Consider the following 144,179-nt stretch of genomic DNA (forward strand, 5'->3'; position numbering starts at 1 on the left):
AGGAGATTTCTAATAATTTGAAAAAGTATAGCAAGAAGTATGAGGCTGAAGACTAGGATGTTTCATTGTTGTTGAGTGAGAAAGAAAGGGAGAAACATAAGAGATTGCAAGAGGAGTGGAGAGTATGGATTAATTAATGGAAACATCTTCATGAGGAAGAGAAGCTATATAGGCATGAACTACGTGATGGAGAGCCTAGTGATGAAGAAGAGGAATATGAAATAGAAGAAGTTGAAGTTGAAGAGTTAGTAGATGTTGCTGAAGAGATTGCTTCATTTGGTTTTAAGCAGTTGGACTGAGTGATTGTATAGCATGAATCTATTTGTGCCTCCATACAGGCATATATGATTGTGCCTTCATGTAGGGAGATAGCTTGGGCAGAAATGCAGTGGTTTTCAACTGTTTTCATTGTCACATTCATAATATCAGAGATACTCATTTGTTGAAAGTTTTGTAGTATGGGCTTTGAAATGCCCAATTTCTCAAAAGAAAAATTGGAGTTTGATAGTTTCATTTGTTATTTATCAAATGATATAATGTTTTGAGGGTAATTTTTTATCGAGTCAGATTTTTATGTAGTATAAGATAAATTGAACTAGTATTTGTTATAGAAATTATGGGATTTAATTTATGAAATTGGATGGTAATAATCAGATCACATGCATTAGATAGACAAAAGGATCCTACATCTTCTCAATCTCCAACATGATATTGGGATTTAGGAGTGTGATTATAATTTCTATGCAATAGTGGTTGGAATTATATTTGACAGTGGTCATGGCATGGAAATAAAGGAAGATATAGAGCATTTTCCAAGAATATAAGATTGATATCATGTGGAAAATAAGTACAGGAGAAATATCCTCCCCAGCTATCATGTCCAAGGGTCAAAACCCAAAAGAGGAGCATAATCATAATCATCCTTCAATGATGAATAATTTTATCATCAATTGTCTAGTTTGAAATTGATGTTAAATGCATAGTTAGTAATGAATATTTGAATATTTGTTAAGAAAATAGTTAACTAGGATTGTTTTATACAACAGTTTAATTATCTTTGTGAGACTAAGAATATGATATTAATAAAAATTCATAAGTTAGTGTTGGTTCTTGGTTATTTGTATATCTCTGTAATTTAGTTAATCAAATTGAAGTCATAGAAGCAGGGACACAAATAAGAATGTATATTTGGTCAATTAGACTCAATTTATATGAACATGAAAGAAAGACCAACTATTATGACTCCAGTGAATATAAAGAAACATAATGTGGACCAAGAATCGAGATTCCCATGGAAGAAATGATCATATCCAAATTGGATATTAGAATTTTCAGGATTAAATTTATAAATTAATATTCAAGGAAAGTCGGGTTAGTGGAAGCTCAAATATGAACATCCCGATTTAGAAACATTGACTATCATTTAATAGTTCAAGAAAATAAAACTAAAATAGTAAGGACAATAAGGGGGCACCAACAATGTTTTTCTTTGACTTTGTCAAGCCATACTATTGGGTAGTGAAAGCATTATTTTGGATTTTTCGGATTGACTATTACTAGGTCACATCTTGTCATGGTTGGTGTCAGGTAGAGAATAATGCCAACCAAGAGATTAGTAAAATGAGTTTGACTATTATTAGGTCATAGTAAAGGATGTGACCTAATTATAATGTTTAATACATGGAAATATGACACCAATAAATTTTAGTCGATTTTAGAAAAAACCTTGAGGCTGGAGGATTCATAGTACAACTTCAAAATTAAATCTCAGATATGTTTACTAATTGTACATCTTAGACTATGTCTTAATGAGATGTTATGGTTGACATAATAAAAAATTTGGGAATACCTTCAATATGGCTTCAAATATCTAATAGTCAAATATAACTTAAAGGAGATGAAGATAAGAAATATGACTGATTACTTTTATAGATTCATTAGAGCTATTGTGGAGGGTTGCTTCCAATTAGGTTTCCTTTAGTGAACAAACTGCGAATGAATTGTTTACGTGGATGGTTTGACAAACTAGTTTTTCACATATATCTGGAGCAATGGGCTAGATGAAAATGTGAGGAGAATAGTCTCTAGCTCAAACTTACTTGGTAATCAACTTTATGAAAACCTATATGGAAAACTGAAGAGATTCCATTGTGTAGTGATCGAATCTATGATCACTGAGCAATGATACCTTTCCTTTAATGCTTATTGGTGAGCATCGATATTGCAGCAATAATGCTACAACTCCTAGGGCTTCCTACTTTACTTTTATCAACCTGGTAGTTCGTAACAAACTTGGAAGCGACGGTGCTGTATGCAGAGGTACTAGCTCTTACTGCAAGCTGTCACTTGATCAGCTGGCGCAATTTCACTAGGAGTTGAAGCCAACTTCTATGAGTTCTTAGAAGAAGCCTTGACTGTGATGAAAGAAAGCTAACTCTACAGAGGCTATTCTATTTGCAGAAAGAGAAGGAAAACAAAAATGTAATACAAACCCTCGCAAACCATAATTTACCTATTAACCCTACTTTTGCAAGAAAAGAGATGAAAACTGAAGAAATGAATGCCACTAACTACAAAAAAGGTAAATTGCATTTATTCAAGCTACTCCTAAAAGTAAATGAGAAGAAAGCATCTTTTTGTGCTTTTGAGTGTTTTTATGTGAAATTATTATGCTTGTGATTTATCTGGTTGTGATTGTGTAGAGGTTTGGTGAAAAAGGAAGGTGGATTCAGCTCTTGCAGAGGTGGAGGAAGGTGTGGATAGGTCCTAAGAAGCCCCTAGTACCCTTCTAGAGACTTCCATAGCAATCAGACTTTGAAAAATCACTCACAGGAAATTCTACAGGAGGCTGCAGGGGATCTACAGGAGGATCTATAGGAGGAGGGTGAGAGCTATTTTTGGAGGTTTGAAGGTGGAAAAATGATGGGAAAGGGGAACTGAAGGCTAGATGAGGTGTTGAGGTGTCTAGAACTTGTCAAGGAAGATTAAGAATCATCGTGATGGTTGGATTTGTTCAATTGGCAAGAAAGCAGCTTTATGGAAAAAAACATAGAAATTAGGGCAGATTGGGGAAATGTTGCGAATGAGTTGGGAAATCTATGAGAAGTGAGCTGGTGCTAGATGTTCTATGGATGTATGGTTAGCTAAGGTTTCCTACAAGAGATATGCACATTTAATTATCAAAAATGACCAAAGAAAGAACTAACTATACCATGAAAACAGAACTTTGTCTAGCTTGACCTAATTTCTAACCTACGAATAGAAAATGCTGAAAAGTAACCGATGACAGAAAGGTATGCAGAGAGATCTATGGGAAAAGAATAGGAAATTATCTAAGTAACTAAATCTGAACCAATATCAACTTTCCAAATCAAGTTATCACACTAGCAGTTGCATGGAAGAGAAAAAATTGTGTTTTTGGTGGCAGAAAAAGCAACCTAATCTAACAAAGTAAAATGAATCTATGCAACATAAATTAACTCTTGAATTGAAGAAAAAGCATATAAGTACACAGTAAGAGGTGTTGGGCAGATTGGGTTGGGCCCTAACCCAAGAGCTTTAGCCCTCTGAAAGAGATCATTGCTGGCTCAAAAACTGTTCCATCTTCATTATCAAAAATAGCAGTTACATGACATAAATTGTTCTTAAACAGGAACTCGAAACTAAGCTGAACACAATGCTGCACAAAATTGCAAAAACCTACTAATAACTACCTAACCTGTTGAGGCTCTAAGCCTCCTTATTTATACAAATGGGGACCTCCAGTAGTCCTCCTAAAATCAAGGAACTCGGCTCCCTAGAACTGAAGATAAACAATAGTCCTACTTTACTTACTCGGCTGCCCCTTGGAATCATCAATGTGGACCTTTGTACTCCAAGTTTCTGATGGAGGATTCGAGGGAAGGGGTCATAAATGAAGGAGACACCCCCCTTACAAATCCTCTTCCCTAGTTTCCTTGAGTTTTGGCTGCCATTTGCTCATAAATTCCTTGACTTTGTCCAAAATTTTCCAAAAGAATTTGCATAAAACATTCATTAGACTACATGGCAAAGAGACTAACCCAGTTCACTCTATTAGCATAAATATATTCAAAAAACATGCAACAAATAAATGAGAATGGTGGATTAAGTCGAAATAAGAGGCCAAATGAGCCCATATAATTACCCATTTCTGGGGCTGATCATCACCCCCCTGCTGAATGGGTTGCTCATCCTCTGAGCAACTAATCTAACTCTTCATCTTTAATGGCTCTGACAAATTCCCTGAAATCCCAAGCCTCTGATGTGATGTCTTCCTCTTTATCATGGAAACTTACTTTCCTATCTACTTCTTCCCATTGTTTTTGTTATTCCTCCTCCTTTACTCCTTCTAACAGTCCTAGCAACAATGGAGGACTGAATTTAAGGCCAATCCAGTTTGCCTTTAAGCTTTGCATTGAGTGCTTATATAGGGGCACTCTCCTCATGGCTTTGCTCATCCTGCTTGGGGAGTGATACTCCCTGATCCTTAGGCTATGTGGCAATGTATTCCACCTTCTCATGCAGGCATGAATGCAGTCATTGTCAAACAATCTTTCCATATCCTCGAAATGAGAAATAGCCTGGGCTTGCTTGTCAAAATAGTCAATGACAACTTGAGGATTGGTTGCAAGGTGTTGGTGGGCATAGATGAGAGCCAAGGGTTCTGCTAGTTCTGCTTTAATCATCAGGGGCTCACTCAGCTCTTTTGTCATCATTTTCTGGATTTCCACTGCCCTCTTCTCTTCGTGGCTCATCTAGGAAGCCATAGCCATTAGTTGCAAATCTCCCAATGTAGCATTTGGATCCCATAAATTCATGTCAGTAAGTGCTATGTTGTGTAGGTAAAAATCTGCTAGCTTCGCTTTACCCTCAGCTGAATTGTGATCACACAAATGCATAAATTGGCCATAATCCTGAGAAGGTATTGTGCCCCTCTGGGCTAGTGTTTTAATCTGAAATTGGAGCCACTGATTTTTGAGGTACAGTGTATATGATTTGGCTGGTTTCCTGCACTATAATGCTTCCATTGCCCAGCTGGCCATGCAGGATAACTGGGCTTCCTTTTCCTGAAGCTACCTTTTCAAAATCAATACTTCATTTTCCGCCTAGGATTCTTTTTCCTGTTGTTGTTACATCAAAGTATCATTGTCCGTCTAGGGTTCCTCTTCTTGTTGTTGTCTATTTGTTGCCTCACTGTTTACTAGGGGTTCCTCTTTCTGTTGCTATCCTTTTAATATTGACAGCTCATTTCCTCCTTAAGGTTCCCTTTCTTGTAGATTCTTTTTCAAAATTTTATTTTCTTCCTATAATTGAGCTCTTTTGATGCTTTCTGTATGCTTGATCATGCTCAATTCTTTGCCCATGTCTGTCAACCTGTTCTCCATGTGCCCAATGTCTTCAACTCATTTTGATTTTTCGATCTGCATCCATGTATGGGTCTGGACTCTTTCCTTTTCCAGCTCGAAGAAAAGAGGCACTGCAAACTTTTGTGGGATGATCTTCCCACATTCCCGAAGGTTGTAGTAGGAGCCTAAGTTAGGCTGAGGTCCAGGCACTGATATTTCTTTTTCCTTATCTTCCTCCTGGGTCTGTTCTTCTGCCTTCTTTTAAAGTTTTCTAGTTTCTTTGAGCTTTGCTAATTTCTCCTGTAGAGACGTCTATGCCTCCTGTAGAACTGCTTTAGAGTCCATTAATTTGATACTTTCCTTCCAAGTAGAGGTCTTAGGACTTCCTCTCTCGTAAGTGATGGAGATTTTGGAGGGAGATTCCTCCTTTGTTATAGTAGGTGCATCCTCAATGACGATGGGTTCTTTTGAAGGTGGCTGAGGCTTCCCCATCTTGATTCTGGTGCTTTTTCTAGCTTTAAAGTACATAGATGGCTGTCTTTTTCGTTTCCCTTTCTACTTAGCTAGAGTACTAAGTGCAGCAAGAATAGTTGTTGCTTCCCTTGCTAGTGTCTCATGGGACACTTCTTGTTGTTTTTCTTCTTCTTCCTCTGCTGTTTTGCCTATGTCTGTTGTCTCTGATTTTGTTTCTGTTGTCTCCGATGTTGTTTTCTCCTCTACTTGCCGAGTTTCTGCCTTTCCTGTGGTAGTCTTTTTCTAATTTGTCTTGGGCTTCTTTTTTTCAGTTCTTGTCCTTTTCCCTTTCTTTGTTGTGGTCTTCCCTTTTTCTGCTTTTGATGCTGTTTTCTTCTTTGCTTAGGTCCAACTGTGGTTGTGTCAGATTTCTCCTCTCCTCTCTTTTTTTCCTCTTCTTCTTCTAATTGAATATTTTGTGATTCCTCATGGATTTTCTTCTCAAGTTCCTCTTTCTGCTCCTCCTCTTCACTGTCAGATGGACTAAGGTCATTCGTGAGAGTTTTTATGTCATCTTGTTTTGTCATGTTCCTGAAAATCTCCCGGGCTATAGGGATTGTGTATGTGTCTAGGGCATCCTCCACCAACAATTTAATGAGCCCATGGTGATCTAGTTGGTCTGGAACCCCTGCATTTAATTTGGTGCTACACTCTATCAAGGATTGGAGGAGAAAATATGGAAGACTGAGTTTCCTAGATGCAAGTAGGTCCACTCCATATCTTAGTTCATGTAATAATCGGAAATGATAACCATAGACTACATTGTATCTTCCTTCACATGAGATATATTTCATGATCTGGTAGCTAACGTCACCCCATGGATAAGGTATACTTGTCCTTATGATCCCATTCTTATCCTCCATTGAATATTCATTAGGATGGAAAAAGGTCTTTTTAGTAGCCTGTCCTAGTGGATTTTCTTCTTTGCTCTGGGGGAGCCCAAGTGGAAAAATTGTAATTCTGCTAATGAATTCTGGTGTAGGTTCTATGCTTAGACCCCTAAACTAGTTGTAGCATTGGTTTTTGAATGGGGTCTTAAATACAATAAATATTCATTTGTAATTTCCTCATCATACCCATGAAATTTCTCAAAGAAAGGCATCCAATTTTTCCTAGTAAAGAGGGCTACCACTTCTGGGTGTTCATGCAATTTGGTGGAATTCAGAGGCTCCTTTCTCATAAAACCCCCTGTCATGATGTTCATGTTGGAAATAATACTGAGAGGGGGGGTGAATCAGTATTATCATATTAATAAAACTTTTTCATTTCCATAATCAGATTCATATATGCTACTTCCACAACTTCTTATGATTAAGTTAATCGATCTTCAATGAGTGCATTAGAACATTATCAACCATATTATCAGTTAACAGATGTAGTAACATAAAGTAGATCATCACAGATAAGGCACACACATGAACACAATGATGTAAGGTGGAAACCCAATGCGGGAGAAAAACCACCTGCTGCAAGTCATCTCAATCTTCTTCTTAATAAGAAAATTCTTTTACAATATTTGTACTGGTGCAGCCTTATACCAGTACGGGAGCTACAACCCCCTTTGCTCTTGTACTAGCCGATCCATTTACTAGTACGCAGGCTACTACCTGCTACAATGCTCCAAAGATTTCCTTTAGCTCTTGTACTAGCTTAGATACTAGTACGTAGGCGCCGGCCTACAATCTTCTCTCCTTCAAGTACCACGTTTCATTAATTTTCATACTGGATACACTGAAGCACAAACAACCTTCTGAAACACCCAATCAACTGAAGTAACCAGATCAACAATAATAGGACCAAACCCAGAACACAACAATGATAAACAAAGATTTTAAGAGAAGGAAGCACCCTGCTCAACTGCCAGCCTGAGTCCGGACTCACCCTGTTCAACTGCTAGCCTGAGTCCCTGGACTCACCCTGCTCAACTGCTGGCCTGAGTCCCTGGACGCACCCTGCTCAACTGCTAGCCTGCGTCCCGGACGCACCCTGCTCAACTGCTAGCCTGCGTCCCTCGCACTGAGTCTATTGAACTGCCTGCGTCCCGGCGCACCTGAACCCTTCCTGCACCTGCGTCCGGCGCACCTGAAACGCTTCGCTCCTGCGTCCCGGACGCACCTGAACCCTTACTGCACCTGCGTCCCTCCGGGAAAAGATGATTTCAAGACTTTAGAAGTAACCCAGACAATCAGATCTACAGATCCGATCATGCGCCATAGAGATCACAGTCCATTAGAAGATTCGCCCTCATAGATCTGGACTAGATCTCACCAAAAGATATTCAACCAAAGATGATGCTCAATCCAAATGAACTCCTTTGCTTTATATAGGCAAGCTCCTCCCCAAAACATGGAACAATACCACGAGCCGACACCATAGAAACATAAAACTGTCGGCTAGATACCACACAAGAAACCCCCACGTGCTTTTATCTGCCTTGAAATGTGTGCATTGGGTGGACGCACCCCCTGAACGGCTGGCCTGCGTCCTTGGACGCGGGTTCTGCATGGTATACCTGCGGGGACGCACTTTCTGAACTGGCTTCCTGCGTCCTTCATAATTTTTCAATAAAATGAGAGCTGATCATCAACTTCTGCTGCTGACTTGAAGAATAGTGAACTACCACCTGAATGGGTTGCCATCAAGTACAACACTTTAGCCATAATGCCAACAATCTCCCCCTTTGGACTTGATGGCAAAGCTTACTAAGAACTTGCCATTTGATTCCTTTGAGTTGTCCTGCATCTATGTATTATGTTACATCTGATATCTCTTCTGAATGTATATAAGTGAGATGGTCTTTTATGAGGGGGGTTGCCATCAAGTACAACACATGCATCATAATGCCAACAATCTCCCCCTTTGGACTTGATGGCAACAACACCGGATCACTCTCCCCCTTTGACATCAAGGGCAAAGGGGTATGCTCCCCCTAAGAACATGCTCCCTTTGACTATAAACCAGATCTGCTGAAGTCTCTGAATGAGCTCCCCCTTTGAATATGACATGGTGCTCCAATCTGATAATGGTCTTTCTGAGAACAAGCTGAGATGTCTGCTCTGCTATATAGTGTTGTTCATGCTCAAGCTCCCCCTGACTGTAAGCAAGGTCTGCAAAAAGATGTTCTACAAGAAGAACATGACTCTATAAAATACATACATCCATCACCCATCACAATAAGGATCATCCGTCCAACCAAGTGGGAATACATTAGAAATATGAAAGCCAAATACATTACATCTTCATCCTATGCATAGTGGGGGGACATAGGTCGTTACATGACCTGAAGAGATGACGATAATAGATAGACTATTACAACATGAGTCTTGCTACGACCTTCCAAACATCTAAAGATCATGACAAACAACAGCACTATATAATCTGCTCCATAGTATCTGTCAACATCAACTCATAACCATCCAGATCTACATGAATCAAGAGCCATCAAAAGAAAGCATCAGCATCAATCAACATATGTATGAATAATCATCCCTGAAATCAGACAACCTCATCCATATATGTGCGAAGGATAATAAAGACTTCATGCAAGCATCATTAGAGAATCAACCATACATCTGATCATGTGACCAACTCATAATAGCAAGATGAATCATAAGCATTGTCATCAAGGACCATAATGCCAACAATGAATTTAGTACATATGCTCCCCCTGAACCAGTGCCATCTGTTAAATCTGATCATGCATATCAAGAAGAATCAGCCAATAAATGCTTTGAGACAGGTACGCACTTCATCTTCTGCTGCGCTGCGTCCTGTTGCTGCAGGGACGCACCCAAAAACACTATCGCGCCGCGTACTTTTACTCAGGGACGCACCCAAAATTACTATCGCGCCGCGTCCTTTTGCTTCAGGGACGCACCTGATCCTTAGTCGCTCTGCGTCCCCACGCAGATCTTCAGTTACTGAACTGCGTCCTGGACGCACCTGGACTTGGTCTGGCCTGCGTCCGCACGCAGGTCTCCTGTTACTGTACTGCGTCCTGTACTTTCAGCTTCCTCTGATTCTGGTATGTCTGTAACTTGTGCTGTGCCCTCCTTTTCTGACTGTACTTCCTTTTTCCTCCATATCTTCAAGCGTGATGATGACATTTTCTCCTTTTGATATGGTGCCCAAACTTTGTTCCTGCATTCCTTGGCTATATGTCCAAGCTTGTTACATGCATAACATCTTACATGTTTCATATTCCTCCTGTAACAATTAGTAGCTTTGTGACCAAACATATTGCAAGCAAAGCAATATCCATAAAAGTACCTTGATTGAGATGACCTTTCTGCATAATGGTCTTGAACTCTTCTTCTTCTACATCTAGCTGCAACATGTCCAAGATTATGACATACATAACATTCAACATTATTCATAGGAGGAGTAAAGGATTTTCTTTGAGGAATCTCTTTCCTTGGTTGATGATGAGATTGATCTTTCACTTCTTTGTTGATCACTTTAGATTTCCTTTTAGAGTTTCTTGCCTCACCTTGTGAACTAGATTCACCTTCAACAGATTCATGGAAACCAAGACCAGTCTTTATAGCAGGGGACCTTTGACTACTAAGAATATCATCCAATACTTTAGAGCTATCTTGAAATCGTAAAAGCTTATCCTTTTCTTCTAGTTTACCTTTCAAGATATTTACCTCAACCTGAAGCTGTTCTTCCTTTTCAAGAGATTTCTTTTTCAAAACTTCTTCAGCTTTCCTTCCTTCTTCCATTTGTTCCCTTAGTTTGAGAATTTCTTTTTCATGTTCTTCATACAGATCCTGCTGCATTTGACGAACTCGGAAGGCACATTCTAGTTGAGATTTTAAGCTGGTGACTTCATTTTCTTGTATTGCAATAGCTTGGAGTAGATCTGTATTCTGCTTCTTTGATTCTTCAAGATCTCCTTTTAGTGAGAGGATTGTAGCTTCAAGATTTTCATAGTAGCTGGATCTATCTTTGAGTTTCTTGATGGTTGTGCTTCTTTCGTTGACTTCTTTTCTTAATGATGTCACTTCATGCTGCAATTTTTGACATTGGTCTTCCTCGTCCTTGAGTAGCTTTCTTACCTTGTTTCCTTCTTCTAGTTGGGCCCTTAGTTTGGTAGCTTCTTCTTTGAAATCACATTCACTTTTGTTCAATAGATCTTGTTGATCTCTAATTTTGTCTGTCAGCTTTTTAAATTCTGCCTCTATTTGATATCTTTCTTGTTCACCCATAAGAGCAAATTCAATAGTTTCGCTATCACTTTCATCTCTTTCACAAGGAAATATAGCTGGAACATCAGAGGATAACACATTCATACCTGATACTGATTCTGAATCTGAAGAGCTTCTTATGCCTAATCCCCAATCGATTCTTCCACTATCATAGTTCTTCTGAGATGACTTCTTTTTCTTAAGAGCTTTCTTCTTAAGCTTCTTTCCCATTGTTCCACGGATCTCCTTCAAGCGATCAAGCTTTTCTGAAGGACCTGCTCTGATACCAATTGTTGGAAATAATACTGAGAGGGGGGGTGAATCAGTATTATCATATTAATAAAACTTTTTCATTTCCATAATCAGATTCATATATGCTACTTCCACAACTTCTTATGATTAAGTTAATCGATCTTCAATGAGTGCATTAGAACATTATCAACCATATTATCAGTTAACAGATGCAGTAACATAAAGTAGATCATCACAGATAAGGCACACACATGAACACAATGATGTAAGGTGGAAACCCAATGCGGGAGAAAAACCACCTGCTGCAAGTCATCTCAATCTTCTTCTTAATAAGAAAATTCTTTTACAATATTTGTACTGGTGCAGCCTTATACCAGTACGGGAGCTACAACCCCCTTTGCTCTTGTACTAGCCGATCCATTTACTAGTACGCAGGCTACTACCTGCTACAATGCTCCAAAGATTTCCTTTAGCTCTTGTACTAGCTTAGATACTAGTACGTAGGCGCCGGCCTACAATCTTCTCTCCTTCAAGTACCACGTTTCATTAATTTTCATACTGGATACACTGAAGCACAAACAACCTTCTGAAACACCCAATCAACTGAAGTAACCAGATCAACAATAATAGGACCAAACCCAGAACACAACAATGATAAACAAAGATTTTAAGAGAAGGAAGCACCCTGCTCAACTGCCAGCCTGAGTCCGGACTCACCCTGTTCAACTGCTAGCCTGAGTCCCTGGACTCACCCTGCTCAACTGCTGGCCTGAGTCCCTGGACGCACCCTGCTCAACTGCTAGCCTGCGTCCCGGACGCACCCTGCTCAACTGCTAGCCTGCGTCCCTCGCACTGAGTCTATTGAACTGCTTGCGTCCCGGCGCACCTGAACCCTTCCTGCACCTGCGTCCGGCGCACTTGAAACGCTTCGCTCCTACGTCCCGGACGCATCTGAACCCTTACTGCACCTGCGTCCCTCGGGGAAAAGATGATTTCAAGACTTTAGAAGTAACCCAGACAATCAGATCTACAGATCCGATCATGCGCCATAGAGATCACAGTCCATAAGAAGATTCGCCCTCATAGATCTGGACTAGATCTCACCAAAAGATATTCAACCAAAGATAATGCTCAATCCAAATGAACTCCTTTGCTTTATATAGGCAAGCTCCTCCCCAAAACATGGAACAATACCACGAGCCGACACCATAGAAACATAAAACCGTCGGCTAGATACCACACAAGAAACCCCCACGTGCTTTTATCTGCCTTGAAATGTGTGCATTGGGTGGACGCACCCCCTGAACGGCTGGCTTGCGTCCTTGGACGCGGGTTCTGCATGGTATACCTGCGGGGACGCACTTTCTGAACTGGCTTCCTGCGTCCTTCATAATTTTTCAATAAAATGAGAGCTGATCATCAACTTCTGCTGCTGACTTGAAGAATAGTGAACTACCACCTGAATGGGTTGCCATCAAGTACAACACTTTAGCCATAATGCCAACAATCTCCCCCTTTGGACTTGATGGCAAAGCTTACTAAGAACTTGCCATTTGATTCCTTTGAGTTGTCCTGCATCTATGTATTATGTTACATCTGATATCTCTTCTGAATGTATATAAGTGAGATGGTCTTTTATGAGGGGGGTTGCCATCAAGTACAACACATGCATCATAATGCCAACAGTTCAGTGACTGCTGAAAATTCTCAGGTGAGGAGGAAGGTAACAAATTTTCAAATCCGAAAACAGAGTAACATCTAAGGTTTTTTCTGGAACAAGGGAGAGTTTTTCGTGTTTCCTCTTTTTAACAGGAACAAATTGTAATTTTCCTGCCTTTCAAACTTTGTTTTCAACCTTAATTTACTTCTCAGCCTGTTTGAGCAAATCAATATTTTTTTAGGAAAACACAGAGAGCAAGATAGTGTTTTTCTTTCACACAGTAAGCAGACCACCCAATGCAAATTCAATGTTTTACAGTCTTAATCTCCTATGGTTGCATCACTTCTTCATATAGGAGAATACCATAGAGGAGAAAGAGACAAACTTTTAGTGCAGAGAGTAAAGTGGAGAGACTATATATAATTCAGAAAAACATAGGGAGACTTCTTTTCTCACTTTCGCTTTCTTTTTCAACTCAGTACTTCATTTCAAATCCACCACCTTTTGTAGATAATTAACATGCAGAGTGGGTTGTCCGAGCCTACCTTCTTTCAAGCTCGAATTTGGCACAAAATCCCAAAATTTCCCTCTGCAGAGCTACTCACTGACCTTCCTGTAGAAAGGCTCCTGTAGACTGTGTTTCTTCTACTATAGAGTGTGATAATGCTCTTATAGAGTCCAATAAGTGAAAGGGTTTCGGAACTGGCAGAGAGCGACTATTTCGAGGTTCTGAAGGTGGTAGGTGAGTTTTTATAGCTGAGAAATTGTCAACGCAAATGAAAACAAAGGTGGTGGAGGCTTCGACTGCAGTGTACTTAAGCTTGTGGCGTGTTCTGCGGTGACGAGGTGAGGTGGTAGGAATGGTACGTTATCCCCATCTGGACCGTTGGTCCCTCCTTTAGTGCCATTATGATACTTCATGCTGCATGCTTGCAATCACTTCCATCATTCCCATTATACACCGCCACCACTACCTGTTTTGAGTTTTTCTTCCCGAGTTGACTGAACACACGTGCCAATTGCATCCAGTGAACGCTGTTTGAATTGGACGAGGCTTGTTCGAACTGGACGAGAGTCGCTAGTTAGTTGGCCACCGAATTTGTTTAATCGTGACCATCTCAATGGTTCATGTAGTTTCTAAATCATATTCATGCAATAGAGGAGTGGGTTTAGCCACTTACTTATTTGTCGCTACCATGCTTTGCATGCTCAGACTTTGGCACTCTATTCATGGATTGTTGTTGTTGTTGGCGCTCATGGCTTCTGAACTGGTAAATATGCTATCTCATCCTAGTGATTTTCGTAATTAGGAATGAATCCTTACACGTTGTATACACTTGTGGCTACACTGACCCTGCCTCTAGAGCTTGTTTTTTTAAAGGGATTAGCTGTTATAGGAATCCTGCAGGATTTCCTGCAACTGCTTCTCCCTCTAAAATTTCTGGCTGAGGCTTGAGTAGGGACTGAAGAGATAGCTGAGGAAGGTTCTGAAGGAAAAGGAAAAGTAGCTGGTATGCACCAGGTAAGAAACAAGTTAAGAATGCTGTTGTTTATTCTTCAATTTTTTTTTTTAAACAGAAGAAACGAAATTTCTGTGTTTTCTGTGTAGGGAAGAAAGAAGTTATTGGAAATGTAGTGTTGCAGGGATGGAATGGAGAGTTAGGATGGTGAATGGTGGTAGGGAGGTCCACAGGTCTTTTGGACAAATTTCTAGCCCTCTGATCCTTTCTTGAACTTGATTTCAAGCCCTCTGTGGTTTCTACAGGAGCCTCCTATAGAATGCACAGAGCTTCCTGTAGGATGTAAAATTTCCAGAACAAGTGGGACCAAGGCCTGGGAAAAGACAATGGAGATGGAGAAATGAGCTATCAAGGGTGTATTCAGCCTAGCCATGTCCTTTTCTCTTTTGTGACCTTCCTTCAATCTATAATGCTTTCAAAAGAGGTTAGTTTTTCTGTTTTTTTCTCTGTTTTTTCTTTTTTCTTTTTTCTTTTCATTTTTTTCTCTCTCTTTTTTTTGAGATAGTTGGGGCACCTCTAGGAGGTCTTCACCCTCAGTGTCTACCCTGGGTGCCTCCATGAGGTTTTCAACCAGGGATCTTTTATTCTCTTTTTCTCCTTTTTTTTTTTTTTTCTGTTTAGGGTGTGGGTGGAGTGGAGGAAGAGACCTACTCCACTACCAACACTATTTTACTCAGATTTTCAATGAATTCCTACTTGGAGAGGGGATTCCTATAGATCTTCAACCTATGCCCATTGACAAGCATGGGGATGACTTCTTCATCGATGGTCCGGATCATAACTGAACCATTGTCATTGCATTTTTCTACTATGTACGGTCGCAACCATCTTGTCCTCAGTTTGCCCTTGAAATCTTTATATCTTGAATCATATAGCAACGTCTAATCTCCTTCCTGGAATTGATTTTCCTTGAGGTGTCTGTCATGCCATATTTTCATTTGAAGTTGGACTACCTCTGAGTGGAGAAGGGCCTGCAATCTCTGTTCATCCAATCCATTTAGCTGAAGTAACCTTTCCTTTTGTGCATGGCTGAGATCTAGGTCGAGCTGAACTGCCATCCTTAAGGTGTTATATTCAGATTCTATTGACAACAAAGCCTTCTAACCACAGACCAGCTCATAGGGTGTGAACCCTGTGGTGGTTTTCCAAGTGGTGTTATAGGCCCAGGTGGCCTCAACCAATCGATCCACCCAGTATGTTTTGCTGCTACTCACTACCTTGGTCAAAATTCCTTCCAAAGCTCTGTTAGTGACTTCCACCTATCCATTTTCCTGTGGATGATAAGGGGTGGAAGTTCTGTGCTTAATTTTGTGATGTGTGAGCAGGTCTTCAATCAGATTGGATGTAAACTGACTCCCTTGATTTGTGACTAATTCTCTTGGATATCCAAACTTGTAGAATATATTCTCCCTTAAAAAATCAGCTACATTTTCTTCTATTGCTACCTTGATCGCCTTTGTTTCTGCCCATTTTGTCAAACAATCAATGCATACAATGATGTAAGATTTCTGTTTTGAAGGAGGGTTGATAGGACCCACAAAGTCCATGCCCCACTTCTCAAATGGCTCGAAAGTCACTTGAGGTTGCAGGGGCATCTCATCCTTTGGAGTAGGTTTCCCCATCCTTTGACATCAGTCACATTGGCTGATATATCTCCTAACATCTTGATGAAGAGTGGGCCAATAGTAACCTGCTTGCAGAATTTTGAAGGTGGTCCTCTTTGCTGCAAAATGGCCCCCACAGGGCCCATCATTGCAGGTTAGGAGGATGTCAAAAACTTCCTCCTCCCTGACACATCACCTCAAAATCTGATCTGGGCCAAGTTTGAAGAGATTTCCCCCAATCTAGGTGAATGGAGCACTTTTCCTCATGATCTTGCTTTTCTCTTTTGAGGACAGGTGTGGCGGAAACTGTGTTGAAACCAAGTAATTTGCTATATTAGCAAACCATGGAGAGAGTACTGAGATATAAAATAGGTGTTCATTTGGCATTTGATCATCCACCATTCCTTCTTCACCTGCAGGCAGATCTAATCTAGACAGAAAATCAACAACAACATTTTCCTTACCCAGCTTATCAACAATGGTTAGATCAAATTGCTGCAATAAAAGTAACCATCTAATAATACGAGCATTTATATATGGTTTGTTCATTAAATACCTAATTGCAGCATGATCAGTGTGTACGAATGTTTGATAGTTAGTGATGTAGTGTCTGAACTTATTTAGGGAATGGACTACAGCTAGGAGCTCTTTTTCGGTTACAGTGTAGTTTAATTCTGCCTTGGACAAGTTTTTACTTACAAAATATATGGCATAAGGCAGCTTCTCATCAAATTTCCCTAAGGCTGCTCCTATCACTTTGTAAGAGGCATCTGTATGAATGTGGAATGGTAGGGCCCAGTTTGCACCTCTCAAAATTGGGGCAGTCACCAGTTTACTTTTCAAGGTATCCAGGGCCTCTTGATAGTTGTCAGTCCATATGAACTCAACATCTTTCTCCAAAATACCAAACAATGGAGAGGCTAGCTTACTGAAATCTTTAATGAATCTTCTATAATACCTTGGTAAGCCTAGGAAACTCCAAACATCTCTTACCTTTTGAGGAGGTGGGACCATTTGGATGATGGCAATTTTGTTGGGATCCACCTGTAATCCTTGTTGAGAAATTGTATGACCTAGCACGGTCCCTTCAATCATTAGGAATTCGCATTTTTCAGGACTAAGGGATAGGTTCATTTCAATGCACTTGGCTAAAACTTTTCCTAGGTTATTCAAAGCTCCCTGAAAGTTAGAACCATAAGGGGTAAAGTCATCCATATAGATTTCCACTGAATCATGAACCAGTTCAGCAAATATACTCAGTACTTCTCTTTGGAAAGTGGCGGGAGCATTTCACAACCCAAAAGGAAGGACCCGGTATGCAAAGGTACCCCAAGGACAAGTGAAAGTGGTCTTATCTTGGTCTTCCGGGTTGATTTGGATTTGGTTGTACCCGCTAAACCCATCTAGGAAGGAGAAGAACTTCTTCCCTTCCAGGCCATCTAACACTTGATCAATGAAAGGAAAAGGGAAATGATCCTTCTTGGTGGCCTTGTTTAATTCTCGATAATCGACACAAATTCTCCACTTCCCATTTTTCTTTGGCACTAGCACCAAAGGAGAGACCCATTTGCTGTTAGAGATAGGGTAGATGAATCCTGCATCCAACAACTTTTGCAGTTATTCTTTGACAATGTCCTTAAGGGCTAGATTCATCCTCCTTTGAGGCTGCCTGACTGGTTTAAAATCTTCTTTAATGTAAATGTGATGAGTATAGACTGAAGGGTGGACTCCCTTCATCTCCTTATAGCTCCAAGCAAAAGAATCTGAGTGGTTTCTCAATAAGCTACACAGTTCTTTCTCGTGAGAGGTGGATAGGGATGAGTTGATCTTCAAGGTTCTTTCTCGGCCAAATTCCACATTCTTAAATCGGAGAGAGGTCGAATCAGCCACACAGAGATCAACTAAGGGATTGGCTTGGGTTTCTTCCACCAGCTCTTCTAATGGCAACACACTGGGGGGTGGATTCTGAATCAAGTTTTCAATAAGGTCATCCTTGGTTTATGGCCCCCCCATGGTAGCTTCTAATGTACACAATGGTGTGGAATAGACTTCATCCTCATCTTCCTCCTCCAACTAGAGAGGTAAATCATGTTCTAACAAAGGCTGGGCAAGAGGATATAGGACTAGCTACTTGGACATATGCCCATTCTTGATTTTCATGTTCCCAGCTCGACAATTGATGTAGGCATCTGCAGTAGCCAACCAAGGCCTTCCCAAGATGAGAGGATATGCAGTGAGCTTTACGATTGACTGGAGAACTAGGAAATCAGTAGGGTACTCCCAAGAATCAATGGAGACCATTACATCATCCACAATCCCCTCAAGGGTCACGGTGGAGTGGTCTGCTAACTGCAGTACTGTTGTGGTCTTTCTCGGGGAGCCATGAAGGTTGAGCTTGAGCATAGTGTCCTTGGTCATCACATTAATGGCAACCCCTAGATCAATCAGGGTATGGGGGGTTATGGTGCCATTGATGTGGACATCGACTACAGGACTTCCAGGGTCTAGATATTTCAGATAGATCACCTGCCCCAGCATCAGTTGTCCTATGACATTGATGGTTGGAGCATCTCTCATGCGCTTGCCTGGGTGCCTGAAGCACTTCTCCTTGATCATTTTGTTGTATATAGGCACATCCTTTATGGCTTGGAGAAGTGGTATCTTTACACATAACTATTTTAATTCTCCCAGAAGTTCAGTTTCTTCTGGGGTCGGTTGTGTGGTTCTAGTTAATCTCTCAAGAAAGGGTGGAATGGCCTTTGGTTCACTTTCCTATTTTTCCTCATCCTCCTTAGGGGGAGGTTGGTTATCTGGGAGAACCTTCCCAAATTGTAGGTTGATCTCCTGAATCTCCACAACATAGGTCGGGCATGATGTTTCTCCACTATATACCTACTGGGCCTATCTATTATTGGGGTTCAGGTTTAGTTGAGCAAGTATTTGAGGTTGCCTTGGTGGAGCAGGAGGTAATGGTTATGGTTGAACAGGTGGTGGAGGCAAAAGAGTGGGAGGAGAGTTGTACTGGGGCCTCCACCCCTGATGTCGTGTATTCCATTGAGGCTATGGTTGAGCATAAGAGTGAAACGAATGAGCAACTGGTTGAGCATGGTATTGAGATGGATATGACCAAGGATGGGGTGTGGACAAAGAAGGATGAGTAAGGGGACACCAATAAGGCATGGAAGTGGCTTGATTGGGGTTGTAATAGGTTTGGGACGCCCCTTGCATTCCTTGCTAGTAAGGTCTAGGCCCATGTGGCCTCCTTTCATTCATGAAATAGAGTGGTTCAGTGGCTCCTTCGACCCCTTGATATGAAGCTTTAAGTTCGAGCAAGGAAGGGCACTGATTCATAGGATGGTCTTCTTCACAGAATAAACACACTTCTATAGAGTTCAATGGACATTCGTTCTGAGGGTGCCTTCTAGTGCACCTAGGACAAAAGATCACCAAAGCCCTCTCGGCTTCCTCTTGTTTTCTTTCGATATGCAAGGTATCCATTTGAATGGAAAGAGTCTACCTCATCTCTCTCTTGAAATCTTCCAGCCGATTCTCAAATTCACTTCTAAGGGATGAACTAGATGAGGATGTACTAGCTAAAGGTTGACTTCCCCTACCTCTCTTTTTGGCTGACCTAGAATGGTTTCTAAACATAGTCTTTATGTCATCATAAGGTAGTTGGTAGATGTATCCCCCAGCCAGCAAATAGAGGGTATCTAGAAGGTCTTTAGGGACTCCTCTGAGCAGGACCAACTTCAGAGATTCAGAGTCAAGTGTGCACCTAGTCCTTTTATAACTAAGTTGAAACCTCTCTTCATAGTCTTCTATGGACTCATCACTTCCCATGGTCATTTAGAAGATTTCTTCCTTGGTATCCTTTGATCTACAATAGTCCCAGTATTTGTTGTTGAAGGCTTGCTGCATCTGAGCCCAAGTTGTGATGCTATTTCCAGGTAACCCCATGAATCAGTGCAATGCTGCATCATTGAGGGTAGAAGGAAACAGTTTCAACTTCTGCTCATCTTCTGCATAGTCGTAGGTTCGACAAAGAATAGAAAATTCAAACAAGAAGGTATCAGGATCTTCAGTAGTCAATCCATGGAAGTGAGGTAAGGCTGAAGGATTTATGTTTTTCATTTTAGTGTCCCCATTGGTCTCCCAGATAGGAAAGGCACCCTCTATTCTTTCCCCATTTCCTCTAACGTTTTTGTTTTCAGCCCTGGTCTCAGGAGGAATGGTTTCTCGCTCTTCTTTTGTCATAGGATCTTCGTATATCTCTGGAGTTTCACCTATAGGTTCTTCTCGATCATTGCCACCAAAGAAGAGAGAAGGGTGACTTAGTGATGTGGTGGAGGTGTTGGGTAGGAATTTTCCTAAATTGTCTTTGTTCCTATGAGGCATGAAAGGAAATCTCTTTTTGGGTGATTTTTGTTTTTTTTTTTTTCTTCTTGTACCTGAAAAACTGAAAGGGATTGAACAACAAATTGCAACTAACTGAAATGAATCTTGCTAAAATGGAAATTGCAGAATTGAAATGAAAGTAGGAGATGACTAATCTACTTTGATGGAATGGAAATTGCAGAATTGAAATGAAAACAGGAAATGCCTAATCTACGCTTGCTGAAATGAAATTGCAGAATTGAAATGAAAGTAGGAAATTCCTAAGCTACGCTTGCTAAAATGAAACTACAGAATTGAAATGAAAGCATGAAATGACTAATCTATGCTTGCAGAATTGAAATGAAAGAACTACTCTACTTTTGCTGAAATAAACTACTTGGCAGAATGTTGTAGTAGAAAATAGAAGAAAAGTAGTAATCACAAAATACGCTGACACTTCCCCAACAACGGCACCAAAAAGTGGTGAGCACCAGTATTGTAGCAATAATGCTACAACTTCTAGGGCTTCCTACTTTACTTTTATCAACCCGGTAGTTCGTAACAAACTTGGAAGCGACAGTGCTCTATGCACAAGTACTAGCTCTTACTGCAGGCTGTCATTTGATCAGCTGGCGCAAGTTTGCTAGGAGCTTAAGCCAACTTCTATGAGTTCTCAGAAGAATATTTGACTGTGATGAAAGAAATCTAACTCTATAGAGGCTATTCTATTTGCAGAAAGAGAAGGAAAACTGAAATGTAACACAAACTCTAGCAAACCCTAATTTACTTGTTAACCCTACTTTTGCAAGAAAAGAGATGAAAATTGAAGAAATGAATGCCACTAACTACTGAAAAGGTAAATTACATTTATTCAAGCTACTTTTGAAAAGAAATGAGAAGAAAAAATCTTTTTCTGCTTTTGAGTGTTTTTATGTGAAATTATTATGCTTGTGATTTATCTGGTTATGATTGTGCAGAGGTTTAGTGGCAAAGGAAGGTGGAGTCGGTTGTTTTAGAGGTGGAGGAAGGTGTGGAGAGGTCCTAAGAAGCCCCTAGTACCCTTCTGGAGACTTCCATAGCGATCGGACTTCCAAAAATCACTTACAAGAAATTCTACAAGAGGCTGCAGGGAATCTACAGGAGGATCTACAGGGGGAGGCCGAGAGCTATTTTTGGAGGTTTGAAGGTGGAAAAATGATGGGAAAGGGAAACTGAAGGCTAGATGAAGGTTTTTAGGCATCTAGAACTTGTCAAGGAATATTAAGAATGATCGTGATGGTTGGATTTGTTCAAATGGCAAGAAAGCAGCGTTATGGAAAAAAACGTAGAAATTAGGGCAGATTTGCGAAATGTTGCGAATGAGTTGGGAAATATGTGAGAAGTGGGCTGGTGCTGGCTGTTCTATAGATGTATGGTGATTTGAGGTGTCCTGCAAGATATCTGCACATTTACTTATCAAAAATGACCAAAGAAAGAACTAACTATACCATGAAAACAAAACTTTGTCTAGCTTGACCTAATTTCTGACCTACGAACAGAAAATGTTGAATAGTAACTGATGAATAGAAAGGTATGTAGAGAGATATATGGGAAAATAATAGGAAATTATCTAAGCAACTGAATCTCAACCAATATCAACTTTTCCAAATCAAGTTATCACACTAGCAGTTGCATGGAAGAGCAAAAACTGTGTTTTTGGTGGCAGCAGCAGTGCTCTGACCTCAAATCATAGTCCCAGGAAGGGGGAAAGGAGATTAGGGCCTGCTGTTGGCTTTTTTGAATCTCGTTTTGTCACTATAGTAACTTACTTAAGTAACTTGAAACAAAAACAACTATACTAACCATCATAAGCAACCTAATCTAACAAAGTAAAATTAATCTATGCAACAAAAATTAACTCATGAATTGAAGAAAAAGCATATAAGTACACAGTAGGAGGTGTTGGGTAACTTGGGTTGGGCCCTAACCCAAGAGCTTCAGCCCTCTGAAAGAGATCAGTTCTGGCTCAAAAACTGTTCCATCTTCATTATCAAAAATAGTAGTTACATGACATAAACTGTTCATAGAAAGGAACTCGAAACTGAGCTCAACACAATGCCACACAAAAGTGCGAAAACCTACTAACAACTAGATAAAATATTGAGGCTCTAAGCCCCCTTATTTATATAATTAGGGACCTCCAACAGTCCTCCTAAAATCAATGAACTCAGCTCCGTAGAATTGAAGATAAACAACAGTCCTACTTTACTTGCTCGGCTGCCCCTTGGAATCATCAATGTGGACCTTTGTGCTCCGAGTTGCTGATGGAGGATTTGAGGGAAGGGGTCACAAATGAAGGAGACACCCCCCCTACAAATCCTCTTACCTGTTTTCCTCAATTTTTGGCTGCCATTTGCTCATAAATTCCTTGACTTTGTCGAAAATTGTCTTAAAAAACCTGCATAAAGCATTCATTAGACTACATGGCAAAGTGACTAACCCAGTTCACTCTATTAGCATAAATATATTCAAAAACATGCAACAAAATAATGATAATGGTGGGTTAATTCGAAATAAGAGGCCAAATGAGCCCATATAATTACCCATTTTTGGGGCTCATCACTTACCCAAAAGGTGATTTAGGAAGACAACTCTAGAAAGAGATCTCAAACACATTGTAATGGATTTGAAAAATGCCCATGGTCAATTATAAGTAGTTATGGTCACAAAACTAAAGACACTTTGTAGTTTAATATTATAACAAATTATGAAAGGTGTTAACCTAAAAGACTTAGGGAGTCAATCACCTAGTTTCAAGGTAGTTTAAATTTCTTCAGATGCATTGTAATAGAAAATACTAAACACCATGTAGTAAGCTAATGATTGGCTCATTGTATTTAAATATAGTTCATTAGATGAGAATAAAGTGATATTCAATGAATAGAATGTAAAGAATTATGTCAATTATTTACTTATTGCAATGTCCTTTTTGAGTTACTCTCTTATCTAGTTATCCTTTTATAAAGGGTAGAGAATGGATAAATATATGCAAATTTTTTCTATACATCTTATTGATTTCATATATGTTATCCTATTAATAATTTCCACTTTGAGGCATGGGTATTTCCTTTTCTATAACACCCAATAGATGCTTTTCCAAGTGAGGCTATGTGGTATAAATCCTCTTGTTCACTTCAGAATTCCACCATTGGTTTATTACCTTAAACAAATAGAGAGGAGAGGTGGTTCATGGAGGGGTTTGATAATTATTCGTACTTTCTTTTGTACTTTGAAAAATAATTATCCGAGCAGAGAATTCAAAACTCATATAGGGTTTTTGTAATTCTTCCTAATTTCTTTTGAACTTCTGACAAGTGATTAATTAGGTAGAGCAATACATACTAATACTAGTGAGCCTCCCTCCTTTTTCTCAAGTTAAGAGTGAAACAAAGATGTTTCCATGAGTTATTAATAATAATTTCACATAGAAATAGAGCATAATCCCCCATGTGTAAGGATGAACATAACTTATCAGGGTAATTAGTGAATCATGCATGTCCATCAACCTTATTAAATATCCATTATGTTGTTCCCTATTATGAACCTGATTAACCATTATTTATTGGATCAAACATGGTAAATACAACACAAAAGGCACTCTAGATCATTTAACACAAACATGCATAAAGAAGGAATTATATCAAGGAGACACTAAGCTAACACTACATGCCAATTAAAATATACTAAAACTACACTAATGGCATGGACAAACTATAGTTAATAAACTTGAGATTACACACGAAAGAGATGATATCAAGAAACACAATACGTATTGAACAATAAGTCAATAAAGGGAATATATAGTAGCATATAAGTATAAGAATAAAAAAGTTACCCTCTTCTAAGTTCGTTATTCACAATGATTCAGTAGAGGGCCCATACTTGGATTTGTATGTTGATTCTAGTTAGTCCAGTTGGACCTTCCTTATGTCTGATCATCGGGAAATTCCCAAAATCAAAAGTAGCATCCTTTCCAAAAGAAATTTTATATAATATATTTTAGGTAATTGGATAAATCCTAGGTTGCTTCTTAGTAGAAGAACATGCACTTATACTTCATATTTGAAGTAATCTTTAAGACTAATCAATCGTAATTCGTTGGTCTTGATAAAAGGAGGGCATACCTAAGAACTTGGATCCAATTAGAGATAAAGTCTTTTTGTTCCCCTACCCAAATAAAGGTGATAATGAAGAGTAATGACATACAATAAAAAAGGGGGTTTTCCTTCACTACTCTCCTTAAGGATATTTTCAAAACTGAAAGCTAGATGATTATAAATGAAGGATATGTTACTACTTCTAGACTCATGTGCATGAAAATAATAAACTTCTAGATGACTGCTAGCTTCCCAAATCTCCTATAAACTATGACATAAATATCCAGATGACTAAATCAAACAATTTATTACAAAATGTGGGCAAGTGGTGTTCATTACAATGGATAACCTCGTACTACATATAACATAGTTGAACTATTACAATATTGAATGCATTAAAACTCAACAATGAAGCCCTTTCTTCCACGCCACAAATTGATAAATGTTTCCTAACTTATTGCCTTAGGAAGTAACCCAAGGTTCTCTATGCTCCCAACACTCCAGAGGAGAAGCTCATTGTACTCTCCCACAACACATTATGCCTATTTTTTGCTTAAACCCAAGGTTTTATACCCTTTGGAGTAATCGATACTCGAGAGGAAACGTTTTTCCTTGGAATACAACCAACTATGAATAGGAAGGGGGATTGCGAAATAACAACACTGGAGGGATGAATCTATCGGTAGGAGTGGAAGTGGAATTTAATTCCTTGCCTGCAATTTCAAGAGAGATTTTATATTTAGTGGTGTTTTGTAGTAAACAATGAATGGTCCCCTAGAGAAAGTATATTACCTGTACTGCCCATAGGGCTTTGGATTGATAGTGAATGGGTGCACTATTAAGGCACTCCTTGCGATAGGTCACTGGTTCAAATCCCCCGTGGGTGCTTACCTACCAAAAAAAAAAAAAAGTATATTACCTGTACTAATATCATAAATTATAATCATCCCTTCCAGTTAGAGAACCAACTTCCAACATTTCTTTTAGGTCGATAACTAGGCTTCATATTTTGATATAAAGTAGTAGGGGTGGGGCTCCTCACTCCCACTTTGAATATGCTTTATATACTCCCTCTTCCACTCAATTTACTCTGCTTGTAAGTATTATTTCCTCAACCCAAATTCTGCCCTTTGGAGTAGTTGATACTCCACAAGAAAATTCACATAGTCCTGCTTATAATTTTTCCTCCGCTTTTCCAAAATATGAAATCAAAAATACCCTATAATATATGCATATATACTATAACATAACATAAAAAAATCGTTTTAGCTCATATTATATGATTGATATATTATTTTTTTTTCTCATTTTTTATGCCCCAATATGAATGCATGTGTTGTGGTATTTTTTTTTAAGTGACGCCCCATGGCAGAAATGACCCTAGCATAAAGTTAGCTTGGGTGAAGGAAAATGCACAATGGAGGAGGGCATTGGTTTCCTAGGGGTAGATTGGGATGCAGGAAGAAGTAGGCTCCAATGGGCCGATGGGGTTGGGGACATAGGCTTACTTCAACTAATTTCTAGTTTCCCCTTTAACCATATCAATGACTCAGGACCCATACCTAATGATGAGAAACTTGTGAGGGAACTTACATCTTCCCCAAATTTCATGGATACGCTCAAATTTTAATATTATTCTTATGGTCCTATCATAATAGATTTATTTACATACTTTATTAATGTATGTGGTTGCCTTAATAAAATAAGGACCATTAAATTTCCCCACGGGGTAACTCGATTGGAAATTTTCTTTGTGAACTATGTGGTTCGAGGTTCAAATCACCCTAACTTGCTGTGTGGGCCATGTTGGGATGCACATGGGTTCACCTAGAGGTATAGCAGTAACAGTTAGAATAGCCTCCATGTCACACAGGTATGAGCTCAACCTTGTTGTCAATTCCTCTAGATACAATAAATTAAAAAAAAAAGGAAATAAGGCTCGTTAAATAGCTATTTAGTGGTCACTCATTGTAAGAAAAATCCTCCTTGTTAATATGGCTCAAATTAGTAGTAGATTCTCATTATAAGTAACTCAATATGTAAACAAGACTCTCTATGTATAGATATATATTTATTAGAATCTTATATAATATTTTGGAATGAATTTTTATTGTAATTGAAGTATTTCTCTTGAAGACCATCCTTTGAAAAGGCATGTGAACATAGTTCTATAATTTGTATTACCAAAGAGATATTTCTTTTTATCTCCATGTTTTATATTATTTTCTCTAGTTCTACACTATATAATATGTAAATGCATTCAAATTATTCAGGTTTGATAAGATACAACTAGTGTTAGAAGTATTTCCTAAGCTCAAAGTGGAAGAACTGTTGGGCAGAACTTGTGACATCTTTTTTTGTTTTTGATTTTGATCTAGATAATATGTGAACAATATTTAGGTCAATTATAAAAACTTTTGTGTAGAATTTGGACAATCCAGCTCAAGATTTTTATTCCTTTAAAAAAATCCAATTATTATTATTATTTTTAAGTCCAATAAGTGAAGATATAGTTAATTGAAAATCATCATTTTTTTAGTATTTTTTTTCTAAAATGGACATGAATTTTGTAAATGAGACATCTTCTACTTGAATGCACTTATTTCAACCAAACCAATGTGGATACATTCAAAGAAGTTGTTTCATTTCATAATTGAGAAGTTGTTTCATTTCATAATTGAGGTTATAATAACAAATGTGAGAAGTGTAGTAAAAGTTGTGATGATTTTATATGATGAACCTCAAACATTACATTAAATGATTTTCTTGTGAGTAAATGATTTTTCTTATGATTTTAAGATATTTTTTTCTTGGGTTAAAATGTTCCTTAAATTTTTTAATATCTTTAGAGATATGTTGAAAAAAAATAGTTATTTAGCACATTATTGTTACACATACCTTGTGAATGCTAGTGAAAAAAATAATATATATCTAAAATGTGCATGCTTTTTGGAATGGACATATGCTCTAGAACTCAAGTATGTTCTTTTAATTTAAATATTTTTTTTATTGGAAGTGAAAATTCTAACATATATGTTTGTTAATTCGATTACATTAGATTAAAGTATACATTTAAACCTAGTGGTTTGAGTTGCTAATACATTAAAGCCATATTAATAAATCTACTTTTAATAATGTTTTTATATAAACTACGCAAATCCATTATTAATCAAACTACAAAATCATATGTTATAATAATAATAATAATAATAATAATAATAATTATTATTATTATTATTTTAATATATTTTTGTTTTGATATACATCATACATACATCTTTTACTATTAATTAATAATTATTTAATAATGTTAAGACTCCTATACCATGGATCGATCATATCAAATCATATAATGATTTTCATAATTTATTTAGAAAGAAAGGAAAATAAGTTAAAATTGGTATAAATGCAACTTAACCATGGATCTAGTATGGACTTGAAGGGATCAAATCTTTTGCGGTTCAAATACTTTTTATAGTGCAAAAAATATAAAAATTTCATCTTCTAAGATTTTATTCCTCTTGACACTTGAAAAATTGATGATTGGTGTGGATGATGGTTTCCTTTCCCATCAATAGCATTTCCACTTTTTGATAGCTTGAACCAAAGAATAAAAATCCTTGTAGTAGGTAGGATAGTTGATAATTTCCGCATGAAGACTTCAAAATTATTTCATCTAAGCCTTCCTCCTTGCATCAAGACCACTCCCATGACATACCCACTTACATTAGTTCAAATTCAAAGGGATTCTTTAAGTTTAGTAATGTAAAAATTGGTTCTTGAGTAATTTACATTTCATCTCATCATAGGCCTGTTGATTATTCTCCCCCCATTAAAAACTCTTTCTACTCATTGGTATGGCATGGAGTGATGCAACTACTATTAAAAATTAAGGTATGAACTTTTACAGGTACTATATTTCCTCAACAAAAATCCTAAATTCAAATACATTTGAAGGAAGCAACCATTGGATGATGCCCTCTATCTTTGTGGAATCTATCTGAAGCTCCCCTACACTAATCACTTTCCCTAAATACACCAAAGATTGCTAAGAAAAATCACATTTCTTAAGGTTTTCCAGTAGATGGTACTTCTTCAAAGTCTTTAGCACCTACATCAAGTGTGGGATGTGCTCCTCCTAGATAGCACTATAGACTGGTATGCCATCCAAATAAAATTAACAAATGAATCTAGATAGAGGCATAGTACATTCATCAATATAAGAAATATAGTCAATGCATTCCATAAACCAAGTGATATAACCAACTGTTGATGGTGCTCAATCCGGCAAACATACATGGGGTCTCTCCCAATATGAGGTCCCAATTAGACCTCATAACGTTTGGTGTAGGAGCCCCATCTAGAAATAGGGCCCAACCACCATGTTCTTAAATATTTTCCTTGGCTTGAGAAATTATCATAAGAGCATAGCACAAATGTGATTTTGAATAAGAAATTAAGTGTGCCTTATGAAGTGTTCAGTCGTAGAATGTACGAAGGTCCTTTTACTGGAAGGGAACAAAAGTAAGTCTTTAGGAGAAAAGTAATAGTACTAACCTAATAAAGACACTTGAGCATATATGAAATAATCATTAGTCATCAAGCGAAATAGTTCACACATACGAAACGATCATTAAAGAAAGTACAACATATATTCAATAAGGTGAGCACCAAAGCCACAAAAATAGTTCAATTTATTTAGTACATATGAATGTGAACATATATTGTAAACACCCAAAGAACAGTATTAAAACATTCATGATATACACATGAAAATGTTTTGACTCAATTGGCTTCAAATATTAAGAAACAAATCCAAGATACGTTGATACAATGAACACCACTAGCCCCAATAATGGAGCGTTAGAGCCACTAATAGCTTTGCAAAATAACTATCTCTATATCTCTAATGCCTTGTGGGAGAAACCAAGGTCAAAAGTCATTCCTTTGAGTAATGGGTCTTCTTTTATAACTAGAGGAATGATGTTTCATATTCCCATGACTTTTTAACTTCACTCATGACTCTTAGATTTCTATCATGACCTTTGGAATTATAAAGAACTTTTGAACTTCTAAATGAATTTTGGACTTCTCCACGTGATTCTTTTGTCCATATATGACTCTTCTACATCCACATATTTACATTTACAAAATTACATCATCATTTCCATGCCATCATGTGATAACAACATGACAAGTCATTGGCATTGATGACTTAGACCCATAGTGACTTGTGACTTGGACTTTCTTGAGAGGTGGCAATGTTTCCAACAATGTCTTCAATTCTTGATGCATATTTCACATTGTTATTTCCTTCACCCTCTAAAGGGTATTGGGATCATATGCAGTCTTTATGGATCACTTTGATCCTACGAATCCAATGTTATTTCAATTTTTGTAACATGTGTTCTTTTATCTCTGAATGCTTCCTTTAGTTTCTTCCTTTAACAAATATCCTCATTCATCCTTGCCATATTATTTTGAAAGAACCTGCAGTTAAGATCACTCATGGTAAGAAAACAACAACCTAAAAATCGTTTATTCTTTCATGTTTCATGCAAAATTTTTGACTGTTATTCAACAATGCACTTGGAAGGGGAAAGGGGAGCTTCTGGGTGTAGGGAACACTAATAAGAGGCAAGGGGATTTGTGTTGATCACTAAGAATGTAGTGTGTGCTTTGCTAGGAAGATAAGGCCTCATGGAGAGCATAAGGCATAGTTAGAAGGGACAATGTAGCTCATTGTTGATTCTTGATGTATTGTGCACTTAACTGGGAAGGATTGGGCCACAAGGAAGGTGTAGGGAATAATGAAAATGCTTAAGCAAGTCTTGACTAACCACTAATGGTGTGATGTGCACTCAAATAGGAGAGATGGCAATTCTGGTGCAGTTCGGGAAAATAAGGAGGGTCTGATGCCTTAGAGTGTGATGTGTGTCAGAAAAAAGGGAGAGATAAACTTGGGTATAGGGCACAGTCTCGAGAGATAAGGGGGGTCTGACTAAGCTTTTGGAGTGTGTAGTGCGCTCTCCCTAGCCTAGTGGGAAAGCTTGCAAAGATGAAAAATTGTCCAGGTGTGGAAGATGAAACATGGGAAAACACAATGAGTTAGGTGTAAAATTAAGTGTGATACATACTAACTCATGAGTGACACTTAGATAGGACCCCTTAATGAGAAATATAAATAAAAATAATACTTCATAAACACTCTGCAAGTATAATAGACAAGGTATGTGCAATTGTAACCAAAAGTTTCATTTTGTGACTAGAAAGTGTGTTAGCAATGTGAAGTGCACTATAGAAGTTATTAATGACCTGAAAGGAAAGAAACAAGATACTTTAAATATATGTGATCACATGTAATGACACTTGATGACAAAAAAAAACACTTGGTATGACAGTAATAAAGTAGGGTCCAAAATTTGAATGCAACAAAATTTTGGAGGGAATTGTTGCAATGACAACACCTTTCGTCCAATCAAACCTTGTCTCCTTTTGAAAGTGTTCTGCTAGGTTTTTTCTTCTTTGATTCAAAACTAGTGGTACCCTAATTTTAAATTCAAAGTTGTAAAGCATATTGCATGCTATAACCAATCAAACATATCATTAATACTAGGAAAAGGGTGTTAGTTTTTTAGCATAATATTATTTAATGCCTTCTAATTGATCAAATTCACAAAGTCCCATTTGTTTAATTGTGTAGCTATGGTTGGTCTTCATAATGTACAAATTGTACTTGCAAAGATAAAATATAATTTTTTTATGAAAGAAAATTATTTAGCATGTTCATCATGCTTGTGATAAAGAGAATTTATTGATTTGTTATTTTATAAGGCATGTTCTTCATGGCATTTTCAAAACCAAGAATTTGAATTTTTAAAATTAGAATTAAGACACCAAAGAGATGTCAATTTTACCTCACAGTGTTCAATTTGGCTATGCCCCAAGTGACACCTTTTTCAGACCACAACTGATGCATATAAATAAGGGACATGTTATCCCTTCAAAGGAACCATTGGAATTCACAAAAATTTATCATCTATTATGATCTAAAGCAACGAAACAAGAGGATTAGGAGGCCAACATTGAAGAGATATGCCATCAAAGAAAAACAGTAGACTTCATACTTTTTGAGGCACTAAGGCTTAGATTCGAGAGGCATAAACACATAAATTTATGAGGAACTAATGTAGAAATATGAGAGGCATGAGCTCGACAGATTCTTAGGCACTAAGGCACATATTAGAGAGAAAAATACTGGAGACTTTATGAGCCACTAAGGCATATATATGGTACTTCTTGAGCAACTTATTTGAGACTTCCTTAGGCATATATCTTAGAGTTTTTGAGGTACAGGTCCAAGTTGTTCTATGGAATCAATATGAGATTGTTCTATGGTATAGTATGGTGATATAATTTGAAAGCCTCTGTAACATAGTTCAAGTTCTTGGTAAAGAAAATCCCAATCTAGTAGGTAATCAAGATCAAATGTAAGTTGTTATGAGACCTTGAATAAGCTACTGTTGGGCATGGAATCCCCTCTGAGGCATGTTTTGGGGCTCAAAGCCCAAGTTTTGGTCAGATAATGTTGTAAAGACTTTGCGAATTGCTAGTGCCGAGCATGAAATGTATGTTAGAGTCATAGGGTTGTCCTCCCTAAGTTTGTAAGGTAGTGTCGGCCTATCCATGGTCTGCGGACCATGGGATTGTATAAATAGAGTGAGGCTCTAAGTTGTAAAGGGAAGAAATGGAATCAATGGATGTGATAATCTGATAGTGGATAGCGAGTGAGTCTAAGTGTGTAAGTGTCTTGAGTCATAGTAGTAGGAAAAGGCTCTACAGATGAGTGTGTAGAGGCCTAGTAGAGTCTACAGCTAAGTGCGTGGCCCCTGCAATTGGGTGCATAGGGCAGAGTCAAGTTTGTAATAGAAGGAAGAGAATAATAAAGAGAATTTTCATCTTAATTCTATGCATCGGTTTTGAGTTATTACTTGTTTGTTATCACTTGCAATTATACTGTTTATTTACTATGCACACTTGTATGAATTGAGAATATTGTTAAGTATAACTAAAATCATACAAATAAGTCAAGTTAATCAACTAATATTGGATGGTCGTTAAGGATTTGGGTAATAACATTATTCGGCCCTTGAGTAGGGTTGCACGAAGGTAGCATCACCGGCTGCGAGGTAGTGTGTGTAGCGACATGCGAACAGGGTCGAACCGCGGACCCGCTGACCCCATTAGACATCCCCAGGGTATGAAAACCTAGTTCTAGCACCCTCCCATACTAATTTGGGTGAGACCCCAGTTCGCGCTTCATGGACTGTTGCTGGAAGGGCTAGTAGTACTAGGATTTGTTTGGCTAAATCACCTCTAAACCTGGGTCAGGCGCCAATAAGCAAACAAATGGTTCTGTTGTTGGGACCGGGATCTGCATAAGGGATGTCTGATGTTGTGTCACTGGAATCCGACAAAGAAAGAAATTGAAGGGTGGCTGGACAGAAAAATTCACTAGTTTGCAGCACAGGAAAATAGGAATCCGTGAGTATCGAAGGAATAGTGGTTAGAGCGCTACTTATATATGAAAATCCATGAAATTTTCTTTGTGTCCTTCCCCTCTAAGTTGTATGAGTGGATCGCGAAGCTAGCAGATAGTCAGGGAAGGTGTAGGCTCAACAAACCAATTGTGTGGACTCCAGAATTGGTGTGCAAACTAGAAGCATCGGAAGATAAGATCACGCACGCTATGGACCATTGGCTCGATCGAATCATAGGAGGGTTTATCACTGAATTCCCGGTAGATACTTCAGTTAGCTACAGCAAGGCAGAACAATGTTTCCTCAAAGGACCACGAGGTAAGCACATTAAATATTTGAACACTTGGATTAAAATGCTACTGTGTGAAAAGCGGGTTATGTGAATAAATTGATGTTTGGGGCTACACGAAGTGGGAGGATCTACAGAAACAAAGTTAGTGAAGAATTAGAGACTAGTCCCTTAATTTCACCACTACGGGGGAGTGAGGAGCACCTCGCAAAAGTTTCACCAAGAAGCGCGATCAGTCTAATAAGACAGGGAATTCTGCACATACCACCTCCACCTACACCACCACCAGTTTCTCCATATTCACCCCCTTCTTTGCCCACACCACCTCTTCCACCACCACAGTTTAATATGGCGAGCACAATAAAGTTGTCGGCATTCAGAGCAGTAGGAAATGAAGATCCAGACCAATTTTGGTTCGTAGTAAAGGTTGTATGGGAAGCGTAAGGAGTCACGAATGATAATATCAAGAAAGAAATGTTGGTTAGTGCCTTGCAGGATCGCACACTAACATGGTACATCAAGCACTCCAATGACAATCCAAATGCAAGGATCGCGAATATCCAAGCTGCACTAAATAGGGAATCTAGCAGGAAAAAATCAGAAACACAGTCGATTATTGGGTTTAAGGAAATCGTGATGCTTCTAGGTGAGACCCCCTGGGAGCTAGATCAGAGATTGAAGGGGAAGACCCGTGAAGCTAATATGACCTTGATGGATGCACAAAACAGTGCGTGGTTTGTAGCATCACTAGCACTACATTTGAGGAAAGCGTTATCACAACAGAAGCTAACCACTCAGGCCAAAGCCTTGGAGATGGCAGTGAGATTGCACGAAACCTCGATACAAGATCCTAACCTGGGAGTTCAACAGATCCACGTGCAGTTGCAGAACTTTTGTCTTGAGATGTAAAGCTTGAAACAAGATAGGACAACTCAGCCAGAGGGGCACGAAGAGGTATGGTGCATAAAATGCAAGGGCCAGGGGCACGAAAAGGACCATTGTCCAGTGTTCATGAACTAGCTAGTAGGAGGAGGGCAAATGCCATTGCGACTAGAGGCACAGGCAGGGCCAAGCGCAGTGCCTACATTATGGTGCACAATTTGTCAGATAGGAGGAAATCACGCTACAGATAACTGTCACCTATTACAAAAGTATACATAGACGTCCTAATAGTTGTTCTGTAATTTCTGAAGGTCAGTAGGCCATGATGAACGCGCATGTAGAAGTCATGAATTAATGATGGAATGGACTCTTGCCTACAGAGTTTAGACCAAAATATGAGCCCTTGATCAAAATACAGGGATGGCGCGCACTGGATTTCAGGGGCGCGAACGAGGTCGGGGTGGAATGGGACAAAGAAGGGGTCACGAACAGCTATTTTGTTACAATTGCGGAGGGCCGAGGCATTATTCCCATGATTGTACAAATCTGACAAGAGAATCATGTTTATAATGTGCCCAGTTTGATCATGAGATGGAGGATTGTCCCACATTGATAGCAAGGTTGCATGATAAAGGAATACTCCAGCCTCCCTAGGCTTAAAATCTACAAATGATTAGGTTTGAACCACGTGAAAGGACCCAAATGTAAACATCGTGCTCTGAAGTGGTATTATGACAAGAGATGACAAAGGTAAGCAGCCTGAAGAAAGTGCGTGGGTTCGTAAGGCTCCTACAAAGGAACCTAAATTTAATTTGGTGCACGCGAAGGAGACATTCATGGAAGCTAAGAAGAGCTTCTTAGAGGATCTGTTAATGCTCACTACCTTTCTGGAGACATGCATAAAACTGCTGCGCAATAATAAAGCAGTGAAAGGACTGCAACAACTCATCACTAGGTGTGCGGGGCTAGGAGAACCATGCGTAGTCCAGAAGCTTGGAAAGCATGCATTATGAACACAAAGGGAAATGAGATTGAATACGAAAATAAAAGAGTATGAAATGGATCAAGTGATCTTGGATCTAGGATCGGACATGAATGTATTGCCAAAACAGACATGAGAATGCATGGGCAGGCCCGTGTTGCAGTGGTCTCCTATTCAATTGCGAATGGTGAAGCAGAAGAAGATCTTACCGATGGGAAGATTGCAGGGGATAATGGTAGACATTGAAGGTGTGGGTGCGCTTGCCGATTTCAAAGTGATAGAGATTTTCGATGACAACAATCCCTATCCTGTGCTACTGGGAATAGATTGGACCACTGATATGAATGAAGTGATAAATCTAAAGAAGCACAAAACGATGTTTGAGAAAAATTTGCTGCGTGTAGTGGTGCCTTTAGACCCCATGGAAGGATTTCATTACACAGAGCCAGTGTGTGAGGACAAAAGTGACAATGATATAGACTATATATACAAGATAACCGCTCAGGAACAGGATTGGATGAATCCTACAGTGGATGGCAGGATTTCGTGAGAGTGAAAAAGCTCCTGCACGTCGGATTCGAATGAGGAAATAGAACAATGGCAGAACTAGTTACATGAGGTAACCATGCTCAGTTGTAACATGATGGTACGATCACTATGCTGTGTGACAACAAAGGTAAGTGATCTACCTAGGTATGACAGGCTGGCATCTGCTGATGAATTGCTGACCAAATTTGAAAGAGAAGTGCCAAAACAACAACATTTTGATGCTTTGAAATGCGCACTGTGCGCTACGCCCTCAAGGTGGTGGGGTACGCATCAAAGAAGTTTTGAGGACTAGCACGAATGCAGTAGGATGACGTGCCTGTGATTTGGGAAACCATAGATGCGGCTAGTAGATAAGTATGACAGATGGGATGATCCATGTGCACAGCTCGCGAAATGGAGTAAGGTCTACGAGGATGAGCCACAACTTGAATTGGTGCATTTTTTCTGTCATACTCTGGATGTCATACTCATGAATTGGTACACTAAGACGAAGCTGCGCCGTGGCATGAACGAATGGGACATCTTGTGTGAAGGATTCCTAGTTACCTTCATGTTTGAATATTATTGGTGGGATACTATTGATGATGCATTACAAGCAGTAAAAGCAATTATCTTTAAAATACCTTAGGAGCCAATGAAAGTGCTTCAGCCATAATGGGTGACACAACTGAGCTGCGTGCTGGAGTCTTACAATGTAAATATTAAGGAGGATGAGGAGGACCCACAAAATATTAACATTCCCGAAACTGAAGGTCGTCATGAGGTTCAAGGAACATTGATTGAGGATCTCGACATCACCACGCCAATAAACATGAAGCAGGTAAACATTGGGACGAAGGTGGAACCAAAGTATGCAACACTCGGTGACTATTGGGACGATGCCACGGTGGATAAGGTCACTGAGTTACTCTGCGAATACCAAGACTTATTCCCAACCAAAATTATGGATTTAAAAGGGATCGTTGGCAACTTAGGGATGATGATGATCAACCTAAAACTTGACGCAAAGCCGGTCAACCAGAGGCCTTACCGGTTGAATCCAAAGTACAACGAAAAGGTTAGTGTAGAATTAGACAAAATGCTCACAGCCATAATTATTGAGCCAGTGGAAGAATCCAACTGGGTAAGCCCTATGGTAGTACAGGATAAAAAGCAGAAGGGTGAAATAAGAATATGCGTGGACCTCCAGAAGTTGAATGGCGCCTGTGTACATGACCCATTCTCGACACCATTCATAGATGAAGTATTGGAAAATGTTGGCGAATAAGAAGCATACTCGTTCATGGATGGGTTCTCAGAGTACCATCAGATCGAAATCGCATTGGATGATAGAGGCAAGACAACCTTCACAATGGAATGGGTCTGCTTTCAATACACCATTATGCCATTTGGATTAAAGAATGCGCTAGCCATATTTTCATGCATTGTTGTTGCCACATTCAAAGAATACATCCACAAGTTCCTGAAGGTCTATCTGGATGATTGGACTGTCTTCATATTAGTTAAACACCACGTAGCAAGCTTACACTTCATGCTGGATACTTGTCGACGACACCAAATTGCGCTAAACCTTAAGAAGTGCACATTCCTCATTCCCTTTGGAAACCTATTGGGACACATGGTCTATAAACAGGGGCTGATGGTGGACTCTGCAAAGATTTTAGTGATTCTAAATTTGGAAGCACCACAAAGTGTTAAACAGCTACATGCTACCTTGGGACACACAGGATACTATAGGAAGTTCATCAAAAGCTATGCCCAAATCACCGCACCGATGGAGAAACTATTGAAAAAAGATGTCACATTCTACTGGAATGATGATTGCATGAAGAGCTTGGATGTCCTAAAAGGGAAATTGGCTTCCACTCCAATCCTCGTCTTCCCAAAATGGGATGTGGAGTTTCATGTCCATGTTGATGCATCATGTATCGTACTGGGAGCAGTGCTCACACAAGAGGGCGGCGAGGGATTGGACCACCCTATCGCGTTTGCAAGTTGTAGAGTGTATAAAGCTGAGAGGAACTATTATAAAACCAAGTGTGAGGGGTTAGTGATGGTGTATGTGATCCAAAAATACCAACACTATTTGCTAGGAGGACATTTCAAGATGTATACATACCATTCTGCACTAAAATACTTGGTCAATAAGCCTGTGTTGGGGGGGCGCATATGCAGGTGACTGTTATTATTTCAATAATATGACTTTGAGGTCGTAGTCAAACCTAGATGCCTGAATGCAGGATCAGATCACTTATCGTGTATTCAGACGGGTGAGGAACCTACTAGTTTGGAGGAAGGATTACCAGACGCAAAATTCTTTGTGGTGTGCATCGTGAACGGGAACTTCGAAGATATAATCCATTTTCTGACAACAGGGACTGCGCTAAAGGAATCGTCCAATTGAAGAAAGAACAGGTGGTGCACACAGTAGATTTTTCTGTCATCGCAGGGCACTTATACAAAATGGGAAGTGATGAGATCTTGCAAAGATACGTACCTGAATTTGAATGAATTCAAATCCTCACAGAAGCACATGGGAGTGCTGTAGGAGGGAACTATGTTGGACGCATGACTGCACAAAATATTCTTTGCGTAGGGTTATGGTGGCCAACCCTTCATCAGGATTCAAAAGCATATTGTAAGGCCTGCGATATATGTCAAAGGACCGGAAAACCATTGTGAAGGAATGAGATACCATTGAATCTACAAATAACATTGCAACCCTTTGAGAAATGGGAAATTGACTTGTGGGACCTATCAACCCTCAGGGAAAGATGGGCGCATGCTACATCATCACCGCGACAGAGTACTTGACACAATGGGCAGAGGCGCAGCCAGTCAAAGACTACACGACTGCTATAGCTGCGAAGTTCTTTTTTGAAGATGGGTTGACCCAATTTGGCTGTCCGAAAATCTTAATGAGTGATCGCAGAACACATTTCCTGAATGAAACCATCAGTGTGCTCACAAAAGAATTCCAGGTGTATCATCAGAAAAGTACACCATACCACCCATAAGACAATCTGACTATGGAAGCCTTCAGCAAAATACTCGATACCACTCTAACAAAAGTATGCAATGTGCAGTGAAGCAATTGGGAGCTACGTGTACCTGCAGTGTTATGGGCTTACAGGAAAACATGAAAAAAACTAGTGGGACAAACACCTTTCCAGTTAGTGTACAGTGTGGAAGGTGTCATTCCGCTGGAATATATCGTACCTACTCTGCGCATAGCAGCGCTCACATGGATGACGAACTGTAAATCTCTTGAAGAGAGGCTCACGCAATTGGAAGAACTTGAGGAAGAATGGTTATTGGTTGGGTTTCATCACCATGTACAAAAGCAGCGTGAAAAATCCTAGCATGACCACCATATCAAGTTGCACACCTTCAAAGTAAATGACTTAGTGCTGTTGTATGAAAGTAAGTTTGAAAATATTCTAGCAAAATTTAGAATGCACTTGCTGGGACCATACATTGTTAAGGAAGTCACAGATGGAGGCATGGTCCAGCTAGTCAAACTAAATGGAGAACCCTTCCCAGGCAAAGCAAATGGTAGCTGCTTAAAGCCCTACATGGGTGGGTCGACTATCTGACTAGCGGGCCGAAGCTCAGTGTTCGCACTTTGAGGAGCTGGAAAAAGTTGTGGGACTATGAACATACGTAGCAGATGCTAGTACAGATGTAGCGAAACTATTCAAACATGCAACAAAGGATGTAGCAGGTTCAACAAGTAGCAACTTCGTGCACTGTAGATCTTAGTACCGTTCGAGAATAGTTTGAGGGACTTCACTCAAAGATCGTTGCACTGACAGAGTGACTTGAGGGCAAGTCACGATGTCTGTACTAGGGTCCTGTTGGGCATGGAATCCCCCTGAGGCATGTTTTAGGCCTCAAAGCCCAAGTTTTGGTCAAATAATGTTGTAAAGACTCCGTGAATTATGGGCGCAGAGCACAAAATGTATGGTAGAGTCATAGGGTTGTCCGCCGTAAGTTTCTAAGGTAGTGTCATCCTATCCATGGTCCACAGACCATGGGATTGTATAAATAGAGCGAGGCTCTAAGTTGTAAAGGGAAGAAATGGAATTAATGGATGCGGCAATCTGATAGTGGATAGTGAGCGAGTCTAAATGCGCAAGTGTCTTGAGTCATAGTAGTAGGGAAAGGCTTTGCAGCTGAGTGCGCAGAGGCCTAGTAGAGTCTACAGTTGAGTGCGCATGGCGGAGTCGAGTCTATAATTGAAGGAAGAGAATAATAAAGAGAAGTTTTATCTTAATTCTGTGCATCAGTTTTGAGTTATTGATTGTTTGTTATCACTTGCAATTATACTATTTATTTACTGCGTGCACTTGGATGAATTGAGAATATTCTTAAGTATAACTGAAAGCATACAAATAAGTCAAGTTAATCAACTAATATTGGATGGTTGGTAAGGATTTGGGTGATAACACTGTTTGTCTCTCGAGTAGGGCTACAAAAGGCAACATCATAGGCTACGAGGTACGGGTAAGTGTGCATAGCGACATGCGCACAGAGTCGAACCACGGACCACTTAACCCCATCAGACATCCCTATGGTGTGCAAACCTAGTTCTAGCACCCTCCCATACTACTTCGGCTGAGACATTAGTCCATGCTCCACGGAATATTGCTGAAAGGACCAGTAGTACCGGGATTTGTTTCGCTAAATCACCTCCGAACCTGGGTCAGGCCCCAACAAGCCAATAACTACTCAAGGTAGATCTTTTGAGGACAAGTGACAGAGGATTGGACTTGACATATTGTGGGTTACTTGTTGAAAGAATCTTGTTGGTTAGTGTGACCTTGGCCTTGATTTCAATGTATCTCCCATTGAATTGAATATTTCTTCGAGAAGAATATTTTTGGGTTTTGACCCTAAGTGGGTTTTTCAAGGTAAACATTGTGTCTATCTTGCACATTTTGATCTGTACTACTTGATTTTCTTTATGGTTGGATTTATAAATGTATAATTTCTTAATAATACCTTGAAGTGTTAAATAATCATCTACATCATTGGAAGTAATTTTCAAGTTTCAGAAATAAAGTGCCAGTATATTTTGCACTCGAAAAATCAACATGGTATCAGAGATTTGGTGAAGAAAGAAAGAAAAGGACCACACCTTGCTGAATCTCTTTGTCTTAAGGAATAAGTCTCTTATCTCTATGTCTAATATCTCTTTGAAAATGACTCCCGCTTGCAAGGAAGGCAACAAAATTGATGGATCATCTAAATTCAAAGTATAGAAAAAGACAATTGATCTTATCCTACAAGAACATGGTGTAATACAATATATCCAAGGTAATGTACCTCGACTAGATGAAGATTATGATGATGAAAATATTTTTTCTTTTAGTAACGATGAGGTCAAGCCTCAAAGAATTCTATTTGAATTTCTGAAGGTCCATTTAATTCCATTTTTTTTTAATTACCAACATCGAAGGAAGTATATGGTACTCTTCTTAATTTGTACTCAATCAACAACATTGGTCAAAATATGTCTCTTAAGAGTCAACTTCATTATATAAATATGTCAAAAGAAGAACCTATGGTGTCATACATCATGAAGATAGCTCACATTAGAGATCAACTCGAAAGTGTTGGTGAAGCAGTTTCTGAATTTGAATTTATTAACATAGCAATCAATGGTCTACCTGAATTATGGGATGCATTTGTCGCTAGAATCGATGCTAGAATAAATACTCCAATCTCTACAAGAAAATAGGCCATTAGAATTAGAAATAACACCAAATATCAATGTATTTGGGCCTGTATATTGGGTTCAATCAATGATGAAAAACCCGATGCTACAATGCATCTTCATCCGGGTGCCACAAATGGTGCTCACAATAGCAATGGTAATAGTGTCAGGTTTAGTGTTGAGAGTTGTTTCTTCCATTTTTGTGTCCATTTGTCCTTATAGTTTTCCTCCCAATTGTGATTCTTGTTTTTCTTTTGGTATGGTTTCATAAATAGATTCCCTTTTGTATTCCTAATCACACTAAGTGATGCTTCCATTATAATGTCATTTGTTTCTTCGAGTTTTTCTTCCAATATGGCATCAATTTTTGCATCGCGATTTGCTTTCATTATGACATATTATTTAATTTCTAATATGACTTCCATTATAGTGTCTTTTGCTTCTTCTAATACTTCTTTCATTATGACTTCTCTATTTGCTGCTTGAGTGGTTTCTTTATTTGTTTCCTAGGGAATGCCAAGTTTGGCTTCTAATATTTCCTCTATTTCTACTTCTTTGTTTACTATGTCAATTAATTTTTATTTTTCTTCTTATGTAATTCCCAATTTGGTTTCCTGTATGGTTTCCATTATTACTTCTTTGTTTGTTACCTAAATTGCTTCTCTTTTTTCTTCTTAGGCAATGCCAAGTTTTGCTTCCAAGATTGCTTTTGGTGTGCTTCCAGTTTGGATTCCATTATTGCTTCCTTTTTTCTTTAAGAATTTTTCCTTGATAGCATCATGTTTTGCCTCCTTTTATTTGCAAGGTTTGCTTCATGTTTAGCACCTGGATTTGATTCCTTTTTAAACCCAGGGTTTTCTTCCTTTTAGTGTTGGGATTTTATTCTTATTTAGCTTCCAATTTTTCTTCCTTTCAAGCACCCAACTTAGCTTCCTATTTAGATCCAGTAATAGCTCCATGTATGACTTCCAATTTAATGTTGAATTTTACTTCCATTTTAACAATCCATGATGTTTCCTTTATAACATCCATTTATTAATTTAATATTTTTTTATTTTAGTTAAATTAGTTAAGTATATAATGACTCTTAAATAAATTATTTGATTATAGAGGAAGTCATATTGCATTTGAAATATTTTATAACATAACATTTATAAATAATTTTTGGGAAATGGACATCCATATGAACTAATAATGTTTTTTAACTACAACCGATATTTTTATATTATTAATAAATAAAATCATTGGTCATGACCAAATACACATAATGTAGGCCTATGTTCACATCATAGAGATTTCCATAGCAGAATGTAGACCCGGATAATAATTTTGTAAATGATATAAGTCAAAATGATATACGTCAAAATGATACAACTCAATATGGTACTATAGGTGAAAATGATACAACTCAATATGGTATTGCAGGTGAAAATGATACATATGATAATAAACATGAAAAGAGGCATCATAATGATTTATCAACAATTATCTATGGAGTCTATATGGTCAATGTAAATAGATACTACTAGCTAATTAGTCATCATCATCACCATGTCTGTCATGATCATCAACATGATGGTCATTATCAATGTCATCATCATCATCATCATCTACCTAGGTGTCCTCTCAATCTACCTCATCATCATCATCTTGAATATGTAAAACCAACCCAACATAATATGCATCGATCTTAAGATCAACTCCATCTTCTAGAAGATCCATGTTCTGGAAAAAAGAAACATTCAAAATGAAACTTTATTATTTATTTCATGCAATATTTAATATTTTTGTTATATTTCTAATATTACAACATATGAAACAAAACCATAATCATATTCCATCCTATCAAAGTGCACACATATAACAAAACAAAATTTCAATTAAGTTTTTTTTTTAAGATTTCATTTCAATGATGTAAAACATGCAACAATTCTAATAAATGTTAGTAAGGCTCATAGAAAAATTGTTAGATATTTAATTTTCATTATTAGTTTATTGTGTTGAAGATGAATAGGCCTTGGAAGAATTGAGGCCCCTGTATGGAATAGCTTATTCCCCAACACTTTTTAGGAAATGAATAAGTTTACCCAATCCAGGGATGAACGTCAGGTGGTAAGTATAGTGGCTATAATTAATAAGAGGGTATGAATGATCAGAAGTTGTGCCACCTTATGGAAAGATTCCTTACCTAGGTAAGAGTTAATGGAGAAGGGTGTTACCACCTATGTATATAAATAAATATTTATGTATATAGGTTATGATTTAATAGGTAACAGAGCTCGAAAACTAGATTATTGACCCGACCTATTAGAGAGCTATAGAGAAAACCACCTCGGAGTGTTGGAAGGAAGAAGTATGAGCTAGAGGAATGTTAGTGCAAGGGTACTATCAAATATAGATAGCACTTCGTGTTGGGGCAGCCTCGTCAAAGAAAAATCATGTGAAGAATTTAAGATAGGACTTGAGAGTCATATTGTTGTAGTTTAGATGCACCAGTGACATTGTAATCTAGCGTGTGGAAACTCAAATCCGGTGGAGCTTAGAATCACGTGATAGGAATTATATAGAAGTGAACATTATCTCCATGGAAATCTCAATTGAAATGAGAGAAAATGACTGGATGGATGTTGAATCTAATTTGGATTATAGGAGAGAGCACGCAAGTAGTCAATATGAACCATGGATTATTGGGAAGATGGGAGAAAATGTGGATAATACTGAGTTAAAAATATAAAGTAAGTTGAAACTAACTAGGAAAATAGACGTGGCATGTGTAAACGATCTCATCAGGTTGAGCTGAAGGAGGGTATTTCACATGGCTTGAATAGAGATAAGGATTCATATTTATGAGCCATAATAACTTAACCAATTTCACAATCATGAAAAAGACGGGAGTGGGAAGTGTGAAGTGCTATAAAATATCTCCCAAGGGATGAATAAGGATTAGAGGAATTATTGCAAGGAAGTTTTATAGAAGTGGAGAATTATATCACATAAGAATTGTTCATGTTTGAAACAAGAGGAGTAGCATAAGGGTGGCGCAAACTGGGTGAAATATGATGAAGATCATAGAGGGGGATAATGGAGGAATGAAAAAGGCTAAGGAAATGACAAGAGCAAAGGCCCCAAGTATTGGTAATCATAAGGTGACAGAACTATGGAATAGGAGTGTCAAAAGAGCCTAGGATGACAAAATGAGAATAGGAGATTTCATCCAAAGTAGGTGGTTAATTTACATCAAGAGGCACAAATAAGGGAGGGCCTCCTCCAGCCACAAGGATGGTTTTCACATCATGCTATAGTATCACCAATTATTTTAGCTCGATAATGATTTTAGGAAGGATTTGAAAGTATATTAAGGAAACCAGTGGTAGGAAATCTCCATTATGGGGGTTGTAGTAGGTGGACAATCACCTGTCCCCTTGCATGATGTCATGGGATAGGGACATGAAATGAAAAAAACCTACTTTGGTGAGTAGGTGGAATTGCAAGCACCTTGTGGGCACATGGAATTTACACAAAAAAGATGGATAACCCTATCACAACGACCCTCGCAGTTTCCTAGATAAGGCTAGAGGATTGAAATCTAGTCATTATTTGCCAAAGGAAGGAGTATGTGTAGCAGTAATAAGGGGAAAATGGTTAGGGATAGACATAGAACTTGACCCTAGATCAATATTGGTGGAAAGGATTCTCTTTTGAACATGCTTTTATCGAGAGAGGCAGGTGGCACTCCCCTCCTAGCTTGCTTTAATAGCTCTAGAGAAACCAAGCTCCCTCATCACCCCTACAATTATTGTACTAGAGTCTAGAAGATAACCTATGTAAGGGAAGAGGTTATCGGATCCATGGGGATAGAAGGAGGACCGAGTAGCTCAAGGACAACCCACATTTTTGTGTTGGGGGATTGTTGGAGCCCAAAAAAGTTTTGTGAAATTTTTCTAAGTATGGGATCATTAAGAGGATTGAGGAGTGTAGAAATATTGGTAATTGTTGAAGTTGAAGTGGTGGAACTAAACACCAAACATCAAATTCAGTTGTCAAAAAGTCATATTACTTCTCAAAAATAAAATATTTTATTTTGTAATGTTTTAAAGGATGTTTTAGTTACAAATATTTATGATGTTATATAAAAATTTTGATAGTTACCTTTATAATTGATTTCTATGTAATATTTAAAAGACATGAGAACCACTAGGAAAGGCTTTAGAGTTTTGGTATTTTGAGCATTTTGGCTTCATGAGACCTTGAGAATAATAAATATCACTAGGTTGATTCCAGTATATGTTAGTATATTGCAGTATGTGTTGTTTCTCTTATGTGTATTCCATATTCACTTTTCTTCTATGAAGCACATGTATGATCGTAGTAGATTTATTTGAGAAATTTACGTATTTATTTTATTATCTCTAAAAATTACAGAAGATACATATAAATTGTGTTCAAAGACATATTAATAGGCTCTCCACTACTTCTCCACTTATATTCTTAATCTAGATCATTCACAGTATCATCTTAGATTTTTTATTTTTTATTCTTTTAAAGGACTAAATTATAAACCCTAGTCTCCTTTCATTTCTTCTTTCCAACAAAATAATTGACATTTTAAATTACTAATATAAGGCCAATACAAGCATAAAGATTCAGATCCAAGATTAATTTTTGTTACAAAAGGGAGTATATCATATATGACCATATTTTAACAAGTTTCTAACAATATTTTAAAAAATTTCAACCAATTTTGTAGATGTCCTAGGTATTGGTTTTCTTTGAGACAAAAATTGTCTCTAGGGTGACAATATCACCAGTGTGTTATGATTTATTAATTAGAAGTTTATTTGTATTTATACATTACCTTAGAGATGATTGAAATATGTGGGGAACATGCTTTCTGACATAGCATGAAGTACATCTTCATTAAATTTGTGTGGACAATAACTCATCCTCATTAAATTTTTTTGTTCTATGAATACTCCAGATTGGATTGATTTTATAAGGTAAAAGGAAGGTATTGTGTGCCTCAAATAAATGCACACTAGGAAGCATGATTGGAGAAGGTTGGCTATTATTTTTAAAATGATGCTCATTTTCTTTTTGTTTTCTCTATTTCTTCTTTTGTGTGTTTGAAGAGCAAGAATAAGTGATATTATAATTATCATGGTTGTAACCATAAGCACTAGAAATAAAATTACTCTAGGATTTCCTACTAAGGGAGAATTTGTATATGAAATAAAAGATATTTCATGATTGATATTAACCTTGGAAGACAATTTTGAATCTTCTTAGTTTTGAAAAGGATGGTTTTGAGTCCTCATCATTTATGCACATAGAAACTTAAGTGTTCTCTTTATTCATATCATGAAACTTAATATCCATGGAAATGATAGAAACTTAAAGGTGATCAAAGAGATATTACATACAACACAAATCACCCACTTAATTTTATTCATCTCACAAAATTTACATATATAATATATAGATCACTGACTTCGACAAATCTATATCCTAAGAAATTGGATGTATCACATGACATAACTACAACTCATACATAGGAAACAATCCAAAACAACCGCTCAGGACTCATAATAACAGCATGCAAATCACGTGACATACATGGAAAGATTACTTCCAATACCCTCCCTTAATGCTTACATGTAATGAATATTGTAAAGTTCAAATTAGAACAACAATAAATGAATCTCAATCACATTTGTTTCATATGGTCATCACTAGCACTCACATCCACTCTAAAGTCTCATGGTTTTTACTCTTTTCTTCACCACACTTTTGAGCTTCCCAATTGATCCATTTAAGACATAACCGCTTCATACCATCATTGGCATACCTTGCATAATTGATACTTCTCAACCTCCTAAACCATGATGGGTCCACCTCAATACTGAACCATCCTATGGAACTAACACCATTTGTTTAATCTATGACCCTCTGTAGTACTCATCAGTTATCTAGGATAACATTTTGAGTTAGACCTGAGAGCTTTGTGATCCATATTGTAGATATATGTATTTCAGAAATGTCAACGAAATCCTAATGATGTGATTAATCAGAGAGACATCTATCAAAATTTTGAGTACAAAATATCTTGAGTATATAATTCTGCAACTTCACCTTGTTTAAAATAACCTGTATTGACACTCCAAGAGCATGATGAGTCACACCAGCTTGACCTTATTAATACCTACGTATTACTAATGCTCGTAGAGCATGAAAAACTGCATTATTCAGTTGAATAGTTGGCCTGTTCTTTGTGGGTGAAAGCATGCAGATGGGTTACACGTTTTGGTGAAAGAGGGCATATTTGGGTGGAAAAAATAATGGCCCGATTGAGAATTTTAAGTGCTTTTTCAAGCCTTTTTTGAGTACTCAATAAAGCAATTTTATGCTCTTGATCAAGGCTTGTTTGAGCACTTGATCAAGCTCCTTTGGTACTAAAATATAAGCTCGATCAAGGGTTAAAAACTAACTCTTGATTGAGCTATAACACTTGATTGAGCCGTAATGCTCAATTGAGATTCAAGGCTTGATCGAAATTTAAGGATCGATCAAGCATTAAGGCTTGATTGAGCCATAGGGATCAATTAAGCCTTTTTGTTATATATATATATATATATATATATATATATATATATATATATAGATATATATATATATATATATATATATATATATATATATATATATATATATATATATATATATATATATATATATATATATATATATATATATATATATATATATACCACTACTCCAATCTACGGGTGGCATTTGCACATAGCACAACAACTTGACCAAGATTATTGGAGCTCGATCGAGCATTGGAGCCTTCAAACCAATCTTGTTGACCACTCTGCCAATGTCACACAGGCTCAAACGAAGTTAGGTGCTCTATTATTTATCTTTCTTAATCTTTTTTTGCAAAATGTAATAAATTAATTACAAAAAAACAACCATATAAAAAAACCATGAAACCATACAAAAACTATGCATTAAGAGAGTTTGAGGTCTAAAATGGGCCTCCTAAGGAAATTATAAAATAATAGTGGAAATAATAAAATAAGATTCGATTACATCATCAAATTTTAGAGGGAAAAAAGAAAAAACTAATTTTTCAACTTATCTCTCTATTGGTTTACTCAAATTTCGAGCGAGAACACTCGTTGGATGCATAATTTGATTCCTCATCCAAGAAGTACCCATGCTGCATATTTTCGATGGACCCTGCTAGATGAGAAATGATAAATACATGAAAAATGTGATTGCATTCACGTTCTTTCATATATTTCTCATTTTTCGTGTAGCAAGGTCCATTGAAAGTATGCAACATAGGTACTCCTTGGATGAGGAATTAAATTTTGCATCCAACGAGTACTTTTGCTCAAATTTTGAGTAAAACCTTAGGGAGATAAGTTGAAAATACAAGTTCAAATAATGAATCATCCCCCATGGTTGATATCATCATCTTGAATCTTATTGGTTCTTATAAAGTTTATTTTGGCTGTACATTTTTCTTAGGAGGCCCATTTTAGACCTCAAAAGTTCTCTAATGAAAACCACAAAAAATACCCTTCAAAAAGGCTTAGAAAATTACAAAACCAACTAAGAAAACAATATTTGAAAAAAAAAAACAAAACAAAACAAACAAACAAACAAACAAAAAAAAAACCATGGACCAAAGCTGCAATGTTTTGTGTATTAAATTAATATATCTTTATTTTTTTTTTGAATGGTAAAAAAACATTTATTTCTAATTATTTTAGGTTTTTAATTTTATCTTTATGATTTTGTGAAATATTTTTTTTTTTTTTTTTTTTTTACTTTCTGTTATTTTTAATGAATTTTAAATTTAAATAAATTTATATTTTAAATATTTTTTTAATAATAAATATAGTATGATTCTAGTTTTAAAAATAATACATTAATCTTTAACGTTATATATATATATAAGATTTTAGATAAGATATATATAACTATATAACAGAACAACACATAACATGTAACTATTATTTAACTATAACATCACATACCTATATATTATAATTCTATATATAAAATATATAACATAACGTAGTTTTACAACTATTTAACATAACATAAAATTATATATATAATATTACAACATAGATGTAATTATAGTTCATAACATAATTACTATTCTATACTCTCTCTCTCTCTCTCTCTCTCTCTCTCTATATATATATATATATATATAACATAAGGTAGTTATAGTTCATAACATAAAGTTATAATATATAACTCTATAGTTATTTAACATGGATAACATAAAGTTATTTAACATAACACAAATATAACATAGCATGTAACATAATTATAACTATTCCATAACTATGTAACTATATAGTTATTTAAATATAACTATATATATTTAACTAGATTTTAAAGTTAGAACATATTACATAGCTAGATATATTATAGTTCTATATATATTGTTTATAGCATATACAAAAATTTGTATAACTTTTTAACATAACATAACATATATATATATATATATATATATATATATATATATATATATATATAGATATAGATATATATTACATAACATGTAACTATCACTAGACAGTTCATAACATAATTATATAACCATTTATCATAACATAAAGTTATTTCACATAACATACATGTCACGCGTGTGCGCACACATAGACACAAATATATATATATATATATATATATATATATCTTAGGAAAATATCTCTAAAACTAGGGTTTATCAAGTCTCTGTCAGTGCAAGGCTCGCATTGGGTGATTTTAGTAGACCAAATAGGTCAAAGAGATTTGCACCAGAAATATATTGAGATTTTTTTACTATCTCTAAGGAGTGGTGGCCTTATGAGTGGCCCCTCGCATGGGAGGTGGCAACCCTTCTCCTTATGAGATGCAGTGAATAAGACAAACGTCGTTCAGTCAAGCCTAGAGGGTCAAGGCTTGAATGCATCAACTGCGACAGAGACCGCAGTCATGGGGGTGAAATGGCAGGCTACAGGGCACAATTGGTGTTGTTCAAAATCTAAAAAAACATGAAGTTTGTCATTCCGAGCAACCATTTGTGACAATCTTTCTAACATATGAAATATCATGTCATGATCGATAAATTCTTGGGCATATAGCCAAGGGAGGAGGACATCACTCAATGGATTGAGGAAAAGTGGGCTCCCTAAGGTCAGACTGAAGTATGATTACGAGCTAAGCATTTCCTTATGGTAATTTTTGTAGATCTGGAAGACATGAAACAAGTGTTTGAAAATGGACCATACCTTATAAATAATGCTAGATGTTTCATCTGCTACTATGAATAATGATACAACTTAGAAGAAAATAGTTCTAGGCAGCCATGGTATGTGTGTGACTGTTCTCACTCCTGAAAGACTTATGGGAACCTGATATCCTAGAAGGGTTCAAGAATGGAATAGATCATTTCATTAAAGTTTTATAAATAATGAAAAGAAGACGATATGTAACATATGCCTGCACTTGTGTCTATATGAATATATCTCATGCTCTCCCAGAGTTAATAGATCTAGTTTGTCATGATTCTATCTGGGTCCAACCATTGGATTATGAGCATGTTCCATTCAAATGCGCATATTCCATGAACATGACCAACTATTTTGGTATTTCCCTCTCGCCATTGCAGAAGACGCCGAATAAGAAGAAAACCAAAAGGATGAATATGACTTCCAACAAGTAGGCAGTAAGAGAAGCCACCCCCCAAGACTCAACCTACACATCCTAGTGCCCATCAAGGACCTTCACCTCAGGGATCTGGCCTTGTAAACTAACCACGGGATTTAACCCTAAAAAAGAGGAAGTGAAAATCCCTTTTTCATCTTGGAAAATATGAAACCAATAGCAGAAGCCACAAAACAACCAAATCAAGTAACTCAACAAGCAATGGAGGTGGACAAGAAAAACACATAAAATAAGGATAAATTAACACCCAAGAAGAAATTTCCGGAAGACCTGGAGGAAGATTGAAGGTTAAAAGAAACCTTTATTCACAGTAGTAAAGTTTTGGAAATAGAGGAAAAGAATAATATATTAGGGTGAGGTGAACACAAAATATTAGAATTATTTAGGGTTTGGATCAAAGAAAATATAAAGGATATCCCTTCCAATAAGCTCACCAACTTTAGGAATCTATTCGGCTAATGGTGTGATCACCTAGAAAAACCAAATGGCAATCCTACATCCCAAGGCATGAGAAAAGAAGGAAAAATCCTATCCCTTATGTACCCAGATCAAAATTCACTTGAAAGGGGAAAAAAGGGTAGGAAAACGTCAAAGGAGGAAATTTGGGAAGCGAGTTAACTCTTGCTCAAATTAGGACAAATGGGGCAACTCACAGATTACTTCCCTTTCTCGATACCCCTTTCCCAATGAAAGTTGTCTCATGGAACATATGAGGCTTAAACAACAAGGGTAAGCTATGTCCTGTGAAGGAAAAAATTAACAAAGCTAAACTGAATATTGTACTACTACAAGAGACAAAAATGACAACAAAAAAAATCTAGGAGGTGAGTAAACTTTGTTGGAAAAATAGTGAAGTGACGATGTTGGATGCGATCAAGGAATCATGGGGTGTAGCACTTCTCTAGAATCCTAACCAGGTAATATTTCAAGACTAGATAGGTACGCAACAAACTCTTTCAAGTAGATTTAGGTCTCTTGGCTCGGATAACTAGATTGGCTTGGTGGTTCTATATTCCCTTTCCACCCTCCAAGAAAAAGAGATATCCCTTCGCGAGACCACTAGCCTTAGAGCATGTTTTCCAAATTATTCTTGGATCATCAAGGGATACTTCAACATGATCCAAAATTTGGAGGAAGGTCACTTGAATCAAGCTCACTGGCCTTTGATGATATGATGGTGGAGTTGCATCTAGAAAATGTGGATATTAAAAATGGGTTGCACACTTAGAATAATAAAAGATGTGGGCGACATTAGGTGGCGTGCTCTCTGGATGAATTTCTCATCATGTCAAGACAACAAAGCTGCAGATGTAGAGAAGAGACTTTGAAACACGCTGTATGAAATATTCTAAGAATGTGGACTCATTTTTTACACATGTAATTGGGTTGGTTACTTAAATCAGGTCTCATGGTGAGACACTTGAAGGAAGAAGAATAGTTGAGAAAGTTTTGAGAAGTTTTCCAGCAACGTTTGATGCCATTGTTGTGGCCATAGAAGAGACAAAGGATCTCTCACAGTTCTTAGTTGACGAGCTTCATTCATCATTGATTTCTCATGACCATAGACTAAATAGAGCAACAAGCTCCTCATTGGAGCATGCCTTCCAGACACAAGTTTCATTTGGCCAAGGTTGAGGCAGAGGAAGATCATACACTAGAGGAAGAAGAATAAGCCCACATAGAGGTGGAAGAAGAAACCCTTCAGGATCAATTGGAAGGGACAGCAATCAAAATCCAAGTCAAGGCCCAAGCCAAAATGAAGGACAAGGTGAGAGGTATGATAAATCTCAAGTCCAACGTCATTACTGTAAGAAGTATGGTAATTATGAAAATGAATGTAGAAAGAAGCAATATTATATTAGCAACAAACCAAGTGTAATTTTCACAAAAGAAAATCAGAACCATGATAGCATGTTTTTATCTTGTAATGTAGCACAAGAAAAATAAAGTGATATATGGTATCTAGATTCAGGGTGTAGCAACCACATGTCAGGGAACATAGAAATGTTTTCCATTCTAGATGAAAGTGTGAAATTTGAAGCGACATTAGGGACTGATAGCAAAGTCTTTGTCATGGGAAAAAGAAGAGTTAATATCCTAACAAAGAAGGGGGAGAAGAAGTATATCTCAAATGTTTACTTTGTCCTTGGTTTAAAACATAACCTCATAAGCATTGAAAGCATGTATACCACATGAGGACAAAGAGGAATTCACAACAACACGCAATTCCTCAACGGTGACTCCCTCTACTCCTATTCAAGTGCAGCAAAGCAAGTATCAAGGAACACCATTGACAAATAATAGGACAATGTCCCATAGTCAAGCAAGTGCTTCTCCAAGCATGCCGCAAAGCGCAACACCAAGTGATATGTCAAGCCCATCTTCAGCAAGCACAAGAAGACCAAAATTTAGAAATTTAAATGAGATTTATGAGCAAGATGAAGTTGATAGTAGCGCTGGTATGAATTCCTTATTTTCATTGTTTTGTCATGTACATTACCCAATCCATTTTGAGGATGCAGTCAAAGAAGAAAAATGGTTTGTGGAAATGGAGGAAGAAATAGAAACAATAGAAAAGAATGACACATGGGAGTTAGTGAACCTTCCACAAGGAAAATAAGTCATTGGAGTGAAGTGGGTCAATAAGACCAAGAGTAATGTTGACGGTAATATTGAAAGGCACAAAGCAAAGCTAGTTGTCAAAGGATACAAGCAATGACATGGAAGATATTATGCAGAGATGTTCACGCTAGTCACGAGGATAAAATTAGTGTTCTTGAACGGAGTGCTGAAAGAGGAAGTGTATTTTGCACAACCACATGGTTATGAGGTAGAAGGCCAAGAAGACAAAGTGTATTGGTTGAGGAAATCTCTTTATGGGTTATTGAAAACACCGCATGCATGGTGTAGTAGGATAGATGCTTACTTGTTGGACAATGGTTTCGACAAATGTGACAGTGAGCCTAATCTCTACATCAAAGAGTGTGATGGTAAGATTCTTATTGTTGTCTTATATGTATATGATCTAATATTTATAGGCAATGATGATTTTCTCATTGTTGATTTCAAACAAGTCATGAAGAATGAATTTGAAATGACTGAATTGGGGTTGTTAAGATATTTTTTGGGCATAGAAGTGAAGCAAACAGAAAATGGCATTTTTATTTCTCAAGAAAAGTATGTGGCAGTAATTTTGGAGAGGTTTAATATGAAAAACAGCAAGCCCGCACTAACTCCAACTGTCATGGGGTTGAAGTTGAGCAAAGAATATTGCAACAACAATTTCAATCCGACATTATACAAAAGTATGATAGGCAACTTGATGTATTTCACCGTCACTGGGACAGATATAATGTGTGCAGTGAGTCTGGTGGTGAGGTTCATGGAGACACCCATGGAAACACATTGGAAAGAAACGAAAATAATTCTAAGATATGTCAATAGGAAAAAAAATATGGCATTTTGTACACCACAATAGATGATTTTAGGCTGGTTGGTTACACTAACCCTGATTGGGTAGGAAGTGTCGATGACAGAAAGAGCACATCAGGATATGTTTTTCATTTGGGTCCTAGAGCCATTTCATGGGCTTCCAAGAAGCAGCTGATAGTTTCACAGTCAATAGAAGAAGATGAATATGTCGCTGCAACAACAACAACGTGTCAGGCAATTTGGATGAGAAGGATGTTGAGGGATCTTCGCCACGACCAAGGGGGAACAAAAACTATTTTCTGTGGCAAAACCTCAACAATTGCATTATCAAAGAATTATGTTCTTCACAAGAGGACCGGGAATATTGATTCTCAATATCATTTTATCAGAGAATTGATTAACAATGACGAAATTGTGTTGCAACACTGCAAGTCACAGGAACAATTTGCTGATATTTTCACAAAGCCATTGGCACGTGAAAATTTTGTTTATCTCAGGGACTGTTTGGGAATTTTCAATGGTGGAAGTTGTGATTATTGGGGAGTTTTGGAAATAATAATCCCAACCACCTTCTTAAAAACATTGACAAATGTCGTGCTTGCCCAGTCAACTACTGCAGGGTTGCGATTTTGTTTGCAGGCAGAAGGACTGAAGTCGAAGCAGAAGTACAACACTGACCATTCTGCAACACATCAAAGAGTTTAAGACATTTAATGAATTTTGGTAAATAGGTATGGAAAAACATTTACTCTGCGACTGTTGCACACACTCCACAGCACATGCAAGTTTAGAAAACCATTTATTATGTAAAATCATCCATGTCGTGTCTTAATTATTTTCTCTGTCATGTACTAATGCCAAATTTGTATATTGAGTTAAATATGAATGTAAAGAGTCATTTGAATGGTTGAGCGAGAGAGAGGGTGAAAGTCTATGAGGTATTGAGGAGGAAATCGTGGAGGGAATATTGGCGGGTGCGTGAAAACCAGATTTACGGAATTTTACGGACATTTACTCCGCAACTCGAGTGATGTGTAAATGACAGTAAGTATTTTGTGTTTTCACTTGGAGCTAGAGCCTCCATTTATCACACGAATGTATTTTCCTATGTTTTGAAATATAATACAAAGTATGTTATGTTGCGATGTGGTTTTAAACCTTCATGAGTAAATTTACTGCAACCTTTTTATTTCTACTATGTTTTTCCATGAGTTATTTCCTGTGTATTATTTAAGCCTCTATGTAGTTGCAATATCCTTACCACAACATAAGAGTTACCTTGAAGCTGAATTGAAGATTTTATTGCCAAATATGATTTTTTTTAGTGACAAATAGAAGGTGGTTTAAAATCCAAGATAGATAAGGAAGGATGTCTATTATGCAATTCGGTTAGTGTTTAACATAATTAACTTTAAAAAAAGGCACTGAATCAATTAAATTAATTTCATAATATGGTTGTTAATTGCCTCAATTACTTGTTGGTTGTTTGGTTTCGCATATAGTTCTCTGATATGTCGTCCTCTTTGTCATCTTCTCGTATGTGTCTTCTGTGTAATTTTTTTTTTTTTAAACTATTAAGAATTTAATCTCCAATTGTATTGTTAACTTGCTAATGACCATGTTTTAGTTGAGACTAGTTTAATGGAATTGACTTACATGAATAATAGTTCATGTCGTTTTTATTGATAATGTAGTAAATCTATTTTAATTTTGCAACACTTTAAACCATTCGATACATCTTTTCATGAGATTGATTGGTAACTACGGGTGCCACAATATGTTTCGTGCATAAGGGTGGTAATGGCTCGTGATATAAGGACGGGAAATGACATATCAGTGCATACTAATAGCCATCTTCGCATAATGGTTTGGCAATGCGTCTATAATCCTTCAAGAACGATGTTAAAAGATGTACGTTGTACCTTTAATTGAACTCTATTGTTTTTAACCAATTACGAAATGAAATCGTTGAAGAAATTTAATTATTAGAAAACTTATTTGGTTTTGAAATATTAAATTTATCATATAATACTACATAGAATAAATCAACGCCAATAAAATCAATTCTTATCATAGTTATAACTTCCATTGTATTGCAACGTGCTCAACTATTTTGGTGTGGCTCAATTCCCAATAATTTTACCCTAATGATTGAGTCAATTATGCTATCAATCATTATGCTAACTATGTAACTTCATAGTGTAGGTTTAGTCAATTATGCTATCAATCATTATGCTAACTATGTAACTTTATAGTGTAGATTTCATATAACTCTATAGTGTAGGTTTTAATATTAGGGTTTATATTAGGTTTTAACTATGTAATAGTGTAGGTTTAGTCAATTATGCTATCAATCATTATGCTAACTATGTAACTTTATAGTGTAGATTTAATATAACTCTATAGTGTAGGTTTTGATATTAGGGTTTATATTAGGTTTTATAGAATAGGGTTTTAATATTGGGTTTGAATATTAGAATTTATATGATAGAGTTTTATATTAGATTTTAATACCAAGGTTTACATAATAGTTTCACATATTAAGATTTATATAATATGTTTTAATAATATGTTTTAATAGTAAGATTTATATTAGGTTTTATATAATAGTATTTAAGTATGGGGATTTGTATTAGGTTTTTATAAGAGGGTTTTTATAATGTTCATAGGTTTATATCAACCATAATAGTAAATGTAGTCAATCTATTTTCATTAATGGTTTCCAGTGTTAGGATGGTTAATAGTAGTCAGTTGAACATGGTCAAGCATAGTGAACATGGGCTTCCTTGTCAGTGGTGACTCACCAAAGTCATATATACCAAATATTCACAACCTTCATCAACCATGTACACCCACAATGAACCATATATTGACCATATTCAACCATGTTTCACTAGCTCAACTATGGGTAGACATTGTTAAAGAAACTTAAAGATGGTCAAACATTGTTACTCACTGTCTCAATCAACTGTTATCAATTGTTATATTGTTAAGCATTGTCAACCATTAATATAACAATTTTCGTAGCATTTATATAAAATTATCATTAATGTTAATGTAAGATTGCATGGTTGACCAAAGTTAGTCATGGTCAACATTAATGTTACATTATTGTAACTATGTAATAATGGTCAACCATGGAGAACAATGGTAAACCAAAATCAACCATAAATTTATGTCTTAATCCCGGATCGACCATTGTAATCATTATAACTAAGGTCAACACCATTCTAACATGGTTGACCTTTGTCAACCTTGATAAACCACGTGTTAATGAGGATGGCCATTGTACCTCCATCAAGTGTCAATCAACGATGGTTAACCCTCTTTCTCCATTAATGTAACCAAGAATTTTATTCATTAAAAAAAATACATTTAAAAAAAAAACACAGAATCTCACATTAACACCTATTCATATTAATAGTTAGAACATTATATTTACAAGTTTATATAATAATATTTATAATTTATTAGTGTTAACTTATATTATTTAAAAAAATCATCATTATTATTATTGAAAATGGAAATAAAAAGATAATGTAGTATAATAGGAAGTATTAATATATTAATAGTGTTTTTAATATTAATATTAAGAGTAATATTAGTATAAGTATTAAGATGAGTATGTCATGTTAGTGTTATTTCTCATGTTTTATATGTTAATCAACCATATTTACTAATGTAGATGTGTTGATTTCAATATTAATATTATTAATAATGTTAATGTAATAACAACAACAATAATATTATAATAATGTCCTAACATTATTATATTATGTTATTCAAAAATAGGCCATTGCTATTTGTGAGTTATTACATATAATAATATCATTGTATTAATGATATTAATAATGTAACATTATTAATGTTTTTAATCACCTTATTAACAACATTAGTAATATTATTATTTTTTTATTTTATTATTATTATTATTATTGTTGTTGTCGTCTCATAATAACATTATTATATTAGGATAAAATTAATTATTATAAATAATAATATTATCATATTTAATTATTAGACTAATATTATTCATGTTATTAAAATTATTAATAATGTATCTATTTTATTAATGTGTTATTATCATTCTTTTGTAATTAGAGGAATCAACAATTTAACATGGATAGAATTTGTGACTTTCACATCAAAGAATACCTTAACAATACACCTTATCACTATTTATAAATACTCTATTAACTATATTACTAATAATATTTTTATTAAAATCAATATCAATATATATTTTCAATAATTTTATTAAAAATAAAAATAAAAACAATATTAATATTATCATTTAATATTAATATTTTTTTTTAATACTTATTGAAAGATTAAGGCACTAAATAAATTTACAATCTGCACTAACTAAACCGTAAGACAACAATGGTTAATATGTGTGAAACCATAACACCGTGAAACCTAGTTTTTGAAATTTCCCCCACTATGTGAAGAGTATATAGCTACCACGGAATTATGTTTCACCATTTTCAACTAATAGCTTAGATAGCGTTCTATGCAGCACCTTTTACCATAACACTGTGAAACCTAGTTTTTGAAATTTCCCCCTCACTATCTGAAGAGTACATAGCTACCACGGAATTATGTTTCACCATTTTCAACTAATAGGTTAGATAGCGTTCTATGCAGCACCTTTTATGTGTTTGAAGAGTTTTAATTGTCATACACAATTATAAAATTGTAGTGGTGAACCATTAATTTATAAAGGCGAGAATTAGGCAAATTGACATATCTTACTGACCTTGTTGTACTTGTATCATCCCATATTTGTTTATCATTGGCGTTTTATTGAAATGTAAGGATGGGAGTTCCTGCTAATAGCATTTGACAAAAAGATGTAAACCACTGTTCTTTAGTTGATATTGATTATAGTGACTCAAAGTATAATTATCAAAGAATGATTTAAGAGGTAAATAAATATATATGATATTTTATATATGAGAACAATGAATAAGAAAATTTGAATTTGAAAATTTTTTAGGATAGATAAATTTCAGGAGATTGAAAGTATTTAATATAAATTTCCACCTTATCTCGACATTGAAACAATGGTAAATCAGGTTGGTATCATTTAAATAATATAATAAATAAATAAATGAGGATTGGTAAATGATATATAATTTGTATTTAAATAAATGCAGATTGGTTATAGTAAATCAGATTTACATTATTTATCAAGGATATATAATTTGTATATTATTGAGTGAGGATTGGCAATATGATTGTTTATACTCTTAGTTTGAACACAACCTATTTTTTGTTGAGATTTTCTGTTTTAGACAAAATAGGCGAAAATCCCAGTGTGTAACAACAATAGAAATCTGTTGCTGGATTAGCTCCAGGTTGTTGGGAGAGAATTAATGCATCCTAAATTTGATGTGAGGGGCAGTTAGATTCTCCTTGCTATAAAATAGGTATTCATACGGATAGCTGAGTGTTGTGTGAGAGTTTCTGAAGATTTGTTTAATTGTGTAATCTCTTGTTTGATTAATAAAAGATCGACGATGCCTATGTTGTGTGGACGTAGCCCAGATTGGTTGGGTGAACCACGTTAATTGCTGTGTCTTTAAGTGCATGAGTGATTTGCTGAGTATTTTTGTTTTAGATTGCTGTGCATCTGATCTCCAACAATTGGTATCAGAGCATGTTGGAGGCTGGAGGAGCATTGATGTTAGTGGCTGTCTATGGACTACGCAAATGATGTTAGCGGCTGTTTATGAACTGCGTTTCCAAACTATTATGCATATGTCTGCATAGATATTGGCTGTCTATGAACAGCGCTCCCAAATAAATACAACGGTTGGCTGATACAACACGTGAGCCACATCATGACCGAACGTTTGCTGCGTGGAGGTTTAAAGCATATATGACAGTGTTGAAAACATAAATGTTGCTGCGTGGACCTGCGCGTTGAATTACACATTGCTGCGCGGATAGGAGTTTGACACCGTTGCTGCGGTGGATTAAAACAAACCTGCGGAGCGTGAAAGATTAAAGGAGAAGGGATAAAGCCATTCAAGTTTTGAAACTTCCCTTGTAAGGAAGCATGGAAAACTGAACTCGATTGCTCGTCTACGTCGTCAAACTGAACTCGATTGCTCGTCTACGTCCTCAAGCTGAACTCGATTGCTCGTTAGACTATTTGGCCGTATTATGAAAGTTTTACTGTTGTAACTTTCATTAGAGTGGATGCATGATAATATCTAAGACCTTTGTGCGTATGACTGGAGCGGAGATCAGCGTTGAATGGTGCGTGTTAAACTATGCGTGTACCTGCATGTTGAAAACAGATGCGTAAAGGATTATACCAAATGCCAGATGCGTATTTGTGCTGAGTTTTGTTTTTTTTTGCTGAATGATGCATTTTGATTGGCGCGGAATTGCTTGAAACAGTAGTGCCAACAAACAGAAAGGCGCGGATACAGTTTTATTAAGTGCGCTAATTTTCTAATTAGCGCGGATCCGAAGGGGATAAACGTGCCATTTTTGTAACTCGAGCGATTTTGCTGCCGACGCGGATTTGCTGGAGTAACGATAGCGCCAATGCGCCAATTTTGTTGGTAAAATTTGTTACTCGGTTTTGTACTGTAATTTGCGCAGCGAAAAGTTTTTTTTAAGGCAAAGGCAGTGTAATATAAGGCATAGGCATTTTTTGAGATTAAATTCTTTTATTTAAAAAGTTGGAATTGAATATTCTTTGGGTTTAAACGAGATGGCGAAAACTCAGAGTGCCCGATTTGAAATCGAGAAATTTAACGGCAAAAACAATTTCAAGATCTGGAAGGTAAAGATGCATGATCTGCTAGTACAACAAGGCGTGGCGAAGGCGTTGTTGGGCAGATCCAAATTGCCGTACCCCGTGAAAGATGATGAGTGGAATGCATTGGATGGAAGAGCCTTGAGCGGAATTCAGTTGTGTTTGGCTGATGATGTTTTATTTAACATCGTGTCAGAGAAGACTGCAGTTGGTTTGTGGACGAAGTTGGAAAAGCTGTATATGACGAAATCCTTGACAAATCGGATTCTCCTGAAGCGGCAGCTATACAGTCTGCGAATGAAGGAAGGTACTTCCATTACTGACCATTTTAATGTTTTTAATACTTTAAAAGTGCAATTAGAAAGCATAGAAGTAAAGGTTGAAGGCGAGGATAAAGCCATAACTTTATTGTGCTCGTTGCCTGAGTCGTGGGATCATTTTGTCACGTCTATAAGTCTTAGTTCATCCGAAACCATTGAATTTGATGATGTCGTCGGAGCTTTGTTGTCCGAGGAAACCAGGAAGCGGTCGAATGCTGACACCTCTACATCAGAGGCAATGATGGCTAGAGGTCATTCTAGAGAAAGACGCTCTGGTAAGCGCAGCAATTCGCGTTCAAAGTCCAAGGGGAAGAAGAGTAAAGTCAAGTGCTGGTTCTGCGGCAAAACAGGGCACTTGAAGAAGGATTGCTGGAAGCGACAACAAACTTCTAAAGAAGCTTCATCGACAGAAAAGAAGGAAGTGAACATGACTGATACAGGTTCAGCATCTGGTTCAGGTATGAGCGACGAAGTCTTGTCAATTAATTTGCCAAATCATGATCAACATTGGTTGCTAGATTCCGGTGCTTCAAACCACATGTGTATTCATAGAGACTGGTTTAAGACATATAGATCAGTGAATGATGGAGTCGTGTACATGGGTAATGATGTCACATCTAATATTGTGGGAATAGGGAGTATACAGCTGCAAATGTTTGATGGAACAACCAAAATGTTAACTGATGTAAGACATGTACCAGATTTAAGAAAAAATCTAATTTCACTGGGGGCACTTGATACAAATGGATATAAAACTGTCATTCAAGGTGGAGTAATGAAAATTTACAAAGGTATTTTACTAGTAATGAAAGCTAAGAAAGTAGGAAATCTATTTCAGTTAGAAGGAAGAATAGGGTCAGTTCATGTGTCTACGGTGTCTGAACAGGACAGTAGTTCCATTCGCCTATGGCATCAGAGGTTGGGCCATATGAGCGAAAGAGGGTTAAAGATTTTGGCTGATCGCAAGTTACTTCCTAATCTAAGATCTGGAAAGTTAGATTTCTGTAAACATTGTCTGTTTGGCAAACAAAGTAAACAAAAGTTTAAAACAGGCAAACATACTAGTAAAGGAATACTTGATTATATCCATTCAGATGTTTGGGGTCCAGCACCTACAACCTCGTATGGTGGCTCGTCGTATTTTGTGTCGTTTATTGATGACTTTTCTAGGAAAGTATGGGTCTACATGTTGAAAAGGAAGTCTGATGTGTTTTCAGTTTTCAAGCAGTTTAGAGCATTGGTAGAAAACAACACTGGTAGAACAATAAAATGTTTAAGAACTGACAATGGTGGTGAGTTTACTTCCAAGGAGTTTGACAGCTATTGCAAGGATGCAGGGATCGAGAGACATAAGACCACGGTTTATACTCCTCAGCAGAATGGAGTTGCTGAACGCATGAACAGGACTCTTCTAGAGAGAGCAAGGAGTATGCTGAGTAACACCGGGTTGCAAAAGGAGTTGTGGACGGAAGCAGTGGCAACAGCTTGTTATGTGATAAACCGATCTCCATCAACGGCAATAGGCTGCAAGATTCCACAAGAGGTATGGAAAGGACACCCTTGTGACTATTCTAAACTCAGAGTGTTTGGTTGTGAAGCACATGCTCTAGTGCCTAAACATCAGCGAACTAAGTTAGATCCAAAGTCGAAAAGATATATCTTTGTTGGGTATGGTGTTGGAACAAAGGGATATAGATTGTGGGATCCTACTACCCGCAAAATCATCATCAACAGAGATGTAAAGTTTAATGAATCCTCTCTTGTACAGTTAGATGTAGATAGTAGATTGAAACAGGATGATGTATCTAATTTCCAACACATTCAATTTGACAGCACTTCTAATGAAAGTCATGATGACCGTAGTTCAGATTCTAGTCATGAACAGATTTCAGAATTAGATAATGAACAGGGTTCAGATGGAAGTCATGAACAGGTCTCAGATGGCGATCATGAAGAAGTTCCTACAGATGATAGACAACCAATTGTGGAAGCACCAGAAACATTCTTAAGGAGGTCTACAAGGATCAAACGCCCTCCGAGAAGGTATGATGATTATGTTACTTCAGTTGCTTTGACCGCTAATGATGATGAACCTTTGTGTTATTAGGAAAACTGTGGGATGTAAGTGGGTGTTCAAGGTGAAACGGGGTGTGAATGATACAGAAGACAGGTACAAAGCGAGACTGGTTGCAAAAGGGTTTTCTCAGAAAGCTGGCATAGACTTTCATGAGATATTTTCACCAGTGGTTAAAATTGTTTCAATTAGAATTGTGTTAGCATTAGTGGCTTTGCTTGATTTAGAATTACAACAACTAGATGTTAAGACTGCTTTTTTACATGGTGATTTAGATGAGGAAATTTATATGGAACAACCGGAAGGGTTTGTTCAGCGTCGCAATGAGAAATTTGTCTGCAGGCTCAAGAAGTCATTATATGGCCTGAAGCAGTCGCCTCGGCAGTGGTATAAGAAGTTTGATTCTTTCATGTTGAGTCAGAAATATGTAAGAAGTGAATATGATCATTGTGTTTACTTTAAGCAGTTAAGTAATGGCATGTTCATTATCTTAGTGTTGTATGTTGACGATATGTTTTTAGCAAGCAAAAACATTGAAGAAATCAACAAGTTGAAGACTCAGATGGCAAGGACGTTTGATATGAAAGATCTAGGAGCAGCAAGACAGATTTTGGGCATGGAGGTTTTCAGAGACAGGGGCAATGGTAAGCTGTGGCTATCACAACAGAAGTATGTTGAGAAAATTCTTTTGAGATTTCGTATGAACAATGTGAAGCCTGTGTCAATCCCTTTAGCTTCCCATTTCAAGCTTTCTTCCAGTTTATGTCCTAATACAGATGAAGAAAAGGATTATATGTCTCGAATTCCGTATGCCAATGTAGTAGGAAGTTTGATGTATGTGATGGTGTGTACGCGACAAGATATTTCACATGCAGATGGGGTTGTCAGCAGATATATGGCAAATCCGGGTAAAGAACACTGGTCAGCAGTGAAATGGGTGCTTCGGTATTTGAGAGGCACAAGTAGTTATTGTATTACTTTCAATAAGAGTAGTGAATCTGTTTACGGATATGTTGATTCTGATTTTGCAGGTGATTTGGATAAGAGAAGGTCAACTTCAGGGTATGTCTTTACTCTTGCAGGTGGAGCTATTAGTTGGATGTCAAAGCTACAAAACATTGTTGCTTTATCTACTACTAAAGCAGAATACATTGCTGCTTCGCATGCTTGCAAAGAAGGGGTTTGGTTGAAAGGTTTGCTTGGTGAGTTTGGTAGGTTACAGGACAACATCAAGTTACTTTGTGATAGTCAAAGTGCAATACATTTGGCTAAGAATCCGGCCTATCATAGTAAATCAAAGCATATTCCAATAAAGTACCATTTTGTAAGACAGGTTATCACTTAAAAGGGAGTCTCTCTTGAAAAGGTGCATACAAAGGAAAACTGTGCAGACATGTTCACGAAACCAGTTTTGTTAGAGAAGCTACATTGGTGTTTGGCTTCTCTTGGCTTGCAGAAAAGATAAAAATAATAAACAAACAGGGCATCAGGCTAATTGTTGTCAAGGTGGAGATTGTTGAGATTTTCTGTTTTAGACAAAATAGGCAAAAATCCCAGTGTGTGACAACAATAGAAATCTGTTGCTGGATTAGCTCCAGGTTGTTGGGAGAGAATTAATGCATCCTAAATTTGATGTGAGAGGCAGTTAGATTCTCCTTGCTATAAAATAGGTATTCATACGGATAGCTGGGTGTTGTGTGAGAGTTTCTGAGGATTTGTTTAATTGTGTAATCTCCTGTTTGATTAATAAAAGATCGCCGATGCCTATGTTGTGTGGACGTAGCCCAGATTGGTTGGGTGAACCACGTTAATTGCTGTGTCTTTAAGTGCATGAGTGATTTGCTGAGTATTTTTGTTTTAGATTGCTGTGCATTGATCTCCAACATTTTTTATTTAAACATAAAATTATTACAGGTTTACGTGTAGACCGAAATCGAAATTTGAAAAACTAAAAGACAACTAAAAACATTATATTTACGTCACGGGCATGCCTATTTCAACCTCTGGAGGTAGCCTTGAGGATTTTTTTTTTTAATGAGTAGATAGAGTTTCATCCTTGGCGAATATTTTTCATCGTATAAGTGCTTGGAGGGTTGTGATTTAATACTCCCATGTTATCCGGCTAGTTACAAACTCAATAATTACTTTAATAATAAATTTGGGTACATGTTAAGTGGTAAGTGAATCTCTTGGGTTCACCATTGTGCGTTTGAACTCTTGAGCATGTGATCTGTGCATTTCAATAACTGTCTCAAACCATATTCGAAACATCCTGTCTGCACGTTTCATTCGTGGCAATGGATAGGCACGCCAATCGATCACCCATCGATTCAATGCAATGCTTTGCATGTATTCACAGGTATTTGTACGTTTCTTTTACCGACCCCATCCTATGACGTTTGGGTTCTATAATTTGTTGCGATATTAATTCTGGGTATGTTATATAAGCCACGTGGGACAAATAGATGGACGAATTGCTCCCTACAGCATGTGCACAAGATGAATTACGATGTGTTGCTTTTACCCGGTGATCTTCCATATGTCGATTACAATCAATCTGTATGGGACTCCTTCAACAGGATTGTAGAGTAATTGGCTAACTCCAGACCATGGAGGATCACCTTTGAAAATCATGAGATCAATAAGATCCCCTTACTCGTTAGCACATCATTCAAAGCGTACAATGCACGCTGGAAAATGTCATATCAATAAACTGGTTCTGGTTCGGAACTCTTGTATTTGTTTGAGGTTGTAGGGGAACATATATTAATGATGGACTCTAATGCAAACTTTGGGACAGATTCCAATCAATAGAGATGGCTTCAGGTAGGGAGCTAATTTCTTATGATATTATAGCATGGATCGTCCATTTCGATCACAGTGATTGGCAAAGATATCGGTTGCTTGTTATGATTTTCTTTACCATGCTTGTTTGTTGCTCATGGTATTTTTTAATCATATGCTTCTTCGCTGGTATAGTTTTGATAGTTGACGCACAAAGCAGAAGAGAGATAGGACAGGTGATTACAGGTTGGTTTACGCTTTCCAAAATGTTACTTCTATTGGACTATTCTATGTCATATATATATATAATCCAAATTACAAATTTGATGTGTAAGAGCTTTGAACAACAGGTTGTGCATGGTAGATGAAGCACATGGGTTCTACAGTACTGCATATGTTACGTTTAATGTTCGAGTCCAACGACATGGGCTTTCTCATTCATTGCAGCAGTCTAATTGATTGTAGATTTTGGATATTATTTTTCTGTCCATTTGTTTGAATTCTAGTAAACATTTGTTATTGTTTTAATTATCAGTTTTATTGGGTAAGTTACATAAGCTATTCTTTTTAAAGATTTGTTATAATTAAAAGTTTTATTAGGTAAGTTAAATAAGTCATCTTTTAGATATTGAATTCATTTATGTGACCCCCCAAAAAAATTAAAATATTAGAGATTATAATGTCACTTACAGTTGTATCAACAACATTTGCATTTGGAAAATGTTGAGAACTCCGAAAACTTCGGAGAATATATTTGAAAGAGTTTTTAAAAGTTAAAATGCTAGTCCTATAGTGACATGTGTGTTGAACTTAGGTTAATGAAAGATTCAGGGATGGAAATTTTGAAAATGTTGAGAAATCTAAAAACTTGGGAGAATATATTGGAAATAGTATTTAAAAGTGAAGATACATGTAACTTAGTGACATATGTGTTGAACTTAGGTTATTGACAAATTTGGGGATGACCATTAGGAAGGAGATAAGTTTATTGACCTGGGTACTGATATTTATATTTCAAGGTATTCCTAAAATATCATTATTACAAATTCACTAAATTTTTGACAACCTTTGGTCATTCTTTCGACCCCCTATCCTCACAACTTATGAAAAAAATGGATTCCAGCAAACCTCATATGGAATACTGTTGAAATTTGGACATCTCAAATTTTCAGCATAACTATGATGCAAACTATCATCAAAACCTTGGTCATCAAAACCAAGCATTTTCATTGAAAGCCTTTTCGATAACCATCCTCAAAATTTTAACATCTTGACTTTTCATCAAAATTGTGATGCACACCATTGTCAGAACCTTGGTCATCAAAGCCATACATTTTTGTCAAATGCTATTTCCATCATCGTAGTAGATTCAACCAACATCACATTGGTCTAGTGACATGTAGGCGACAACCTTGTCGTAAAAACCTATACATAAATGTCAGATAATGGAGGGAAAGTGGGATCAGTATATTGACACATGGTGTTTTTTTACCAACAAAAACGTCACAAGACCTGTACGATATCTTTGGATTAATGACTAGAGTTTAAGTCAATGTACCAATGCCTTGCTTTTCTTTCAACAAATGTCTGTGCGTGTGTTTATGTATATATATATATATATATATATAGCCATGTCTACAAAGAGGTAGAGGGCAGGGTAGCACAACAAGAAAAACCAAAATTGGTTTATGGAAACCAAAAATAGCTAAGAGGAACCTCCCTATAATGATTTTGAAAATGTAAGGGGCGAGGGAGTTTTCACTTTTGAACTCAATCATTGATAATTCATAATGGAATTTTTTCTCAAACCATTTAACATAGAAAACCCTTGGTCCCCCCTCCCCCCCTTCGATGTTAAACTTTGACAAGCCTAGGGTCTCGCATACTATACATTCAGCTCACTACTGGGCAGTAACTAATATGAGTCGTCGAGCACTCCATTATTTAGAAGAATGATAAACCTTGGTCTCTGTCCACCTACACTCCATGTATGACCAATCTATTGCACCTAACTGCTTCTCAATATTCCTCAAATTTGACAAGTATGCTTTGCATGTTATTCACCTTGATAGCTCTCTTCATTTTTTTTCATTAAATTCCAAACTCAAGGCAACTTTTTTTGAATATGAATTCCATAGTTTGATGAATTAACTCACAATCGAGATATGTAACAACATGGTTATCCTGATGACGAGTTTGCATAGCTTCAAAATTCTAGGAAATTTTATTAAAAATTTGAAAATCAAAATTTGTCCCCAAACTAGATCTCTCAATGTCATGCCTTGGCACTCTTAGACCTACAATGTCCATATCTCATCAAATCATATTTGACCTAGAACCTAATTGAAAAGTTAAATAATATGTTACCAAAGACAATCAACTAAGTATGGTTCACTATAAATAGAAAATGTAATTAAGGACCCTCTTGACTTGAAATCCCATCCCACCATGCTACAGATGGTGACTTCATATCACCTTGCACCCTACCGCTCTCAGTAGGTTGATCTTTGTATGGACAATGAATCTTTGCTAAAAAATTAATATTCGCTCAAGCTCACAAGAGGGTCATAAGTCTAGGAAATTCATTGCAATTGAAGGTTCAATTGATTATTCCAGCGTTGGAAATTTTTCGTTCAAGATTATAGCCATGTGACGATCATCGTGCTAGAGATCTCAATTTCATATCCCCTAGAACATAGCATCGTCATCAAGGTTAGTCTAGAAGGTAGTATGCATGCTTGGTATGTGTCCTTCCTATCTAGGCCTGTCGATCTGTGCATGAATGATGGTTCTTTGCTAAAAATTTAATATTTGCTTAAGCTCACAAGAGATCCAAAAGGCTGGAAAATTCATTGCAAGTGAAGGCTAAATCAATTTCTCAAGCGTGGTAAAATTTCCCCTTTAAGATATTATATAGCCATGGAAGGACTTCACTGCTCCAATTTAAATTCTCCCCTTCAATTCTGTTGAGTGGAAAATTTAGCGTGTTCCATAGAAAGCTCCACTCTCTTTGTCTCCCTTGTGTCCTTCTCCTACATAGTACTCCTCCCTTTGTGCTCTCTTCTTATGAATTTTCCCATCCCTTCTTTTGGCAATTGCACTCCTTGACTTGGTGCCCCTTCCTTAGTGCAACAAGACAAATGGATTGTTTTGGCTCTAACACTACAACAACAGGAGGTTCTAATATCTGTGAATCTTGTACTCACCCTCCAATTTACTAGCATGCACCAGATGGTGATTTCCATCAACCTATCCAATAACTTTATAACTCAATTGACTTTATCATGGGAGAAGTGAAGCAACTTAAAACCCGTGTACAATATCTAGAAGATGGGAATGAAGAATTACATTGCCAGATTATTGATCTCCAAGCTCAACATAATCAAGAGGAATATGGAAACACTAATTTTGGAGCCTTGTTAAACATGCCAATTGAACCCCCACTTCAGGAATGGTTTCCTTTTGTAAATGTTTTCTTTTTGGGGGTACTCGGACCAAAACGAAAATGTAAGTTATTTTTGATATAAATGTAAATATAGGCAATATGTTTTATGCGGACAATTTTTTGGGGAACCATGATCTATTTGAAAAACTTAAATACTCATTTTATTTAATAAAAAGTTGTTGGTTTTTCTCTTCGTGAAAAAATATAGCTCTCAGATCATTATGTTTACAATATATTTTTAGAAGAAGGTCTCAGGTTTCTGTCCATGTTATCTCTTACGAAATTATCTTTGAGGTTTTTGTTACTGCATACTGATGTAGACTTCATATCAAACTAATAATTTTTTACCAAACAAATTAAAAAAACCTTCAAAAATATGATGTGAGAATCAAAAATATATGAACCATTTTATATTCATAACAAAAACATTTCCAAAGCAAGTGGTACATAGTAGCTAGTCGTCATTTCTTTGTTTAAATACAACTAAACTAAAATAAAAAACAATTAAAATCATAAATATTCCATGAATAGTTTATGTGAAAAATGTGGTTGTTACTTCTCAGATCCACAATCGTTTCCATGCAAACAAGCAAAGGAACTTTGTAAAGACATGTAAGAAATGACATGGCGTAAAAACATTTCAACTTTGACATGGATAATTGTTACCCACAAGTAAATACTATTTTTAATAATTCTAAATATTTATCGATGTACGAGTTTATTAATTTCTACTTATGACTTTAATTTTCTCATTGGATACAGAAATATGGTGGCACAAGATCAACAATGGATTTTGATGTGTTATTTAAAGAGAAATGAGATTGTTGGAGGGGCTAGTCAACTTAGTCAACTAACCTAGTCAAATTAGGAATTTGCATTGTAAATTCGGTTGATTCTCTAGTAAGTTGAGAGCAGAAGTGAGATAGGTAAAGTTAGTTATGATAATTAAATTGATGTAACCATCTTTACTGACTATATATATGATAATGAATGTATCAATGTACTAGTTCTGATTAGCTTCTCAAGAGATCATAATAGAATATAATTCTTTGTTGGTTCTCTACTACTTTGTGTCTCTTCCTTCTTTCTTGTGTTTCATATGTTCATGTGAGTTCTTTTGTCCTTTCTTCTATTAACCAATGCATATTATCTACTAGACTACAAGCCCAACATACAAAAGGAGATAGAGGGAGTGTTAGCAACTGGTATCATATACCTTATTAACAAGTGAGAATGGGCAAGTCCAATGGTAGTGAAACTAAAAAAGAACAACCCCACCAAATTGAGAACATGCATCGATTTTCGTGGCCTTAACAAATTAATAGTAACTAATCCATTGTCGACTCCTTTTGTTGATGCAATAATAAACGAAGTAGATAGACTTGACTCAAATAGGAGAATTAATGAGGAGAGAGAAAACACACTTGATTATGTCATGGGAAATAATAATAGACAACATAGAAACAAAAAAATTGAGTGGATAGGTCCAATCAGTGCAATCCACACACTCAATCAAATCATAGTCAAAACATCTTCATTCATCAATTCAAATTATAACGAAATGAATTGCCAAATTTTCATAAGGAAACCATGTGGTTTATGTGAACCAAATGGTAAGGAAAAATAAATTAACATGCAACGAGACATTTGAGGAAGGTGGAAGCATATAGAAATTATTACACAATTAATTCTATTCCTATCAATTTGAGTGAACCATTAAATTACTTTCTAATTATTCTTACGGAAGTTTCCCCAAATATAGGTTTTTATCTTGCAGAAATCCTAGACTTGCCAAGTTCTCTTATTCAAAGATCTATCTTTTGGATCCATCACATAAAGTCATTTAAGTTTCTAATGTGCTTCAAACCAAATAATGTCCTATTATTTCACACTAGTTCCAATTGCATGTTTGTTTAAGAGCTCGAGAATTTCATAAATATTTCTCAATGCCTAAGAAATAAGTTTGGTTCGAGGATGAAGAAGTTACACTATAGCCAAGAACTAAAGCAAGATTTGATTTGAAATATGCAACAAAATTGGAGTGTTGTCTCCATAACATAAAACAAGAGAAGATATATGAGCCTTCTTCAGAGAATCATAAGAAATATTCTCAGATTTAGGGTAAAATTCCTCATCAATGGATTTTAGAAACAACAATACACAAAAAATGTACTATTTGACATATGCTTAAAGCTCCTTTGATTGCAAACATCCAAGGTCTTAAGGAGGAAGCTACAAAATTCCTCATTAGTCACTTTCATAATGGCTTTCTTTGGATGGGAAAAGCCAATTCCAATTTTTATAGTTGGTGTATATGATATCATGGCTCTCCCTCATAGAAAAAGAAAATATCAAAAACTACTACTAGTGATTAATAATTAATCAATTTCAAAATATGGTGACCAAATGGGCATGCATTAAAGCCAATTCCAATTTTTATATTTGTTTGATATGATATCATGGCTCTCCCTCATAGAAAAAAGAAAATATCAAAAACTACTACTAGTGATTAATAGTTAATCAATTTCACAATATAGTGACCAAATGGGCATGCATTACTTTTTCACGGTGTCTCATCCCCGCTCGGATGCCCTTTGATGTGAAACTCTCTATGTTGGAAGAATTTTGATAGCTGTTCAAGTAGGGTAAAGCTTAAAACTAGGCATAAAACATTTCTAATACAGTCCACAAGAACTGTTACAAATTCTTTAGTAAGGCCATTCAATTTCCCTCCTTTTTTATTTGGTTAGAAATGAAAGCTATCCTACTAGCTGGGGAAATGAACTTTAACAATAGGGAAGTTAGTTTAATGTACAATTTCAAAATTTTCTCTCATAGTTAGTCAGAGAAACCTGAGTCACTAAGCCCTCTAATTGTTTTTCGAAACTGGTTTTTAAATGTAAAAATAATTTCTAATAGGTGGAGGATAATACACCACATCTAAATAATGTTACCTCCTTCATTGCACATTCAATTCTTCCTTAAAAATACCAAGGTTTGGTATATTGAGTATTCAAAAGTAGACCTCTAAGAGTTTCCGTATTAGACCAAAGTCAACAAGATATGCACAAAACTGAGTCAACATGGTAACACAACTTTAAAAATTCTTCCTCGGGCTTGGGAAGCACCACCACACATATTTTTACCCCTCTCAGAGTATGAGCTTGAAGAGGAAATGGAAGAAAAACTATATACTAGGCTATTTAAAGTTGACCTCTTAGTATCAGTTATAAAGTGCTCTAAGAAGGCTACACTCAAAGAGCCATGAAGTCCAATTCAAACTCAAATATCAAATTCTTCTATGAGCTAGCAAGAAACTCTATTTGTCCTAGAAGTTATCAACAAAGCGCAATCAAAGGGTATGTCGAACGAGAAGCCTAGGAAGTTGCAACAATTCCTAGCTTCATCTATAGGACCAAATATTTTAAACTCCTTGGGCCAGGACAAAGAAATATTTGTTGAAACGATTAAGCAAAGGATGAGCAGAACAGTAAATAGGTGAGATTCCATAGTTAACCACAACAAAAAAAATCTAAATGGAATTTCAACAATGACACGGGAGAAAGGTTAGTTAGTTGAACATAGCCAGCAAATGGATCAGAATCCCAACAATGAATTGACCATCGATTCAACCAAAATAGGTTTAATTGGAAATTCAACACTAATACATGAGCAAGATGAGTTGACTGAACCTAGCAAGAAAAGGTATTAGACTAACAACATTGAATTGACCATTGATTCACGTCCTATGTCTATGAAAAAAGTCGTGGAAGAAAGGGAGAAGTAAGATAATACTCCAACCAACCAGGATGATACATAGATAGTCTAGTTATAATATACAAGGTAAGATGATGTAGTAAATCAAATTCCAGAGGAAAGTGATCCGGAAACTTAGGATACTTCAACCTCACCAGCTACTAATCAATAAGAGCCATTAGTCAAGATGACTATATTAGGCAATACTGATCCTGAGGTAAAACAAGAGCCAACGTCTCCAATAACCGACTTGAGGCAGGCTTCTGTCAAAAAATTATTCAAGGCCCTAGAAAATTGATTAAGAGTAGTCAAGAAGAAATTCAAAAGAAAGAAATCAAACAATAAAATGCTTTGACAAAGACATGGGGGTGTAACTCAATGAACCTAGGACATATCACATGCATTCATGCCATATTAAAAAATAACCTTATTTTGACTACATATTGGAAAATACCTCTAAAAATAAATTTATTCAACCCCCTACCAATATGAACCCAATACACCTTCTGAATTTAAAAATCCCCTACTTTCACTAGATATTATACGTATGCATTCTTTCATTAACATTTTTTTATACCTCTTTATATTTTTTCATTAAATTTGAGTTGCATTTTTTATATGTGCCAATATAAAAATCCTTTACCCCCTATTATATGCTCAATATATTATGCCAATTTTTCCTCAATATATATCCTCCGATTTGAATTCATGTAGTATGGTATTTCTCCCTCACTGAAGCCCCTTTGGACAAAGATAACAACAATAAAGGGAAATATGAGAGGAATGCAAGAGCTGAGAAACTAAAAGTATTAACATCAACACTCCTACTAGAATTAATGATCCACTTGTTGTAGTTAAACAACTTCTAGATCAACTGGTTGATTCTAATAAGCAATTGACTGCTTAAGTAGATGAATTACAAAACAAGGTATCAACTCATTGAAATTAGGAATTATCTACTGCGATTTAGAATTCTCATCAGGGATTTTTCCAAGAAAAGAAATATAGAGAATGGAATTTGGATCATGGGGCTACACTCAACACAATCCTTAGTAATTGGCCAACATACATAGCCTCCACATGCACTAGCATAAGGACTTAGGAAAAGATACATCGATAATTGTGCTACCAAAAAGTAACTAAACTTCGAGCAAGGTCAACCCATGTTAATCAGATCCCATAGGAGAAGAAATTTCATGCCCAATTACTACAAGAAGAGAGATATTGGCTTAGAGAAGGAAAAAAAATAATAAATATAATCCTCTAATGCCACTGAATATTCGCAAGTAATCTTTAGTCATGTGCAGGAGTTGGAACAACAAAAATCAATTGTAGACTCAAGGTTTTTGTGGTTTGGATTGCAGATAAATGTTGGAAGATACACATATTTGGTTAATTGAGTTGACATTTCAGAACCTATATCTAGGTCCATATTCAAGGCTTGTGAAAGATATGAACAATAAGAGTAGAAATAAATAATGTTTCTCTGCATGTTTTTAAGAAATCAAGGTCAATTTTTCTTCATCTAATTTTAATTTGTAGATTTTTAGGTAACCAGACCCTTCCATGCGAAGCAGTGGTTACAAACATAAGGTTTATGTGGTTGGGATTGCTAAACATTGTTGGAATATCCACAAATTTTGGAGTTTGAGCCAATGTTCAAGAATGTCTAGCCAAGTCCATCTTCAAGACTCATGAAAGATATGAAGAAAAATAACATAAATAAACAATGTTTCTCTACATGTTTTTAAGAAATCAAGGTTTTATATTGTTTTTATAATTTTAATTCTTGTATTTTCAGGTAACTGAACATCATCACAGATGCCCCATCCATACTGAGCAACGATTACATACTTAAAGTTTCTGTTGTTGGGATTACTAATCAGTGTTGGAAGATCCACGGATTTAGGAGTTGGAGTCAACATGTCAGAACCCCTAGCTAGGTTCATCTTCAAGACTTGTGAAATATATAAAGAGTAGGAGAGAAAGTAAATAGTGTTTCTCTACATGTTTTTAAGAAATTGAGGTTAAGTTATCTTCATCTAATTTTAATTCGTAGATTTTCAAGTAACCAAACATCATCATAGATGCCCCTTCCATATCCAGCAATGATTATAGACTTAAGTTTTATGTGGCTTGGATTGCTATTAAATGTTGTAATACCGCCATATTTGGCAGTTTGAGTCAGCGTTTCAGAACCTCTAGCTATGTCCATCTTCAAAACCTATGAAAGATATGAAGAGCTGGAGAAGAAATAAATAGTGTTTCTCTGCATGTTTCTAAGAAATTAAGGTCAAATTCTCTTTGTATAGATGAACAACAACTAACCTCAATTTCTTAGAAACATAAATTTATTAGCGATTATTAGATAAGACTTCCATAACTGACAAAATACATTTTTTAGCAAAACTAAAGCATTGGATTCTAAAGAAAAGCTAGTTGTATAGGAATGGAAAATATTTTATCAACACCTTCACATTATTTCACGTATCATTTATTGAAAAAAATTCCCTGAAACTCCAACACCAACACCTGTAGCAACACAATCTACTCTAGCATTCCCTGAAAGTCCACAATAGCACCTGCAACACAATTCTCGGGTTATATGTATTTGGTATAGAAGCCATACTTCTTAGAAGATACATACCGTATGTACTGTATAAATAATCGATGCCAATACTGTATTCAAACTTCCATCATAGAGCCAAAACAAACTTTATATTGAGGTCATATAGAACTGTATAAATAATCGATGCCAAGATTGTATGGAAACCCTCATCACAGAGCCAAAACAAAATTTATATTGTGGTCATATCTATTTGGTATAGAAGGCATAATTCCCAGAGAAGACATACCATATGAACTGTATAAATAATAGATTCCAAGATTGTGTTATATATACATTTTAAAATGCATATATATGTTGACTATTTGATGGAACTGGTTATCTGTCAAATATTTGAATCTTATATGTCTGATTCCTCGTCGGATAATCGACGAAAAAATGTGTCTATTGTTTAACACTCTCATTGGATAGAAATCTTGTCCATCGAATATATAATGCATCACCATTGGCCTGCGAGTGTTGGAGTGATAACACTCTCGTTACACAATTTACCTTTATCTTCGATTACCCAATAACTAAACGCCATTTTTTCACATCGGAGAAAATGACCTATGTCTCAAATAACCGACTCTCGACTAGAACGAGACCAGTTGGATATTTGATGTTTGGTCCGATGGATATCTGATAATTTATAGCATCACAAAACTGACTTTGAAACGGTTTTTTAATGACCATGTCGGCCTTTTTCTGTGTCAGATAATTAACATCTATACCATCAAATATTTGACGATTAGTAAAGTGTTGACTATTCAAAAGAATTCCATGAACGATTTTATGAGCACCAATGTGTGGGATATCTGAAACTAATAAGTCGCACATTCAACTAATAGTCGACAGATTTTGGCCCCATTTATTGTTAAGAAACCAACTCACAAAAAGATAGAAAAGATAGATCAATGCCTTAGAATTCAGCCTCTTCGAGGGGACAACCTCATTTACATTACACAAATGAATGATTCTTTGATGATCCAAATGAAAAAACCCCCTTTCTATATATAGGAGTGTAAGGAGTCACAATATAACCCAGCTGACCTAACAATAATAATATAAATGCACAAAAATAACAATAGATGGATTCTATGGGGCACAATAATAACAATATGGGGACAATACAGGCACAACAATATTAATAAGGGATACAACTACAATAGTAATGGGGTAATCACTAGTATTATAGGGACCTAACATGCCCCTCTCCTTCAAAAAAGTGTTGTCCTCAACGCTTGAGTAGTTCTGGATGCTTCTGTATAAAATTCTCATCCTCCCATGTGGAATCTTCAGCGGATAAGTTCTTCCACATGATAAGATACTGCGAAATTGATTGATTTTGTAGCTGTCGAGTTCTTGTTTCTGTGACTGCTTCTGGTTCCAATATAATTTTTCCTTCCTCGTCAAGTTTTGGCAATATTGTTTGGACTGGGAGCTTATCACCTATAACCTTCTTTAAACATGAAACATGGAAAACTGGGCGCACTCAAGAAGCTGCAGGAAGCTCCAATTTGTATGCCATAGTACCAATCTTTTTCAACACCTTGTATGGACCATAATACTTTGGTGATAATTTATTATCCTTCTTAGCTTACTTGAGGGACATTTGTTTATATGGTTGTAGCCGTAGAAATACCCAATCACCTACATCAAAACTTATTTTGCTGTGATGTTGATCTACTTGCTGTTTCATTCTATTTTGTGCCAACATGAGGATATCCTTTAAGAGTTGGAGGACTTGTTGTTGATGCTCGATGCGATGTTCCACTGCTTGAACCCTAGAATCTTCTCTTAAATGTGATGTGATGGATGGTGGATGATATCCATAAAGTGCCATAAATGGGGTCATTTTTGTTGCTGTATGGAAGGAATTTTTATACCACCATTCAGCCAGAGGCAACCATTTGACCCATTGTGTATGTTTATCAGATACAAAGCAACGAAGATATCCTTCCAAAAATTTGTTTACTATCTCAGTTTGCCCATAAGATTGAGGATGATAAGATGAGCTATGAGCTAACTGAGTACTGAAACAAGAAAAAAAATTGTCCAAAAATTTCCAGTGAAAATGGGATCTCTGTCACTTACAATAATCTTTGGGTTTCCATGTCACTTTTGAATGGTTTACATAAATGCAGTAGAAACTGTACTGGCTTTAAATGGATGTGATAATGCACAAAGGTGTGCATACTTGGTAAGTCTATCAACTACCACCATGATGGCACTCTTTCCCTCAGACTTGGGTAAACCTATGATAAAATCCATTGAAACCTCCTCCCAACATTGGCTTGGAATGGATAAAGGCTATAATAGACCCGGGGTCTTAATTGTTTCGAATTTATTTTGTTGGCAAACCAAACATTCCACCACAAACTTTTGAATATACGATTTAAGGCCATCCCAAAAAAAATCCTTCTTAACCCTGTGGTAAGTTTTTAAAAATCCTGAGTGCCCTCCTAAGGGATAAGTGTGCAATTCCATAAGAATCTTTTGTTTGAGTTGGGAATTCTTACAGAGGTATAAGCGATCTTTGTACCATAACGAATAATTTTGTTGGCTAAATGTATCAGATGTAATGGAATCTTGTTGTAACTTTCAAATAAGTGCCCACACTTCCTTTTCATTCTTCCATTCCTCTCTTGCTTTGTTTATCCAATCTGGTTGGATAATAGAAATGGCACACAACAATGCTTCCACATCCTCATCCTTTCTTGAGAGTGCATCTGCCACCACATTTTGCTTCCCTTTTTTGTAGATGATTTCAAAGTCATAACCCAACATCTTTGTGACCCACTTTTGTTGCTCTTCAGAGGATAATCTATGTTCTAAAAAGTATTTAAGGCTATCATGATCCATTTTTACCTTGAAGTGTCTTCCCATTAGGTAGGGTCGCCATTTCTTAAGTGCATGTAGCATTGCCAACATTTCCTTCTCATAAATAGCTTTGTGTAAAAACTTTCCCTTTATTGGATGACTTTCAAAAGCAATCGGTCTTTCATCTTACATTAAAACAACACCAATCCATTTCCTAAAGCATCACATTCCACAATAAAGGTTTTTGTGAAGTCTGGTCTAGCTAAGACTGGTGTTTGGCACATTGCCTCTTTAAGATGTTCGAAGGCCTTTGTTGCTTCTGGATTCCATGAAAATGATCTTTCTTCAATAATGTTGTTAGAGGTACTACTATTCTCCCATAATTCTTAACAAACTTGCGATAATACCTTGTCAACTCGAGAAATCCTCGCAGATGCTTTATGGATGTGGGTCATGAGATATTGTATCGCAAGTTTGTTAAGAATTATGGGAGAATAGTAGTACCTCTAACAACATTATTGAAGAAAGATCATTTTCATGGAATCCAGAAGCAACAAAGGCCTTCGAACATCTTAAAGAGGCAATGTGCCAAGCACCAGTCTTAGCTACACCAGACTTCACAAAAACCTTTATTGTGGAATGTGATGCTTTAGGAAATGGATTGGTGTTGTTTTAATGTAAGATGAAAGACCGATTACTTTTGAAAGTCATCCAATAAAGGGAAAGTTTTTACACAAAGCTATTTATGAGAAGGAAATGTTGGCAATGCTACATGCATTTAAGAAATGGCGACCCTACCTAATGGGAAGACACTTCAAGGTAAAAATGGATCATGATAGCCTTAAATACTTTTTAGAACATAGATTATCCTCTGAAGAGCAACAAAAGTGGGTCACAAAGATGTTGGGTTATGACTTTGAAATCATCTACAAAAAAGGGAAGCAAAATGTGGTGGCAGATGCACTCTCAAGAAAGGATGAGGATGTGGAAGCATTGTTGTGTGCCATTTCTATTATCCAACCAGATTGGATAAACAAAGCAAGAGAGGAATGGAAGAATGAAAAGGAAGTGTGGGCACTTATTTGAAAGTTACAACAAGATTCCATTACATCTGATACATTTAGCCAACAAAATTATTCGTACCTCTACTGGGTCATGAGATACAATATGAACCAGATATTCCACCTCTTGTACTCCAAAGAAACATTTGGATCTTTTTGCATATAATTGTTTCTCCTCCAATAGTTGTAGCACCTTGTCAACATGTTCAACATCATCCTTCCAAGACTTGCTGTAGATTAGTATATCATCAAAAAATACTAACAAAAATTTTCTACAGAAGGGTTTGAAAATGGAATTCATCAAACCTTGAAATGTAGAAGGTGCATTGATAAGGCCAAAAGGCATGACCAAAAATTATAGTGACCCTCATGAGTTCTAAATGCTGTTTTCATTATGTCTTCAGTCTTCATTCTGATTTGAAGATATCCTGAATGAAGATCCAACTTGGTGAAGTAAATTGATCCATGCAATTCATCCAGTAATTCATCAATGGCAGGAGTGAGAAACTTATCTTTAATAGTGAGCTTGTTGAGCTCCTTATAATCTGGACACATGCGGCATGATCCATCCTTCTTGTGCACCAATACTACTAGAGCAGAGAAATAACTTTGACTAGGTTGAATTATACTAGCCTCTAGCATTTCTGCAACCATACGTTCAATTTCACTCTTTTGGGCATAGGGATATCTGTACGGCCTGGTGTTTGGAGGAACACTTTCTGGAATCAGATGAATAGCACGATCATGATCATGAATAGGTGGGAGGCCTTTGGGAGCATCAAATACCTTGGAATGATTGTCCAAGACTTTTTGGAGATTTGGAGAAATAGATGATTTCGATGTGGAAACATCTAGTGAACATAATTGTGCAATTACACCTCTTTGTTCCTTTTTTAGAAGCTTCGTCATACCGTTAGAGCTGATTATCTTTCCTTGTTTCCCTGCAATACCCCTTAATTCAACTTCCTTTCCTTCCACAGAAAATTTGATTAAAATTTCTTGAAAATTTAAAGCTATTGTACCCAAGGATTGTAGCCATTAGACTCCTAGTACAACATCAGCACCTCCCATTGGAATGGAAAGCATTGGGCTAGTCAATACATATTCTACCATGGTTAGCTTGATATTATGGCACTTTCCAGAGCAATTTATCGTTCCTCCATTTGAAACCATCACTTGACACTCTGGTGCTGGATATAGGAAGAAATTCAATTCTTTTGCTATCTTACAATGAATAAAATTGTCGGTACTTCCTGAATCAATCAACACTATTACCTTTTTCTTCTTGATTTTTCCTTCTATCTTGATGGTTTGAGGAGTGGTAATTCCAGGCAATGCATTACAAGATATGGTCAGATTCATTTCTTATTTATCTAGGCTTTGTTCCTGGAGTATATCCTCTTCTTTCTACCTTTCTTACTCCTTTTCTTCTTCCTCTTCACAATCTATGTAGAATAATTTCTTCTCAGCACACTTATGACCTTTAGTGCATTTGCTATCACAACTGTAACAAAGCCATGTTGCTCTTTTTTCTTCCAATTGTTTTGGTGTCAACCTTATAGGTTGTGGAAGACTAGTGGAAACAACCCTTCCCTCTTTATAGTTGTGAGTGGTATGCTTCTTGGTTGCCATAATTTTGATTTCCATTTTTCTTTCTAACCTAAATGCCTTTTCTAATGAGTCAGGCTCCCATAGGTGAACATCATGTTGGATATTATCCTTTAAAGTCCCTATGAGCACATCAATCCTGTGCTCCTTTGGAATATTTTTTACCCTTATGTTCAATTTTTGGAACTCCTCAATCTGCTCCATTATTGAACCCTCTTGTCTGAGACTTATCAATTGGCTAAAAAAAGTGTTGCTTTTTGTATCCTCATAATGTGCTATCAATTCTTCCATAAAAGTTACCCAAGTGATAATTTGTTTACGAGAGCAAAGCCATTGATACCATAAAAACTGATTTGGTTCCAAATATAAAGTTGCAATACGTACCTTTTGTGTGTTTTGCACATTATTGAGATCGAAAAATTACTCCATCTATAATATTCATGTTGCGGGATCCTTTCCATCAAACTTCCTCATATCGATTTTTGGAATATGGTGGGTCTTCAATCCAACATTGGAGTCTATGCAATCATGATTAACATCTATTTTGCTCGCATCATGAGTTTCCTTTACTACCCTTTCACCATTAGTAAGGATTTCTTGTAGAAAAATTTTCAACTTTGTCTTCAAATTTGCCATGCCTGTCTTCAAATCTGTCTTCAAATCTATATTCAAATCATCCACCTTAGCTTCCACGTCATTCATCTTAGCTTCTACATCTTTCTTTAAACCATCCATCTTAGATTCTATTACTTTTTGTGTGAGTGACATTTGTTGCACTTGGTCTCGTAATTTTGATATATCATGTTGCATTTCTTCCTCTTCTTCATAAGTCATGCTAGAGCTTTCAGGTTGCTTACTAGGTGTTTGCATTTTCTTTCCTCGAGGCATCAGTTATCTATAATAATGCTCTATTATTCCCTTTGAATTCCTTCAAAATAAATTTTCAAACCAAGCTTAAGCAAAAATTTTAAAAAATCTACACACCATTTTTCACTTTGTAGGAGCTCAATATTGCCTCTGATGTATCTCAGTAATTTTGAACCATATAGTTATAAAATTGTGACCTGCAGTAGCCCTCTATGTCATCTTTCCAATGCCACCAGTCTGACCCAAATTGGATTCTCCAAGGAAGAGTTATGCCAAATCTCCCACACTGACCTGATTATAGACTAGTTCACTAGAGCGAACTTGTATGACATGCCACGTGTCCTTGTTTCGACCTCTGGCTTTGAAAAATATATACAAGAAACTAAAGTCCGTCCTCTCTCTGTACATTCTTACGAAATTCCAATTTGATGCTCAGAGAGAAAGTTATGATGATTTTCCCCAAGTCACCTGTTTGGAATGTAATTCAGGAGTCTGCAAAAAGACCAACTTCCTCAGATCATATATCCACAAATATAGCGCGAAAAGTTTTGAAATTCAGTCCTGAGGTTTAGTGTGATTTCATCTCAAATGGGTTTTTTTTCAGTTCCCAAACGTTGCAGAAAAACAAGTATATCGATAATTCCACGATGACCTATTTGGAGCAGCGAAACCCTAGAATCCAAATCTCTAATACCAAATGTTATGAAACCAACTCACAAAAAGATAGAAAAGATAGATCAATGCCTTTGAATTCAGCCTCTTCCAGGGGGCAAACTCCTTTACATTACACAAATGAATGATTCTTTGATGCTCCAAATGACAAAACCTCCTTTCTATATATAGGAGCCTAAGGAGTCACAATATAACCCAGCCGACCTAACAATAATAATATAAAGGCACAAAAATAACAATAGAGGGATTCTATGGGGCATAGTAATAACAATATGTGGACAATAGGGGCACAAAAATATTAATAAGGGATACAACTACAATAGTAATGGGGTAATCACTAGTATTATAGGGACCTGACATTTATACTAGTGGTACTTGAAGAGATAAATGCCCTAGTGCTGTCACTTTTTGAAAAGGCACTAGACATGCAAACAAGATGTCTTCATGGTGATTTTATATAACATAACACACTGGTGCATGCTTGTGTTATTGACGCACTAGTTTTCTATATGAGATTTTCTATTTTTTAGAAACATCTACTTGTGACAGTGCAACTGTTGTAACTTTTTAAATTTGTTATTCATCGAAAAATCATATATCTTATAACAATATTCATATAAATTAGAAATTTATCAGTGCACTTGTTTATGATGTTAGGATTAATTTGCTATATTTCATATTTCACATCTCTGCATTATAATATTTAATCATCCAATATTTAATCAGTGGTGTAACATTTCATACTGACATTGTATGACATAATATAATAAATTAAAATGTGTTTTATTATATATCAATAAGAGGCTCTTTGTCTTGCAAAATGGCATTATTATGGTAACCCTTTTTCTTTCGTTTTGGACATTATGTCCATTACGTTAAAAAAAATGTCTGATTTTCATAGAAAATTATTTCAAAAAATACAATAGGTTTCATTAATATCTAAATAGATCATCATTCTTCACTGGAAAATCTCTCAGTGCTCAAGCTACTTCCATGATTTAGGTTATTTGTATGAATGTTTTTTTATTTCATCGATTGTTTATGTCTTCTTGATCTTGTTCCATCTACAAACATAAAAATTAAGTGTAATGAGCGTATCTACATTGGTGGTAATAATGAGAATTTAAATAAATAATATATATATCAATGTAAATCGAATAGAAATGTACCATAAGAAGAAGCAACTCATAAACTGTACACATGGTATAAAAATTGTTATAGAAATTTTTGGGCATTGCAACCCCAATGAAACATGTCCATAGTCAAAGGGCTCCTAAGTCCCTGAAAGTGTTGCTTCACACCCTAAAAGAACAAGGTCAGCTGATTACATCATCTCCCAGAAGTTTTCCACAGAAAACTGCTGAGAACTGGTCGAAGCTGGACCATACAGACCGCCTAATGCAGAGGGTGCGATGCATCCCACCTGCCTAGTGTAAAGGGTGTGATGCATAATGAAAAGCCCTTCTGTAGGGTGCAATGGGAAAGGGTGGACAAATGGCATAAACATTTTGCGAGGTGGATGATCATGGAATCTTCCAGAAACTTCTCCTATGACACTTGCCTCTCTGAATTTGCCTAGGGATGAGTAGGAGATCATCAATCTCCAAGTGGAATCAAGAACTATCAGAGAGAGGACACTAATCAAAATCCTAGAAGCTGACTCACCCCCCTGCAATCATCTATATATGGATCCCTCATCCCAGAGATCCAGAGGATGGAATTTTGTATCTTGTAAGGAAGTGTTGTTGGTTTCTTGTTGGAATATCATAGTGTTGGGTGATCTAAGTTTTTCATGAGGTGAAAGAAGGGCTTTCATGCTGGAGGATGATGTTGGGTCAAAACAATTGGTTGTAATCCTCTTTGCTATTCTCGATATTAATAAAGCTATTCAAGTTTTCCTCCACATTCCTGTATGTTTGATGATATACGCATTTGTCTGGTCAATATATATCTGGTCCTATACTGTTTATGATTGTAGATCTTTGTTCTTCGATAGTATTATGCTGCTTTGATTCCAGAGGTGCTCTTTGAAGCTGGGTAGACGAAGACAAAGTGGCAAGGATCTGTTAGAAGGGAGAGGAACTAAGCAAGGAACTAAGCGCAAGACTGAGATTGGTGTCCTTTGTTCCCCTCCTATCCACTTCTCATAGAGGAAAGCAAAAGTAGCTTTAATTTGTTTGTTTCTAAGATAGCTACCAATCTTAGTGGGACTAGCAGCTCCGAGTGGACACTAGATTTCCTGATAACAAAATGGTGACTCCACTGGAGAGTGAATAGATTGATTGTTTGTATATGTTTGTTTGTTTTATAAACTTACAGACGGAGCCTAAAGTCAAGCCAACTAACCTTCGAACTGCATTTGCTATGCAAGTGCAAATTAGATCAATGCTGCTTCAGTCTATCTTCGGGTTTTGTTTATAAACTGAACAATCGATTTGCAAACCTTCTAATTGCCCTAGTGGTGGCTCTAGTAACCTCATTAGATCACCCCCTGTGATTTCTATTTACTATACATCACTTACTCGGCCTAAATCCCTGAACTGAGCTGCAAACTGTGACCCGGAACCCAGTTGAAGTCTCATCCTTGGACCATTGCACCTTCTCCTATTGGGAATCTAGATGCATCACACCACCCCTGTGCAGTAGGTGCACTTCATCGCACTTTCCCTGTGTTGCAGGTGCGTTGATCAGACAAGACCTCTTCTGCCCTCATATTTTGGTTTCTGTGTTCACTCTCTTCAGCTTTATTCAGGAGTTTTGTTGTCTGTGATCAGTATACCACTGTGGAAACCCCCTTCCTTTCCATCATTCCGCCTCCATTGTGCAAAGAACTATGAATGTTTTTATGTATTGTGTGCCATTTTCAGTTCTCTTTTACAAAGAAGTAGCATAATCAAACTGTCGTCTTCTGATTTGAAACTATCGCAAGTGTTGTTTTTAGTCAAAGAAAAGAATTCTATTGTTCTTGATGGTCGATTATACAGTTACTCTTGTATTTGATTTGAATTAGCAGCTTTTCAAGTGTCGAAAGCAGTTTTCAATTCAAAATAGAAAAGGGTCGTCATTATCTTCCTTTCATTTTTGAAAAGAAATTTGTTAACACTGTCGCTTTGAAAATATAATTCAGATTTGTACTTAGCGTTCTTCTTGTCATTCACACATTAAGAAAGCTGAAAAAAATACATGCATGTGCATTTGCATTTAGACTGCTTGTTGGTTTGATTTAGGACAGTGCATCTAGTGTGTTCTCTCTGCTCTATGTTGAAACAATATCATCTCTCTTTCTTTAGTAGCTAGGATTTTCATTGCAAAAAGAAGATTAAATGATTGTTTATCATCTTAGATTGCATTTTAGGAATTATATCTACATCACGTGGTGAACCTGAAAGGAAAATTTCTTAAGAAAGATCAACTATAAAATAAATTCAATGAACATAAAAACGCTTTGGAACCTAATGCACAACATCTAGAAGTCTAGGCTAGAGATGTATTCCGGCATCGTAAAGCCTGGTAACTGTCGCTTTCACTGTTGGTTGGTTGATTCCTCCTCTTTGAGATGATAAGTGCCAGTATGGACTTGTGCTCCCACGTATCGTCAAGTATATATTGGGAGACCACAATAGGCTATATCTTTTATCCATAGGAAGCCGTGTCTGCCGCCCTATCGATCGCAATGCACTGAACACAACATTCGGGAAGATTGACTTCCATACCGTAAAAAGTATTCTACAGTTTTGTGATTGGTTTGGTAATCCCTCTGTCTATATTTCCAGAGTAGTCTCTTTCGTTCCTTTTCATACTCCTTAAAGAAAAGGTCCATCTAAGCACTTGTCACTTCAAGCTCATTAAAAATCGAAGGTGACTAGAGTCATCTTTGTTTTTTCTTGACTCTTAAAAGTTGAAAAAACAAGTTGTGTCAAAGCGTCTAAATTTTATTTTAATCGGAATAATATCACCATTCTCACGTTGGTCCTAGGTTGAGGAAAATGGAGTCCACCAACCAAGGATTTCCCCTTGGAGGAAATACTAGTCCTTTCTCCTCTTGGGAAGATGTTGGTGCACCTCATATGGCCACATTGTCACTTCCAGGATTGACAATTGGCTTGCCAATATGGATCTTCTCGACCTCCATCATTCAGAACAGCGTGATTCCTGAGCAATCAAGTCAGCAACTGGGTGATACTAAAGTTACCCCCCAACCTTCCACTTCATCTGATTCTCCCTCTCCTCCTTCCTCTTCGCTTGATAAAGCTGGTAAGACCAAAAATCATCTAACTAAGAAGGAGAAGAAGGGGAAGGAGAAGAAAGAGAAGAAGAAGAAGGAGTCGAAGGAAAAAAGGGGTAACCGGGCATCGTTTACTGAAAATCCACACACTGCACCATCCAAGCCTAAATCTCCATATGTCATTGCAAAGGAGACCACTATCATCGAGATTTTCCTTGCATCCCTCAGATCTTAAGGGACTGGTCTCCTCATTTGCACAATCCGGTGTCATAAACCTCTGAATATCATGTTGAAAGTACACCATCAACTAGTGAAAACGAAGCATTTGGGCAGAAAAGGAAATGTAAATTTCCTTGTAAACTATGTGAAGGCGATCATGTCGTCCACCGTTTTCCTTTTCTAGATGAAGCTAAAAGAGTTTTGGATAAACGCCTGGCTTCACCGCTACGACTTCCTCCTGGATATAAGAAACTCTTGCCGAGTCTGTCACTAGTTGAAAATCCGACCGACACGCCATTATGGTCAGTCGAAGCATCTGTCATTGAAGATAAACCCACTGAATCCATACCAGATGAAAGTCAAAAGGTTGAGGTGGCAGTCGACCCAGTCTTGTCTTCGGAAGGTCCATCTTCAGATGACACAATCATTGAAGAGAATGAGAACAACACTGTTCAAATTATTTTCATAAACACAGACTCCGATGAACATGGGGGCAGTCTACCCGTTCCTTTACCATAGGAAGGAAGTTCATTAGAGTCATATCCGGCCATCTATTCGGTCCCACCTCCAAGCAACCTAGTCATTTCATTCGATTGGAATCTACTGGGCAGACCATGGGTACCGACTAATGTACCATTTCGAATCATTGTACAAGCCTACAAAATGATCATGGTTGGTACCATCATAGATGAAGGGGCTTCTATGAGTATCCTTTCCTCAACTTCTTGGGAAGCGCTTGGCTCGCCATCACTTCTGCTTGAGATGAGAAATTTTACAGGCTTTGACAAAGGAACTAGTCGACTGTTAGGGATCCTTCCCAATGTGCCCATAACGTTGAGGAGGAAAACCATTTACATGAACGCAATGGTAGTCTGAGGACCTCTAGATTATAATCTACTCCTTGGGTGCGACTATATTTATAGCATGCGAGCCATTGTCTCCTCACTCTTTAGAGTAGTGTGTTTTCCGCATGAAGGCAGAGTGGTCAAGCTCATAGACCATCTTTCGTTCCCCATCTCAAACATAGCTAATAGTCAAATGCCATCCCTAAATGGTATTTTCACATAAGGAATGTCTCATCAATCTCCAGTCCGTCCACCTGAAGAGCGCGAGTGATTTGGGAGGACATGACTGAAACCCAGAGGGCATGCACCCTCGCCTGTTTTGGCAGGAAAACCTTGGGTATAGGGTAGGTTTCTGCGGAGGATATATGACTAGTTTGACACACTCATCCGATTAGGAAAATGGGATTAGACTGGAATAAGATTCCCTCTTCAAAGTTATGTGAGTGGAGGGAATCACGCCACTCACCTTTGTCTATTTCGGTAGACATCGCCAAGGAAGCATTTTGTCTGCAACGCAGATGGAGAGCTTTCATATGGTAGCCTGGAAATTTTTCACTATACGTGGGGGCATGCAAACCTTTTTGCATGGAAGCGAAGAGCGACCATTTATTTTCTTAGTTTTTAGTTTCTCAACCCTTTAGACTCGTAGGATTGGTTGTTCCTAGCTTTCATAATGAAAGGATCCAGAGCAATGTTTCGAATGGTGCAAGCTCCCTAAAAATTGAACCTATCGATGAGACATCCTTATTATACAACTCGCACGAGCAGTTTTTATGTGGATTTCAAGCTCATTAAAAATTAAACCTTACCAATGAGCAAACTCTCCCCCATAGTTTAAGCTCATTAAAAAATGAACCAATTTTTGGTAAATAACCATTGTGAATGCATTATCATCAGCTTTTGAGCCCTGGTCGTGTTCTTACCATCACCTCCACTCTGTTTTAGCTGATCATTCACCTCCATTTGATTGTTTACGCCTTTTGAGGAATAGCTGTGAAGAGTGATCCTGTTAGCCATCCTTGTGACACTGCCATGAATAGAAAATTCCAAACCTTACTTGGAATCAGCTGCTACCTGAAATTATCACTCGTTCCTCAAAAGACGAGTCTCCTTTAAGCTCTTTTCAACTAACTCGTAAAACATGAAAAGGTTGCCGAGTGATTGGCCTCTCCAGCTTGTTAAAGTAACCGAAAGTGCTATCCCTCCTCTAGATTTTAATCTTTTTGGACCTGAGGGATTATTACACAAAAATATCAAGCGGTTGTTTTTTCGTCTCGTTAAAATTACCGAAAATTCATCCCTTTCGTATTATTTTATACTTTTTTGGACTTAAGGGATTATATGATGAAAAATGATTATTGGAGTTTCCTTTACGTCCCTTTCAGACTCTCTAAAATTGAAAAGTACCAAGTTATCTTTATCGTTAAACTCGTTAAAACCGAATAGTGACAAACTTGTCCATACAGACAATAATGAGTTTCACTGTCGCTAGGCTCGTTAAAACATAGTGACGGGTTTTCCCGAAGGGCAAATTATAGAACAAGCATATGTTATCCTCCTCAAGCTTGACAAAAATAAAGAGGTATTGGTCAGCAATGACTGGGGAAAAATTGGGAAGAAAACCTGAAGAAACTTTATTGGTAGCAAGTCACTCTTGAACATGACACTTTCACTCTGCATCCGAGTCAGGTTGGGTTGTTCCATTCATCAGTCATATCACCATTGGTCCATCACACCATCCATATTTGGGGTTAATGCTACCAATCCATGTCAGTGTCACCGGTATGTTCAAGAGAAGTCGCTCAGAGAATTCACCTGTGTCTCATTCACTGTAATACATTCACGCTCCATTCTTTCATGACCGCCACCATGAACCCTGTATCATCAGATCGATTTCACCTCCAAAATCATTTAGTCCGCTCTGTGTTGTAGATGTGGGATTCATTAAGGCCCTCCTATGACGGTTCGCTTCTTGTCAACATCAGCTCATTATCCAAGAAGTCGACTTAGGAACAACCTTTTTAGTAATTTGAAGATTGCATGCCTCAATGGCAAGTTTCTCACTTCCGGCGACAGGTTTACATCAATGGCCTTCAACCGAAAGATTTTGCGTGGTGTTTGATGCCAAGTCCCTTTTCACACCACGCGAATTTTACTATAGTACCTTGAGGGTCATCATTATTGGTGATTCCTCTCGCTCCTGTTAACAACTTACATCATTGGTTGGTAATCAAGCGATGTCTTTCCATGTTTGACTCTAGAACATCTTTCACATGGATTGAGATCTACTCCGAGTGAAGATTGAACGAGTTTGAAGACCCCGGATCTAGTTTCATCCATACGGGCTGCGATATATTCAGGAAAATAAAAACATCAAATGTACATTGTTGCTGCACAGATGATCATCCGAACCGAAGGATGATGGCCCTATCAGAATCATCAGTCTGCCTCATAGATGGTTGTCTATGTTATGTACATGAAAATGAATTTATAAAGCTGAGCATGGCAATGCCCGCCTTAGCTAGATCATGAAAAAATATTATGAAGATAATGTATTGTATTGTATCTTATTACAGGTCGCCTTCCAGCTTGAAAAAACTTCGGATCCTCATGATAAAGCATTTCACCCGACATCAAAAGATTAACAACCTCATGCTTTAGGGGGAAACTGTTATAGACATTTTTGGGCACTGCAACCCCAATCAAACATGTCCATAAACGAAGGGCTCCTAAGTCCCTAAAGGTGTTGCTTCACACCTTAAAAGAACAAGGTCAGCTGATTACATCATCTCCCAGAAGTTCTCCACAGAAAACTACTCATAACTGGTCAAAGCTGGACCATACAGACTACCGAGTGCAGAGGGTACGATGCATCCCACCTGCCCAGTGTAAAGGGTCCGATGCATACTGAAAATCCCTTCTGTAGGGTGCAATGGGCGAGAGTGGACAAATGGCAGAGACAGTTTGTGAGGTGGATGATCATGGAATCTTCCAAAAACTTCTCCTATGACACTTGCCTCTCTGAATTCGCCCAGGGATGAGTAGCAGATCATCAATGTCCAAGTGGAATCAAGAACTATCAGAGAGAGGACACTAATCAAAATCCTAGAAGCTGACTCACTCCCCTGCAATCATCTATATATGGATCCCTCATCCCAGAGATCCAGAGGCTGGAATTTTGTATCTTGTAAGGAAGTGTTGTTGGTTTCTTTTTGGAATATCATAGTGTTGTGTGATCTAATTTTTTCATGAGGTGAAAGAAGGGCTTTCATGCTGGAGGATGACGCTGGGTCAGAACAATTGGTTGTAATCCTCTTTGTTATTCTTGATATTAATAAAGCTATTCAAGTTTTCCTCCACATTCCTGTATGTTTGATGATATACACATTTGTGTGGTCAATATATATCTGGTCCTATATTGTTTATGGTTGTAGATCTCTATTCTTCGATAGTATTATGATGCTTTGATTCCACATGTGCTCTTTGAAGCTGGGTAGACGAAGACAAAGCAGCAAGGATCTGTCAGAAGGGAGAGTAACTAAGCAAGGAACTAAGCGCAAGACTAAGGTTGGTGTCCTTTGTTCCCCTCCTATCTACTTCTCATAAATGAAAGCGAAAGTAGCTTTAGTTTGTTTGTTTCTAAGATAGCTACCAGTCTTAGTGAGACTAGTAGCTCTGAGTGGACACTAGATTTCCCAATAACAAAAACCAAGTCTCATGCCTTGTTGCAACAAGCCGTCTATTAGCATAGTTCCATATTGTGTTTCCTATATGTTTTAAAATCCATTATAAATCATAGATTTAATATAAAGGATTTTTGTTTCTATTAATTATAAACTCATAAAAGTAAAACAACATAGATACTTACAAATTCCACAATTAATTTTTCATATTCCAACATATACTCACAACCTATAATTAACCCAATGTCAATCAATTCTTTTGATGTACACTAGCATGTATTTGAAGACATTTAAGGATTATCATTGTAAAACAACTTAAAATATAAAAAGGATTAAACCTTGAGTTGTTATATAGAAATATTAACAATTACTCACAAACATTGATATCAACCCTTTTCTTCCTTATCACCCAGTTTTATGAGCTGAATGAATTCGATTTTGTTTTCTTTTATGCAAAAAAATGCTTGAAAATCAATATTTAATGCTAAATTACATTTTTATATGTACAAATGCACCATGATTACATACATTTGAAGAATTTTTTTGTTGATATGGCTCCTCCACTGATTAAATTATGTCTATTTATTTGACCGTCTCCTTGTACACGTTTTTGGACATTCCTACTGGCATGTTTCGCATATCAGCTTGTTGCTCGTTTCTGATTTTCATAATATTACTGGAAAAAGTAATAAACTACTTTTATATTGATATATGAAAACTAAATATAAAAAAATTGATATTAATAAATGAATATTTAGTAGTAATATATACATATAATTCTAGAAAATCATTTTAATTAGGAATATTACCTTTTGAATGATTCTTTTTGTTGTTGTATGTTTTTTCTATTTCCAGTTTGACATGTCTCATTTAGCATTGCTTTGGAAACACTTCCTGTAATTAGATATAATTTGGTTCTTGGAATCATTGGATTTATTTTTGTATTGTAAATACCAAGTACATGTATATGTTTTTTCCAATAGATCCATCATAATTTTGTAAAAAATATGCCTCCTTTCATTAACCTTCGATACCACTCTAGATAAGCCAAGGACCAATTCTGTTAGATCCCTATAATACTAGTGATTACCCCATTACTATTGTAGTTGTATCCCTTATTAATATTGTTGTGCCCCTATTGCCCCCATATTGTTATTATTGTGCCCCATAGAAACCCTCTATTGTTATTTTTGTGGCTTTATAGTATTATTGTTAGGTCGGCTAGGTTATATTGTGACTCCTTAGACTCCTATATATAGAAAGGAGGTTTTGTCATTTGTATCATCCAAGAATTGTTCATTTATGTAATGTAAAGGAGGTTGCCCCCTCGAAGAGGCTGAATTCTAAGGCGTTGATCTATCTTTTCTATCTTTTCTTGAGCTGGTTTCATAACATATGGTATCAGAGCTTTGGATTCTAGGGTTTCACTGCTCCAAACAGGTCATCATGGAATTTTTGCTATAACTTTTTTATGTGATGTTTCAGAAGCTAAAAACAAAACCCATTTTAGAAGACATCACGCTGAATCTTGGGTCAGAATTTCAAAGCTTTTTTCTCTATATTTGCGGAGATATGATCTGACGAATTTGGTCTTTTTGCAGACTCCTAAATTACATTCCAAACAGGTGACCTGGGGAAAATCATCATAAATTTCTCTCTGAGCATCGGATTGAAATTTTGTAAGAAGGTAGAGAAAGAGGACGGACTGTAGTTTTCTTGTATATATTTTTTAGAGCCAAATGTCAAAACAGTGACTCGTGGCACGTCATACAAGTTCGCTCTACTGAACTAGTCTATAATCAGGTCACTGTGGGAGATTTGGCATAACTCTTCCATGGAGAATCCAATTTGGATCAGATTGGTGGCATTAGAAAGAGGACACAGAGGGATATCGCAAGTTTCAATTTCAGAACTAGATGATTCGAAATTACAGAGATACATCAGATTCAATATCAAGCTCCTACAAAGTGAAAAAAGGTGTGTAGTTTTTTTTAAATTTTTGCATAAGCTTGGTTTGAAAAATTAGTTTGAAGGAATTCAAAGGGCATAGTAAAGCATTATTATCGGTAATTGATGACCCAAGGGAAGAAAATGAAAACACCTAGTAGGCAACTTGAAATCTCTAGCATGACTCATGAAGAAGAGGAAGAAATGCAACATGATATATCAAAATTACGAGACCAAGTGCAACAAGTGTCACTTGCACAAAAAGCAACAGAATCTAAGATGGATGGTTTAAAGAAAGATGTAGAAGCTAAGATGGATGGTTAAAAGAAATGTGTAGAAGCTAAGATAAATTGTTTAAAGACAAGCATGGAAGAGTTGAAGACAGATTTGAAAACAAATTTGACAAAGTTTCTACAAGAAATGCTTACTAATGGTGAAAGGGTAGTAAAGGAAACTCATGATGAGAACAAAAGAAATGTTAATCATGATTTCATAGACTCTAATGTTGGATCTAAGACCCACAATATTCCAAAAATCGATATGAGGAAGTTTGATGGCAAGGATCCTGCAACATGGATATTACAGATGGAGCAATTTTTCGATCTCAATAATGTGAAAAACACACAAAAGGTATGTATTGAAACTTTATATTTGGAACCAAATCAGTTTGTATCGTATCAATGGCTTTGCTCTCGTAAACAAATTATCACTTGGGCAATTTTTACGGAAGAATTGACAACACATTATGAGGATACAAAAAGCAACTCTTTTTTTAGCCAATTGATAAGTCTCAAACAAAAGTGTTCAATAATGGAGCACATTGAGGAGTTCCAAAAATTGAACATAAGGGTAAAAAATATTCTAAGGGACCACAGGATTGATGTGTTCATAGGGACTTTAAAGGATAATATCCAACATGATGTTCGCCTTTGGGAACCTGATTCATTAGAGACGGCATTCAGGTTAGCAAGAAAAATGGAAAGCAAAATTATGGCAACCAAGAAGCATACCACTCACAACTATAAAGATGGAAGTGTTGTTGCCCCTAGTCTTCCACAACCTTTAAGGTTGACACCACAAAAATTGGAAGAAAAAAGAGTAAAAGGGCTTTGTTACAGTTGTGATAGCAAATACATTAAAGGTCATAAGTGTGCTGAGAAGGAATTATTCTACATAGATTGTGAAGAGGAAGAAGAAAAGGAGCAAGAAAGGTCAAAAGAGGAGGATATAATCCAGGAAAAAAGCCTAGATAAAGAAGAAATGAATCCGACCAGATCTTGTAATGCATTGGCGGGAATTACCACTCCTCAAACCATCAAGATAGAAGGACAAATCAAGAAGAAAAAGGTAATAGTGTTGATTGATTCAGGAAGTACCCACAATTTTATTCATTGTAAGGTAGCAAAAGAATTGAATTGCTTCTTATATCCAGCACTAGAGTGTCAAGTGATGGTTGCAAATGGAGGAACAATAAATTGCTCTGTAAAGTGTCATAATATCAAGCTATCCATGGGAGAATATGTATTGACTAGCCCAATGCTTTCCATTCCAATGGGAGGTGCTGATGTTGTACTAGGAGTCCAATGGCTACAATCCTTGGGTAAAATATCTTTTAATTTTCAAGAACGTTTCATGAAATTTTATGTGGAAGGAAAGGAAGTTCAATTAAGGGGTATTGCAGGGAAACCACGAAAGATAATCAGCTCTAACAGTATGACAAAGCTTCTAAAAAAGGAACAAAGAGGTGTAATTGCACAATTATGTTCACTAGATGTTTCAACATCAGGATCATATATTTCTCCAGATCTCCAAAAAGTCTTGGATAAACATTACAATTTATTTGAGACTCCCAAAGGTCTCCCACCTATTTGTGATCATGATCATACTATTCATCTGATTCTAGGAAGTGTTCCTCCAAACATCAGGCCGTACAGATATCCCTATGCCCAAAAGAGAGAAATTGAACGTATGGTTGCAGAAATGCTAGAGGCTGGTATAATTCAACCTAGTCAAAGTTCTTTCTCTGCTCCAGTAGTATTGGTGCACAAGAAGGATGGATCATGGCGCATGTGTCCAGATTATAGGGAGCTCAACAAGCTCACTATTAAAGATAAGTTTCCCATTCCTGTCATTGATGAATTACTGGATGAATTGCATGGATCAATTTACTTCACCAAGTTGGATCTTTGTTCAGGATATCATCAAATCAGAATGAAGACTGAAGATATTCTGAAAACATCATTTAGAACTCACAAGGGTCATTATGAATTTTTGATCATGCCTTTTGGCCTTACCAATGCACCTTCTACATTTCAAGGTTTGATGAATTCCATTTTCAAACCCTTCCTTAGAAAATTTGTGTTAGTATTTTTTGATGATATACTAATCTACAACAAGTCTTGGAAGGATCATGCTGAACATGTTGACAGGGTGCTACAACTATTGGAGGAGAAACAATTATATGCAAAAGGATCCAAATGTTTCTTTGGAGTACAAGAGGTGGAATATCTAGGTCATATTGTATCGCATGAAGGAGTTAATGTAGACACTAGAAAAATTAAAGCCATTAAGGAATGGAAAATCCCCACATCCATAAAGCATATGCGAGGATGTCTCAGGTTGACAGGGTATTATCGCAAGTTTGTTAAGAATTATGGGAGAATAGTAGCACCTCTAACAACATTATTGAAGAAAGATGCATTTTCATGGACTCCAGAAGCCACAAAGGCCTTCGAACATCTTAAAGAGGCAATGTGCCAAGCATCGGTCTTAGCTACACCAGACTTCACAAAAACCTTTATTGTGGAATGTGATGCTTCAGAAAATGGAATTGGTGCTGTTTTAATGCAAGATGAAAGACCCATTGCTTTTGAAAGTTGTCCAATCAAGGGAAAGTTTTACACAAAGCTATTTATGAGAAGGAAATGTTGACAATACTACATGCACTTAAGAAATGGCGACCCTACCTAATGGGAAGACACTTCAAGGTAAAAACGGATCATGATAGCCTTAAATACTTTTTAGAACAAATATTATCCACTGAAGAGAAACAAAAGTGGGTCACAAAGATGTTGGGTTATGACTTTGAAATCATCTACAAAAAGGGAAGAAAAATGTGGTGGCAGATGCACTCTTAAGAAAGGATGAGGATGTGGAAGAATTGTTGTGCACCATTTCTATTATCCAACTCGATTGGATAAACGAAGCAAGGGAGGAATGGAAAAATGATGAAGCGTGGGCACTTATTCAAAATTTACAACAAGATTCCAGTACATCTGATACATTTAGCTGGCAAAATGATTCGTTATGCTACAAAGATCGCTTATACCTCTGTAAGAATTCCCAACTAAAACAAAAGATTCTTATGTAATTGCACACTTCTTCCTTAGGAGGGCACTCGGGATTTTTAAAAACTTACCACAGGGTTAAGAAGGAATTTTTTTAGGATGGCCTTAAATCGGATATTCAAAAATTTGTGACGGAATGTTTGGTTTTCCAACAAAATAAAGTTGAAACAATTAAGACCCTGGGTCTATTACAACCTTTATCCATTCCAAGCCAACGTTGGGAGGAGGTTTCAATGGATTTTATCACAAGGTTACCCAAGTATGAGGGAAAGAATGTCATCATGGTGGTAGTTGACAGACTTACCAAGTATGCACACGTTTGTGCATTATCACATCCATTTAAAGCCAGTACAGTTTCTACTACATTTATGGAAACAATTCAAAAGCTACATGGAAATCCAGAGATTATTGTAAGTGACAGAGATCCCATCTTTACTGGAAATTTTTGGACAGAATTATTTTCTTGTCTTGGTACTCAGTTAACTCATAGCTCATTTTAACATCCTCAATCTTATGGGCAAACTGAGATAGTAAACAAATGTCTGGAAGGATATCTTCGTTGCTTTGTCTCTGATAAACAGACACAATGGGTCAAATGGTTGCCTCTAGCTGAATGGTGGTATAACACATCCTTTCATACAGCAACAAAAATGACCCCATTTATGGAACTTTATGGATATCAGCCACCATCCATCACATCATATTTAAGAGAAAATTCTAAGGTTCAAGTAGTGGAACATCACATCGAACATCAACAACAAGTCCTCCAACTCTTAAAGGATAACCTTGTGTTGGCACAAAATAGAATGAAACAATAGGTAGATCAACATCGTAGCGAAAAAAGTTTTGATGTAGGTGATTGGGTATTCCTACAGCTACAACCATATAAACAAATGTCCCTGAAGCAAGCTAAGAAGGTTAATAAAATATCACCAAAGTATTATGGTCCGTACAAGGTGTTGCAAAATATTGGTACTATGGCATACAAATTGAAGCTTCCTGCAGTTTCTCGAGTGCACCCAGTTTTCCACGTTTCATGTTTAAAGAAGGTTATAGGCGACAAGCTCCCAGTTCAAACAATATTGCCAGAACTTGATGAGGAAGGAAAAATTATATTAGAACCCGAAGCAGTCACAGAGACAAGAACTAGATAGCTACGAAATCGATCAATTTCAGAGTATCTCATCAAGTGGAAGAACTTATCCACTGAAGATTCCACATGGGAGGATGAGAATTTTATATAGAAGCATCCAAAACTACTCAAGCGTTGAGGACAACACTTTTTTGAAGGAGAGGGGCATGTTGGATCCCTATAATACTAGTGATTACCCCATTATTATTGTAGTTGTATCCCTTATTAATATTATTGTGCCCCTATTGCCCCCATATTGTTATTATTGTGCCCCATAAAAACCCTCTATTGTTATTTTTGTGGCCTTTTAGTATTATTGTTAGGTCGGCTGGGTTATATTGTGACTCCTTAGACTCCTATATATAGAAAGGAGGTTTTGTCATTTGTATCATCCAAGAATTGTTCATTTATGTAATATAAAGGAGGTTGCCCCCTCGAAGAGGCTGAATTCTAAGGCGTTGATCTATCTTTTCTATCTTTTCTTGAGCTGGTTTCATAACAAATTCATCGTCATTTACATGTTCTATAATATTTCTTTTCTTAGAACTACATTGGTATTTTCCTTCGTTATTTATCCCTGTAGAAGATTAAACATATATGAATTAATATAATGTTTTAAACATGTTATCTAATATTCTTAAGTATATTATTAATGAAAATTCAAAAGATAAAAAACTCATATTGAATAATATTTTTTCATTCACCTCATTTATCCTTCTAAAATTTTTCTATCAGGCTTCTAAGCCATTCCTCACTTAGATTAGAAATAACCTTATCTACATTCTTCATTTTGTGGCTTTGCATGACACACACTAACCAATACATATTATTTAAACTTACATCTAGTTCAAACATATTAATTTTGTAAAGAATTTACAAAAAAACTTTCCATCTTTCTTTTTTTTATGTGCTATCATTCTGTCAATCATTACTTTTCTTACTTGACATATTCTCAAACTTTTTTTATCAATATACCACTTGTACCATTCAACAGAAAGTCCATTAAATATATTTTATACACAAATCAAATAATTTTGAGCCAAAAAGAGCTTTGGTAACTGGTGTGCTTATTTGAATAAATGCATTGGTGTGTTTGGGCGATTAAACAAATCGGTCATTTAATTTTTCAACATCGTTAGTGAAAATTAATTTTAAATTATTACAATGTGATTTGTAATGATAAATGCACCACAATGACTTAAGAATTCTACTTGGTAGAGGCACACCATTTCATTATATTACAATGGGTGCACTGATGCATTGTATTACATTAGTGCACCATGAAACAAATGTTGTTTTTAAAAAAAATGGGCATGGCCGATAGGGTTTGGATCTAATTCAATAAATGATTCTCCTACTTTACATGTCAAATGTGCTATATATATATAGTAAGTATACAAACCCATTAAATCTAAAATGGCTAAAACGAAAAACTCTAATTGTGAAGTGGTAGAGGGAGTTAAATCCTAAGGTGAAATTTTGCAGTAATATAAGCAAGAAGAAGCAATGGTTTAAGGTAACTATTGAATTTATTTATTTATTTATTTTTTTGAATTTTAATTAAATTTAAATAAGAAAAAATATTGTAAAATATTTTACCAATAAAACCAATAGTAAAACTTTCTTACGCGGAGTTTTTTAATTTTTTTTTTTAATTGTCAATAAATCGGACATAAATTTTAAATTTTTTTAATAGTAAAATCAATAGTAAACTTTAATTTTTTTTCTATGCAGGGTATTGAGTAAATCACCATACCTTTTAAATTTTGATCTTTCCGCATTTCCAAAATATTTTGCTACTCTGCAATGTTCCAAGTATGTCTCTCTTGCAAATGATATCTATCTTAATTAAAATCTAATAGAATTTGTAAAAAAAAATTGTTAGTAAAATCAACAATAAAAATTAGAATTTTTACTGTGAATGGTTTTGAGTGAAGCACCATACCTTTTGGCTTGTGATCTTCTGAATAGTTCTATTGCTCCAAATTATTCTACTACTGCATAGTGCTCTTGGTATGGCCCTTGAAAATCACTCCCTTGAAATTTTGAGTAAAATAATGAAAAAGTGAACAACTTCTTACAACTTAAAAGAATTTTTGAAATTAGATTTTGAAAAACAAATTGTCACTTAGTTTTTAATTTAAAAAAGAAAAGAAAAAAATCACATTTTTTTTTACTTAATCTGAACATCAATGTGTTTCATAGTCAAGAGCTCTAGTGTGTTCATAAGTAAAGAACATCGAAATTGTTGGAGCACCAATTTTTTTAATGCACCGACATGATACAAATTTTTTTATTTATTATTTTTGAAAACCTAAAATGGTGCGATTAATATTTTGACAAAACAATGCAGTTTTATAAAAAAATGAATCAGTGTTGTAATTGTTATAAGAGCACCAAAATGGTAGATTTCCGTTTTATTTACATAAGCCCGAAAACAGGTGCAAACTGATGTTATTTTTATTTAAACACACCGGTGTATTTTGTATAAAAACACCGATCTGATCCTCTCTTCTTCTTTTTTTAAGAATGTCAGAAACTAGTGTGGGTATTATTTGAATTCCCTAGTGCTATTATAATTTAAACACATCAGTTCTATTTATTCTTATAAGAACATTGATAGGGTTAATAAGCTATCTAAAATTTTATTTTCACATAAAATGGCATATTAATCTTAAATTATCGTTTAGGATACATCCACATAAATTACAATATTTCATAGTATACAGTTTCTTCTTAAAGACACATTTTTCTTGAAAAATAGTTTGAAAACGATATTGAAATTGGATTGTGGTTATATGGTTCTCGAAATTAACTTTTCAAATGCACACAAAATTTTGTCTCTGGTTTTTCTCAAGTGCAGTGACAAAATATCAATAATATCAAATAGGTGATTCTTTAAATTCCAGCTCATTCCATATTGCTGATCAAAATCCTTCACAGGTTTATCGCTTTCCATCTCCCGTGGATTCATATTTTATTTATATTTTGATTATGTAATTGATTTTTTTTTAATCCATGTCAATTTGAATAAAAATTCATCCAAATTTGCGATATCCTAATTAAAAATCAAGTTCATATGGAGAGAATATTCGCCCGTTTCAAAAACATCGAAATCTATTATTAGGAACAACATATCGCAAACAATTGGTAGATTAAAATGTACAACCTCTTCACCCAGCCAATTGGAAGATGGAATTTTCTAGCCGCAATCTTGGATCAATGATGGTAATAATTGTTTGGTATAATTTAATTTCAATAAACGAATTGCATTGGCATGCTTACTAATATCATTGATATTACAGTAATAATATTCAATATTTTTTGAAATTAGGTTTCTAGTGATGATGAGAAACCCACCTACCGTATTTTGGTGCACCCCACTAAAATGTAAACTCGAGAGAAGGTTTCATTAAGAGAAAGGATCGAAGAGGAAGCATCCACGAATGGTTGAATCAACCACCTATTCAATTCCCACTACGTCTATATTCACCAATTCGAAATGAACACAACAATAGTAATTCTTCATCACAAGTTGGAAATGGTGGCAATCAAATAGAGGTTGGGGTGAATTATTACTTACGCGATATGACTACTGTGCAGGAAATGTTGTTAGATGCATTCTAGAATGATGAGCTAGGGAGTCTTATGTTTTTCCAAAACACTATAACCAGGTGTTTTTTTACCCATAAGTGTTGGATAGGGATTGGTGGTTTGTATTTATTAACATATTAAATTTTTGTAAACCAATATAGATCCATCTTAACAACAGATCTACCAAGAGACGATATGGATCAAATCTCATTATATGAAAATCTCTTTTTAGAATTTAAAACTTGAAAAGAGATGTACATGTCAAAATATTTAATCTGTTTTAATGATTGATAATTTTGTGATTAAAATGGATCTATAGTATTGGTTTTCTATATCTATGTATAAATCCACCATAGTATAATTTTTCATTGGTTAAATTGTATTTTTGAATAATTTATTATTATTATTAATATTTTGTATTAAAAATTGGATGTGGTACACATTTTCATCTTATTAAGAACTAACTAAAGTATTTTACCTTTACTTATTTTTTCCTAGTGACTATTGAAATATTTTACTAATTAATTTAGAGTGAATACAAATGAACTATCTAAGAAATAGGAAATTATTTATTAGAATTTTAAAATCATATTTTCAACCATAAAAAACTTGGTAATTTATAAAAATATCTTTGCATTTTTCCCTAAAATATGTCGTTTTTCATGCAATTTCATATATAAAATTTTGATATAAGTTTACCAATACATAATCTATAATAAATATTATTTCATAAAGATAAAAATCATGATGATAATCTAACAAACATAAACATCATAACTAATATACACATTCAAATTCATTGTCATTATCTAATTATATACACCTCTAGCACATATGAATGTCATTATCCTGCATGCAACTCTAATAATTTAATAGGGAAATATCATCATGATCACATCTAACAAAACAAAAACATTGTAATCTAACATCATCAACACACATATCCTTAAATTAATATAAATATAATGTCTAATAACTACGATCATATATACATCTATCTGCAAGCACATTAAATGAACATATCTAACATAACCTAATAATATATACATCAACACCAACACATAAATTAAGTACATAAACATGAACAAAAAAATGCACCATATATATATGTATATAAACATTTCAGATAAATACATCAAGTCAAATAACTACAATAAATATTTGATACATCAAACATAGTAGTGCCAACCTAGTTTGCAACAAAAGATGATGAATAGTCAACTACTGCAGCAACGTTTGTCAAACTTTGAGGTGGAAGAGGAGGTGGTTGATATATATTAGAAGATGATGGATGGTCAACTACTACCTCAACGCCTGTCAAACTCTGAAATGGAGGAGGAGGTGGCTGGTTTTCTTTATAAGGAGAAACATAATGACCATCCTCTAGCTCATATATATATATATATATATATATATATATATATATATATATATATATATATATATATATATATACACACACACACACCCACAAAGATGTCAGATAAATAAATCTAGTCAAATAACTGTAATAAATATCTGATACATCAAACATAGTAGTGCCAACCTAGTTTTCAACAGAAGACGTTGAATCATCAACTACTGCCACAACATTTGTCGAACTCTGAGGTGGAAGAGGAGGTGGTTTGTCTACAATAGAAGATGATGGATGGTCAACTACTACCTCAACGACTGTCAAACTATGAGGTGGAGGAGGAGGTGGTTGGTTTTCTCTATCAGGAGAAACATAATACCCATCCTCTAGCTCTGGCATTTGATCATCAGATGAATGACGAGGTGGTGTACTACCATAAGGATCACAAACACCGTGAGCATGATCCAACGGGGTAGTACTACTGGAAGAATCATGATCACTTCCCTCATCATCATGATCTGATGAGGTAGCACTGTGAATGCTCGTCTAACATATATGTTGTTGCATGCTCTATATCCATGATCATTTCCAGTAGCCTACTAGCTCCATTGATATGAAACATAAGAGTCATCATCTCGCGTTGACAGTCCCTCAAGAGATCCATGAACCTGGAATCTATGTTGATGTCTTGAGTCCTCGTAGTGCATATTGCCTACTCATCCAAAGCTCTAGAAAATATATCACAGATTTCCATCCTAAATCTCATACCATCCCTATGGGCTTAGATTCCCATGATCCCCTAAGGATGTGCCTCACCCATCTCCCCATCTACTCCATCCAGTAGGGGAGGAGGCAGGTCCCCAAGAAATGTTTCGATGTCTACAAAATTTGTAGTACACAATAATAATTAGAAATTTCATTAAATAATTTAATAAAATAAGTTAAAGGATGTGCTAGAATAAATTTTATTCTAAATAATTAAATCAATAATATGAAACTAGATTAATTTAAAGAAAACACTAATATTACCTCTATCATCTCATGGTTCAGCCGGTGTGAAGAGGATATTGGGAAACTATTTCCAATCAATACCCGCATACAAAACTGACAACAAGATAAACTCATGTTCAAACTCACTTTCTAGTAGCGCTAGTTCCTCGGTGGAAATCTTGGCTGGATACTCCAGCAAACCCCTCTTGGGAATCATGTGGCCCCGCATGTGCATCTGAAACTCAATCATTGGCCTAGGAGGGTGATGGTAAAATGCAGGCCTCATCTCTATAAACCTGTCAAAAAGTAAACAAAAAATCTCTGAATTGAAAGGGAAGCTCACCCTCTCATGTATCATCACATGACATCTATCTAAAACCATAAAAAATTTCCTCAAAAAAATGGCAGAGCATCTGATACATTGTGGTGCTTGAATCAAGGAATCAACATAATGAAAAAGAGGGAAAATAATGTGATGCCCATCACTACGAAAGTGTGCAATGGTGGTGACTAATAATGAGAGGCACCTAACCTCCTATGTAGCAAAAAAAAAAAAATTGTAGTTGTCCACCACGCACCTGAAAATATGTTGGATGAACTGCATGAGTTTCAACAGATCTCTGAGATTAGGAAACTTGAATCTCTATTGCAACCCGAGACATCAGAGAACTGGGAAAAATCCTCCCCTCTCTTGAATAGGCCCATGATAAAATATATGTCCTCCTCATAGGGCCTATACCATTCCTTAGGACTGACATGGATACCATACTCCTAGACACTCTAACAGTAAATCATATGTGCCAACAAGATACAGTGTGCCTTTACACATTTATCCTCCTCATAATAGTTGAGGAGGCATACATTCCTTAAGAGCACTCAGGTCGCTGCACTAATAAGAGAGGGTAAAAATCCCTCTCCCTCTTTGTGGGCTCCCATGTTTAGACCATATTGTATTGGTCAACCATTTTGTCCTACTCCTGCTACTACTCCCTCTACTGACATCTCTGCTACATGATTGACATATAAAATATATCAGTGTCAGAAATAAAACACATTTTTTTAATTAAATGAAAAATGTATCTATAAATATGCAAACATAATTTTGAATTAAAAAACAAAATCCCCAGTGCGCCCAAAAAAATTAATGTACCAACATTGGTACGGTGTTAAACACAATTGCACCAGATACATTGCATACATACATATGACACACTGTTGTTGGTTCAAAAATTTAAATTTTAATCATGTTGTGTCTCACTTATGCACTAGTGCACACACATAACCTTTTCACATTGGTACAAAATTTTCAGGTTATTGAACACACCTCGCTATCTTTTTTTAATATTATTTTTGTAATGCATTTGGTAAATATAAATGCACCAGGCATAATCTAAACATGTACAGACTAATGTAAAATTCATAGCTTTTCCCACTGTGATTTCATTTATGAAGCACATTGCAATAATAGTGGTGTGTTAGGTTCATGCACTAAACTGTGGTGCACCCTGTAAATTTTTAGGGTGCACCACTATCAATGCAAGTTGAACATATTGAGAGAACCATGTAGGCAATTTATTTTATTTCAAAAAAAAAATAAAAATTGAGCTAATTTAAAATTATAATTCACTAAAAAATTAAATTATATAGAAACATAGTTACCTAGATATTTTCTTGTCAAGGAGGCATTGTTGAGACGTAATTGAGAAAAAAAATTCACCACCGTTTCAGAAACTCGGAAAGCCACACACTAAGCATGGTACATAATGATGGTGAGAAAGAGAAGCAGCGATGTCAGGGTGCTTGCATGAGGAAAGAGTGGTTCGTGTACTTTAAAGCCCTACACACAATAGATGGTGAAAATGAAATTTACACCAAGCATTTTTTTTTATTTAGCCCTGTTCTAATGCATTATTATAATAACAGTCATGCGTAACAAATACAAAAAAAAAAAACTTTTTTTTTTTAATTAGAAATACTATAGCGGTGCTTTTTTTAAGACGCCCTGAGGCATTCTAATACATTTACTACATTGATGCTTCATTGGACTATAGCACCACATTTTTTTGAAAGTTGAAAATTATATCAGTGCTCCTTCTAAGTACACTTGGGCATTTTACTATAAGACGAGCACCAATTCTATGGGTGTATATTGCACCGCCAATTTTGAAAAGTTAACCGTTTTCAGATGCTATCTATTATTCAAACACCAATGTGTTTTGTTATTTAGTGCACCATTTTTTTTTTATACTATAAAAAATAATTGTGATGGTGCACCATGTTCTATTCGGCATCAATGTTTGTATGAATAGTAAAGCACTGGTGCATTTGTATATTGTATAGTCGCCATAAAAAATAACATCTCCTAAAACATATGCCCTCTTATCTCTGCTACAAATAGATTTTTGTGCTATTTTTTATAAGGGATTCGGCAAAAACATCTACTAGAAGGTCTTTTCCTTGTACTGTATAGTTGAGCATGATCAAACATGGTCAACCCTATGTTTACCATATTTAACAATAATCAACATGATAACATAGTCAAAGATAATCAACCTTTCTAGGGCAAAAATCAACAATCATTGTCAAGCATGTTCAACTATAGTCAAAAAATCATTTACCATAGTGAAAAAAAAGTTGACGATGTTCAACAATAGTCACACATTGTTAACCATAGTCTAATCATAGTCAACTATCATCAACTATGATCACCATGGTTGACTATGATTGACCATAGTTAACTATGGTCACCATTGTCATCCATTGTCAACTACAGTTGACTCTATTCAACATAGTTGACCTGTGTCAACCATGTCAATCATGTCAAACCATAGGCAACTTATGTCAACCAAGTTCAATCATGGTCATATTTGGTCAACCTTTGTCACCATAATAAACCATTAAAAGCCATGGTCAATCCATTCTCAACATGGCCAACCATTGTTAATATGGTCAAATATCATCAACCTAGGTCACCATGGTAAAACATGGTCAACCGTAGCCTTCCATTATCAATATAGACAACCATAATCTATCATAAAAAACTCTAGTCAACTATGGTCAAAATAGTTAAACAATGTTCCTTAATGGTGAACTTGGTCATGCCACATGACAAATGGTGTGGTGTGATAAACATTATCACAGTATCATAAACATTGTTGCAATGTTACATTCTCGCATTGTGAAAAAAATTAATTGGATGTTGCAACGTGACAAACATTGTCACAATGTTACATCACATTGCAATTTATCCAACATCGCAATGCGGCATTGGATAAATTGGTTAACTACATTTACTAATGCCGTTGACTAATATAGACAATGTTGACTATGTTTCATAGTCAACACTCATCAACTTTAGTAAAAGGGAATCACTTATTAATATTAATAGTAAAACTTAGTAAACCACATTATTCAAACATAAAAGAAAAAAAAAAAAAAGTTAAATTTTTTAGTCCATGTTTAAATAGTTGACCATGATCATACTTGGTCAACCCTATGCATGCTATATCTAAAAAAATTCAAAATTCACATATTTAATCTCTATTAATGTAACTCAACCATATTGATATATAGTCAACCATTCTTTACCAAAGTCAAATATTGTCAACTTTAGTCAACTAAGGTCATCCTTGGTCGATCACAATGAAGATTTAAAGGTGCTTAATAATAATATCATTATTAAAATTAAGGTTAAGTATATTATTATATTATTATTAGTATCATTATTATTTTTATTGTTATTGTTATATGACTGAATTCAATATTAACATTTGACAATGATGAAATTTGGTCAACATCATAATGCGACATTACAAAATCAGTCAACCATATTTACTAATGCAGTTGAGTATGTTTGATAGTCAATAATCTTAATTTTTGATGAAAGTTAATCACCTATGAATATTATTAATTAATATTAATAATCATCATGTTGCGATGTCAAAATGGTACATACATCTATCCAATGTCACAATGTGACAAACATTATGGAAATGTTGCATTACATTGTAATTTCTCTAATGTAATGTTCGAATGGTATAAAAATCTATTCAATGTGACCTTCTGAAAACCATTGTTGCAATGTGGCTCACAATCTTACATTATATTACAATTTATTCAACATATCTTTGCGACATTACAAAATTAGGGTTTAATATAAGGTTTTTAAATATTAGGTATAATATAAGGGTTTAGAATATTAGTTTTAATACCGGGTTTTTACTATTGGACATGGTCAACCAAAATCTATCATCAGAATTATGGTCAACCATTGTCAAATTAGTCAAACTATGTTCACCCATGATGAACTTGGTAAAGCCATGCAACAAACATTGTTGCAATGTTACATTAGATTGAAATTTATCCAACATCATAGCGTGACATTAAAAAATTAGTTTAATACATTTACTAATGTCATCGACTTTGTTCAACAATATTTGAATATGATTCACAGTTAACACTCTTCAATTTGAATAAAACATAATCACCTACTAATGTTATTGTTTAATATTAATATTCATACATAGTTAACCACATTAGTCCAACATAAACGAAGTTAACCGTTATAGTCCATGTCTAAGTAGTTGACAACGATCAAAGTTTATTAACCATATGTTTACCATATTTAAATAATGTCAAAAGACACTTATATTTTTCATGTATTAATGTAACTCAACCATATTCATTTATAATCAAACATGCTTAACTAAAGTAAAATATTGTCAACCTTAGTCAACTAAGGTCATCCTTGGTACATCAAAATCAAGATTCAAAAGTTCTTAGTAATAATATTAATATTAATATTAAGGTTAAGTATATTATTATTGTTCTATAACCTTAAACATATAGCCTAATAAATGTGGTTTTGAAAAACATTTTCACAATGTGAGAATCAATCTTACAATCATTGCTACAATGTTACATTATATTGCAATTTATCAAGGTTGCATTGAAACATTATAAAATTAGGGTTTAATATTAGGGTTTATAAAATTTTCCTTAATATAAGGGTTTATATTATTAGTTTTAATATTGGGTTTTTAATATTGACCATGGTCAACTATGGGAAACCATGATCAACCATGGTCAACAAACGTCAACCATGGTAAATGAGGGCCATTCAAGATTGACATGGATAAAATGGTCAACCAATGTCACCCATGGATGACCATGATCAACCATGGTTTATAATCCTATGGTTTATAAACCTAAGGTTTATAATATTAATCCTAGGGATTGATATTTTGAATATTAATATTATAACCCTAAGGGATTAATATTATGAAACCAAGAGATTAATATTAATATTAATATTGATATTATAAATATTAATATTATAAACCCAATGTATTAATATTAATGTCATGTAAATCTATCAATGTTACTGTGTGACAAGTATTGTCGCAATGTGCAAATGCATGTGACAATCATTGTCACAATGATAAATTATATTGCAATTTATTCAACACTACATTGCGACACTAAATAAATTAGGGTTTAATATTCTAATTTATAAATTCGGTTTAGGGATTATGGTTTATTCTGGTTTATAATATTGGTTTTGGTGCTTAAAATCTTAAGACTTATAATCATATCGTTTAGAATATTAATGCTAGGTTTTATAATCCCTTTAGTTTATAATATTAATCCTAGGATTTATAATCCCTTGGGTTTATAATATTAATCCTTAATATGTATAATAATATATTACAGTTTATAAGCTTAGGGTTTATAATAATAATCTTACATTTGATATATTAATCTTATGGTTTATGATATTAATCCTTGGGTTTAATAATTTATTTTTTTTGCCTCAAGCAAGAGTATTACCTTCTATATCATTAAGCCAACAAACATTTACATAGTATACAAATGTCCACCCAACACCATGGACCCAAGCAAAAAAATGCTAACCGCCTAAGTCATGACCCTCATCCTAACAAAGACTACTACCGAACCCTTGAAAATACAAACAAAGTTTGCGCCAAGTGGACAGAAGAACATAAGAAAGCTGCAGACTCTACCGAACTCCTGCTCCCCTAACTTGCATTTTTGATCTTAACCGTCCAATCACCACGTGCAATCCACTGGCAGAGGAAGAAATCGCCCTACAAAGTCAAATGATGTTTAATGGTCCATCCCCACCAAACTACACGATCGTTTCTAACCGTAGATATGCCCTGTGAAATCCAACAATCGGGAGACATATCGCATGGAACAAGGTATCCGAACAATAGTGTGCGAGGGGGGGGGCGCGGTATTCATTTCCATCCCCCTACCATGTGTAGGAAGCCAAATGGAATCACTCCCAAAACACTAAAACCATTTCCCACTTAAGGGTCGTGCAATCACCCGAAAACCACCATAGAAGTGGTTTTCCTTCCTGAAAAAGAAAATTATTGAACTTGCGGTTGCTAGAAAAGCCATGCTTCCTGTCCCGCATTCTTTCTTCTGTGACTACCATGAAACCCTAGAATTTTGTGATCCTTACCACGGTGCGCCCACTCGGAAAACTGATAAATCCTGTTAGCGAACGCTGAGGTTTTCCTAGGCCAACCTCCAAAGAACAGTCTGAAGAACAAAGGTGAATCATTTTGAGATATAGTCATTTCATACTCACCTCCTTGGCTCTGTTACAAAATACTTCCATATCCTCTTCCACTTGCTCGATACAAAGAGCCTTTAGTCTTCTCTGAGGCATCTCCTGCCACTCCATCAAAACCTTGCCTTTTGTACAACACACTCCTTGGTTGGCCAGAATATCCGCCAGCTTATTGGCCTTTCTTCGAACATGGTTGAAACTTATTGTGCGAAGACCAAGGAGGTGACTTTGAATTCTTTGGAAAACATGAATTAGCCTCCAGTGTTTTGAAACTTTCTTTGGCACTGCTCCACAGCTAATTCTTTTCACCGAGTTAATGGTTAACTCAGAGTCTGCTTCTATAATTACATTTAAGTAGTTGTCCTACTTTAGAAACTCTAAGCATTGTTCCAAAGCCATTAATTCTTCCATGTTGTTGGTAGCTCTACCTAAATGGCAATGGAAGATAAGGATAATGCTTCCTTCTTCATCCCTTAAAACCCCTCCAAAACCAGCAATTCCCGAGTTTCCTTTTGAAGTGCCATCAATGTTGAATTTCAAAAAACCAGTGGGAGGAGGATGCCAAAAGTCCTTCTCTGCTTCCTTTGTTATCCCCTTCCTATCCAGGCCTTGAGAAATGAGCCCCTGCAAACCCAGTTGTCTGAGAATTCTTAAATCAACCTCTGAGGGAGGATTCTTGCGGTGATTACGAACTATGGAGCCAATTGTCTCCATAAGCTATTTCAAGGTTAGCTCAAACAGCCGATGAGGGGGATTCTTTTCATCGTTGAATATTCTCTTGTTCCTTTCTTTCCAGACATTCCATATAATGAAGCTTGGCGTTAGGTCCCAAGCCAAGCTAAGGAATTCATTGTCCAAAGAGTTTCTTCTCCAATTATTTAGGGTATTAATGATACTCCCTTTGTCCCTATCGGTCTATTGAAAGATGGTAGTGAATGGATCCCATAACCAAGAGGTGAAAATGCAACTATTAAGAATATGCTCAATTGTCTCCTCTTGAGCTTTATAGAGCTGGCATATAGAAGGCCCCATAATACCCCTCTTTCTGATATTGTCCCAAGTCAAGATATTCTTGTGAAGAATGAACCACATGAAGAGTTTGATCTTCTTCCACCCTTGTTGCCTCCAAAGGTTCTACCAGACCTTATCCGGGACATGGGAATCTAGCTCTAAGAGAATACCTTTTGCTTCCTTTAGATTAAAGGTGCCTTCTTTATTGTTACCCCATCTTAGTTGGTCCTGGCCCCCCTACTACTAAGATCATCCTTTGATCCAACATTCTCCTAAGTTCTTCTGCTTTTGTTTTCAAGGGCCTATCATCTCTGCAATTAATATTTCTCCAGATTCTCCACTTTTTTGTATTCTAAGTATGATCCCAAAAAACCTTTACCTTGTTTAAGCCTTGGGTGTCTATTTCATTCTTAAGGCTCAAAAAGTCCTATTTTAACAATGTTGGTTCTTGTTGCCATCTATCCTCCAAGAATAGTGCTAGATCCCCCTCTCTGATTTCCTAGAAACTATTTTTTTGAACTAGGCTCTTGTTCTCCCAAGCTTTATTCCAGATGTATGACCCCTTTATATTTCCCCACATTCTTATGAGATCACTAGTTTGCCAAGAGCTAGCAAATTTTTATTTCCAAATACTTGCCCATTGAGCTTTTGGATCATGAACCCAACGCCACCATAGTTTGACCCCTAAAACATTATTGAGAATCTCTTGGTCATCCAAGCCAAGGCCCCAATGGTGCTTGGGTCTACAGATTTTTTCCCAGGAAACTAAGGCCCATTTATTCCTAGTCTCCTCCTTACCCCAGAGAAAGTCTCTTTGGATATTTCTGAATTGCTGCAGAACTCCTTTTGGAGCTGGGAGAGCTGATAACATAAAAATAGGGATAGCTTGTAGTACAACCTTTGTAAGAACCAACCTACCAACCAGATTTAAAGCTCTGATGGTCCATTTTCTGACTTTGTCCTGCATCTTATTGATCAACGGTTCCCAAATGCTCTTGTGCATCGGTTTAGTAGTTAGAGGAACTCCCAAATATTTTGAGGGGAGGGAGTCCTGTTGAAAACCTAGAATTCTGGAGATATTTCTCTGAATAGCAATATTGGTATTAAAGAAAAATATTTTTGATTTGGAGAGATTAACTTCCATACCTGTGGCCCTCGAAAAGTCATTCAGGATTTGTTTGTAGGTTGTAGCTTCTTTGACTGTGAGGATTCCCTGTAGCATGGTATCATCTACAAATTGTTGATGAGTCAGAGCTTGACCATTCTCTATTAGTTGAAGGCCCTTGATCTTACCCGTTGCTTTACTATGCTTGATAGACTGACCAAGTCCTTCCATCATAAGGATGAAAAGAAATGGAGAAAGCAGGTCTCCCTGCCTGAGGCCTCTAGAAGGAATGAAAATCTCATAGGGAGAGCCATTCACCAATATTGAAAAGCTGGAGGAAGTCACTAGGGCCATAACCCATCTAACCTAGTTATGATCAAAACCAAAGGCAATTAGAACTTTCTTGATGTAGGTCCAGTTCACCTTGTCATAAGCTTTGGCTATGTCCAGTTGCATGATCATTCCAGCCTGCCTCTTGCTAGTTAACGAGTGAACCACCTCGTGAGCTTGAATAATGTTATTTAGAATTTGTCTACCTTCCACATAACCTAATTGTCCCCCTGAAACAAGAGAAGGAAGAAGAGGTTTGAGCTTGTTGGCTACTACCTTGGATATGATCTTGTAAACCACATTGTATAAAGCTATGGGTCTATAATTGTCAGGGGTTTGAGCGATGTCCTATTTAGGGATCAAGGAGATGAAGGAGGTATTGAGCACTTTCAGAATAGTCTTGTTCAACCTGGAATCCTCCACAACATCCAATATATCCTGTTTAACTATATTCCAACAAGCTTTAAAAAAATCCACATTAAAACCATCCGGGCTGGGTGCTTTGCCATTCTACATTTCTTTGAGGACCTGACTGACTTCCTATTCCATTACTAACATGTTAAGGTTGAAATTGTCCTCTCTAGACACCATCTTAGGAATGTGATTAGTTACTTCCCTAATGAACTACTCTCTGTCTGAATTGTTTTCCTGAGTTATGCCACGAAAGTGCTGAACCAATACAGTATCTATATCCTCATGGGAGATATGAAGCTTCCCATCCTTGTCCTTGATCGAAGAGATTCTGTTGTGAGCTCTATTAGCCATGGTAGATCTATGAAAAAATCTAGTGTTACGCTCTCCTTCTTTCAGCCATTGAACTCTTGACTTTTGCCTCCAAAATATTTCCTCTTGTTTGCACAAATTCTCCCATTCTTGATGATGTCTATCAACTTGTTCACTTTTGACTTTATCAAAGCCTTCTGTAATTAGAGCTTGATTGAGTTCCTGCATTTTGATTTCCACAGATTTTTTTTCCCACAAAAATATTGCCAAAATCATTCTTGTTCCAATCCTTAAGCCTAAGTTTGATGTGCTTTAATCTTTTATGCAGAAGGAACATTCTTGTTCCTTGAATCTGCAAATCTTTTGACCACCATTTTTCAATGTTGCTGATGAATTCTGGGTGAGAAAGCCAGATGTTCTCAAATCGGAAAGGTCTGTTCCTGGGAGTACCTATGCCCTTCATTTCCAATTGAATTGACCAATGATCTCAGCCTCAAAAAGGAAGAACTGTCGTTGTTATTTCCTTATCTATAAGCATAAGATCTTCTGAGATAATGAATCTATCTAATTTGGAGGCGACCTGAGCCTCTCCTCCTCTTTTATTATTCCAAGTAAAGAGGCCATTGTTCGTTTCAGTATCAACAAGATTCATATTATCTGTAAAGGTTTGAAATGCGATAGAGTCTTTACTTAGAGCTCTGGTTCCCCCCTTTTTTCTGAAAGAGATTTGATCATGTTGAAATCCCCTCCCATGATCCAAGGAATTCCTGCATGTTTGTCCCTGAGATCCACAAGGGAATCTAGAAACTTGAGTTTATCCTCTGTTCTTTGGGGGCCATAAACATTCGTGACCAGATAGGTATCCCTATCTCCTACAGGCTGAATAACTATTGATAAATAATTCCTAGATGCCTCTGCATCTATTATGCCAATTTTTTGGGGGTTCCAAAGAGTGAGGATGCCCCCTGGTGTATTCTCTGATTTGACTTCTAGAAACTCAAATCTATTGAGCCATTTGCTGTGAATTTGTCTTAGTTTTTGAATGGAATATTTTTTTCCTGGATGAACATTATGTTCGGCACCGCTTGTTTTATTCTATTACTAAGCATTCTCTATTTTCTTTTACTGCCTAAACCCCTAATATTCCAAGATGTGAACTTCATAATTAAATATTTGTAAAGGAGTAGCTGGCTAGATCTTTCATCTTACCTGAGTCTATCATTAGCTTTCCACACTCCATCAAGAGCTCATTCTGCTTTTTTCTACCTCTTTTTTTCCGAGATTTCTGGTTGCTAACCCAGGGGTTGTTTTCATCATTTTCACACCTTTATTATCCTGCTTGTTACTGTTTTTTCCTTTCTCAAACCCCTTAGCCTGAGTTTTCCATAAAAACAACTGTTGTATTCTATTGAGCTCTTCTTGAGGTACTGAATCTACCCCTCCCGTGGTTCCCTGAATCAAGAACCCTTCTAGATCTAGGTGTTCCTTGTCAAGAATCTCTTGAAGCTCCTAGTCCTCCAGTTCCATTTCACTTTGGGTCATTTCCTGGTCCATCTCCAGTTCTGCATCACTCATCATAGTCTCTTTCTGATTATCAATATCCTGTATTTGTTTCTGATTATCTTCTTTCTCCTTTTCCTCAGGACTCCCTTCCATTGCTTGATCTTCTTTTATACTCACTTCATCCTCCTCAAGAACTTGGAACTTGTTCTGACTGACCTTTTTCCCTTCATTTAGATGTTGCTTTGGCCCTCTTTTGCCTCCTTTTCCTTTATTTACCACTTTGTGAAAACTATCATTGTCCTTCATTGTATTAGCTTTGCCCTTGTTTTCTGCTTTACTGAGGGGGTAGTCTCTGAATAGGTGCCCATGTTCATGGCATCTACGACATCTGAACAGAATATGCTCATAGTCTACTGTTTGCACCCATTCTTCATCATAAACTTCCAAGATTACCTCATCTAGAAGGGCTCTAGATAGATCCATTTCCACAGATATCCTTGCAAAGGAAGTATATTTTCCCCTTCTTGTGGCTTTAGAGGCCTTGACAAAATGACCTAATTTATTGCCTATAGCAGCTAACAATTTTGTTTGCTAGTAATCAAGAGGTAAAGAATAGAGCCTTACCCAGACTGGTACTTAAGTAAAAGTTTCACGCTCCAGGAAAAAATTCATCATCCATGGATGCATATAGAGGTCAGCTGCTACATAGAAGTAAGGCCCTCCTTCAAACACGTTGTCTTTGCCTTCAATATTTTTTAACACCATCGTGAAGAATCCCTTTGACCCAAGATGTAGGTCAATGCTTCCTTTAGGTTTCCAGTGATATTTGATCCATGTTTGTAGAGATTTTTTAGTGGGCCATAATCCCATGAATTTGTAGATAATAGCATAAATCCTCGTGTGATCCCTGTGCGCCAGCAGAGCAGGATCATTTAAGACTACTCTGGGTGTAATCTTAGCTTTGGGTTTACATGGTCCCTTTTGTTTTTGTCTTTTGTTCCCTACATTTTGTCTTCTTCCTCCTTGTCTTTTGTATCATTATTTTTCTTAGTTTTGGTTCCTCCTATCTCCTCTTCTAAGTTCCTTTTCCTTTCCTCTACGGTACCACTGTCATTTTTTAGACGTTTCTTGCCTCTGCTGGCTATGGCATCCTTGTAGGAGGGAGTGGAGCTGCCTCTTCTGCGTCCCTACATGGAGATTAACCTCTGTAACTATCTGAAACCCTCGCTGTTCTCCCGCTCTATTCACGCCTCCCTCGCTATTTCTTATCTATAATCAAAATATTCATCTTTGGGTTTAATATTAATCCCTTCGATTTATAACATTAATCTTAGGGTCTGTATTCCAAGGTTTAATATTAATCCCTTGGGTTTATTAATCCATTCGGTTTATAATATTAATAAATATTTGGGTTTGTTAATCCCTTTGGTTTATAATATGAATAGTTCCTTTGGTTGATAATATTAACCCCTTGGGTTTATAATATAAATAATCCCTTGGGTTTATTAGTTTCTTGGTTTTATAATATTAATCACTTTGGTTGTTTAATCCTTTGAGTTTGTAATGTTAATCCCTTGAGTTTATACTATTAATAGTCCTTGTAATATTATTAGTCCATTGGGTTTATTTATCCCTTAGGCTTAATATTAATCCTAGGGTTTATAATACTAATCTGAGGGTTTAATATTATTCCTTTAAGTTTATAGTATTAACAATCCCTTGGGTTTATAATTATTCATCCTTTGGATTTATTAATACATTTGTTTTATAATATTAATCCCAAGGATTTATAATATAAATCCCTTGGGTTGATCAATCCTCTAGGCTTCTAATATTAGTACCCCTTGGGTTCATTAATCGATTCAGTTTATAATATTAATAGTCCCTTGGGTTTATTAATCTCTTAGCTTTATCAATCCCTTGCATTTGTAATATCAATCCCTTGGGCTTATAATATTAATATCTTAGGTTTATTAGCCCCTTCAACTTATAATATTAATAACCCCTTGTTCTTATTAATCCCTTACCTTTATAATATTAATCTCAATGGGTTCATAACATTAATCCCCTGGGTTTATAATATAAATAATTTTGGTTTCTTAATCCCTTGCATTTATAATCTCAAAAAGCTCTTGAGTTTATTATATTTTTGATAATATCAATAATAATTATTATAAATTATTATTATACTTATTATATTATTATCATATTTATAATATTATATTAATAATATTTTATAATATTATAATTATTATTATAGTTATATATTTAGTAATATCAATATTAATATTAATATTAAATCCATACCATAGACGCCTATCGACATATATCAACCACATTTACTAATGTGGCTATGCATGTGATTTATATATACCTATTTGTGTATATCAACTACATTTAATAATGTGGTTTTGCGAGTAGTTGAACCATTTACAAGAACAAATGGGTGATTATTTGATGTTAAGAGTGTCTCCAATCACCCATTTATTCAAAACCTATGACATGTATCTGACTAATTACTGATTTACTCAAAATGTATGCAATATATCTTCTTCAAGGAGAACTCCTATAGAAAAGCAAGGATATGTGACTGCTACTCCTTTCTAATAGAACCAAATTCATTAGTCATGTTGTTCCATATCCAACTACAATTACATCTACACCTTGGAATGGAGTTAATGTTTGAAACAATGTGTTGAAATCATTCAATGGAAAATAGGTGAAGTGAACATACAATTCTGGTAAATGCAAGAGATGGAAAGAAAATGGATTTGGCAAATGTGACGATAGTGTCTTCTTTAAGAAGAGTATTCATCCCCTATGCACACTAAAATTATACAATATGAAATGTGCCATCTACATCCTTTACTAAATATATGACGTTTTGGTAGATCCCATGCTCCACAAGGGGTTTAAGGGCCGAAATTATCTTGGACTGCATAAACATCAATATAGTGACATGAACTACTCCATTAATAACTTCAAGAAATAAGGCATCAGAAGTAAAATTTAATTATAGGTCAAGCAGGTTAATAGAATTACCTGTACATATGGAGGATGCTTACAATAAATTGAATTTCCATTTCTTCCTTTCAGTTGAGCAAATTCTCGAGGGTGTTTACTTGATCAGACTAATTCGAAGGAGATCGTCAAGTATTTATCATAATCAGATCATTGAACTTGGAAAAACTTGAAATCGATGTTGTATATAATAATGAATACAAAGTTGAGTAATTTGTTAAAAAATCAAACCCACAACGTTGAAAATAAAGTTGATAAATCAACCCCAGGTGAAACTGGAAAATAAAATATACTTGTCTATCAAATCAAGATTAAAGATATGCAACAAGAATATCGGTGTCACATATGGAATCAAAATCGCAATATTTGTAAATCTAAATTTTTGCAGATATGAAATCAAACCCAACCTAGGGTAATCAGGCAATAAAAATGGATAGAGGAAATGAGAAGATGAAAATAGAGTGAAAATGAAATTATACATAAAGAATCCATGCAATAATAGCCAAATCTAGTGTTATGGTCACAGGTAGTGAAAATTGGGTCACATGGTTAAGGAAGAGGAAAGCATGTTGAACAAGTGGTGAAGGGAAGAGGAAATGGGAAAAGACAAGTGGCCAAGAGAACATGGTTTGAATAAGAAAATAAGAGAAGAGAGGGAAAAGGTGGAAAACAAACAAGGCGATGGTGTGATATAAATTTCAACTATCTATTATTGTATATGAATAAAAATATTCAATGAATATTAAATCTCAATAATACATCTACTTATTTTTCATAATGTAATTATAAACTTGGGATCCCTATTCTAAAATAGATCACACCTATCGATGTAACTAGTACAACCACATGTACTAATGTGGTTGATATATGCCAATCAACATCATTTTCATATGTTGATTGACATATAAAAGGTCAAAAACATTGTTCATTGATGTATATCAACCACATTAGTAAATGTGCTTGCACTAGTTGACATGAAACATGTGGGGTGGATTCATTTACCATGGTTCACCATGGTTGATGAAGGTTGACAATTTTGATCATGGTTGAAAAGGTTGATGAATATTGAAGAGGGTTGAATTAGGCTGACCATGGTCAACCATTAACTTACTAATGTATTATTGTTACTTCAACCTAATAATGTTACATTAAAGTTGAAATAGTTACACTGTTACATTAATACTGATGAGGGTTTACCATTTCCAACCATGATTGACAATGGTTCATGTTACATCAATATTAATGTTAACATTACATTTAGTTCACAAAGTTGGTTGCATTAATGGTTGAAGTGGGTAAACAGGGTTATGTATGGTTCATAAGGTAGATCATGGTTGAAGAGGGTTGACAAAAATGGATCTAGGAGTATGCCCCAATAGAGTCCCTAGTGGCTCAATTTCCTAATTTTATGTGTTATGGGCCCATGAAATTTGACTATTAGCAACATTGGAGCTTGCACACCTCCAAATCCCCAAAATAACACAGAAGACCACCATTATTCTCTAGTCGTCAACTACTTCGACACCTATATTGGTGCAGAGACCTACTCTCCATCTATTATAGCACTCATGTGATCGTGGGCTCAAGACGAGGTGCTCTCACTCCGCATCCATTAGTCATGGGTGCGTGATCCAGTCCATGGTCCAAAATAGGTGCAAGCCTCTTGTTCTAAGGCCCCTCACATCATAGACCATGGTGGCCCTCTAAACAAAATCCACAGAAGTGATGGAATGATAAATATTGATGGCTTTGGTCTCATCAAATGCCACCAAGTTCCAAACATTCACGTAGGGCCTAGCATTATCAAGTGAATCATAACATCTCCAGTGACTTATCTCTTAAAGGCCAATGGGATATGATTGCTTGAGAATTCAATGCCACGATTCCACAGTAGAGATCAATGACTTACATAAATTTTGGGGTGCCAAGCCTTATGACATCAACAAAGGAAGGGGGGGAATCCACACTCTTGGTTCCCAACGCATATTCCACACTTTTAATCAACAAAAGTGGACTTGGTGGAAACAAGCCAATTCCCCCCAAGTTTGGTAGGGTACCGACTTCTTCTTACCTCGACGGGTGGGGTGGTCTGCACTCGTAATTCCCTCTTGACTAGAATCACGCTTCACATGCCAACATGGTTACATCCTTATGGAAAACCACCCATGCTCTCACTCAATGCTTCTCTCGAACCTTTTTTCACTTAGCCAATATATCTCGATGTAGTTAGAATTTTTTACATAGATATGGCACATATGTTAAGTCATATGTTGCATGATCTCCTTCTGTAGTGATTATGTCTACCTGCAATCGTCAACAATTCATGTAGTTCTCAACATAAAGTACAAAAACCATGACATAATAAACAATCATTAGGGTTTATAGGAATAAGACAAATAGTTGAAGATTTACATCACTTGAGAAAATTAGATTGAAATAAAACATGATTACATATAATAGCCTCTCAAGGCTTCACAACTCTCTCAGTTGAATTTTACAATTTATTGGCTGCATCATTTGACATACTCGTAGGCCACCTCTATGATAGAAGAAAAAAAAAACTTAACCATCTTAGATCCATCTAACACCGAATCTATCATGCGCCGAGAGGGATCAAATCCCTTGAGGTGCAAACCTTCTCTTTTAGTGTAGAACTTGATGAAAGGTTTTCACCTCGAGGGATTTGATCCCTCTCAGTGCATGATAGATCCAGTGTTAGATGGATCTAAGTTGGTACCAGTTGAGGGAAAAAAAGTCGCATTTGTAGATCATCATTGTTATGTATATGTTTGAGATTAAATTCAAAATTCACATTATATTTTCTTTTCTTGGCATGACCATATCATTCTCTTCTTTAATTTAGTCTATGTTGCTTGCCTTGAATGGTTTGTACATCTGATTTTGCAAGCTTTGAGTGGTTTGTATGTTTACATGTTTGTATGTGGATGGTAGTGTTTGTGAATTTTACAATTGTTGTGTTAAATTTTGATATTTGTATGTAATTGTCTATTAATAATTAGTTGGTGATGAAGAATACAGAGAGACTTTTCAATAGATTGCATGAGGATTAATATTACACATCTATTTCATTTAATTTTAGGTATCACAACTTCTGAAAAATAATTAATTCTTACTAATGTCCCTATAGATTTTACTAGATATATCTTGATAATTAATTTTAACTGATGATTTCTTTTTAATCCATATTCTATTTGCAAAGTCAAGAAATAATGTATTTTTGAATTCTTTTAATGAGTGGCCAGATTTGTAAAATATCTACATCCAAACAATTATCACATCCCTTCAAGAGTATTTTGATTTTTTTTTAAATTTTATAACTATATATTTTCCTCTTGTAGATATTTTGAATACGTTGTTGTACACATTTATCTATTTGTAATTTTGAAAATATTTTGAATATATGTAATTGTCTATTAGTAATTAGTTGGTGATGAAGAAGGGAGACGATATTGTCAAGGATTAATTTTCACTTTGCAGGAGAATTGATTTTTCACATCTATTTCATTTTAATTCTAGGTATCACAACATTTGACAACTAATTAATTCCTAGTAGTGTCCCTCTAGGTATTATTAAAATATTTTTAAAATAATTTATAGCCTCAAGATTAACATCTAATGCATCTAATGCAAGCAATCAAATAGGATTAGAAAATAACATGAAATCAATTCATCTAATGCAAGAAATGAAATGAGATTAGAAATCTACATCTACACTGAAATCAATGCATCTAATGTAAGCAATCAAATAGGATTAGAAATCCACATCTACACTAAAATCAATGCATCTAGTGGAAACAATCAAATAGGATTAGAAATCAGCATCGACACTAAAATCAACTTATATAGTGCAAGAGATCAAATATAATTAGAAATCAACATCTACATTGAGATCATTGCATCTAGTGCAAGAAATCAAATAGGTTTAAAAATCACTATCCACACTAAAATAAATGCATTTATGGCAATAAATATTCTTCCCTCTCTCCCCCCTCCATCTAAACTTGAAAAATATTTTTAATAATTTACAGACTCAAGATTAACAACATCTAATCCATTTAATGCAAGAAATCAAATAGGATTAGAAAAAAGCATCTACACTAAATTTAGTGCATCTAATGAAAGGAATCATATAATCCTAGAACTTAACATATACATCGAAATCTATGCATTTAGTGCAAGAAATCAAATATAATTAGAAATCAACATCTATGTTGAAATCAATGCACCTAGTGCAAGCAATCGAGTAGGATGGAAAACACCATCTGCACTGAAATCAATGCATCTAGAGGAATCAATAAAATTGCATTAGAAATCAACATCTACGCTAAAAAACAATGCATCTAGTGCAAGAAATCAAATAGGATTAGAAATCAACATCTATACTGAAATAAATGCATCTAGCGCAAGAAATATTCTTCCCTATCTCCCCCCTCCATCTATATCTATATCTCCCTCCATCTCTCCTTCCTTGTCTCTCTATTTCATCTCCCCAAAAAACACACACTCTCGCTCCCCATATCTATCTCTCTCCCTCTCTCTATCTCTCTCTTCTTCCCTCTCTTTGCCTCCCATCTATATCTCTATCTCCCTCTACCTCTCCTTTGTCTCTCTATATCACCCCCAAATATACATACCCTTTCTCCATATCTATACATATCTCGCTCCCTCTTAATTTATCTCTCCCTCTCTCCCCCTTCTATCTCTCTTCCCTCTTTACCTTCTCTCTCCCTCTTTCTCTCTCCATATTTCTCTATCTATGTCTTTATTCTTCTCTCCCTATCTCTCCCCCTCTCTCCCTCCTTCTCTGTCTCATTCCCTCTCTCTCTCTCTCTTTCTCTACCACCTCCCTGTGTCTCCCCTTCATCTCTCTCTCTCTCTCTTTGCCCTCCAACGTAGTCACTATCTCCCTCCCTCTCTCGTTCTCCCCCCCTTCCTTCTATCTATCCTTCTTTGTATTTCTATCTCACCACAAAGAATACAGACTCACTCTCCATCTCTCCCTTGTCACTCCCTCTATCTCTCCACCTCTATCACTCTATGTCTTTGTTCTTCCCTCCACATATATCTATAGATAATTATATATCATGATGTATTAATATATGTTATAATATAAAAAAAATGAATATTATATTTATTTATTTAATATTGTATTAATCCAAAGTTATTAAATTTAATAATATTAATATTAATATTAGATTTAATGATGTTTTCTTACATAGCATGATAACAAAATCTATAATAAAACGACCTCAAATTAATATATATGGTTTTTCCTTTTAAACATTTAATTTAAAAATATTGAATTAAAAGAAGTATTAAGAGATTTTGGAGTAGGATTTTTTATTCTTTATGTTGAATTAACCTTTATCCTTTGATTTAAGAAACGGTGTTCGCTTGAGTAAAGATTAAAGATGTTTAAAATTTTACCTAATTTATAAGTTTAATGTGGTAAAATTGTTTGTTAAAGGTAAATTTATGATCCATTCAAAAGGAGCTATTAAACACATGACATAATTTATTATCCATTCAAATTATATATAATACTATATAGTTTTATTTTAATAATTACTTTTAAGTCTAATAATAAGATTAAAGGGTTATATATAATCTAAATATTCATGCTATATATAATTTAATATTCAAGCTAATGCTTTGGCTAACATTAACAATTTTTTATTATTATTTTTTTAGGACATGACATACTTACACATCGGGGTCATACTGGGCTATAGAATGCTCCTCTTAGTGCAACAAATATGAGAAATCATGTCCTCTTTCCATTACACGCCTTTTAGAGGCTTCCAAATATTTTAACCTTTTACATAAAATTAGAGGAAATCATGTCCTCTTGCTTTGATTTCCATGGTGCTCCTTTTGGAGGCTTCTGAAATTAGTTTTGATTTGGGGAGGGGGTTATGCTTTGGCATCAATGGTTGACCTTAGCTGGCCATGATTGATAATGATTACAATGGCTAACTAAGGACTACTATGAAAGATTATGGTTGAATTTGTTTTACTATTGTTCTCCACGTTGACATTGTTACATGGTAATATAATATAAAATTATTGTTGACCATGGCTTAACCATGTTCAATAATGAAATATTACATTAATGTTAATTCTAATGTTATATTAATGCTACAAAATGGTTACAGTGATGGTTGAAGTGTGTTAACAAGGTTGACCATTGTTGATGAGGATGACCACGGTTGAATAGGTGTCACCATTAATGGTCAATCGAGACCATGGTTGACTTGGGTTGAACATTATTAACAATTATTGCAATTATTGAACTCAATTGAACATGATTGATAGTGATTATCATGGTTGACTATGTTGACCTCAATTAATAATAATTACCTTGGTCAACCTTGTTTGAAAATGATTGACAGTGATTACAATAGATGATCAAGAATTAAGGGGGAGATTATTGTTCACCTTGGCTTACCATGGTTAACCATGGAGGATGAGGTTCATTGAGGATTCAAAGGTTTGACAGTGGATTTAAATTGTTGACTATGTTTCACTATGATCAACCATAAATATAACAATGTATTGTGTTGCATTAATATAATAATGTAGCATTAATGTTTTCAATTATTATATTGTTACTTTAATACTGACATGCCTAATTTTACATTAATGTTACATGAATGTTACAAAAAATGGTTTCATTACCAGTTGAAGAAGGTTGAGGAGGTTGATCGAGGTTGAAGAGCATTTACCATCATTGATTGACACTTGATGGAGGTACAATGGTCACCCTCATTAATCAATGTTTGACTAAGCTTGACCATAGTCAACCATGATTGATAATGATTACAATGCTTGACTAGAGATTAAGGAAAAAGATTATGGTTGACTTTCATTTACCATTGTTGTCAATGGTTTACCATTGTTACATGGTTACAATATTGTGATATTAATTTTGACCATGGCTAACCATGGCTAAGCATGCAATATTACATTAATGTAAATACTAATGTTATATTAATGCTACAAAAATGACTACATTAATGGTTGAAGAGGGTTAACATGGTTGAAAATGGTCGATGAGGATGACCATGGTTGAAGAGGGTTGACCATTATTGGTCAAGAGAGACCATGGATGACCTGAATTAAACATGATTGACAATGATTAACATGGTTTACATCCACCAACCATGATTGAAAATGATTGCCACGGTTCTTGGTAGACCCTCATTGACAATGATCACCATAGTTGACATGTGATTAAGGGGAATATTATCGTTGGTCTTGGTTTACCATGGTTGGCCATGGTTGACGAGGTTGATCGATGATGAAGAGTGTTTATTGTGGATTAATGTTGTTGACTATTTTTGACCACTGTCAACCATAAATATAACAATGTACTATGTCAAATTAATCTAACAATGTAACATTAATGCTTTCAATTGTTATTTTGTTACATTAATATTGGCAATGGTTGATTTGAAATTAATATTACATGAATGTTACAAAAAAAAGTCATTCTAGTTGAAGATGGTTGATGAGGTTGAAGAGGGTGAACTAGCATGGATTCAGCCTTGATTGAGATACAATGATCACCCTAATTAACACATGGTTGATTGAGGTTGATCTTTATCAACCATGATAGCATGGTTTGAAAATATTGACCATGGTTCATGATTTACTTTAATAGATTATGGTACACAATATTTGACCATGGTTGTCCATCTTTGATCATGGTTGACAATGATGTAGCATGTTTCATTATGGTTGGGGTTCAATGAACATGGTTTGACATATTTGGCCTTTGTTGGCCATACCTTGCTATGATAGATTATGGTTGTTGTGTGTAAAATGGTTGACCATATTTAACCATATGGGCCTTATTTGAACATGTTTGACCATTATAACCATGGTTTATCATAATTGGCCATCAAGAGTGGGTAACACATGGATTTTTCTAGGTTGACTGTGGTTGACTAGACATGACCATGGTTGACCAAGGTTTACTATAATTTACCATGGTTGACTATCGCTAATAAAGGTTGTGTATGTTTGAACATTGCTGAAAATGGGCGACAATTTTTTTACCATCATTGAGTTTCTTTAGCCACGTCTAACCATAGTTGAGCTGGTCAAACATTGTTGAATATGGTCAACATATGGTTCACTATGGGTGTACATGGTTGATCAAGGTTATGAGTGTTTGCTACAATGTGGTGAACCATGACTAACCAAGAATCCCATCTTGACTATGGTTGACCATGCTCAACCATGGTTCCCATTGGTGACCACAATTAACAATGTTGTGGAGACCATTATTGAAAATGGATTGGCCATGTTTGACCTTAATTTAGCATGGTTTCCCAAATTTTATATGGTGTACGATGGTTACTATTGCTAAATAAGATTGATTGTGGTTGATTATGGTTAATTATGGTTGACTATGGTCAATATATTATTGAGTAAAGTTAATTAACATTGACAGTATTTAATTATAGATGACCATATTTAATGATAGTGGAAGAAGGTCAAACATGATGAACAATGATACTATGAAAAAAATAATGAAGATTTCCTGTCATTAATTAAAGGTTAATGAAAATATACTGTAAAAAATGTGACATTACAAATAAATAACTTTACGAGAAATTAATTATTGTTATCAAATCAGGGGTGGATGTGATTTCAGTTGGGACAATGGACATGGGATTTGCGTAAACCTGCTAACATTTCCATCGGTGATAAGGGCATCTCCCTAAGTACCATTTTAGTAATAACTTGGCAGCAAATACTGCCAGCTTTGTAGCTTGTTAAAATGGGTTATCAATATATAATTTTCATCGTCTAACTAATAGACTACAAATATCGAAATGTTCAAGATATTCTCTCAACCAACAATTTATGTGTCCAAGATCGTTTTCCTATCTTTAGACAATATTCTTGTATATATGTAATATTATATTTGATTAATGACATGTATTTTCCCTCATGGAAATTTAACATGGCATTAGAGCAATCTCCTGGCACGGAGACCCCTGGAGAAACAAAAGATTCTTTACATCGCTCAGGGAAGGGAGGACCCCAATGAGAACACTGGAATTTCCATTCAAAATTGTAATGTGACCGTGGCCCCAAACCTAGTTCTAGTGAGAATATCATTCGAGGCATACCTTGGGAGGCCATGGAAGGAGTATTCTCACACTGTCTTAATCCAGTCTTTTCTGGGAGACTTGATTCAACCCGCCCAGGAGAATCGATCCCTAGTTGGTCTTGTGACACATGGCAGGCCATTTCTTGGTGGCAATCCAAAATGTGTGTTGCATAGTGTTGGGTGGAGAAGCCTACATGGCCAGAGCTGAGGGATTATTTCCATATCTGAGGGTGTCGGTTTGGTGAGCCAGATCTGAGGGTGGAGATCACAGGGGCGTAGGTGTAGGTTTTAACCCCATACAAAAATTACCTGCATACGAATTTTAAAACATAAAAAATAAACAATGTGAGATCATAACACATAAAACACATATACACAGAGATTTTCCCCTGGATCCCAAAACTAGGACTACCAGCTTGAATTTTTATTATGTTCCTTTCAATATTACAATACATATTTATACATGCCAAAGGATCCAATACCATGGACCGAAAACCATCGCGTCCAATACCATGGACCAAAAACCATCTCATCCAAAAAAATGTACGAAAATCATGCACAAAACCATAGGTGGGTCCGCCCAACCTAACATAAGGTCCAAAACCAAAATTTGCCAAGTGCTGCCATGGATGCATAAAGTGGGTTATGGGTGCCCTTCAAACCCCCCGTTAACTACATGGAAAGAATATAACACAACCCAACATTCTCCCACTTGTTGTTTTCTTTCCACAGGGGGCCACAAGAGCGCTTAGTCATTTTCCCAGCCCTAAAATGCCCATTGTCTCTCTACACCAAGAGAGCTTCTCAGAGGTCACAAATTTTTTCAATGCATCTGTAGTATTCTTCAAGGTGTCCACCTTTACCAATAACACCTTTTTGTCTTCTATCATATCCCTCACAAAGTGATACTAAACATCAATGTTCTTTGTCTTTGAATGATATGCAGGGTTCTTTGCCAAGAAAATTGCACTTTGGCTGTCACAGTCTATCCTTATAACTTCCTGTACCAACCCCATACTTGAACACAACCTCTGCAACCAAACTACTTCCTTGCTTGCATGAGTGGCTACCATGTATTCTGCCTCTGTAGTTGGTAGTGCCACTACAGATTGTTTCTTACTCATCCAACTGAATGCACATCCAAATAGGTTAAACACATACCCACTTGTAGATCTTCTCTGATCCAGATCTCCAGCCCAGCATACATCAACAAAGCCACGAATATCCAACACTCTATCCAATCCTGGTCTTCCTTGGTAGCACAGACCATAATCACTAGTGCCACGCAAATACTTGAAAACCCGCTTCACTCCTATCCAATGCTCCTTTCCTGGTTTTGACATAAACCTACTCAATACTCCCACTGCATGTGCAATGTCTGGTCTAGTACAGACCATTGCATACATCAGGCTACTAACTACACTTGCATATGGAACATGGGACATGTCCTCTTCCTCTTCTTGTGTCTTGGGACATTGTTCAGCAGATAACCTGACACCTACAGGAATAGGAATCTTCACCAGTTTACTATCCTGCATATTAAACGTCTGTAGTATTGTCTTGACATACTTCCTCTGGTTTAACCAGAGCTTCCTCTTTGCCCGATCTCTTTTAATTTCCATGCCCAAAATATAGTTTGCAGCACTAAGATCTTTCATGTCGAATTTGGAGGACAATTGGGTCTTCAAATCCTGGATAATTTCTTTGTCATTTCCAACCAACAACATATCATCCACATACAAAACCAAATAAATAACACGGTCACCAATTAGTTTAAAATACACACAGTGATCTGCTGCGCTTCTGGTGAAGCCAAGTCCCTGTATAAATGTATCAAATTTCTGATACCACATCCTTGGTGACTATTTTAACCCATACAGAGACTTCTTTAACTTGCATACCAGTTCTTTCTTACCCTTCGCTGCAAAGCCTTTAGGTTGCTTCATGTAGTTTTCCTCTTCTAGATCCTCATGAAGAAATGTTGTCTTCGCATCCATCTGGTCTACCTCAAAATCAAAAGCAGCAACAACAGATAAAAGTAATCTAATAGAAGTTACCTTGGCAACAGGAGAAAAAATATCACCAAAGTCAATTCCCGGCACCTGGGAATAACCTTTTGCTACCAACCGAGCTTTGTATTTCTCCACTTTTCCTTCTGCATTTGTCTTCTTTTTGAACACCCATTTGCTGCCAATGGGTTTCCTTCCAGCTAGCAACTCCACCAGATCCCAAACCTCATTTTTGTGAAAAGATGCCATTTCATCAACCATGGCCTCTTTCTAGAGTTTTCCATCCTCTGAATCTACTGCTTCCTTCACAGTTCTGGGATCATTGTCAGTAATAGATAAAGAAACATTTGAACAGAAAGCAGATGGACTATACCTTTCAGGCTGCCTTCTTTCTGGAATTGATCTTCTCATAACCAGATTTTGTGGCTCTTCATCTTCTGATTCCTCCTCTGCTATAGAGTTTGATTCTTCCTCTTTAGCTCAAACTCTATCTTCTCAGGTTCCTTTCGTTGGACTTCATGTTTAATAACATCTTTCACCTCTCTGAACACCACATCTCAGCTGTACACAACCTTTCGTGTGACTGGGTTCCAAAGCTTATAACCCTTTAAACCATCCTTATACCCAATAAAGATGCACTTTTAAGATTTACTATCCAACTTGGTTCGTTTCTCCTTTGCAACATGTACATATGCATCACATCCAAATACCCTTAGATGTGAAAGAGAGGGTTTCTTACTAGTCCATACCTCTTGTGGAGTCTTATCCTCCAAGGCTAATGAAGGTGACCTGTTGACCAGGTAATATGCAGTATCCACCGCCTCTGCCCAGAATTCCTGTCCTAACCCGACACCACTGAATATTCTTCTTTCCCTTTCCATCAACGTCTTATTCATTCTTTCTGCAACTCCATTTTGCTGAGGTGTATATGGAGTAGTCTTCTGCCATGGTATACCACACTTCTTATAGAATTCTTCAAATTCCTTACTACAAAACTCTCCACTGTTATCTATACTCAACACCTTTATCTTCTTCTTTGTCTAGTTATCCACTAGAGCCTTAAATTCTTTAAACCTGTCAAAGACTTCAGATTTCTTCTTAAGGAAATATATCTGTGTATTCCTTGAGAAGTCATCTATAAATGATACATAGTACATAGAATTACCCAGTGATAGAACCTTCACAGGTCCAAACACATCACAGTGCACAAGTTCTAATATTTGTTTCGCCCTCTTACTACCAGAGGGGAACTCACCCAATTCTGCTTCCCAAATACACAATTTTCATGGAAATCAAAATCCAGAGAGCCATTACTCATACCTTCTACCATACCTTTACCATGAAGTATCCGAAGGCCCTTTTCTCCAATATGTCCAAGCCTTTGATGCCACAACATGGTCTTCTCTCCAAAAACCACTAGATTTTCTGCTCCACTTTCAGGAACCACAGAACTATTGCACCCATCAATAACAATGCTACCTTGCAGCTTGTATAGAGTTCCAATTTGAGCTCCCCGCATCAATACCAGTGCTCCCTGAACCATCTTGCAGGTATCCTTTTCGAACACTGTTTTTACACCTGCATCATCCAGGTTGCTAACATAAATCAGATTTCTGGCTAATGCAGGAATATGTAGAACACCTAGAAGTGTTATAACCCTTCCACCTTGCAATTTCAACTTTACCTTTCCACGACCAACGATTCTAGCCTTCCTATCATCCCCTAAGAAGACATCACCACCATCATATTTCTCATACTCGCAGAACCACTCTCTATGGGGAGTGAAGTGAAAAGATGCACCTGATTCAATCAACCATGCCTTGTGATCTACATGTGTACTTGAAGAAGCCATGTACACATCCCCACCTTCATTTGAGGTGGTTTTCACCTCTGTAGAAGGAGCCTCATCAGATCCCTTTCTTTTGTCAGGAGCTTTAGATTTACAATCCCTTTTGTAGTGCCCTTCCTTTCCACATTTCCTGCACACCACCTTTACAGGTTTTCCTTGAGATTTAGATCTCCCTTTAGATTTAGATCTCCCATTCGATGACTTATTTTTGTTTTTGTTCTGGGTCCGCCCTCGTATAGACAAGGCATCACCATTTTGGCTCTCCATACTTTTCCGTCTCATCTCCTCCATCAACAAGGATGAGACTATTTCATCAAAATTCAAGGCATTTGCATTGCTACCTATTGCAATAACCAGACTATCCCACAAATCTGGTAGAGAACACAACAAACTGATGCACTTATCCTCCTCTGAAATTCTAATATCAATCGATGCTAATTGACTTACCACAGTATTAAATGCATTCAGATGCTCTGTCACCGAGTCTCCATCTTTCATCCTCAGGATGTACAACTTTTTCTGCAGGAATAGTTTATTCACCTGAGACTTAGATTGGTACAAAGTCCCTAACTTGTCCCACAAAGCCTTCGTTGTAGCTTCCCCTGATACATTCAACAATACTGAATCTGAGACACACAATCCTATTGTGTTCTTTTCCTTCCAATCCAACTTCTTTCATTCTTCATCGGACACTCCCGTTGGTTTAGTACCCGGATCTACTGCGATCCACTGGTCTTTATCCACCAACAAATCCTCCATCTTGAGTTTCCACAACTCAAAAATCTAACCATTAAATTTCTCGATCTCTATCTTTCCACTACTCGCCATGTTCTTTCACCACCAGAATCGATCTCACAGATCTCCCACTGAACAAGGTCTACCATAGGCCCGAGTGAAACCCGTCAGCAACAAAGGCGTCCCCTTGAAGCCAAAACATCTTTGATACCAAATGTACATTATAACTCCGTATAGAAATTACCTGCATACGAATTCTAAAACATAGAAAATAAACAATGCAAGATCATAACACATAAAACACATATACACAAAGATTTTCCCCTGGATCCCAAAACCAGGACTACCAGTTTGATTTTTCATTATGTTCCTTTCAATATTGCAATACATATTTATACATGTCGAAGCATCTAATGCCATGGACCAAAAATCATCGCGTCCAATACCATGGACCGAAAACCATCGCGTCCAAAAAACATGTGCGAAAATCATGCACAAAACCATAGGTGGGTCCGCCGAACCTAACATAGGGTCCAAAACCAAAATTTTCCAGGGCACTGCCCTGGACCCCATAAAGTGGGGTTACGAGTGCCCTTCAAACCCCCTATTAATTACGTGGAAAGAATATAACACAACCCAACAATAGGAAGAAAGCATGAAGTGTATGCGCAGGTAGGGTAGTAGATTCATCTGGAATTCCATTATGTCTACATTTAGGGCACTGTCGAACCTAAGGGAGGCAGTCAACGAAACAACAACAATAATCTTCTCAGCCTTCGGGGATCCAATAACGTGGTGGTCTGTGGACCTGATGGGTGTGTTCCCATTCACGCAAGCAAATATTTTTGTTTTAATCTAGGCACAGATGTATCGATGGTCGATGATGGAACAAGGTTGGGTGCCAATATCATTTTGTCTCAGCTTGGTGGGAGAATGAATGAAACATCCTATAGCACCCTACCTTTTTCTTCATTGTGCATGTACTAGGCTTTGCTCATGGTTGTGTGGAGGCTCTGGAAAATATATGTCAAGATCAAAGCGCTGAAGCTCTCAGCAGATGCATCCACACTAAGTGCAAGAAGCAACAGATCGATGGGTCTCCTGGTACATCTAGAAGACTCGCATCTGCTAAGAGTCCAGACGATGAAGAGACTGTGTACTAGGAGAGTGAAATGGAGTGAATGATTTTTGTCCCAATCACTTTGACAAATTGAACATCAAGTTGGGCGTTCTCTTTTTGATGAGATATGAAATGTTACAAATGGTTTCTTTCTGGAGAGACCCTTATTGCTGGGGAAACCTAGAACACCTCATGTACGTTGCACTACCAATGATGAGATAGAAAGTTGTCCATGCCAATGAAAAGATCCAACATTGTCCATATTGCGTGTCATAGTATGTGTGACACTGCGATATTTTTTTTCATCCTCACTGAAAGTGATTTCTCATGGTAAAGGAATCTTTTGTATGGATTAATAATTTTTTATTAGCCTTTACGTTTCATAAATATAGAAATATAAGCTTTGCGCAAGATATAGGTGAAGATGAATATGTCTTGGAAGTTTGTATACATATTGAGATTCATGACCTCAATGTGAAGTCATTTTGTTAGAATTCGTGACTCTAACGGATGACAGGTAAAACATGGAGATCCAAGACCAATATGCCAAAGTTAAAAATGAGGGTGTCAAAGACTCAAAAGTACAAAGCCGATGATATTCATGTGGGAAAGAAGTGGTGTGTTCGAGCATATAAATGGTATGGTGTATCCAAGATGAGTGGCAAAGGATTCAAATGGGCTTGAAAGTTTGCATGAATAGACTCAATATTATGTTGTATGATGAGTCACACATTTTATTTGTAAGAAAGTCTAGGATGTTTTGTAGTGGTCTTTGTAATCTATTTACCTGGTTATTCCAAAAGTTGGAGTTATGTTGTAAGCCTTGTAAGGCATGTATACCCCCATACAGTTCGTGGTAATCTAAAAACCACTTTGTATTTGTAGTGTCAGTTTGTGGTAAGCCAAAAACCACATGTAAGAGTGAAGTGGGACAAAGATTCATGTTGGCATGGTTTAGGGTCAGGCGAGAAAATCCCGACCTGGTTGAGTCGGGTCTTTAGTGAGCCTTAGTGGCTGGAGTGCCCTAGTAGTAGGTTTGTAGCCCAGAGTTGTTGGATTGCCTTAGAGGAAAATTTGTGGCCCAGAGTGCCTAGAGAACCTTCGTGTCTGTGTTGAGCCTTCATGACTGAGTTGAGCCTTGGTGGTTGTGTTTAGCCTTGGTTGTTGAGAGCCCTTGGTGGCATGGTTTAGGGTGATCCACTAAAACCCAAAGCATGGTTATGGGTAATCCAATAAAACCCATGATGATGGACGGGGATTTACAAGGACAGGTACATGTGTGCAGTTATAATAGTTGACAGAACCATGTATGTGGAGGACATCCTACAAAACTAGTGGTTGCACCAGTTGGCACCCATGCATTCCAGTGGATGGTTGCTTCTTTAAATGGACAACAACATATTCTTTTACGTTTGACCACAACTAGACTTTGCAGATTGAAATCGAGACAGGTACTCATTAAGGGGTTGTGTTGGAATATTAATTCCTATTTGTCTCAGTTATGACTTTCTATGCCAAGTACTCATTAAGCGGGTGTGTTGGAATATTAATTCCTACTTGTTTCAATTGTGAATTTCTATGTAAAGTCTCTTTTACTATTCTATAGGAGTGGTTTCCCTAGTTTGGTGTGTGGTTGAGATATTCTCTCCACCAAAACATTATCTGTCCAAGATAGTTTTCCTATCTTGAGACAATATTCTTCTATATATGTAATATTATATTTGATTAATGATATATAGTTTCCCTGATGGAAATTTATCAACAATAATGTTACGATAGTTAAATTCTGTTTATGTATTTATATATATAGATAGATATATTAAAAGATGAAAGTAACTCGGCAAAATTAAAATTATTTTAACAGATTTTGGTAAGCTTTACATAATTATGATGATATGCATACTATTGTAGATTGACTGTTCTGTCCAGTGAGAAGCTAATCCTGCCGTAAATTCGACCGGGTGACCAAAGAAGACCTTAGGGATGTACTTTTAAGATTAATAAAAATTACTTTGATATGCTTTTGATTGAACTACGTTAAAATTTAACAGTGCTGCCAATTGGCACGGGCCATCTGACGTGACATATGTTATATAATTTTAACATACAAGAAATTCAAAATACAGATCATCATCACAGTGGTCGTCCGCAAAGATTGGTCAGAGTTTCATGTGTCCAGAGAAGTTTATTATCACAGTCGTCAGCAAAGATTTGACAGATATTCATGTACCCAACGACGGAGAACTGAAGTTTTGACACAGAGTCATGTGTACAACGAGGGTGAACTGAAATCAAATGCCCCCAATCTGCCTTAATCCAGTTGCAATCGTGTTTAGGATAAAAGGATCAGGCTGTGATACGGAAATACACGGTATAAGTTTCAAAAATTTATATTAATTATTATATATATATATATATATATATATATATATAATTATTTTAAATGTTAATATTTTATATAAATTTTTGAATAAAATAATTAATACAATATAATTTGAATGATATATTCAAATTGCAATGTTGTCATTTTTATTAGGAATGAAATAATATACACAATCTATACATATTAAAAGAAAATGATATATGTTATATATATACCTTGAGCATGTTACAAGTAGTGCAAGATTCTTCATTTTCATTCCTAAATGTGTTCCTCAATCTTTTTGGAAGAGTCCTTCACAACAATTAAATATATAAATAAAAAGATGGAAACTAAATTTAATTAATAAATATTATTTAAAAATAAAACACAACAAAACAAAAATACTCAAATGAAACTTAGTTTAATAATAACTAATAATAGTATAATCTATTATTTTAATTTCTTAATTTTATAATTTATAGAAATCAATTTCTTAGCTCTATGGGGTAGGCAAGTTGGTAATCACAATGCAGTGAAGTTCGTTAGAAAGGTAGGCTCCGTACTGAAGGTGACGAGTTCAATTCCCTCGGACTAACCCGGAGTTGTGGAGAGGGGCGGGCGCAGTTTCCCACGGGTTATAGTGAAAGGAAATCAATTTCTTACTAAAATTTCGACCCCGTGTCACATTACACGAGGCTGCTCCAGTTGCCGATTCTTCTGTAAGCAAGAAGGAAATCAATTTCTTACTAAAATTTTGACCCCATGTCGCATTACACAAGGCTGCTCCAGTTGTCAATTCCTCTATAAGCAAAAAGGAAATCAATTTCTTACTAAAATTCACTAGCAGATGTACCACCTGTAGAATAAGCATATGATGAATTAACAATATCCATGAAAAAGGTGCCTATTTCCAGAAAAGAAAACCATCATGAAACACATAAAGTAAATGCCTTAACCATTAAATTCACATATGCTCCGTACTGAAGGTGATGAGTTCAATTCCCCCAGACTAACCCAGCGCTGTGGAGAGAGGCGGACGTAGTTTCCCAGGCGGTGTAGTGGTAGCGGTCAGAATCGTCCCTGTGTCACCTTACACGAGGCTGCTCCAGTTGTTGATTCCTCTGTAAGCAAAAAAGAAATCAATTTCTTACTTAAATTTCGACCCGTGTCACGTTACACGAGCTGCGTTACACGAGGTTGCTCCAATTGCCGATTCCTCTATAAGCAAAAAAGAAATCAATTTCTTACTAAAATTCACTAGTAGATGTACCACCTGTAAAATAAGCATATGATGAATTAACAATATCCAAAAAAATGCCTATTTCCAGAAAAGAAAACCATCATGAAACACTCATAAATTAAATACCTTAACCATTATTTTCACATATTCCACTTTTTAAAAGTGTGATTAAAACCAGAATATTTGTGTTTACAAAAATAAAATAATTGATAAATAGATAAATCTACTCAACTTTAAATATAAAATATATTTGTATCTTAACCTATTGCATTCATAATTGACATCAATGAAACACCTTTTTCACTAATATAAGAAAGTTTACATTGAAAAACTTTGTTTTTCATGATAATGGAGCTCATGCAAGGCCAATGTGTTATTGTACCATGGATCATTTGATGCAGTGAGGTAGAGTGGGAGGCTAGAATCATATTGGTGATTGAAGAAATGACATGTAAAAGTGATTGAAGAAATGACATGTACAAGAAATTGAGAAATTCAACAAGTTGTTGAAAATGGTGTATTTACTTTTTAGTGAAAGGTAAAAAATGGAATTATGATGATATATAAGGAAATTACGATGCTTCGCAGTATGTAACATTATTATTAAGATATTTATTAATAAAATGATATGGTTAAGATGTTTTCAATTAAATTTTAATGAAAAAAATAATAAAATATAAAAATAAATATTAATTAGTAAAAAATATTTAAAATTAAAATAATTGTTAAATATAATTATTTAATTAATAAAATATTTAATTTAATGAAATAACCATAGGCTATCTTATTTATAATCAAAAATTTATTATTGCAATAGAGAATCTTAAAGAATGAAAATCCCAAATGAAAACATTTTCAAAAGCGCACACAAAAAAAACTCATGGCAACGATTTCATCCTGAGTGGCAGAGGCAAAGTGATATAAGGAAATAATTTATGTTTTATATATAAATGTAAAATATCTCAAAAATTTATGGGGCATAGAGCAGATAGCGACAAGGTTTGTGTTGTAAAAATTAATGATGGGGAATTTAGTAAAAAGAAATTTAACCATACTAAAAATCTGAGTAAATTTGAATTCTTCTAAATTACTGCTGTTCAAATCATAAATTAAAATTTGATTCATCTCAACACTGAGATAAATGTGCCGAAAAAAACCAGAATACTAGTGATCCAGATGTAAAAAAAAGTGCCAGGTTAAGTGGCTCGCAACGGTCATTGTGTTCCGGATATTGAACCTGACAAGAAAGCACTTTTTAAGTATGACGGTAATGATCGCTGTGGATCCATATAGAAGAAAACATTTCTCCGATGAGTCTGCCATTCTGAGATCGCGGTCCACATTCAGTGGTGACTGGTTACCATATTAGGGTTTTTTTGGGACGTCGATTACAAGTGAATCAACTTAGCTCATCTAGTGTAATTGACCTGGGGGGTTTTAAACTGAAGAGCTCAATTCTTTGTGGGTTTTAAACTGAAGAGCTCAATTCTTTGTGTAGTCAGCAGCAAAGTCAATCATATTACTTTTGTAGTTGTTGTTATAACAACGGTAGATTAAAACCAAACACATGTGATAACTAGTTCCCTACGCCTATGATAAACTAAGAACTAGCGTAGCCTTCAGTATCTTAAAAAAGTTAAATAGCCGTTACTCCAATCTATAATAATTAGTACTAAAAACGATTGAAGCATGAAACCCTGTAAGAAGATTCTTGAAGGTATGCCAATCCTGTCAGAACATTTTTACCTAAATTAAAAATATTTTGTTGTGTACATTTTTTTGGAAGGTTTTTCTTACTATAGGGTGAATTAATCATTATCCTTTTTACTATAGGGTGAATCAATCATTATTTGGACTTATTTAAGGAAGACTTATATCTGTTTTTGTTGCTACCATTATAACACCAAGATTATATTGAAGCATAGTTACCATGTTCGAATTTGAATTCGGAGATAAAAATTCAAATAAGAAATTTTTAATTCAAAAAAAATTCAACACTATACATCTTAAAAACTATCATTTTAAAAAATTTCTTATTGTATCAGGGATATTTTCAGCCTATTTTTTTTTAAATTATTTTGAATTTTGAATTTTAAATAACATCCCATAAACTAGATAATATAATAACTTTACAAATACAATTTACCAAAAAAAACTTTACTTCCCTTCCTTACTTCTTCATTTCTAAATTTAAATCTAAAATATTTTTCTAATTTTAAAACTGATTTATCTAAAATCCTTCAATAAATATAAACATTTTTAAAAATATCTGAAATTCAATAAAATCAGTCATTGCAAAATTAAAAAGTATTACAAACTAACAAACTGTTAGGAATTCAGTGTAACAGATTCTTCCTTTTTCCTATTTTACTGGCTTTTTAACCCATAAAAACAATAATGAAATTGGAAAATTATAAACTTTCCTATTCCACAGTGATTTTCCAGTTTCTTTCCTTCTGGGTGGATGCCATCCTACCACTATTTGTTCCACCATTAACAATTTGTTCCATTTACATAAACCACCAACCGTGGATTTTGAGGCATTTAATTTTTCATTTAACCGCTTATCCAACCATTTATCCTTGAAAACCGAATCGAATTTCATCCAATAATACGGTATTCGTATCGAATTGGCAAATTTTTGAATTTTTTAGTCAAATTCAAGCGAATTTGGTAACTATGTATTAAACAACCTACAAACCAAGTATACCAAATTTTTATGATTTAGCAAGAGCCAAAACTCACGAATAAAAAGAAGGGAGTCTACTCCTTAAACCAAAATCATAACAAGACACTATACTCAATAAAATTTGAACAACAATATAGTGAGCCTCACTTTAAAACTTACCATTAAACCACACATAGTTCATGAAAAGTTTCCTTGGTATCCTTTTGGAACTCATCGCAGATTCGGAAATCTATGATTTTACCCTCTCTACAAAGACCATTGTCTAAGATATAATTGGGGATTCAAAAGTGCTTTGACAAATGTATAAGCAGTAGGGGGTGTGCTGCACTAGCTAGAGCTATTTCAAGTAGGAGATGTGTTGCTACACTAACCAGAATCTTGCCTATAATAGACTATATAACTTGATCTAGCTGTGTAGCGTCGGTTATACTTGCAAAATAAATTAACTGTCCATTTGCAAACAACAGACAAGATTCAGTACTGCAGAGTTATTAATGTATTGCAACCATGTCATAACATTCTTCAATAAATAAAAATTACTTCTGTGATTCTCCATTGCCAGGGATATTGCATTTTTATCTCTCGATCATTGGTCGCATTTCTGAAACTCTTAGAAGGAAGTTGTCGAAGATCGCACGCAATCTAAAGGGTTCTGCCACATGTATAAGCATAAGAGATGCGCTATACTTACTTCCAACCTGTGAAATTTATTATTTCGAGCACAAGCAGTTACCTTATAAATTGGATCACCTGTGACTTCTTACCGCATTTGTGAACCAACAACTAATGGGATGTGTGTATTCGCATGAAAGTCAGAAATGCTGTCTGCCTGCAACAAGATTTACAAGAATCAGGTCAAAAGGACTGTGCTGTGCGCTAGACAGGTATGTATGCAAAATGCAGTACATTTGAAAAATTTAGGCTTAAAATGTTTTTGCTATGCACTCACAATGAATGACGAACTCAAGTATTTCATCTAAGTTACAGAACACTCCTCCTGTCATTATTATAGTAAGTTTCTATTTAAAACACGACTTTCCTTACTAGCTCATAATTTATGTGGATGATAATAAGTTTCTATTTAAAACACGACTTTCCTTACTAGCTCATAATTTATGTGGATGTAAGGATATGGAGAGCATACCGCAAGAGCTAAGATTCCCAGAAAGCATGGCTTATCGAAAAGGTGCGCGAGTTCCAAATGTTTCTCATCTCCCTGAATTCAAAATGAAAATCCAATTAGCTGATCCTGGGAAATTTCCAGTTCGATATTCTAAATAGATTTTTCACGCAAGATAAAACTCATAGAAAAAGAGTGTTTAAACTATATTTGGATAAAATCATATAAGAATGGAACTATTTGTCTGACATTTCATTAACGAGTCTCAAAATAGAAAAGAGAACAGGTAATTTGGAAAAAGCTCCGAAAGATAAAGAGAAAGAGAATGAGCTGGTGTTCAGTAACTCGTAAAAATTGCATAAAAAAAATGAACTTACAGATAATGTGTATAAACGGTAGATAACATCATTCATTTCACCGATCTCCTCATTAAGAGAATACCAGTGCCTTTCTATTGTGTATTTTGCAATCACATTTTGTACACGTTTGTAAAAGTAATCAGCCATCCACACCGTCATATTGAATGCTTGAGCATTTCCAGCGAAAGTGTATTGACCGAGGAATCCTGCCATGATCTGTTGTAACAAGAAGGAATGATTGTAATTCCAACATTTACATAAAACGATAAGGAATGATTCTAATTCCAACACTTACATAAAATTAATCGGTGGTAACATCACATTTTCTTCTTTTGCAGACCTGAACTGGCCATTAACCAAGAAAGAAATCTTCAAAATCTGTTGGGATATTGGATGGTTTTTATGTTATTATGCTCCGTTGTGAATTGTATAATATGGGGGCCAAACAGGTTTGATGGCCTCAAAACGATCAAAGAACTTCGACGGAAATGCTGAAAGCTAACCGATTCCCATTACTTTTTGGCACTCATCCAGCTCAGTAACCACAGACGTCATCTTTTGCCGTAGAGTTCATTACCAGTGCTTGCCCACATCTTTGCTGTTCACCAAATTATCTTAATGAATGAATAATTAAGCGAGGACGAAGAATTCTCTATTAATATATAGTGGGTATGAATATATATATATATATTTCCTCCAAGAAACCAGGAAAATAAAAATAATAAATAGTAAATATTAAAGGAATAATCAACAATAAAATAAATAATAAATAATAATAAATTAATTACATGCTATAAATAAATATAAATAAGAATAAACAGAAAAATAGTAAAAATCAGTAAAGCTATCAAAAATAAAAAGTAAAAACAAAAGAATAAAATAAGAAAGCAATGAAGTTGCATGTTGACACATGGAGTGTGTGCATGTAGTTCACGCAAAGTTTTCTCTATTTAATAGATGGTGAGGAAGATGTGAGGTATTCCATCATTCCAAGATTTTATCATTCATTTTCTTGGGATCTTGGGAGAATAATGTTCTAACACAGAGGAATCACTGGCAGCATTACATTGATTGAGGCTCTGGGGTGGCCACTTGTACGGTTGGGTGTGGAGTAGTCTCCAAAACCTTTTTGCTGTAAGCAGACTTCAACCACAGGTAAGTACTACTCATAGTTTGTTAATTAGTTGATTAATTACATATTTATTTTGGGTTGTTACATATGGTATGAGAGCTTAAGCTCAACCCTTAGAGCATATGGGCATCTTAAAAAAAAAAATGTTTTTGTTGAGAATTTTTTTTTTAACTCTACTTGTTTTAAAAGTTACAAGATCGTTACTTCAGGGAGGCTGCATGTCCTTTTTTGGTCTACAAACCCTTGCTGTACACATAATTTTTTTCAGGGTTTTCCAAAAAAAATAGCTAAAAGTCAATCTAACTCAATCTCAAGCCAACTCAATCTCAAGCCGTTAAAGGATCTGATCTATCCTTTGTAAAATTTTCCAGGAATTCTTCTAACATTCATCATGCAAGACTAGTTAATTTTCTTCTTCCTCTTAATTGACTAAAAGATATGGTGGAATATCATCATATTAGGGATTTTAAGAATTTTTTTTTTTTTTTTTTTTTTCTGGCATAACCGAAAGGGTTTAAGGAGTGAATAATAAATTTCTTGCAGGGTTATCTCTGACTTTTGATCTCATCCTTCCCATTGTGCATGCTCTATGAAAACTCTGTCAGTAAAACCATCAAATTAAATTTAGAATCATGGCAATATTCATTTTTACAACGTGATATATCTTAACAATTCTACAAAATAGGGATATCGCCTTAACCTCTATGCAATATTTAGTATTTAACCGTGAAATAAATTGTGACTCGAATGCATGACGGAGTTATCATTTTCATCCTCATCATCTATCGAGCTTGCTTGGGGATATTGGGTTCATTTGACTTGGTGTTTTGTGTATATTTGAAGTAATATAATAACGCAGGAAGTTGAGAATGTATCCCAATATTTATGGCGTGATGTGTCTGGATTGTAATATCGTTTGGCGTTATGTTAAAAAAAAATGATGTGTAGATACTTTTCTCTCGCATGAAATTTGTTAATTAAAATTGAAGACAGATTTGAATTTAGAAGATTTGTTTCCATTCACATGGGCTTCAATCATGGCGTGCATTTCTTTTGCAAATTACACAATGAGATTCATCTGTTATTATAGAGATGGATCGCTTTAATAAACTCTTAGGCGGTTGATTTGAGGGCCACAGATCCGATGGCCGATGCCGCATAGGATGCTCAACCATGTTGCTGCGATGGCCGATGCCGCATAGGATGCTCAACCATGTTGCTGCAGTGAATTTCTGGCGACGGGGAAAAGAA

At 36.0% G+C, this 144,179-nt stretch overlaps 1 pseudogene; it reads left to right on the top strand.

The window, feature by feature from the left end:
* LOC149264811 (eukaryotic translation initiation factor 3 subunit B pseudogene) overlaps window positions 1–299 on the top strand; it is a 13,863-nt pseudogene extending 13,564 nt beyond the window's left edge.
* Window positions 300–144,179: the final 143,880 nt, after the last annotated feature.

The sequence above is a fragment of the Pinus tabuliformis genome, chromosome 6 (assembly GCF_031772625.1).
Source record: "Pinus tabuliformis cultivar Carrire ecotype Pingquan chromosome 6, CPIR1, whole genome shotgun sequence".
NCBI classification, from domain to species: Eukaryota; Viridiplantae; Streptophyta; class Pinopsida; order Pinales; family Pinaceae; genus Pinus; species Pinus tabuliformis.